Below are 112,539 nucleotides of genomic sequence, written 5' to 3'. Positions count from 1 at the left end.
CAGGAGCGGTCGTCTTGACCCCAGACCTCTCTTCCTTCTTGGCTTATTGGGGAGCCACTGTAGCAGGGCCTTTTCCCTGGTGTCTGAAGCAGAGAGGAAGGTGTCAGGAGAGATGCTGACCAAGACAAGTTGGTTGTAGAGGTGGGCATGAAACAAGCCATGAAGCAGGGATATGGGTGCCTTAGCGCATGGGTCAAGTAATGCTTCGTGCTGAAAGCAGGAGTGGGAAATGCTTTGCCAGAGGCAGGGCTGAGGCTCGGATCTGTTGAGGACCTTGAAGGAGCAGAGCTTAATACATCAGTGAAAGGGAAAGTAGTTGAAAATAGGAGAGCAGCAAGGGCACTTGAGACCTGTATGGTGAGAAGAGTGTTTAACAGCTCTGCTTGTTCCACTGCACAGTGCAAGGCCCAGGATTAGGCTTCGCCATGGAGTTCATAAGCCAATGAAACCCATAAAAAACTGGAAAAAGAAGAATTGTTTTCTGTCCTGGCATGTTGCGTTACCCCAGTTCCTGGTAGGGATGCTTCAGGACTTGACGTTGTAGGTCTCGCTCTAGTTACATTCATTTATTTCAGAGCTGATTTGATCTGTGCTGTTTTGAAAACACTTTTAGGGGCATTTGCCACAATGGCCGTATTTCTGCTCAACCAAATAGTTTTCTGGGTCAACTGCTTTTTGCTCTGTTCACTCTCCTATAGCCATTTGGGCAAGTATCTACATTATTTCACACCCATAGTTTACATAGTCTTTATCTATGGCATTTCAAGGAGCTTTTCACTGAATTGCACCCAACTTTATTTGATTCACAAGAAAAAGACATATATTGTAAGATTTTGGAGGAAAGATATTTTAAGGGATTCAAGAGAACCAAAGAACTCCTCTCTCACAGCAGTGTCAGTGGGCTTACCTGGACCGCACCAAACATCCTAACTCCAGCCCATGGCATGTGTTCAGTGTGCCTGGACTGCTCAAGTAGTGAGTGATCCCTGCCTGTGGTTAGGAATCACAGCCATGGGCAGCTTGGCAACTGCCCGAGTAAGAATTGCATTCATCCCTTTGACAGAGCCCAGAACTTCTACCTGAAGAGCTGTAGCCCTCCTTTAGTAATGCCATCATTCACCACCTTTGGTTATCTTCATCACATTTCCCTGCTCTGATTCTCCTTCATTGTCAACGAGGAGAGCAGAATAGCACCTATACCAGATATGTTTCCTGTCTTGATCTCTTGCAGTGATTCCTGATGTCCTGCTCTCCACTGTGACCGTGCAGATTTGAGATGATATTTTTGTAGAAGGCTGTACTCAATTAAATGCTTATTGTCTATTGGAAACTCATTGTCCATAAAGAGAAAGTGGGAAATTAGCTCAGATATAGACAGTTACGCTGTAGACATCCTCCTATCATGAGACAGATCTCTCCTCCCATGCCCCATTGGGTTGCAATATCCAGGGAAAATAGTGGTTTTCCCATCAGCTTTAGGGTAAGGAGTAAATAAATCCTCAGCTCACCACAGGTAATATTCTGGAGCACCGACTGCTTCTGATCTTAACCCAAGCATTGCTTTACTAACACTCAGCTGGTCCCTTATGGAAGATTTATATTCTTCCTTAGCTTATGCCAGCAGGAATGGCAAGAAACAGCAACTGTTGTCTATAAGCAGTGTGATTTCATGGAACTTTAAGCTGAGATCCAGTCCTCCTCCCATCTCAGGTAGGAGTACAACAGAACTAGGAAAGGGTTGGAGAATTACAGCAATACTGATTGAAGACAGAGAAGGGCATCTGTAGAAGGAGCTACTGAGTGAGCTGGGGTACTTCACTTTGGAAAAGAGACCACTGATGGGGATACAATAGGGATCTTCCAGACCAAGTGGCTGATAGAGGGTGGACAAGAACTTACAGCTATTGGGGCATTAAACCAAGCCAGCTGGTGGCTTTAAAAATAACAAAACCAACCCCAAAATGCCCTGGATGGCACTCTTCACACAGCCAAGATGCTCTCACCGGGAGCTGTGGGACTGCAGGATACACCATGTCGCAGCAGCCAGATGTTTGCATGCAATTTAAGGAGAAATCAAGTAGATTTATGGGAGAAGAAAAACCCCTCAGTGTTACTAAACCCATCAACACCACCTTGGGCTGGGGAAGTCCCTAAGCTGCAGATTCTTGGTGTCTGGGACGTTTTTCAGGAGGAGAGCCTCTACGTGCACATTCTGTTCTTGTGCTTTGCCCAAGGAATCTGCCTTTGCACAGCATCGCTGCTGGGCATGAGCCAAACTGGAAAATCTAAACAGAAAAATGGGAAAATTGGGAAATGGATCAAAAGAAAACTCAAATTACAGAGATGGCAGAAATGAAAGCAAGGGACATATCAAAGCATCAGAAATATGCAAAACTGGGAAGAAAAAAGGCAGAAAGGAACCTGATGAAACTCCTTTGGAAATGTTCACTGCTCCCTGATGGGATCCAAGTAGCTGGTGATGGCTCCCTAGCATAGTCTTACCTGGAGAGACAATAGGATCAAGGTCTAGTAGCTGGGTCCACAATCGCCTCTAGCGGTAGGTAGCAGCTACATCTACCCTCTTGCACAATGGATAGAAGCTTGGCCAGAGCAGGGTGACACTGCTGAGGAATCCAGTGGCCCTGTGGGCCCTCATGTGAGATGGGTAGACGTAAAAGTGAGAAACATCAGCAGGAGTCTCTAGAGGACCTGAAGGACATCTTGCAGTCTTGAACTACAAGACATCAGGGCCTGCCTGTCACCACAACAGCTTTGTGAGGGGTGCTTTGAACTGCAGTGTGAGCACAGCCACCTTCACCATGCTATGGTGGATTTTCCAACCTAGACCCCAGTCTGGACCTGATATAAACTGAAATCCTGGATTTCCACTTCCTTTGCTAGTAAAAGGCCCCAGCACTCTAAGTCTGTGCAGCAGTCCAAGAAAAGGAGATGGAATGATCAGATGTTCTTCAGGCCCGGGTTGAAGTGAGCCTTCTTGACGTTACTCATCCAGATAAAATGGTGTGTTGGGCCACCCAGGAAGGCTGGTGAGACTGAAGTCCAATGGTGAAGCATTCAGAGTCAAAATGAAGGGCCAGCACAGCCTGCACAGCAGGAGGACAATGGGCGATGGTTTTAAACTTAAAGAGGGGAGATTCAGACTAGGTATAAAGAAGACACCTTTACAATGAGGGTGATGGAGCACTGGCACAGGTTGTCCATAGAGGTGGTAGATGCTCCATCCCTGCAAGGTCAGGTTGGATGTGGATCTGAGCAATCTGATCTAGTTGAAGATGTCCCTGCTCATTGCAAGGGGGTTGGACTATGTGACTATGTTTAAAGGGAACCTTTAAAGTTCCCTTCCAACCCAAACGATTCTATGATTGTTCAAGGTAAGAGACAAGAGCAGGGTCAAAGTAGTTCCTGTACCCTGGAGGACCCAGTGGAGCTCACCCATCCCTGGTCACACCAACCCAGTCAGTCTTGCTAAGGTCCTAGGAAAAGGCCAACAGCTCAGAGGGGCCTCCAAAGAGGTGTCTTGGATGGATGGAAAGAATATGATCAGAATTCATATTCAAGCAGTCTACAAAGAGTTGCTGGGCTCTAACAGGGGAATCTGAGGATGCCAACAAGACAAACTGAATCAGTCGAACAGCTTGGTGCTGCCTGAAGAGGAATCACTCTCCCCTTCTTTCTTGTCCCCTCTCTGCTCCCAGCAGCAGACCTGAGCACCCTTTTACACAAGCTCTTTTTTGACATACTCTGCATAATCAATGAGCTGAATCAGTCCATGGAGAGCTCTGTGGGCACCAAGCTGGTTCCAGATCGTCTCAGACCCACATGTGGCCTGGCAGGCAAACTCTTCAGCCACAGCATGAACTAGGTGTTAGACCCCTGCTCGGACTGAGCCCTGCACTGTCAGCATCTCAGCTTGGGTGAGCTGAACCTTACCCAAAGTGCCTTGAGTTCAACTCCAAAATCTCCAGTTTGGTCCGTTGCCCAGTTACCCTGGTGTGCCTGCAGCTCCTGGTGCTGCAATGGGACAAGCTGATCATCCTGCAGGTATGAAAAACCAGTTATTTCCAAAGACCTTAACACACAAACCATCAGTAAGGTGCATTCTGATAGATGAGTCAGGTTTAGGACAACCAAATTCTGCTCCTTACCCATCCTCAGCCGGTGGGACCACATTTCAAGTCCTAGATCATATTTGTACCCATGTAGCTTAACAGATGCTTTCAGGAGTTGTGTTTTGAATCCTCTGGGTTTGCTTTAAACCACAGCTTCCTGGCCAGATTGTGTGGGATAGGAGCTAAGAGCACAGAGCTTCCTTTTGCTGCGCACTCCAGAAACTGCTCAGTGAAACAACCAAGGAAGACAAAGAGCAACGCACAGGAGCAAGAAAACCATGAAGAGGGAAGAAAGAGCAAATGTAGCTGCTGGACCTGAGGGTTCTGAGAGCTGGAATGAATTATTGGCAGCCTCAAATCAATCATCTGCTATTTCTTAGGCACATAAATTAAAGTGGGGTAGAGCCTGGGAGACTTGGAGGCTAAACACTGTGCTGAGATGAATAGGGAAAACAGAACAAAGTTCAGCCTGGAGAAGAGAAGCTGCATGGAGACCTCAGAGCAGCCTTCTAGTATCTGAAGGGAGCCTACAGGGATGCTGAAGAGGGACTCTTCATTAGGGACTGTAGTGACAGGACAAGGGGTAATGGGTTAAAACTGAAACAGGGGAAGTTTAGATTGGATCTAAGGAGGAAATTTTTTCCTGTTAGGGTGGTGAGGCACTGGAATGGGTTGCCCAGGGAGGCTGTGAATGCTCCATCCCTGGCAGTGTTCAAGCCCAGGTTGGACAGAGCCTTGGGTGCCATGGTTTTGTGTGAGGTGTTCCTGCCCATGGCTGGGGGGTTGGAACTGGATGATCTTAAGGTCCTTTCCAACCCTAACTATTCTATGGTTCAAAATTTGGGTAGGAAGTGTTGAGGTAATGCACAGCCCAGGGAAGAAGAGGGTTGAAAACATTACTATTTAAGCTACAGCTTAATAAGAAAACAACCCTTTACCCAGATTTGGTAAACTGGGCTCTGCTCTGGGATTTCCATTGCCTTCCCTTTGCAGGTGGAAAAACCTGGCAGCATGAACAAGAGTGGTTCTGACTGTCCGAGGGGGGCATCTCTCCCTCCAAGGATGTAAAGGTTAAATTTGCAACCTAACTATTTAAAACCGCACTCAATGAAGAGCAAGCCTGAGTCCTGCTCTAATCCTAGAGAGCAGCGAGCTGCCAGGGCTGGGTTTTCTCCCTGCGTCCCATCCCTCGCCCTGCTGCCGCCTCATTGCCAGCAGGTGGTACTGTGCCCCCAAGGATCGCGCAAGGAGCAAGGCTTTTCCAGGAGCAGTCTTGTTCCAAACAATTGGCAAAGGTGTTCGCTGTGTTTCTCTGCCCTACCTGCTCACCCTAGGCTCCTCTTGTAGCCTTCTTCTGCCCCAAACACTTGCCCTGTGCTCCTGAGGCATGAGGAGCGCATGGGGGTTTGCTTGCAGGGGATGCTCCTATCACTCCTCAGTGGCATTAACCACATTAGTGAGTGTTAACTTGGATTTTGCTTCCCCTCCATCACCTGGACCACTTCCATCCCCGAGAGCTGGGGGAGATGAGATGCGAAGGGCTAGTCCTGATGTGTGGTTCTGCATCCTCTTAGCTGGGACACCAGATGGACACTGCCAGGTACTCAAGGCCTTGGGGAAGACGTTTTCAGGGGTATAATCTGCTCCCTGGGCTTTGCTGAACAGCCCAGGTTTGTCTGAATGGGACTGGGAAAGCATCACATGCAGCTGAGCGCCTCAAACTACATCACGAAAGGACGTTACCTCCTACCGCTGCATGGTCAGCCGTGGCAGGACCACTGGATGGCACTGTCCACCGCACTCCCAAGCTCTCCCGGCAAGTGACCCCCATCCTATCATGCTTATTCCCGGGATCACAGAGCACAGGTGTGATGCAGCCGGTCTGTGGGGTCATCAGCACCTACATTGCGTTTTAGAGCCATCTTCCTTTAAAGATGGTCTTTGAGAAACTGAGAGATACCCGCTGGTTGCAAAAGTAGGAGCAGGACACAGTGCGCCGAACATTCCGGTCCTGATCCACAAAAATACAATCTCATGGTCATAGAAACAGGAATCCGCTCCAACACACAGAAAATCTACACATTCCTGTGTGCATCTTCCATCAAAAACGGGGTAACAAAAGGAAAACTGTATGAAGGTGACACTGATGTAAATAAAGGTTATTCCACACACACACACACACACACCCCAATGGCTATTTTTAAAGCAGCTCAGCTGTGATTCACCACTTAGCCCCACAAACAGTATACCTGGATAACTGAGGGGGTAATCCCAGCAGGGGAACATGTGGCTGTGGCCACACTGCAATAGAGAAATCGAAGGCAGAGGAGTCCCCAGAGAGAACCAGAGGAGCCTTCATCCCTTTATCTGCACAGGGAGCACTGTGGGGTGGGTACAGAGAGGACCGCACCAGCTGAGGGATGCTCCATATGGCCTTCTTGCCTTGCTGTGGAACAGAAGTCGATGTACAGGGATCAAAAATGAAGCTCCAGTAACTTTTCAGCTCCAGCTTCCCCTAGCAATAAGACCTCCAAGGCTGGCCCACTTGCCAAGCTGCCCGACAGGAAAGATGCTGCTCACACACTCTGATGGGTGCCGATCCTTTTATTTTCCCCTGAGTACAGAAGGCAAGAGTGTCCTCAGGCACTGCAGAGGTCCTAAGCACAGAGCCTGGAAATTGTTATCTGCTCTGCAAAGCAGGACCATGGTAGGAGCTGAGAACTGGGTGTTAGGAGGATGAGGTTCATGGGGTTGTGTTCAGGGAGCAGCAGTGGGAATGGAAGACAGAGCTAGCCAGAACAGTAAAATTTGGCAAAGGCACAGCTACAGACACTTGTCCAAGCAGTTCTCAATGGCTGGAGCTGCTCTTCATTTAATAATTAACATCCCTTCAGTAAAGGTAGGTTCCTCCTGAGCAGAGAGGTTCATCAATGGGAATGGGGTGAGCGACCAGACATCATCCAGCTTCTGGTGAGCAGGCAGGTTCCATGTCTGAACGACCTATTGTGATCCCAGGACTGTGCCCACTTTCAGGACAGCTTCCAGGGGACATGATTCTGCTTGCACCATGCATAGTGTTTAGCTGGCCAGCCACATGCTTTGCCTGCTGCATGGACCTTGGCTTTGTAACCCATCATTTGGATGGCTCCTGCGAAGGTGTTCCGGACTATTTAAGTGTTTTATGTTATTCTCATGCACAAAACCAAGACTATATAGTTAATTAACTTGTAAAGCAATAGAGCATCATCATCAACCCATAGAAGTACCGGTGGGAAGGAACCTCTGGAGGTCTCTAATCCAACCTCCTGCAGAAAGCAAGACTAATGCCGTAAGGTTTCCTATGGTTTTGTCTTCCTGAATCTCCAGAGCCTCCAAGGATGGATATTCCACAGCCTCTCCAGGTAGTGAGAGCCCTTCAAACACAGTTCTGGCTTTAAAAAGAAACCCAAGAAGCTGATGGAAACAAACTGAAGTCTGCACCACAGCCCAGCACAAGAAAGGAAATGGGCTCTGGAGTAGTGTTCTGAGGGCTGGGAGGGAGAACAGATCCCAGCCTCGGTCATTACCCCATGTCCCCAGCCATACCTGCTCTTTCATAGCTCACCGTGACACCCTCAGCACCAAAGGTCCAAGAAGACCTGAATACCCCTGAAAAAGAGAATTGGGCTCTGTTAACCCAGCTGGCCAGGAGGTGTGAGCTGCAAGCTGAGATATCCCTGCCCATGGGATCTTTAAGGCCCCTTCCAATCCGAACTGTTATCTGATCCTAAGGTATGCTTTGCTCCCAGTGCTGTTCTATGCCTGTAGAAGACTCACTTCTTTTGCTGGCACCTCTGCCTTTCACTTTGGCATTTTGTCCCTTGTGTACAACATCATAGAGGTCTGAGGAGGACTTTTTGCAGCACATCACACTGGAAGTACCAACTATCCAGCTCTAACCCCACAATGAGAAGAATCCTGAACGCTACAACACAACTTCAGGCCTTGCGTTACGCAAGTGTCACCGGAGAAATCAGGGTAAGGCAACACAGAGCTGAATTTCCCCCTTTCACTGTAATTCCTGTCATTTGCTCAGCCAGATCCCTCCCCAAAGACACCCAAAACCAAGGAGGAAAACTGTTTCCAGCTCCATTGGGAAAGATCTTGCAGGGAGGTTGGAACTGAATGATCTTCAGGTCCTTTCCAGCCCTAACTATTCTATGATGCTATCTTGAGCCTCTCTTCCTCGTGGAGGCTGTCTCAGTGCAGGCGCTGGTGTGATGACAGCCAGCATGAGCTGCTTCTCAGCTCTGAATTCCCCAAGTACGGAGGAAACGGGGCGGCACATCTCGGGAGGAATAATGGGCTGAAAGAGGCAGGGGTCTGCCCCGCAGGAACGGGTCCCCAGGGCAAAGGGTGCGCGACTTGTCCTAGATTTCTTTTCCCTGGGCTCCGAATGTACAATTGCAGGGGGGGACAAGGGAGAAAATGAGCCGAAGACTCGTAACTGCAGAGGCCGGTCCCTGTGAGCAAAGGGCCACATGTCCCCTTTTATCGCCAGCCATAATTCCCTCCTTGGCTCAAAGGCGGCTGTGAAAAGAGCAGGACTGGTTCAAACTTCCTCGGGGTCTCCGTGGCAACCAGCCCCGCAGGAGCCTTTTCTTCCTTTCCCCCCTTTCCTCTTTTGTTGTTGTTGTTGTTGTGGCATTAAAACTTCCCGGATTGAATCCGCTCCAGAGCTCCTGCCTGCCTCCAGCCCAGCTGCCCTTGCCTTTTCCCATCGCTGGGCCAGCAAAACCCAGTCCACACTCAGCTCCAGCCCAATCGGGATATTTGTCCCGCTCCCTTCTCTTCCCCCCCCCCCCCACTCCCTCATCCCTTCCCAGTATTTCATCTTCTTACACCTCATGTAAGCCCCATGTTTTCCAACGACAACAGAATGCAAAGTCCCAGCCTGCAGCAAGAAAAGAGCTGGTTTCAGTTTTACCGGGTATTCTCCAGCCTCCGGGATATTGCTAGGCTGGAGTCCTGAGGAAGGAAGGAAGGAAGGGTGAGGAATGACTCTGCTCCCCTTGCCCTCCCTCCCTTCCCCCCATCCCTGGGATGCATTCCTCCAGATGTCAAGGTAGACAGAGCTGTCTTCAAACAAGCCCAAGACCTGGGGCACAGTTTCTTCATCTGCTCAGCTAGTGCAATTAGTCAGATTTACTGCAGCTGTGAAAGGCAGCTCAGCCTCTCCCAGGGAACAAGGCTGTCCTCAGACACACAAGGTGTAGAACTGCCCCTCTCTAGACAGCTTCAGAAACAACATCCACTTGCCTTACAGAGCCTTTTAGAGAACCATAGAATAGTTCGGGTTGGAAAGGACCTTAAGATCATCCAGTTCCAACCCCCCTGCCGTGGGCAGGGACACCTCACACTAAACCATGGCATCCGAGGCTCTGTCCAACCTGGCCTTGAACACCACCAGGGATGGAGCATTCACAACCTCCCTGGGCAACCCATTCCAGTGCCTCAGCACCCTTACGGTAAAGAACTTCCTCCTTATATCCAATCTAAACTTCCCCTGTTCAAGTTTTAACCCATTACCCCTTGTCCCACCACTACAGACCCTAATGAAGAGTCGTTCCATGTCCCGTCCCCCCCCGCCCCAGCATCCTTATAGGCCCCCTTCAGATGTGTTCCCCAGAAATCTCCAGGACTTGCTTTGACACTGCTTCCCCCGAAGCAAGGCGTTATGTGCCTGTAACCACTGATCTACACACGCTCAGCCACTCTCAGCCATCCATGCTTGCTCACGTTAACCTATGAGAAGACCATAAACCTACACTTCTGCAATCAGAGCTCTACACATACTCGGCCATCCTGGTAGTCTCTCTTCTGTATCCAGAGCTACTGCTTCAAAATCACATCATTGTGCAAGAAATCTCTCCGAGGCCTTTTGTGCTGGGCATTGGCCTGCCCAACGTGGCTCACAGAAGACTGAGCAGAACCCTAAATGCTACCTGGAAATAGTTTTCTCCCTAACAACTGATAGCTGATGGGACAAGTGTCCTACTCTACCAGACTCAGATCTACCTTCACTTGGGATGACTTGGAGGAGGGCTGACCTGGATAGATCAGAAGACTTTAAAGCACCATCACACATACTGCCCCTTCCTAAACCCATTGCTGAAGCAGTGGCCCCACATGATGCAATGTGGGCCAACATAATTCCAGGCAAGACTGTGCCGATCAAAGATGGTATTTATGTCCTTGTATTTACTGCAGTTTGAGATGGGCTTCATTGCCAGCCCTCTTTGCCCCAAGTTGTCATAGTCACTAAAAGCTCATGTGTCTTAGGGCTTCATTAGGTCACTTTTTGTCTGAACTTCTCCATGGCACGATAGAGGAAAGATCTGAAAATCCAACCAGAGCTGTGATATTGCAGCAGAAGCTGGGTTCAAACTTGTTTCTACCATCACTGGAAGACAAATAGGTGCAAGATTTCCATACCATGAACTCAGAATAGGTTGTAAAAGAATGGAGTGAGGTAAGGGTGTTTGTAAGCCATAAGGTTATTCCTAAAACACTAAAAACAATGGCGAAAGGGTTTTGCTTAACTCTGAGCTATTACCATCATCTCAGCAGCTAAATCCCAGCTTCCCTCTGCTTCATACCTGTGTCTTCAGCAAAGGGAAGTTTCCAAAAAACTATCAGGTAGAAACAACATCATGGTGCTCATCTGAGCATGTGAAGATCCATTTTCCTGAAGCAGCAGATGCATTTCCCCTGTGGCTAACTCACCTGCAAGCACCTCGCAGCTTTGTACATCAGCTGCAGGCAGTGCTTCAGTGGACGTAACAGGCAGGCGAACATGAAAGGCAACTCTGCGACCCCACATAAACTATGGGATTACTTGGAGGTACCATTAATGCTTTCCTGGAGTGAACATGGAGGTGAGGCACCTGACAGGAGTGAGGGATGTGCTAGGTCAGCCAATGCGATGTCAACATGCTGGAGTGCACCCCTCAGCATCACTGAGCATCACAGTATCACTCAGTATCACTGCCACTAGAGCACATCCAGAAGATGCATGGAAATATTAAAGATGTTCCTGTCCAAAGATTAGAATTGATGTAATAACCATTGAGGTTCTTCTTTAAATCACTCTGGTCAGGTGTTAATACAGGATTGCTGTTTCCAGGTAATGACTCCCTTGGGGTGCCCAGCTGACATGAACAGAGATATGAAGAAGAAACAGCAAAGGACAGTCTGTTAGAGCCAGAGGGAACATAGGATCTAGGAGAGAGCAGATTTGGCCAAGAAAACTGAGGAACAGGTAAGTGTAGGGATGTTAAGTTACCAATCACAGGTTAGCAGCAAACAGTGCTCAGAACACAGAATTCCAGTAGCTGAGGATGGAAGGGACTCAGTCAGCTCATCCATGCTTTGAAAGGATTTCTTTTTACGGACTTTTTAGTAATTACTTACTTTAGGAGTGATGGAGAGAACCATCAAAGAAGTAATTTGCTGTGTTAGCTCCACTTTGCATACTAAGACCAAAATCAAGGTCTTCAAAACAACTCATTTGCTTCTAAAACTTGAAACCGCTTAAAAGATCATGGTCCTGAGGGACCCACCTTCTCAGTTTCTGTTTCTGGCTATGTCCAGGAGTGCCCAGATGTGCACTTCAACATGTGGCACCCAGCTAAGCCACCCTCAGCCACTGAACTAGAGCCGACCGACAAATGAAGCATGCTGATGCCATCCCTCAGTGCTGCACCATGGATCACAGGTCTTGTACGTTCCTTGCCTTCTGCAACACACCAAATCAGGCATCTGAACCGCCTCTGTCAGGTCATCCCAGCTCACCCAGCTCTTGCCCTTCCCTGTGCCTTTTGAGTCATCCTCTTCCTCTCACACTGACCATGGGATAATTCCACCTAGGGCAGCTGATCAGCACCAGGAAGGGTTGAGCTCCCGGTGTCTCACTCGTCAGTGTCTTGGTCTGCTGAAACACGTGCTGAGAACAAACCCAGGAGACTCCATGGTCCGTCACCTTGCCCAGGCACGTGGTTTCTTCTTGCTGGTCCATTCTGTTAGAGAAAAGAAGGAAAGCTAAAAGAAGGAGAAGCTGCAAAAGTCAGGGCACTGAAGGGAGGGCGAGGCATGTTTTCCATGTGATTGCAATGCTCCTTTCATGGAATGCTGTTAGAATAAACCCAAGGATCCTTTTAGATGCCTTGGCACCTACAGTGGTTGGGCTTGCAGTACCCCGATGTTAGCCCTATACAGAAGGACCTTTGTAGTGACATTGTAAAGGCAACATGGCATTTCTTGAGCAGCCAAACCTCCGGATTCTTCCACTTTTTCATTTCTGGACACACTGAAATTGGTCACCACGAGTCAATATTGCCAAAGCAGAGAGGCCGATAGAATTGCAAAGACTCTCAGTCAATAAAACTGTCAGTCAGCAGCACAAGGAGGTATCTATAAGTGAAAATTTGAAATTGTACTCTTTTGGATAACTCTCATTTGCTTTTAGAAATTACATTTAAAATTAATGTTTGCTGTAGAACTTATAAATATTTGTCCAGGGCAGCATGAAATATCCCCAGGATAATTTTAGTGTGTAAGCATCAGATTTTCATTTCACAGCAGAGAAGACTGAGAGTGAGTCTGTTCATTTCACAGACAACATAGTCTTCTGCCCTGTGAGACAGGCCATACTCCTTGGTGAGATGTGCCTGCCTTTCCAAGGGCCTGGGGATCCAGGCTGGTACAACCAAAGGCACTACTGAAACCTGCCATTGCTCTATATCAGTCATTCCAGTGGGAGAAACTTGGAGGCAGGAATCACGTGTGAACAGGGTTGGGGCAGTGAGGACCTTCTACTCGCACGATCTCACAGGATCTCCAAGCCAAAGCAACTGCAGACATGCTTGAAACACAGTTCCCAAAGGGGAACATGAGTTCCTCCTGATGCTGGGACAGTCCATGATCAGAGCAGACAAAGGTAGCAATGGATGGAACAAATTTAAAGATATGAGAGGACAAAGGACCTGAAAAACTTCATCAGAAATCTGTCAGAGTTTAGAGTGTTGGGATCAAATCTTTAACATCTTTGAAAACCTGTCTGTGGCCTCACCAAGGTGATGTTGGGCAGTTACTGGGGTGTGGATGGGTGCTTTAGCATCTGTACTGCTTTTGCAATGCAGCCTTTCCCAGCACAACACTGAGATCTCTGCCCAACACACACCAGCAAAGTCTCTGGGATTTGGGTCTTAGGTCACTTTTGCCCACTTGGTTCTCAGGAAATGAAGCATTTTGTTGCTAGTTATTGGCTTGATTTATCAATCCTAGCATCAAGCAGCACAATACAAGAGCACCAGGTATTGCTCCCCAATGTCTGATGGACAGGAACATCTCAACCACCCAGACCTTGGGGATGGTCTCCAACAAATCATTCAATTCAGATTTCAAAAGCTGTCCCCAGTTGGATTTCTGCAGTGGTCAGGATTTTTAAGCCTCTTCCATGGGATGTCAGTCATCTGTACCATCACCTGAGATATCTCACTTCAGCCTCTCCTTTTGCTGCTTCTTTAATAGTTTGCCGTTTTAACGACCGAATCTTGCTCTGTACGTTTAATCCTTCTTAAGGTTGTGTGGCTCCAAAACATCCCCCAATAGAGGTACAAACCTGTATAAGAATTTCAGGTCTGCTTTTGCTATTTAGACTTACAGGCTGCTTAGTGGCAATTTGGGTACTCCATGGCTTACTTTAACCAGTAAGTTAAAAGTGCCCGTGACCATTCCCTGGCACTGGAACCAGAGAGTCTGGGACACAGGACCACCTTCATCCATCCTGCTAAACTCATTTAACCCCCAGAAGAGATAGGTCACATCTTAAGGGGCTGTTTGGAATAGTTCCTGTTCCACACTCATCCTAAATTGTAACTCAAATCTCTTCAAGGCTTTGCAGGTTGGCAACATCAGGCCCATGCCAGGCTCCATGTTTCATAGCTAAAACCACACACAATATAGTTCAGGATCTGGGGAAGATTCTCAGGCAATGTTTAATTTAGTGGATCTTATTAAATCCATTCATCTCCAATTCTCATTTGAAAATCATTGCATTCTTAAACCCAAGTGATTGCATTCAATAAAACGTAGCTGGAGGCCAGGTGAGAGATTTGCCAGGATAGACTACACCCAATATACCCTTTGGGATCTGAAGTCACACGAGAGGAACAAGCCATATTTAACATCTGTAATGGGTCATAAGCAGCTGGAAAACCCATCAGATTAAGCCTGGAGAAGCTTGGCCTTGTAGTCCTTGCAGCAGATTCAGGGTCTGATGAAGAGGTAAAGGGCAGAGCGGATGTCTGGTGGATGTCCTATCTTGGATGTATGATGGCCAGGAAACAAATTACCACTTATGAGAGCAGCTCTCCACTAATTCAGTGTGCAAATACATTAAAATCCATAAGAACTGGGAATCAAAAAAGACATGAGGCAGGCGCACCCTGGTGATTAAATAGCATCAAGGAGTGCATTTATACCCAGAGCCTTAATATCAGGAGCTATATTGGGCTGCCCAAGATAGGACCTTGGACTTCTGTTATAGCCATTCCTCCGTAATAAATTTCTTTGTTGGCTACTCCTAAAGCTCCTAATCTCCATCTTACAAACTGGGCAGCTCCACTTCAGGCAATGCAGCTGTGATTGCTGAGGATGCTTTAGGAGCAAAAGCAACTTCCTTGACTTCTCCCATTTCTTTGTCCCATTCTGTTGAGTGATCCCCTTGATCCGCTACTCTGACATACCAGCTCCTGTAAAAACAGCGTCTCTATGCCATAACAAGGATTTTCAAGGACAATCTCTGTTGGGTCTACCTGCAACACACAACCTCTTTAGAAAGGTGATACTGCTCGTGATTTTAATTACACAGGTGGGGTTTGGATCATGCTTTCATCTTTCTGCATCCAGAGATGTACTTCACAAGAAATTCATCAACGGGACATCTTCCCATCTGCCTGCTCCACTCTTGCCATGCATTGGCACTTCTTATCGATAGAAATCCAGGCTGCCACTGCTTCCCCCTCCATCCATCCCACCCGCACACTTAGATAAACCTGAGCGGTGCACATTTCATTTACATTTACGACCAGATTTGATCACATCAACGCTTCCAGGGGGTTATTCTGCCTCTTCAGTGCTCCCATTAGCTCTGCCTCCTGCAAGGGTTAATGTTCACCTCCCTTTCCATCTAAAGAACAAGTTGTCTATCTCACCCCCACCGTGAGATTAAGTGCAATCGCAGTCACCCTTCGTCCTTACCTTGCAAAGCCTTGGCACGCCAAACCACAAGCAAAGTCGGTGCATCCTGGGTTTCTAAGTGAAATTAAAAGCAAAAAAAATAGGGTTTCAAAGTGAAATTAAAACCAGAAATTAAAAAAAAAAAAAATTATAAAAGAGCAACAATAAAAACCCAAAACAACCCAACCCAACACCCAAAATCTCAGTGCCCCAGAAAAGTCTCTTGCAAAGAGGGTTTGTCTGTGGAAGCGAGGAACAAAGTTGTGGGGTGGAGGGGGAGGAGAGCGTGATTGACAGCCCTGAGCTGAGACTCATCCCTTACCTTGGGCCATGCGGTCTGATTGGCTGCCTGCTGACATCCCCAAGCCCTGCACTTTTTAATAGACGCTTTTGGATGATCTACAGGGAAAAGGCTTGGAGAGGTGTGTTTCTGACAAGGCAGAAAGTCACCCGCACTACCAGGGACTTGCTTTAACTCTTGTGTTTTGAATTGATTTCTATTGGGTTTGTTTTTTTTTCCTGGGAGGAGGGGGATTCTTCATTTTCACACTTCATGTTTTTCTGAAAACTTCGCTGAGATTCACCCCTTGCACCAGCCTGGACTAATGGATTACCACCTGCTTGGACTAATTTTGTCTTTTCTCTTCAATGGCACAAAGGTCTTAGCCGGTTACCCAATTTGGTGGTAAGATTTCTTCCCTCCCCCCCCTCCCCTTCCCCTCTTTGATTAATGAATTAATGAATTATTAGCTATGGGATCTGTGTGGATGCGTGTTCCTTCCTTCCCACCCTTTGCCCTGCTGAGCTGGCCACAACTGCATGTTTGATTCTAAGCATAATTTCTTCCAATTTGGTAAAGAATGGAAAGTTTGGGGGTTATTTTGAAAGGGCAAGGTTTAGCTTTCCCTTTGCACAAATGGAGTCTTCCCCACCACTCTTTAATTTCTCCATTTTCGTCCCTGTAGCCATAGACATTTGTTTCGGATGTAAAAGGATGCGGTTTTATTTTCTCGTGCAATAGGAATTTTGGCTGTCGTATGACTGCGTAGCAGGGATTTTCTTAATTCCCTTAAATTGCGATCAATCCTTAAAAAAATACCCCATTAATTCTATATTCTTTTTGGCTGCTACAGTTTTTGGACTTCTTTTTCTTCTTTTGTTGTATTCTGTCATGTGAATTTAGTCCGGCAAATAAGCTGAGAACGCAAATGGCACCTGAAGAAAATATTCCTTAGTAAAATTCCTCCAAGATGGATTTTGTTCCTTTGAATGATGGAATTGTCACTTCGCTCCTTGCACCAACAATAAAAATCATCTTTAAAACAATTGGCTCTATCTTATAATGGGCTTGATAAGTAACCTGAGTTAGTTATTTTGCAAATAAAGATGACACTCGATGCATAAATATATGAACAAAATGTAATCGGAACAAAAAAAATCCAGAATCAAATATTTCAGGTCATTGAAACACAGCAGACAGCGAGTTGCATAACAGAAGATTTCAGTTAATTTCTCTCTTTCTCGTGTGGGATTTCTCATTGGAATATATCTCATTAAGTTTCTGTATGTGCCAGGTAGGGGCTGTAGCCTAATGATCTATTATGGCAAAGAGGGAGATGCTGGAATTAGGGAACTAAGATTCTTGGGCTGTTTTCACCTTTCCAGAAAAGTCTTTTCTATTATCACTGGATTATCACCGAATTAGATCCTTTCAGTGCCAACATGGAGATGGCAAGAAGTAGGTGGGAGTGAACTTGGGAATGGACTGCCATGTCTGGGAATATTTAGAAAGCAAAAAGGGAAAAGCTGATTTTTTTTCTTAATAATCTACTTATTACCGTGGATTTTGAGCATGAAAATGTGCATTTCCAGTAGGGAAAGACTGGGAATACAATGAGAAGTCCAAGCTCAGGAAGCATTTAAAAGCTACGCAGGTTCATGAAATGGCTAAATCACAGCAGGTTTTCCTGAAGAATTAAATGATTTCCTCGCTCTGAGTGTGGCTGCCTAACTTCAGGACCTAAGCCTGGGGCAGGGGAGCCTACTGAAACAGAGGCAGCATCACTTTGATTCCTTCCATTCCTTTTCCCCTTCATCTGGGGACCGGCATGGCTGAACAGGGGCGCGCGGTGGGTTGTAGACCAGGTCAAAATTGCATGGCTGGATCTAAAGGCAAGAATCTGCATGGGGCAATGATACCTTGCTGTGACATCAGCTCTCCCAGGGTCTCACCAGCTCCTGCCCTGCCTCAGGCTTTGATATAAAACAGGATTTAACGCCTGAATCAAGGAGGGGTTTGACTCATAGGGTGAGGAACCGAAATCTTCTTGATGAAAAGATTTGGGTTTTTCCCCATGAAGCAAAAACATCCCCATGAACAAAATGTCTCTCCCTGTTTTGAGGAGAAGATGCTGCAGGCAGGTGGCTGCCCCAGGTCCTGGCCTTCTCCAAAATCCCTCCAAGTTCAGCCCAAATGAACAATACAGAGGACATGTAAGACAGAAAGACCGGGGGCACGGCAAGCAGTATCCATGGGAAAGGAGGGAGTCGAACAAGCTGTCTGCAGAATTCCATTCAATAGATCTGCATCGTGCATGGGTTTCGGAGATTCTGGCAATATCAAAGTGCCAGAGAGTCTCTGCAGCACTGAAAAGATGTGTCGAGATGCCCCACTAGGGTTGAGGGCCTTTCATAGGGTTTTAGAAGGGCTTTGAAAGCTGAGGGAGCTGAAGAGCAGAAATATCTGGGCCAGGGCTCCCCGACTGCTCAGGCAGAGACAATGCTTCCCATAGCACACAGAATTAAATATCTCCTTCAGTCCTACTGTAAGCTTTGAATTACAGCTCTGTGGGTCCGGGGTCTTACGTGCACTGTGCTCTAGCATGATAAACACTCTTTCAGAAAGCATCCTTTTCCCGTTGCCTTGCTGATCCTCTGATCTATAGGTAGGCATGGAACTGACTTTGGGGGATGAATCCTACTTGCAGGGTTCAATATGCCCCAAAACAGGAGGAAGGAAGCAAAGACAAGGCAGAGCATCAGCCCAGTCCCCTGCACTGGGCTCCTGCACCCCTCCAGGCCAGACTGGACTAGAGCTCATCAGTGCTTCCTTATCCTCAGCTAAACCCATCTCTGCTGAATACAGGACCTTCAGGAAGACTGCTTGTCTTGCAGGACCCAAGACTGCTGACAGATAGTGCTTGGTCCTGCTGGTGCAACCTTCCTGGGTATTTTTCTATTGTATAGGAAATATTTTGGCAGCAAAATCAAAACAGCTCATTCCTGCTTTGGGACAACTGGGAAAAACTTCAGAGATGAGGAAGCATCTGAATGTGCACAAGGAAAAGAGAATGAAGTGAGAATGAAGCCTCATCACCTTGTAAATGGGTTTAGGGGCAGCTGAAATAATCCAGCTGCTCCATAGTGCAGTCAGACAATGCCAGGAAGCACGACACCAGTGACAGTATGGTGGAAGGGATAAAAGCACAAAGATGGTGCTGCTGAGGCTTTGCTCTGAGTTGTGTTTTTATTGAGGAGCCATGGAAGGATGCTGCACATCTGGTTGTGTTATCTAGAGCACAACCCAACAGCAGCCCTCCAGCTTGACACTGTCATGAGGCCATTGGCCTCAGTGGTGAAACATTGCGTGCAAGGCAGCGAGGCTTTTGGCACAGGGAGGAGGGTGGGATGAAAAGGGAAGAACTTTGTGGTGCGAATACAGATGTGCAGTGTCCAGGCTGGTGCCAGCAGGAAGGTGGAGCCACTGGGCTGCAAAGCCCATCAGTCCAGCCTGATGGATTGCTAACAACTCCCTGCCATCCTGTCCCCAACCAACTGGCGTTTCCCCGGTCAACACCTGAGCAAGGTCCAGGGGTATCATGGAGTGTAGACGTAACCTTCCGTGAGCAGGGGTGGTATTTTGCCACAGGTCCAACCCTTCTTCATGTGCTTTCATCCTATTACAGCAGTGAAAAGGAACAAATGGGGCACAGATGGGAAAAGGTCACCTAAATGCTGCCTGTGAGAGGGCTGACAAGAGGAGCTGAAGCCAACAAAAGCTTTCTCTGATCTGTGTCCAACACACTTGGTCTGGGTTGCTGCTGCTAAAAGAGAGGCAAGGAAGGAAGAGATGGAGAGATGTAGTGAGGCCATGGAGAAGGGAACTGCTGCTCTTCCTGATCCTTCAGGAATGGCATGGATGGAACCAAAGTGTGCAGGGGAGCAGTGGTTAGTATCACAACCATGGGTCATGTCAAAAGCCTTGCCAGATGCCAGCAGAAGGGATGGTAGTGACAGTAATCACACTTGCAGTCATGTTTTCAGTCCCAAGTACTCCAGTGGCAGCATGGACAACAGAACATGTCTGAGCCATTGGAGGTCCAGCATTTAGATGGACTGATGGATGGAGCCAGAGCTTTCTGGTAACGTCCTGAGAGAATTCAGATGAAAATATAGCCCATGGCCAGACCCTGACACCAGTGCAGGCTAACAGAGATACTATGGCCCAAGAAACAACTCGAAACCACTCCCAGGATGCCAATACATGGGCAGGGGCTAAAAAAGACAATGAGGGAGAAAACTCCACCCATGGACTGAGAGAAAACACCAAATGCTTCCCTCTTCCATGAGCATCGTTCAACAAGAAGTCTTGAAACCCTCCGGTGTGTCCCTCACCTGGAGAAAGGAGCCAGACTGGGAGTCATTGGTGTAAACAGGGAGTAAAAAATCAGTCCTACTCCTCTCCTGGTTCCTCAAGACAGAGTAATAACAGGTCACTGCCTATAACTGTGACCCTCATCAAGTGCATCTTCCCATCCAGCATTCAGTAGCCTCTAAGCAGATGACTTGAAAGAATGGATGGCTTTGGCTGTCATGTTATTAAATCTTATTTCTATCCCTCAGAAATCCTTTCAGGGGAAGCTGAAGGCTATGGCAGCTGGCTGCGGATCCCAGTGGCCTTGGGCCCCTAGGAAGAGGCAGATAGAAACTTATAAACATGTTCTCACTGGCCCCAGAGTTGCTTCCTCATTAAGAAAACCCTGTAAGTGAAAACCATTTGCATGCAGATGTAGTCTGAGGTGACATGTAACTTGTCTGCTTTAGCTTTCAGCATCTCACCTTGCTGGGATGAATGGGAGCCTTCATTCTCTTGGCACTCTTGGGGTTTTTTCGTTCTCTGAAGGTTCAAAACATCTATATCCTGGAGCTGTGTTTTGCTATAGGCATGTGGCCCTTAAGGCTTTATTCAAAAGGAGCAAAATAGCATCAGAACATGAGAGTGGGTTTCCTGATGCAAATCCAGCTGCTGTAGCACCAGAAAGGAGGGAAAAGACCCCTTGTATAAACTTCCTACAGCTTAAAATGCATTCAGTTCTAGGGAAAAATGACGAAGACAGTGGTGGGGTTTGTCAGGGACAGAGATGCCAGCGCTTGCCACGCAAGCCCAGAGGTGCTGCTCTGGCTCCTGGTTTGGCTCCACCAGCAGCCTGTCCTGGCACACGAACCTCCGACCTGGAAAGGCTGACACACAACCCCCCATCCTCTCCTGCTGACGCTGCTGAGGGGTGTTCACACCCGCCGGCGGCTGTAGTCTGCATGTGCCAAAGCCTGCCTGAAGGTACCCAGCAGTTGCGGTGAGGCCGGCGGTGATGAGGAGAGATGCTGGGGTGATGCGCGGCTCCCGATCAGAGCTGTCAATAAATAACGGCCACCGGCATTCCTGTGGGTTTAAAGGCTGAGGTTGGATCTAAGGCAGAAGCTCTTCCCTGTGAGGGTGTTGAGGTGCTGGCACAGGGTGCCCAGAGAAGCTGTGGCTGCCCCATCCCTGGCAGTGCTCAAGGCCAGGTTGGACACAGGGGCTTGGAGCAAGCTGCTCCAGTGGAAGGGGTCCCCGCCCGTGGCAGGGGTTGGAACTGGGTGAGCTTTAAGGTCCCTTCCAACCCAAACCAGGCTGGGATGCTATGATTTTCCCATAGTTAGGCGTGGCCAGGGGGAATACGTGGTTATTCCATGCTGTGAAAGAGAACATTACAAGCTGGAAGTCAGATTCATGCTGCATGTACTGCACAGCACACACGTATGGGCAGCCCCAGTAGCTGCCAGAGGAGAGCTTTTGAAGCCATACAGCCTTGTGAACCTCAGCATTGTGAACCCTCACCTCTCCTTGTGAAGCCGGGTCTTGGCAGTGTTAGCATGCTCAGGTAGCATCTCTTAGTTTTCACTGTCCCCTACCTGGCAGAGTGCAGTGTGGTGGAGTCCTGAGCTCGGTAACAGCTTCAAAAAGATCCCAGAAAACAACAGCACAGAGCAGTGAGAAATGTGTGCGTTCCCCTAAGTATCAGGAAGTGTTGTTCCCTCAACACCTAACCCAGGAGTGCCCCAGCCCCAGCGATCCACTCTGTCCTGCAGTGCCAACACAATCCCGGAGGCAGATGAACACAGGGAGAAGGGCTCTGACTCACGTAAAGACTTAAAAGTGTTTCTGCCCTTAAGCCAGAAATCACAGAATCCCAGCCTGGTTTGGGCTGGAAGGGACCTTAAAGCTCATGCAGTTCTAAATCCCCTCTCACAGGCAGGGACACCTTCCACTAGAGCAGTTACCATTCTTGTAACTAAACTCAGAAGTAAATGCAAGTGGTCCCAAAGAGCTTTTAAGGGACAGTTTGATTGTGAACTGGTTGCTTCTCATTTGAAGCTTTCATTAAAAGCAACACTTGACAAAGTGAAGCACCCCATGTAAGAGCATTGGGAATTCAGGGGGCACTTCTGGCCACCCCTTACTCTTGGTTGTGGGGTGCTGGGGATGCTGGAGGCTGCCAGCCAGGGGGTTCACCCATTTCCCAGCTACACAGCAACACTCACCTTGATGGGGTCAGGTAGAAACCTCACACCCCACTGGTACAGCCGTGTGTGTGCGCAGGCAGAGAGCTGGTGACGGTGGTTACCCACAGGAACGTGAACTCACAGCTGGGCTCATCTCTGGCACACCGAGCTGTGTGCTGGGCTGCACTGGGAGGAGGATTGAGGGCAGCTGTCATTGCCTGCTTGGCATTTGGGGCACCTGCAACACTGCGTTGAGGAGTGCCCTGCATTAGCTCAAGAGGGAAGCAGAGAAACTGGAGAGAGGCCAGTGGGTGCTTCCAAGGCGGTAAAGGATTTGGGGTACATGGCTCAGCAGGAAAGCTGGTGGGACCTGGGCTTATTTAAACTGGCCAAGAGGATGCTGAGGGCAATTCAACAGCAGCCTGTGGCTTCTTGAAAGGCTCTTACAAATGTGATAGAGCCAATCTTTGTTCTGTAGTGCCAAACAATAGAAAAAGGGACAATTGCCACAAGCTGGGGACTTCCTTATTGCAGGATTGCACCCTCCTTGCTCAGGGTGGTGTGCCCTAAGCCAGGTTCTCATGGAGGTGAGGAGCTGCTGTCCTTGGACCTTTGCAGACCTCCACTGCACAAAGACCTAGCAATCAAGCAGCTCTCATCCATGTGACAGCCCAAGGCTTACAATGGCAACATACAGCCTAACACCCATGCCAAGGAGAACCTTGATGGTCAGTTATCACCCCTGTTATGTCTACATGTCTTCTGTGCCTAGAAATGAGCCATTGCCACTCCAACTAGGTCACGACAGGTCTCACAGTTAATGCTTTCTTGCTGCTTCTGTCTTGGCTCTGTTGGTCTCCAGGTCCTGTAGTGCAGTCACTGCTCTAGTGGGTGTGTGAGCCAAGGAGAGCTGTACGAATGCCTCCAGCCCTCCCTCCATCCCTGCAGGCACAGCACAGACCTGGGCAGTCTGAGCCCTCGGAGGCTCTAAGATCCCTAAATCACTTCTAACTCTGAAATTACACATTCACCATGTAGCTGATGCTCTGTGGGACAGAAACCGCCGTGTGAGCAAGAGTGTGGTACCCTCCTGCAGCAGGAGAACCAAGCTGCTTCAATCAGGGGATGCGTAACGTAGAGATATCATAGCTGGCTGGGTTAGCGACGGTGCTTGTTTAGGTCAGCCTCACTGTAAACACTTTCAGCATTGTAGGACTCAGTTGCATGACTTGGGTTGAGCCATAGTGGTATCTATGGCAATTTGGCTCAACTGGAGCCTCTTTTGGAGGTTTTGCCAGGCCTGAACGAAACATCCGGGCCAGGTTTAGCAGGAGCCTTAGCAGCTATGGGTTGTTGTCTTCCCACTGACCCATGTTTGGCTGGGTTTAATATGTGACAGCATCTCAAACGGGGAGCATTCCTGAGCATTAAAACAGAAGGAATTCTGGATTCAGAGTCCAGCCATTCAGCCATGCGGACACATCCAGTGTCCCTGGTGAAAGTCAAGGCCTTTGTCTGCTCAAGAAATGCTTCTGAGTAGCTATTACCACTTTTTCAACATTATAATGCTCATACCAAAGGCTTTTTGAAGGTGGATTTGTGGCTGTTATTTGTGTTCAAATGGGTATGATATCTTGTGGACATCATGTCTTGGGAGATACAGTCAGACCTGGAAATAAAACCCCAGGAGGCTGGCATTCTTTCTCTATTACTCGTACTCTCAGTGTCCTAAAGGCAATGACTCTGTATGAGGCTTGTAATGGAAACTGTGCTCAACCTAAAAGCATAGCTCTGAAATGTTATTAAACTATGTCTAAATATCCTAATTTATAGCAAGAGGATTGCAGTGGGAATTCCACCCCAGAAAGGCAGGATCCTCCTACATGCAAATCTCCAAAGCATGGTCTGCTGCTACCTGTCTCTAAGGTAGACCTCCACAAAGTCTATTGTAGGTCTGATGACCCGGTGTCTTCCCTCTGTTGGTAGCCAGAGCCACCTCATGACTGAAGACAGGACACCTATTTTCCACTGGCTGTTGCTGGAATGAGACAAATTTGATGTTCACCAGCTCGTGCTTATATCCATAATCTCACTCCTCAAAGGCTCTGCAATGGGAAGGAGTCATCAGGAACTTGGCTGTATAATTTACATAGGACATGGACAGACAATTATAGCTCATGTTCCTTAAATTACTCCAAGTTTAATTTTAATTCTGGTGGCAGATGCAATCTTCTTTTTGCTGACTTGATCTGAAGTTCATTTTGTCTCTACAAACTGAAGTGATTTAATATCCCTCCAGTTTGCAGGTAATATTAGAGCAATACTGGCTGTAATGGAAAGCTTCTGATATCAGGCTGTATTACTTAAGGTTGTTCAGTTGAAGTTTTCAGGATAAAGGCCGTATCTGATGAGGCATAGGCTGAGAAACACTGTGTTGGGATTAACACTTAGAGCTTTTTTCACACTGTCTGTGCATCGACTGTATATGATTTCCAGTTTTTCCTATGATAATACCTATGAAAAGAAAGCTTAGGACCAGGAGTACCTTGAGAGTCCCCACCTCTTCCAGCCCAGGAACCCTTGGTTTACCATTTACTCTGACTAGGAGTATAGCCAGGTCTCCTTAAAAACACCAAACAACCCCCAAACCAGAAGGCATTTGCAAACCACTGGGTCAGGCAATGATCCTTTACACGTGTATCTCACCTCCCTTGTCTAACGCATTACCCTACCTGTTTCCAGATCACGCATGCAGCACACGAAGTAGAGAGGCAGGCTAGTGCTGATGCAGGTTAGTGAAGGAAACCCCCACTGGCACCTAAGAAAGAAACTGTGAGAGACCCTTGGCTGAAAGGGCTTCTATTGCACAAGCTTGAGAAGTGGAACCACAAAAACGTGAGCCCCAGGACCGTCAGGGTAGCAGCTTTCCCACCTCTGAGAGCATGAAAGGAGCGTGTTTTGATAAGGAAATCTGCTCTGATAAAAAAGCTTTCCAACTCCTTTGCTAAAGATGCGTTTCCTGATTTGCTAATTCGTCTTTTTCACCATTCTCTGAACCCGTGGGGTTTTAATTAACCTGACAAATGTAATCAGGTTCAACTGGCACCTTTCCCAGTGCTTGCATCTTGCACTTGTGAATGAGAAACACTTTTCCTGAGCCCTCCTAGCACTGCACTGCCTCAGAGATCTTCCTCCACCTTTTCAACAGATTGACCCTCCAAGTTTGGAACGGAAGGGGGTCGTGTTAGGTGATAAAAATCTCAGTTTGCTTCTTTATTCTAACCCCGTTTCTGCGTCTCACACTCACCCGGTTTTCCTGCAGTGATTTGCTAGAAATAGTGAAGAATTGTAAGTAAGATCCTTGATAAATGTCACCGGGGCTTTTCACAGCTCCAGAGGAGTCCTAACAAGTGCTACTCAAACCCCTACTCCTTGCTCCTCTCCACCCACTGGGTAGATGCAGTGCAGGTAGCTTCATCTTAGCTACTGCCTTACATTAGCGGATTGGGGTTTACATGCAGAGCCCTATGTGGCAGAGCAGGACAATGGCCTCAGCTGAAACATCTGCAGCCCATCAGATGACTCCCATCGGCTGCATGTACAACACAGACACGTCCAGGCTTATCTGCAAGCCTCACAAAATGATTTCTTGTCTTGTAGGGCTTACCACTTCAGCCTCCAGCCCAGATCCCAGCCTGGGAATAGCACAGCTATCCCATGCCTCAGCTGGGCGATTCCCTCCTCACTGATTCGGTTTTCACCTGATCTCCTGATACTGCTGATGCTCTCAGAACAATGCTTGGTTTGGGTTTCTTCCTTGGTGCAAAAGACTTTCAATTGCCTTTTAGAATTAACTATTGCATTGTATGTGCTCTGGCCTCATTACCTTAAACTCACCTTTAACGAGTTTTCGATGAAATCCACCTGGTTTCTGTTTCACGTGGTTACACCCAGTTGTGGTTACCTGTGCATTTTCACTGTTCTTTTCAGTTTGCTCATGTTCTCCCGTAAATCTCCTGAAAATAAGACCTCAACAAATGAAAATCTCCTTTGTGGCTTCCGTGGGGCATGGCCTGTTGCTTCTGTTTGCTTGAGAAAGCTGAAAGAGCCTGGGAGCTGACATAAGACCTTACAAAAAGGGAGCCTTTGCCTCTAACTAAGGCAACAGTGGTACAATGGTCAGGATCATAGTTTTAGGGAATTAAGCTCTACCAAACTCCCCGAAGGAGTCTTAACCCATGTCTGCTGGGGCCTTGTCTGCAGTCTTCACAGCCTTATTATGAATAGTGGTCTTGTACCTTGGGGGCAACCTTTACTCAACCTTTGATCAGATAAATGAGCTTGCACAAAGGCACTACAAGGAGAATTAGGAACAGCCAGACAATAGGGAGACACTGGTGATAGCGCCGTCATCTACACAGGCTAAATAGTCTGAGGCTTGAAAACCAGCTTTTTACCCCAGAGGTCACAGATGAGGCTTCCCAGATGTTCAGGAATGATGGCATTCCATTCAGCACAGCTGTTTCCAGAGCTGAGGCAGACATGCATTGCCATGGTGGCATCTCCCCACCATACCACTAATGCTACTCCACCTACCCACACTGCAATAACTTGCTTAGCCCAGTGCAGGAGGCCTGGCTAACTACTGGAACCTGCATAGACTGGGCAAAGCCACCTTTTATCCTTGCCTTATTTCTCATGGTGTTTCCCTTGGTATTTAGTTGGTGGCTGGGTTTCAACCATGACACCTACATAACCGAGATTACTTGTGGAGGAGCTACAACAGCAGCCACGTTGACCTTTGGAGCAGCCCCAGTGCATTAGCCAGTTCAACATTATCTGCAATGCCCATGGTAGTTTATCCCCCACATCCTTCTAGAGCCCAGCACCCCACCACTCTGAATGCTGCTCCATGGAAACGGGATAGCAGAGGTGCAATTCTTCACCACCATAAACCATCCGAACTAACTCTAGATCTGGTTTACAGAAGATCCAACTCAGCTTTTCCATGCTGTATCTGACAGAAAGCACTTTAAGATCCAGTTCATTCAGCTGCAGCAGAACCGGGTGCCTTAGTCTCAGCCACACTGCCCAGAGTGGCCAGAGCCACGCTCCGTACAAGACCATAGCATCCACTCTCTCCTCTTGGGTAAAACAAGAGGACCCTCTTGGGGTACCCTCCTGCTGTTTATAGGAGCAGAATCACCCCTGGTATCTTCAGTCCTGATTTCAGGGCACAATGAAGGGCTCTCCAAAGACAGGCATCATAGATCACACGCCAGATTATGGGGCAGTGGGGTGGATGTAGCAATTCTCATCCAAGGTGTTCAACTGGATGTTCCCATAGTATCTGAGAACTGAACAGATGCTTTTCAATGCCAAAGCTGGTGGCTCACGGTGGTGATTTCCAGACAGCTGACACTGACCACTACTGAGGTCAGCTACCACCAAAGCCTCTCAAGGCAACACCCCAAACTGGAGGCCCATGGACTGACCAACAGGGAATGACCAGTATGTCCATTGGTCTGAGTGGAGAGGTGCCTCTTCCTTCCCTTTGTGTCTGGATGGAGCGTCCCATCACTCCCATTCCCTCCCTAGCAGGAAATGCCCCTCCATCAGTGCCAGCGCTGGGGAAGGAGGTGGGAAAGGGAGGTGAATTCAAGCGGTGGGCTATTGCTCTGCTGGGAACGCCTCGCGGGCAGGACTGGCAGTGGGATGGGGCAGCAGCACCGACAGATGTGGAGGCTGTGGTCACACACTGGGCACAGGCAGATCCGCAGCCCTGCCAGCACTCGATGATTTGGAGCGAGCAGGTCTCCAAGCGAATTTCAGTGGCTCTCTTTGGAAGCAAGGGCTTGCAGTGCTGAAAGCCTTGCTGTGTTTATTGCAGTCGCAGCCTGGAAGCCTTCATTTGCATATGCAAATCATATGCAATTATGTAAATTCGGGGGAGAATATTATCACAGTCCCTGCAGAATAGATTCTCTCCCATGGCAAATCACTTGATTGTGTTTTCTAAACTGAGAGTGACATTGCTTTGACCAGGCATTACTGAACATAACATTTATATCTGATGCACAAGACAATAAAGGAGCCCAGTTCCTGGACACAAACCCTTGTCACCAACTTTATTCAGGCTGCATTCATTAGGAAGAGAAGCAGATTCCAGCTCCCAAGCCCTGCCCACCCCCATTCCCATCCTTCCAGCATTTGCTGTCAAATAAGTCAAAGCCAAACCGTGTGAGATGCCAAGACAAAGGGGGGGAAGCAGATGCCAAATCACTTTCAGGCCCATGACAGAGCCCTGAGTCACCCAAACTGGAGCAGCTCTCCCAGAATGGGCTCATCTCACAAAAGTGCTGTTGCTGCAGCAACACTAATCCACACGCCAGTGGGCAGAGGGATAATGGAAGGGATGCAACAGCAGATTCGTTTGCTCATGCTCAGACAAGGGGAAACTGGAGTAACCCAGAGGCATCTGCTTGCTCTGGTACGAAGCCCTTTGCTGTTGTGAGGACTCCTCAGGAAAAGGGCCTGTGACACTGGAGGGAACTGGCTCCAGTGCAGGTGAATGGCTCAGGTCTGACCCCGCTCTCAATCCCACAGATGGAGCAAGAGGGACCTGACCAAGTTCCCTTCGCTGCCTGGGCTGCGAGAGGGCCAAGACTGGACCGTGTATCACACCACCTCCGATCTGAGGAGCATCCAGGTCCTGGATCCCTCCATAGCAATCGCTTGTGTCACCAGCAGGTTCAACCCTAAAGCTGACATAGGGACTGCAAAGAGAGTGGATACTGGCACAGGGCACGGGGCCAGGCTGCCCCATCAAGGGTGTGGGCAGGACACTGAGGATGAAGCACATCAAATAACTCAGGAGAGAAATCCAGGCCCAAGCTGGGAACAAGAGGCTGTATGTCCATGGGGCTGCCTGCCCTAGGGAGCCCAGAGCATAATTTTACCTTAATCCTTTCTCAGTTGTGATGCCTGGTGCTCTCCGTCCTCTTGTGAGAAAGGAAAGTCTGCTTCTCTGACAGGAGATCCAAAACCAGCATGGCTCTTCCTCACATCTCCAACAACATCAGTGATGGGCTGCTGTTCCAGCACGTACAGATGCCTGGACTGCTCACACGAGAGCCAAGGCAACTCACAGCCATGCACTTCTGGCTCCGTGCTCCACCATGGTCCACATGAGCTAAGAGGAGGCAACCCAAGTCCTGACCTAAAAGACATCAATCTCCAACACAGAGCTTTTGCTGTGCAGGTCAGGTGTGCAGGGCAGGATCCATGCTGGTAGCAAACATACAGTTTTGGGAATGCCTGACAAGGATGCTGTCTCCAGGGTATATGATCTCTGGAAAGGATGGGGGACGGAGAGAAGCAAAGGGTATGCAGGAAGCCTGTGCTAGACCATTAAACTGATCCAGGTTTGGTCCAGGGACACTACACTTAGCGCTGCCGAAGGAGCTACTGCCGCAGCTCGACGTGCAGGACTGCTCTGGGTAGCAGAATTTGTGTCTGCTCTTGAGCCATAAGGACTCAAACCCCAGCTGAGGCTATGAAAGAGGTGCTCAGAAGGCAGACACTGCAGGGCATGGGGGGAGCTCGCCAGCTGCTGGAGGTGGTGGGAGCAGCTCCCAGGTTCCATTGGCATTTGCAGACCGTGGACGGGTTGCAGGCAGAGCACTTGAAAACTGTTTAAAGCTGATCCCTTCACAAAGCTCGTTTGGATCACAAAGGAACAGAGCAGGTCCAGGCCCAGAAATAATCTGCAGGGGACAGAGGAACTTTCCTCAGTGCTCTTTGAGCTCGAGGGCACTATTTCAGCATCACAGGCTACCGCACTGGGGGGGTAACCAGCGCAGCCATTTGGGGAACCCGGTATCCTTCCTCCATCCCCTGCACCAGGGGCTTGGATTCATTCGTTGGCTGCACTTCTAATGTTATTTCAATTGGCTTAAACTTGTTCCATACAGTACCCCCATGTCCTTCCGTGTGTATCACCTGATACTGAAACCTGATGGAGGAGTTAACCTTTGTTTAGAGAGGAAATAAGGAATAATATGGATTTCCCAGCAGCCCCCCGTACACTACAGCTGGATCCAAGCTCCTCCAGTGCTGCCCAAGCATATCCACCTCCTTTTGCTGCCTCTGTCAGGGCAGCCACTATCGATAGGTGCAAAGGACTACGGCAGAAATCACAGCAGGACACAGGCCATATGGGCTCTCCCTCTTCAAAACCCAGAGGACAGGGGAAAAAAGAATTCTCCTTGCAAAGCCAGGCAGGGCTGTGCACTGCAATCACTGGATTTGATCCTTTTACCCTAAGGGTGAGGAATTCATTTGTAGTGGCTCAAATGGCTCTTTCAGACAAGCACAGGCTGCATTTGAAGACAGCGTCAGAGAACCTGCAGCAAGCGTTGTCTTTTCCTTTGAAACTTGTGTCTTTGCATTTTGCTGGTCTGAATTCCCACTCCCCAGCCATTGTCCTGCCCTCTTCTGCTGGACACAAAGTCTTAATCTTCCCCTTCTTCTCACTGTAACTAAATAATCTCTCAGAAGTCTTTCCAATAGACTAATCAAACTGTCAACATAAGCCAGTGCCTCAGCTCACTGCTATTGCTCTTTTGTCCCCTTTCCATGTTTAACAGCCTATTTACAACAAGGAGGAGGGTTAAACCACTCCACTTTCTGCAGTAACAGCTTGCAGCATCATGTGCTCTTGACTGGACAAGAGAGCACACACTTGGCCAGAACTCAATGAAGGCAACAGGGGGACAAAGCTATCCTTAATGTGTCCGGGAGAAAAGGTGTAGGCAACCCTCAGAGCCTGGGAGCTGGGTAATCCAATTTCATAAACATGGCTCTGCCCTCTTTCCCCTTGGATGTCTTATTTAACTTTGCTGAATGTCAAAGGGGATGGTTGCATTCTCATGGAGATACCATTGTAGGTGGCTACGACTCGCAAGCTTCATTAAAGCACTGTGTGGCTGCTGTTAGAGAGGTCACATCTGTGATCAGGCTTTCACGTGCCCCAGCAGTACCTGTACACTGCAGGCTTGAGGAGATGCTCCTGGACCATCAGGCATAGCAGAGAGGGTGTCCTTTGGTGAACGCTGCAAGCCAGGCACCAGCGGTCCCAGCAGAGCTGCTGCCTGTGGGTTTGCTCATGATGATGCTTTAGAGCCTGTTTCTGGCTCGTGACTCATCTTGGAGCTGGGCACTTCCTATTTCAGCTCATCCCACCTCCTGCTGTGGCACTAAGGGAAAAGAGGTATTGTCAGGGCAAGGGGAAAGTGCCACAGAAAGCTTTGGCTTTGACTGCCCAGGTGAGCACCAGGATGGTCATTCTTGAAGAACTTTATCCTTTGGCATCCTCTACGTTCATTTTCAATAGCCATTCCTGCGCTCCCCATTCCAAACTACAACTGCAGCGCCTAAGAGACAAATGCTTTAAGTGTCCTCTAGGGGATTTAGATTTCTTCAACCAAACTCAGCTCATTTCCACCTAGGGAAAAGGCACCTGATAAAGCAAAATCAGTGCAACAGTTTACCCCTCTCAGAAGAGAGCAGACCAACCGCTCCATCTCTCTTCCCTTTGCCAGCACCTTATTCTCCCTGCCAAGCACTCACCCCTATTCACTTGTGTCTGGTCGGGCATCTCTTTTGATCAAAGCCAAATCCAATGGGACTTGCTAAATTGTCAGAACCCCAACTCAGCAAAACCCAAACCAGAGTCAGTGTCAGGGGAACACTGGGGCAGGGCAGCTGAGACATTTGATTTCATTCTCTCACATTCTCTCACTGTAAAAACAGTGCAAAACAGTGGCCGGGCGGATGCGGGGATGCGGGTGATGGGTGCAGGTCCATACACGGGGGTGCAGCTCGTGTCAGGCCTACAGGAGCAAAGGAGATAAGGAAAAACAAGGTGGAATAAACCAAGACTGAATTCAGTTCATGCGGCAGAAGTCTCATCACAAACCTTCTGCCCTTGCTCAGATCCTGGAGGTGCTCTGCCCTTCTCTGCAGCCAGCCTTCAGGCAGTGAAGCCGCTGTGCATGGCATTGCCTGGGAGTTGAGGGCAGGTTCAACTGACCTAACTTGAGAAGTCCCTCCCTAACTCCCTGTGGGGTCACGGGAGCTTCCCTGCAGTGCGGTTCCGCTCCTCTGCAGTGACTCTACGTGGACTCAGGGTGCACAGGGAAGAGAGAAGCCACATCCCACTGACAGCAGTGACTTCTGGCTTTAGAGTGGGGGAAAAGACAAACAGGCTGCTCCTTTGTAGGAGGGATGCTCTGTTTTGGCAATCTTTCGAATGGTTGGAATTGCAGAATGAGAAATACATAGAGTGATGCCTCATATTCCCCAGTGCAAACACCCACAGAGCCCACCCTGAGCAGGACAACCTCCTCCTCAGCCACCTCCTTCCAACACTTACCCAGCACGCTTCCTTGAGCCTCATCCTGGCTTCTTCCTTCTCTGGCTTTCCCTTTTTGCTGTATCACTGCACCCATTAACCTCCTTCCCATTCATGTCTCCCTGGGATTAAATGCTCAGAGCTTAGAGTAATCCATCCTCTGCCAGTCTGTCTACAGGGCAAGCTTCTTCTTGCCTTCTCTGCCATCCATCTACTCACTGGCACTTCCTTTTCCTGCTGCGGTGTCTCTGCCAGGCTCCCTACCCTCCTTCAGTGCCCAGTTAGCAACGACGTGGGACAGGACTTGTTGAGCCCCTAGGAAAGTGGCTCAGGTCCCATCTCAGGGACCTCAGAAGAAATTGGTCTCTCTGCTCCTAAAGGCTGGCCTGTGCCAGCACCCTCCCAGGGAAGAGCTTCTGCCTAAGAGCTCATCTCAGTCCCCTCTGGCAGGTTAAAGCCATTCCCCTCGTCCTGTCCCTACATCCCTTGTCCCAAGCCCCTCTCCAGGTTTCCTGCAGCCCCTTTAGGCACTGGAGCTGCTCTCAGGTCTCCCCTTCAGGAGCCTTCTCTTCTCCAGGCTGAACAAGCTCAAGATAATGGGGCTTTTCATTTGCCTTAATGCAGATGTAGCCTGGGATGTGTTTCAGTAGCTACTTCAGCATCAGTGTGGATTGGAGGCTAAAATAAAACAACACCAGCACCTCCCTGTGTTCCTCAGACCCTAAGCAGCTCCTCAGCATCCCTTTGTAGCATTCATTTTTCAGCTATACCTGAGAAATCATCGGTCTCATCTCTCAAAATAAAAGCACATGCAATAAGAGCACCTCTCCCTTCATCTGGGATTACAGGCAGGGTACACGGTGTCCAACCCTCAGAGCACTCCTCAAAGGATCATTTCATTAAGTGCTTTCTCCTCGGTTCCTTCTGGAAACAGCCAACATTCCTCCACAATCGGAGCAGGGTGCCAAGTTCCCAACCCGCCGGTGCCATGTGCTCCGGAACAACACGGGTTGATCACCCTTGGTCTTTCCAAGATCCTCTCCTGGGGCACTGCCCATCTCTGGGAAGATGCTCGTGTCCTGCAGTGCTTGGAGGAGGGATTAAGCCCTCCTAGCAGAGGTTGCTGGTAGAGGGCTGTAGGTAGGACACAGCTCGTGGATGGAGGCACCACTGGGTTGCATGAATCACAGAATCAGCTGGGTTGGAAAGCTAAGCTCATCCAGTCCAACTGCTCCCCAGCACTGGCACTGAGGGGCCAATTGTGGCCAATAAATAAGTCACCCAGGACCTAGAGGCACTGAACTACCCTGAGCTGTCCCTCTGGGAGAGCTCTCAGAAGGATGCTTAACCTAGTTCAAGGCAGCCACAGGTCTGGGAGTGATTCCCAGATGGACTTTGGCCTTTGGGAAGGTTTTAGGAAGGTTTCTAGGCCTTAAGGGAGAACCTTAACTGGGGAGAACCTGGCCCTGTGGGCTGCTGAATTTTGGGCAGATCACGGCATTCATACACACACCAGGAGGTGGTTTTCAAACACACCAGTTGGGAAAGGAAAAACAGCTTCCTCTGTTCAGGAGGCCACATCACACCGGGGTGTAAAGTCTACAGACTTTCCAGGGCAGTAACAGAGAAATACATCCCTGCGTCCAGGCTGATGGCCATGGGACTCACCCGTGCCCAAGGGATTGGCCTCTGATGCTTTGCCACGTTCATCTGTTCTTATGAAAAGAATGAATTTCCTACCTGTTTTCGTAGGATTGCAAAGTCTGGTGGGGAGTTTATGGCATTGGTGGCATCTCACAATGGGGACACAAGTGCCTATTCCACAAAGAAGCTTGAAACTCAAGACACATTCAGTAGAGATTCAACAGTGGGTGATTTATGAGCAAAGGCTTGGGATTCATTAAAGCTCCCCGGTTCCCGACTCAGCTGCGACGTTCCTTATTTGAACTCTGCCATCCTTTTGTTCTCCATATTCAGTCAAGACCTGGCATTTCTCAAGCTCCTATGTGCATATGTATTGCATGCTTTGACTTGCAACAGCTTCCCTCTTGCTTTCCTTGATCTTCAGGCAAACCCAAGAACTTGTGTCTTGCCCGGTTCACAAAGGGCTGCTGTCAGCAAATTGTAAGAATTAAAAGATATGAATATTACACCAGCTATAACCCCCCTTCACAGGTCAGAGTCAGCAACTGCAGGTACTTCTCTGCATCAAAGCTGGGGTGAATTCACGATCTCTGAGCTTAAAGTGAACGTCTGCCACTTGGTAAAGACCCCTTGAGCACTGCATCAGGCTGAGGTAGACAGCCCCAGTGCACCAAGACAAAACCAACAGGGTCTGGCTCTCCTGAGAGGCTTGTGTGGACCCCACGCCTCTGCTTGCACTGATTTTGCACAAGCCTTTAGTTACTTGTAACGCAAGCGTGTGAGGAGGCCTCTGCTAGGAAGGGGAAAAGGGCAAAACTGGTGCGAGCTGGGAAGGGCTCATACAGCACTAAATGGAGAGAAGGAGCCAGCAGGAAAACTCCTGGATCCCAATGTGCGTTTCAATGCATCACCCTTTGGCCTCCCAGCGCTGCAAACCAGGGGGGGTCCCAGCCTCTACAATCGTCCCTTTAAAACAGAACATGGCCCAGAACTGGAAAATGCCAAATATGCCTAAAAAGAGCACAAAGAGAAACCTGCGGGCAGAGGAAGTTTTCCTCCAGGACAACGGGTGGCAAACGAGAGCTCAGCTGGGACCTGGCTTTCTCCTGCTGATCCCGAGTTTTCCCAGTGCGCTATGAGAGTTGCAGGGATCGAGACGGGGCATTGCCAAGGCGTTCGAGGGCCCAGGCAGGAAGGATGTTTGCCCTGTAACACGATGAAGCAGGGACCTGAGGTGCAGGGGGGAAATGGTGTGGTTCAAGGGTCTCATTTCTACCAGGTCCTTGGAGCCCTCAAGGAGCGCTGCTGGCCGCGGCTCTCGAGGTGTTGGCAGGAGGAGCTGTATTGAGTTGATGCTGAGACCAAGGGAGAAGATGACAGCGTTAAGGCTCCCCAGCACTTACAAAGAGTAATAGAATCACACAATGGTTTGGGTTGGAAAGGACCTTAAGATCAACCAGTTCCAACCCCCTGCCATGGGCAGGGACACCTCACACTAGACCACATTGCCCAAGACTCAGAGCCAAAGGAAGTCTGGTACTTCCAAACCTACGTGTTCTGTAGGCAGAGGGGAAAGAAGAAATGTCCCAGCAGCTTTTGCCTTCACTGGCAGGAACCTTCTTTTAGTTCACCCTAAAAACTCTTTTTCATGTACCTTGGACACGTATCTATCCATATATCTCTTTTCTATATACCTAATCTGGCCAAACTCTGCCACTTTCTAATACTACTAGGTCTAGTTTCTCTGGATACCATGTGTCTTCCCAACCAGGGGCCCAAAGAGAAGATGGGTTCACTGGCCATCTCTGTAGGAAGGATGAAACTGAGAGGGTGGGCACAGTGTCTCCCCTGCTGTGGCAATGAGGAGATAATTCCAACCTCTTCAAGGATGCAAGGATGTGCTCACCAGAAATTGCAGTAAGAGGATCTGCACAAGAGCATTTATTCCCACAGCTTAGTCCATCCCAGACCAAGGGGAATCACACAGAGTCAACTCAAAACTGCTGGATCCACAGCTTTTCTATGTCTAGCACTATCAGATGGGAAGAAAAGGAGCCACTGGCCTGACAGTGTCAGGACTCCCGGGGGATTTAAGGGATTAAGCAGAGAAACAGATTCCCCTGCATTTGCCATAGGCACTCAAGCTCCTCGCGTTGTGCACTGCGCTCACACACACACACACAAACCCCTCCTTTATGTGCACATCCATCTGCTCACACTTGTACAGCCAGTGATGAACGGGAGCCTCCCAGCCCAGCGGGGCTTTTGTGCTCCTGCCCTTGAGTGTGAACGCCTGCGTTGCGAGTTGATGCTGGGGAAACGCGTCTGTCCCCTTCTGCGGGTAAAGCTGTGGGCAGCAGAGCGGTGCCAGTTGCTTTCCCAACCCTACGCTGTCCTCTGTCCCTGCAGGTCCCTTGCACTAGGTCAGCAGTACAGCTCGCTGGGGTCCCAGCCCATCCTCTGCGGCTCCATCCCCGGCCTCGTCCCCAAGCAGCTCCGCTTCTGCCGCAACTACATTGAGATCATGCCCAGTGTGGCCGAGGGGGTGAAGTTGGGCATCCAGGAATGCCAGCACCAGTTCCGGGGCCGGCGCTGGAACTGCACCACCATCGATGACAGCCTGGCCATCTTCGGGCCAGTCCTGGACAAAGGTAACCAGCAGAGCCGGGGGGCTGCGGGCAAATAGGTTTGGTTGGGGGGGGGGGAGATGTCACATCTCCCTTTGGCTTTGGATGCACCAAGGATGTCCCACGGGGAGCACGTTCTGGGAAGAGTCATCCCAGCCTTCAGTTCCCCAGTTTCTTTTTCCCAGTTTTCTTTTGGGATGCTACTTCAAAAGGGGTCACAAGGGAAGGGCCCGATCCCCTCCCAGGAGCAATCAGCAGACAAAGTACAGGAAGGGGGAGGCCTTGCCCCAAACATGCACACACGTTTCAGGATCATGGGCTCCATCCTCCCTGCCCAGGGCATGCAGCGCTTCCAAACAACAGGGAAAAAGCCAAGGAAGAGGGTTGGGGTCAAGGCAGGCCCTTTGAAGCATTGTCTACCCCAGGCGGCCAGTGAGAAACCATGGTGGAAAACCAAGGTCCTGATAAGGCTTAGTTGGGATTTCAACCAAAATGGTCAGGGCTGGGAAGAAGAAGAGGGAGAGGAAATGTATTTTCCCTCTCCTGTCCCCAAACACTTGCTCTTGCTCCCCTTCATCGCTTCCTCTTGAAAGACCAGCTTTCTAGACCCACTGATGTGGATCTGGCACATTGGAATCTCATTGATAAGGCACAATGAAGTCCAGATTCCCAATGAGGTCACAACCTGGGCATTACCCTGGGAAACCTGAGATGCTGGTCCCCAAGACAGATGGGGACCTGCACCTCTGCCCTGCAGCCAAATCCAGCCTCATAGGAGGGTGCTGGAGGACTTTGGTGACAGATAATCTGTCCCATCTCCAGTTAGCAATATCCAAGACCTTAGGTCAAAAAGCATTCCCATGAAACTGAACCAAATGGTGGATAAAAACCTCCCCTTCTCTCCAACCCATCCCATGGATTTTGTTGACTCCACGCTGAGTTCAGACATGCCTTGGTTCCACAGCTCCGTGTATGTAACTAAAGCCATTCACGAAGCTTCACTGGTATCTTAGAATCCCAGACTGGTTTGGGTTGGAAAGGACCTGAAGACCATCCAGTTCCAACAATGGGGGTTCCACTAGGGAATGGTGATGCCATGCACCAAGCCTCTGTAGCCCAATGGTTATTTAATGAAAGTGAATTAGTCTTTGGAAATGGGAATCTTATGCTGTGGCCTTGAGGAAACTGGAGAAACCTGGGTTGAAAGCAGGACACGAGGCTATTCCCCAACAGTCCCTGGAGCGTGCCAATCTCCTGGGGAATCTTAGAATCACAGAACCATAGAATAGTTTGGGTTGGAAAGGACCTTAAGATCATCCAGTTCCAATCCCCCTGCCATGGGCAGGGACACCTCACACTAAACCATCTCACCCAAGGCTCTGTCCAACCTGGTCTTGAACACTGCCAGGGATGGAGCATTCACAACCTCCCTGGGCAACCCATTCCAGTGCCTCAACACCCTCACAGGAAAGAATTTCCTCCTTAGATCCAATCTAAACTTCCCCTGTTTAAGTTTGAACCCATTACCCCTTGTCCTGTCACTCCAGTCCCTAATGAAAAGTCCCTCCCCAGCATCCTTACAGCCCCCCTTCAGATACTGGAAGCTGCTCTGAGGTCTCCACGCAGCTTCTCTTCTCCAGGCTGAACAGCCCCAACTTCCTCAGCCTGTCTTCATACAGGAGCTGCTCCAGCCCCTGATCATCCTTGTGGCCTCCTCTGGACTTGTTCCAACAGTTCCATGTCCTTTTTATGTTGAGGACACCAGAACTGCACACAATGCTCCAGGTGAGGTCTCACAATCTTCCCTACAAAGCTCCAACATTCCACACATAAACACTTGATGCCATTCTTTGTCAGCCTTGGCACAGCTTCCTGGCACAGCAGCAGCTTGTCCCAGCGGAAGGAACTCGCTGGGTTAAAGTGTGATTCCTCGCTAAGAGGAGCCTTGAGGTTCAATCCCCTCCTGGTTTGCCAGGATGTATTTTGGGGTAGCTGCTGTATCTCCTATCAAGTCACTTGTCATCGAGGCTTGCCACGCTATAGCTTGGGGCCTGATAAAAGCACGGCCTGAACTTCAGCTCTTACAAGAGCAGGAAGTTTGAATGTTCTTAAAAACTGCCATTAAAAAAAAACCATCATAAACACTTGAAACACATTAGAAAAGAGCTGTTACAGCATTCAGGCGCTGCAAATCTCCCACCACCATTGCTGTCAGCAAGAAAGCGCTTGAAAGTCAGGTCTGACCCGTCCTCCCCCTAATCAGCAAAGTGAACTTTGAATTCATGAAGAATATGCAAGGATTCTTTGGGCTGCAGGGACTCGAGCAGAACCTCCTGCATGGACATGCCCCAACACCCCCCTGCTCTCCCAGCTGACACAGCCAAACATCACCCCTAGCTCTGAAACGCCTCTGACAGATGGGGAAGAATTATTGAGCACCCTCGTTATGCAGCTCTCCCCAATTAAACCCTGATGCATCGAGAGAGCAGGGCCAGGCTCTGAGCTTGCAGTGTGTGGTTATCCTGGTGTCTCACCAACCTGTAAGGAGAACGGTTAAAAACAGACAGCAGCATCTGCAGATAACGGTATATCAAAGGCCAGCCCGCTTGGCTGGGGTGCTTAGTGACATCTTTAACTGCGCTGATGTCTTCTCACTGCTGCCTTGAAAATCGGTGGGAGGAGAGGGGATGGGGCTCATTTCATCCATGTAGTGATGATGTCTGCAATGTCAGTAGTGCCACTCTTGAACCGTAGGGACAGGTCAAGGGAATGGCTTGAACCTGCCAGAGGGGAGACTGGGATGAGCTCTTAGGCAGAAGCTCTTCCCTGTGAGGGTGCTGAGGCGCTGGCACAGGGTGCCCAGAGAAGCTGTGGCTGCCCCATCCCTGGCAGTGTTCAAGGCCAGGTTGGACACAGGGGCTTGGAGCAAGCTGCTCCAGGGGAAGGGGTCCCTGCCCGTGGCAGGGGTTGGAGCTGGATGGGCTTTAAGGTCCCTTCCAACCCAAACCAGGCTGGGATCCTATGGCTCTATACAAACATATAAAACCTTTCCAGCCACTGCTTCCTCAGCTGAAGGAAGAGACAACGTTGGCAATGAAAAGGCTTTTGTCCTGCCCTGATAGACCTCGTTAGCAGTGATGAATCCAGGAACCAACCCTGCTCATCACTGCCAGCGGCACTGTGGATAGTGTTGCTGGACACATCTGTTGCCTTCACAGCATCACCTTCTCCCAGGCTCCTGTCCCACTTTCCTTAGGTGCAGCACCAACAGAAACCAAGAGTTCTGAGCCCATAACCTGAAACTGAGACCTGCAGTTGTTGCCAGCTGGGTTTCATATCTGGCCCTGAGCATCTGTGACTGCTATTGCTGTGCTCCCTGTTGACTTCCAGGACCCCAGAGGGGTGTAACCCCACAAACCAAGGCTCAAACCAGACAACAATCACTATTGCAGCTTGGGCTGTGCATTAGGCCAATAGGCATTAAATACTAAGCCCAAAATAGCCAGCATTTAAGCTATGATAACTACCTGGATGAAATCACCTCTAAGTATCAAAGAGCAATATTTAGGTTAATCTCATCTACTACTCCCTTAAGTAGATTGAAGCTATTACAGAAAAAACTTCAAAGGTGCCTTTTTCATTACAATAGCATAGAAAATCACTTCTAATACAGCCTAAAAAAGAAATTGAGGATAATTTCAGTTTAAAGGAGCTGCAAAAATGTTAATCAGGGTTGGGTCCATTCACGGAGAGCTTAGTCTGAGGAGCAAGGCAGTGTGGGGAAAGCTTGCAGTGCTTGGGCTGCATGGACCCGCTGCAGCCCACATGTTCAAGCCATTCTTGGTTGCTCCTTCTGGGCTCATCGTCCAGGCTTCGAGTGCTGGTGTCAGTGTGGGAGCGTAGCAGGCTCCAGTCACCAGGTCAACCCACAGTCCCACCCCATCTCCATCGCGCTTCGCTCCTCAGCTTCACCATTCCCCCTTCGCAGCCGGTTGGTTCCCCAGGGCCACGCCGATCATTTCCCTGCAAGTTTTTCTTCTTCTTCTTCTTTTTTTTTTTTTCTGCACGTTGTTTTTTCTAACCTGGGCTCTGATTAAAAAAAAACCAACCACCAAAACCCAACCCAACCCCAGGACGCGGGGTAAGATCGTGTTTTTACAAGCAAATTCCCCGAGATGATTTATACTGCAGGTGTGCAGTCTGGGACAAGGAGGGAAGAGAAACCTGCTTTTCCCTCCCCTCTCTTCTCCCTCCCTTTTCTACTTAAAATAAGGTCAGCTCTTATTAAAGGACAAGGTCTCCTCCAGCCAAGCCCTGCCCCAAAGCCGGGTGACTTCCTGCTGCTCTGGGAGGGCGAGCAGTGAGGAAGTGATAAAGGCCATGATGTTGGTTAAAGCCCCGTGCCTGGGATGGGCTGGTTGTGAGGGCAGGAGGCAGGAAGGCCCCAGAGGCATCTGGAGAGCAACTCCTGGGATGGAGGAGAGGTCTCTGAGCCGCAGGCAGGACTGGGTCTGCAGGAGGGAGCTTGGCAGGAGCAAACTCCTGCATCACCCCCCGCAACGGGGGAATGGCTCTTCCCCTGCCTCCTCGCACCACAGCTGCCCTTTGTGTGCTCTCCTTGTCCAGGAAGATGCCGCTGGTGCTCCAGAAGGGTCCTCTCCTCCCCAGCCATGGTCGGGCTCAATCCTCTTGCCATTGGCACCGGCCAGGGCAGCACCTCGCGGTGCAAAGGAGCCAGGTGCAGAGAAGGCAGCTGGGCCTGGGCTGCCTTTGGGGGTCCTTGTGTGCTCATCTAAGCCCCTGCCACGAGCTGTGAAAAGCCAGCCCCGCGCTGAGATAACCCATGGCTTTTCTCAGCCATGACACTTGCAGTCATTTGCATCTAAACAAGGGGTGTGTGGGATCAGGGGCCGTCTTGATATAAACTCAGCAGCTTAAAGGGAAAGGGGGGAGGGAAAAGGAGAAGAGGGAGAGAGAAAAATAAGCTTATAGCGATGAGAAAGAGCTAAGCTTCCTCCCCTACTGTGAGGCCGGGCGAGCGATACCATCCCCGCGCTGCAGTCGTTTCAAATCACTGCAGCATTCACACGCCCTTTAGCCATTCTGATCCGGTGGCGGGGGGCTGGGGAGCGCCATCAATAGGGATTTCCCAGCCGGGCCGGCGGGATTGGAGGGTGACGGCAGGACAGGGGGAACATTGCCCCGTTGCTACGAGGTGCTCCTGGGGAATGCCAGCGCTCTGTGCCGTGGGTACGCTGGCCCGGCGGAAACATTCTGCATTATGCTGGTAATACAGTGTGACACCGCGGGAACAATGGCAAATTGAGTGTCCCAGCAGGTAACGGGCCCGGCTGGGAGACAGTCGCAGCCGTGCACTGTCAAGGCGGCTCTAATCCTCTCTGGCCAACCCCTCCCCTGGTTCTGGGAACGCTCTTCCCGCATTTCATCTCTGGGAAACTCTCCCAGCTCCTCGCCCGGACCCGGGGCTGGATTTCAAGGCAAAGCGCTCGTGTTTGCAGCTCCGTCCTCCCCGCCCCGCACCACGCGTGGGCCACAGGGGGTGGGTTGCATCCCACCGCTGCCTGGCCACGGCAGCAGCGGCCCCAGCTCGGCCCCCATCCCGGCATCCATGCGGATGCACAGGCACACGGTGCCTCTCCATCGCATTCCCATCCTTTTCTCATCTCCCTCCCCGGGGTGGGAAGCAAAGGCACATGAGCAGGGAGGGCGGCTCGTGTTCTCCCCCTCTGCCCCCGAGCTGTCCTGGTCTGAGGCCAGAAGGGCTCGCTAGCTCCTCTAATCTGATCTGCTGTAGATCACAGGCCACCCAAATAGCCTTTATCAGGCTGAACCACTCTAGTTGAAGCAGGGATCTTCAACCCATAGGACCCAGTGGTCCCAGTATAAGCAGCTGGTGAAAGGTATGTAAGGAAAACTGCAGCAGGTAGAGGCTGGATCTCTGCTGGTGTTATCGGAGGTGGGAAGGGCAAAGAAGAGTGAATTAAAGTGAAACCCACAATATGGTTTTACGGGATTGAGCAGCCCTGGTTTAGGATCACGTTTGGCACCTGGATCCGAGCTCTCCGCGCTGCTGCAGAGATGTGCATTCCACAGCTGGCACATAGCCACGAGCTGCCCCTTCCGACCGCCTGCACAGGCTGAAATCAGCCAAGTCTGAGCTGCCTGCCTGTCGGGAGCTCTACCCCACCTCTGCAGCCCAGAGCAAGACCTGGTGCAGCAAAGACCTCCCCAGGGCACGAGGCAGGAGCAGCTGAGGGATGCATGGGGTGGCTGAGGGACAGTTCCTGGCTCCTGCTCTGGAAGCAGGAGATGGGCTCCAAGGTCATCGCTGGTCTGAGCCAGCAGAAAGCCCTGAATTCATCCCGCATCCGCTGAGGGCTGTCTTGATCATTTGGTCAAGCTACACCCATGAGGCAGCTGGAAACATCTGCAGAGCACCCAGGGGCACCATCCACCACCAGTGGTCCCCAGACACCTGCCTTCAGCACCCTCCTGCTCTCCTGCACATCAGGGATGGGCTTGGATTGACTCCGACATCTACCCTGGATGTAGAGACCTCAGGTCTCCATCTTCATAAGGTGGCACACAGGGTCAAAGCACTCTAGTGTCATCCACAAGGGTGCTGCACTTAAGAAGCCTGTGCCAAACCTGAGAGATGTCAACCAAAAGATGTCCTCAAGGAGAAACCTGAGGCTGAGACACTACTTTGGCTGTGCTTGGGAGTGCCTCTATCTAGTGCAGCCTTCGTGAAGTCAACAGTCGAGCTGTGGTTGATTTCAAACTGAGGAGAAACAGTACCCCAAGAGGCTTTAAGAACACCCAAGCAGAGCTCTGTAGCTGAAGAGCCAGGTCACTGCAGCAGACCCGGAGTCACACTTCTACCTGCTGCTGCCTGTGCATTTCAGGTGTCACCAGCAGCACCTGACCCACGTCTTTTAAAGAGTAATAAAATAGATTTTCACTTTTTAATGAAATCTAGATGAGATTTGGGTAAGGCGCTGGCACAGGGTGCCCAGAGAAGCTGTGGCTGCCCCATCCCTGGCAGTGCTCAAGGGCAGGTTGGACACAGGGGCTTGGAGCAAGCTGCTCCAGTGGAAGGGGTCCCTGCCCGTGGCAGGGGTTGGAGCTGGGGGAGCTTTAAGGTCCCTTCCAACACAAACCAGGCTGGGACCCTGGGGTTCTGTGATGCTGAAGGAGGTTAGGAAGGAAAACACAAGTGTGACACTGACCAGTAATCCCATGGGCTCTATTCATTCCCAGCTACACGCGAGTCTGCCTTTGTCCACGCCATCGCATCGGCAGGGGTGGCCTTCGCCGTGACCCGCTCCTGCGCTGAGGGCACGTCCACCATCTGCGGCTGTGACTCCCATCACAAAGGACCTCCAGGAGACGGCTGGAAATGGGGGGGATGCAGCGAGGATGCCGACTTCGGCGTGCTGGTGTCCCGGGAATTCGCTGATGCCAGAGAGAACCGGCCGGACGCACGCTCGGCCATGAACAGGCACAACAACGAGGCCGGCAGGACGGTGAGTGCTCAACGGGTCCAGAGCTCGCAGCATGCCCCATGTATGACTCCCCTTGGTGTAATGGGACCACAGGGTCCCATAACTCCAGGGTTATTTTCCAGGGCACAGCATTTCCACTCTCCCCAAACAGGCAGCCACGGGTTCAGGGCTAAAATGAGGGTGCTGAGGCGCTGGCACAGGGTGCCCAGAGAAGCTGTGGCTGCCCCATCCCTGGCAGTGTTCAAGGCCAGGTTGGACACAGAGGCTTGGAGCAAGCTGCTCCAGCGGAAGGGGTCCCTGACCGTGGCAGGGGTTGGAGCTGGATGGGCTTTAAGGTCCCTTCCAACCCAAACCAGGCTGGGATGCTACAATTGGACCTTGGGATTAGATTGGGTTGGACAGAGGATCAGAGCAGCTGCCCGAATCAGCTGTGCTTTTCCAGTGGGATGTTTCTTCCACCCCCCCCACCGAGCTCCCCACATTCACAATCAGCCCATGCTTTCCAGACCAAGCTCAGATCAGGCGTTTAAACCCCGGGAGCAAAGGCAGGTGATCACACCCTGGGCATCCCGACCTGCTGCTGACCACCTTGTTGTGTCTCCCCTGGACAGACCATCCTGGACCACATGCACCTCAAGTGCAAGTGCCACGGTCTCTCGGGAAGCTGCGAGGTGAAGACGTGCTGGTGGGCCCAGCCTGATTTCCGGGCTATTGGGGACTACCTGAAGGACAAATACGACAGCGCCTCCGAGATGGTGGTGGAAAAGCACCGCGAGTCTCGGGGCTGGGTCGAAACTCTGAGGGCCAAGTACGCTCTTTTCAAGCCACCGACAGAGCGGGATCTGGTCTACTATGAGAACTCCCCCAATTTCTGTGAGCCCAACCCCGAGACGGGCTCCTTTGGGACAAGGGACAGAACATGCAACGTCACCTCCCACGGCATCGACGGCTGCGACCTGCTGTGCTGCGGTCGCGGCCACAACACCAGGACTGAGAAACGGAAGGAGAAGTGTCACTGCATCTTCCACTGGTGCTGCTACGTGAGCTGCCAGGAGTGCATACGTGTCTATGATGTCCACACCTGCAAGTAAACATAGGTAGGTCTCCAGCTGATGGGAGGTTGCTCCAGAGCAGGGCCATGGGGTCCGTCAACCCTGTGAGCAGCCCCCATGTGCTGGCCTCATGCTTCAGAGGATGGCATTAACAAACCCTAATGCCCTGGGCCGGGGCAGGCACCCTCACACAGCCAGCACCAGCGCTGCAGAGGGGGCTCTCAGCATCTCACCCACACAAGGCAGCCCAAAGTAAGACCTGGTGCTGCAGATGAGCTCCGTCACTGATCCGCTGCCTTCTCGTGTGCTGTTTGGCATGACGGACTAACCGGGGAGAAGCAGGGACAGCGAAAGCTGAAGTGAGGCACAGCCACACTAGCCAGCGTGCTGCTGACACAGCATGCAAATCTTCCAGCTCTGTCCTCCTCCGGAGGTCAGGCCCACATAGATGCTAATCCAAGGAGTTCAGGTGGAAATGAGTTTTACACAGTGAGAGTTGAACAACTCAAGGCTCCCCTGCCCGCTGGCATGGCCATCCTGGTCTCAGCAGATGCGGTAAGGAGGAGGAAAGGAGCCAATTCCCCTCAGCAGGCAGGCTCCTTCCTTCCTGCTCCAAGGAGATGATGTCAGAGAAACCTGTCTGAGCCTTACAGCCAGCCTCTCCTTTCACCTCCCCTTTGCCCTTACTAATTCCCACAGCCCCAGATCATGTCCTATAATCCCCCCGAGGAGGACAGCAGGAAAGTAGAGCCCAGAGCTGATCCTCTGGCACGTGGGCAGGGTAAGAGCAGAGTGCACATCACTACTCCAACAGCCTCCTTGCCATGCAGCTGCCCAAGGGAGGCTGTGAAGGACCCAGGCAGATCCACCCAGATGATGCACCCCTTTACTAAGCATTCCCTAATATGACTTTATACCCCAGAGCAAGCTCAGAGCATCTCCCCAGGCACAGGGTGAGCTGCTACAACCAGCTCTGAACGTCAGTACTGATGGGGAGACAGAAGCTATGGCAAGAAAGTGCTGTCCAAGCCTTTTCCTCAGCCTTCCCCCACCAGGCAAACCGGTTCAAACCATTTCATCCAGCAAAGAGAGGTAAAGGCAGATGGAAAAGTCAACATTTACTCAACAGCACAACCCCAGGCAGGACCTTTCCTTCCCATAGCGGTTTGGGAGTTATCAGCAAATCATGAGGGGTCCTCACCAAGCGCAGATGCTACGTTACCACTAGCAGGGATTTGGGCCCCAAGAGTGGCCACACACATCCCATGACCCATCTCAGTGCAGAGGAATCAGCATTTGTCCCTCCACCTGCTCCCCAGGCCCTATCCCCCCTTCTTGACCACACGCCCCTTCATTTTGGGCTTGTTTTCATGGTATATTGACCCTAGAAATTAAAAAAATACATATTATCTGTGTCCTGGTGGGCTCCTCTGCAGCCAATGAGGACCAATAACCATGTTCCAACACCATTTCTCAAGCATCAGTGATTTAACACAGAGATATGTCCCAACCATGAAAGCTGTGTTTTCTACTCCACTCTCTTCTTCATCCATGGGGAACAGCAGTATGCAGTACTGCACAGAGCAATAAAACGGGTGGAAGACCCCTCTCACCTGGAGTGCCAAGACCCCTCCATGGCCTTGGCACTCAAACCTGTGGCTGGAGAGAACGAGAGCACAATTCTCAGTCCACCCTCTGTAGAGCATGATGAGGAGCTCCTGGATCCACCCAGCAGGAAAAGCATCAGCTTTCTAAACTTACAGATCCCAGGAGAGCTCTAAGGCACCTCCCAGTTCAGAAATAAGCCCTCTTCCAATATGGAATCCTGTGTCTGGAAAGACTCCAAGTACCTGACTTTAAAGAAAATCCCTTCTTTGGTTGTTTGTTTTTTTTTTTAATCAAGAAAAGGTATTTAATATTAAATAGAACATTTATTGCCTTGTAATGATTTTACTGTAGCCAGGTATTCTAGCACTGAATGGAAGACCTTTTTTCCATCAATTTGCTGTATCCAAAGTTTTGTATAAAGTTGTAGAGGTCGATTTTTTTTATTTTATATTCAGAAAATGTCTCTTTTTATAAGCATTATTTATTATACAATGTATATACTTGAGTTAACTAAGATTATATATTATATAAATATATATATTTGGAGAAAAATCTATTTCAACTTGCTTTTTTTTTTGTGCTACATCATTAAAGAGAAGGTAAAAAACCAAAAACATGCACTTGCCAGCTTGTGTGGTTTGCCTCTGAAGGTCCTTTAAGTCCTGCTGAAGAACAGCTATGGGAACAGTGGTTCTTCATCTAGCCTCTTATGCACAGCCATATGAATGCAAGCCAATGATGGTAAAATATAGCAAATAGTGTTCAGCTGTAAAATCTCCTCTAAGTGTGCCTAAAACATGAGATTACTGGATTAAAACAGACTTCAGACTCCATACTCACCCCCATCAATGCTCTTTCAAGCTGTCACTGAATCACCTTTTGATGGTTTAGACCACTGAAGATCCAAGTTTTCTCCTGTTCATGAATAATTCTGTGGGGGTTTCTGCAACACCTCCCATACATTAACGATGCCATTAAGTGCACACAATTTTACACACATCTGGCCTCAAATATACCTATCCAAAGGACACAAAAATAACAAAATTGTTCTCTTTTCCTGCACTGATCCCAAATTTATACACAATTACATCTGCCTTCTGGCAGAGTGCTGCCTGAAACATGGTGCTGCTTTGTGTGTGAATGATGCCCCAGCTCCATTTGACTGTGTCACATCGCATACAGCATTGGAAACAGACTGGTTTGTGTTGGAAGGGAGCTTAAAGCCCATTCAGTTCCAACCCCCTGCCACAGGCAGGGACACCTTCCACTAGAGCAGCTTGCTCCAAGCCCCTGTGTCCACCCTGGCCTTGAACACTGCCAGGGATGGGGCAGCCACATGCTTCTACCTGGGCCATCTCCTGCTGGGTGGCAGCAGCAATGCCTTCAAAGCTACACAAACACCACCAACGTGTCACCAACAAACCAGACAACCAAAAAGTGCAGCCTCATGGAGTGTTTTGAGCTTAACAGCACTGTGATTGCAAGCTATCTGTATGTCTGCCCACCATCCCAAGCTATTCTCCACCACACTACGCCCCAAACCCCATCCCAACACTTTGAAATACGTTTGCCTTTGGTTAACAAAGCTAACTCAGAGACAGTTACATTTCTGGAAAGTTCAGGAAAAGGCAGTAACAGGGAAAAGAAGGGGAAGAATTTGGCCATTACTGTTTAAAGCAATACAGTTCTCACCATAAAACCACTCTTGCCCAGGTAGTAGGGAAAAAGTGGTGGAAAAATGCTGCCAGGAGACATTCTCTTCTGCCACCTGCAGGAAACACTTTGGATGGAGATCTCAGAATAGGCTGGAATAGGTGGAATGCCACACCCAGCATTTTGCCCTGTTTTTTTCAACACGGCCTTCTTCAAGTGTGATACCCCTGCACACACATGCATGAATCTCTGGGGCTTCTTCATCACTGCAAGGCCCAGAAAACTCTAGGATGGGTTGGACCAGAGGTCTTCTCAGCCAATTCCTTTAAGACTACCTGTGGTCAAGCTGTCCAGGCTGGGAATATCTATTCAATCCACCCATGCTTAGGTACAAACTGAGCATCCCTCTGGCTATCAGCAGCCTGAGAATAGTTTTGCTGTCCTCAAGCCATACATGAGCATTCCATATATACACCTCTGTTCAACGAGCACCAAAGACACAGATGTCTCCTAGATCATCACAAGTTGTTGTGCTTTTTATTGAATCCACTGAATGTGCAATTAAACCAGATATTTATTCATCAATATAGTTCTGGACAAAGACACAATAAGGTTTACATCATTTTCTCTGAAATATAAGTTAATGTGTGCTGCTGTCACTAGGACTAGCAGAGGAAAGAAAGGAACAAATAAATTCACAAGATCATACACAAAATGAAAGGGAATAATAACCACTGGGACTCGCCATGTCATCACAATACAACAGCACTGCCAAAGGAAAAGAAAGCAGAGTGGAGTGACTAAAATACTCCAGCTGCTGTAAGTGTGCACTAAGGACTACAGTACCTTCACCTTTGGGGCTGAAAGAACGTGAAGCACCCTCTTTCCCTGGGAACACCACTTTGGGTACAAGCTGCTAACCCTTAGCAGCGTGTCTGGTCAAGTTTAGGAAGCTACAATGACTAAGATCCCATAAATGGCTTTGATTTCATGCCCCACCAAATTGAGGTATGTTCCATAAACCTTATTAAACATGTGGAGCCAAAGAACCAGAGGGGAGTAGCCTCATACAGTCATCATCAACAGCATCCCATTGACGTGAGATGACTACTGGGGAAGGACCACGTAGCAAAGTTTGATACATTCCTTAATTTCAGTGCAAAATCATGGCAATACGTTACCTCGTGCATCTGCAGGGCTTAGCTTCCTCTCTGTCTCTAAGGAGGAATTGCAGCTTTGGTAGCATGGCCAGAAAATGAGATATAATGAGGCTGGCTAATACCAAAGCTACCATCTACACTGCACTCATGAAGAGCTGTCAGGCTGGAATCAGCATCTCTGAAGCTGTCAAATTAACAACGAGCTTTGATGCCTTCAATACTGGATCTGGAAGTTTCTTCTACTCTGATCAACATACTTCCCTGCTTTTTTCCAGTCCCTAATGCCACTAGCCAGTCTCTCTCATAGGGCCACAAAATACCCAAATATAAAAGAAAGCAGGTTTAGGCAATTGCGTTTAGGCAATTCTGGAATTGAATTACTATGGGCACTGTTTTTAGGTAATCAGCCTGGCTCAGTGTTCAATGAGGCATAGTATGACATAACATCAGATCAGGATAGAGTCTTCACCACAGACTGTCAGGTTTTATTAGAGGTCAAGAGTTTTTCCTATAGGAGCAACTGGATGCTGGACACAAGTGAGCATTAGCTTCAAAACTTACAGGGCAATTCCCTCATGCTCAAACCAAATGAGAATGCAGCCTTGCCTGCACAGAGACAGAAGCACAGTGTTCTAGGAGACACTTCCACATGATATGAGGATATTAAAGACAAAGAATAAAGATACTGTATTGCACTAAACATGCAGATTCCACATTGGGTTCTTGGAAACAGGGGAGCATTTCAGTTTGTCCAGTATGTGCAACACAGAAGAGTAAAGAGCCCAGTGTGTATTCTCCAGGTTGGTCACTTTTCCAGCTGCTGATCTTGCACTTGGTCCACCTTCAGTCTAGGCAAGGAACTCTTGCAAAAGAAGCCAAACCCGTCAAGAAAGCATGCACATGTATGAAAGCATCAAGCACACACTGGAACCCACTCACATGGAGCCAGGATAGATACTGGTGTGTTTCCCCAGCACAGGTACTGCCCTACAGGTATTAGTCATTTTCTAGGAGATGCCACTGTCAAGACTGGGCTCAACTATTCCCTGTGATACCTACAGGGGAAAGAGTATGACATCCTTCTCTCAGACAGGAGAAACACAACAAATCAAAGTTCCAGATTTTAGACAAACAGCTGGATTTTAACTCTAGCAGAGCCTCCTCTGATTTACTTTAGCTCAAGAACACTAAATCGTGGTCCAACATCTCATTTAAAGGCACAGGTAAATTAAGAAAAGCAGAGAACTCAGGCATGCAGGTTCTCAAAAAGTTGTCAGGACCTCCCCCCTCCCAAATCAACTGCCTTATAGCTGCACGGAGAACTGAGCTGGTATAGAGCTCTATAAACAGAGGAGAGGCCACCACTGAGATCAGCTACACTGCACTGCAGCTTCCCCTCAAGGAGATGCTTGTTTCTGAGCAGAGAAGAGGATTTTAAGCAATGCTTTAAAATAAAAGTACTTACGTTCCTTCTTCTCTCAGAAGAGCCAAGAACTTTTTCACCCGGTACTCAGGATCCATCTAAACATCAAACAAAACAGATCTCCATTAACATGATGCAATCTTACAGGAGGAAAATGAAGCCACAAAGACAGCTGGAGATGTGTGTTTGCTTTGCCCATACATTGCCCTGGCCAGAGATCAGCCTAAGTATGTCCTCATACATCCTCTGTCTTCCTTACCTCCCGTACAGCTCCAGTAGCACAGGAGAGGAGCTGCACGTGGTGGGTTAGCACATAAGGGAAAGCCGAATCCCAGCACAAGGCTTCCAGAACCAGCAGTACCAGCTTGTGGTTTGGCTCCATCCACCAGGAACATCCCCCTAAAGATCAGTCCTGCCTCTCCCCCGTGTTCTGTTTAAAAAACCCCAACAAAACAACACACAAGTTTACGTGTCTGCACAGTTTAGGGCAGCATGAAGCCCCCCCCGTCTACAGCATCATAGGTGTGCAGCCACGGGGCGATGCTGTGAACAAGGCTGGGGTGAGCATTTCCACCCACCTCCAGATTCAGAACTGCCCATGATTTACATAACCTTTGCCTTCAGGTTTGAAAAGAACCAATGCTGAAGGTCAAAGCAGAAAAAGAAAACGTCCTGTGTCAGAAGAAGGAATCCATTGTCAAGACTGAGTGAAATGGACTGCAACAGAGCCAGGCAGTCCCTGAAGGCCTGCACCCTTTAAATACATTTAATACATGTGAGCAATGACTTACTGACTTGCCTGTAGGTATGGAATTAAAAGCCAAGGAAGAAGAGGAAAAAGTAATCTAGATAAATGACTTTATTCCCTGAGGTGACATCCAGTCAGAGCATATCCTTAGTGCTGTGCAAGTTTTAACAGAATTGTGAATAGTGAACGGAGGGATACATGACTTATATGCTGCTAAACTACATGCCTCTTAGCTTATGCTCAGCCTCTCCTAGGAAGATCTAAGGACAGTTCACTCAGCTGCACTAAATCCATTTGATGTGAAAAGAGAGTGTGTGTGTGAAGGGGGGAAGGACTCCGAAGGGCGCTGGGATGTCAGCGTGGAGGATTAGGCCTGCATGTTACACCCTCTCATTTTTAGCGTGCATACACTGTCGAGCACAAGCTTGATGGCTGCTCGCAGGCATGGATGATGGCTGCGGGGGAGGGTTAAGAGCTACATATTTCTACCCTCTGCAATTATTTTCTTTAAAGTGCTGAAAGTGGAAAATCAAGAGAAGAGCAGCTGAACAGCCTGACAGATTTATCTTCTTCAGGGAGAGAGCGCATACACCTGCACGGGCACCTTCGCCTTGAAAAGAAAAACAGAAGGATCCTAAGTGATTGCTATCTGCAATCTTAACGTGCTGGGTGTAGAGAAGGCATTCCATGAAAGGTAAGTTAATCCAATCCCACCAGTTGCCAGATACTCTTCTCTGAAGTGCAGCTCTAAACAGCCTATAGGCACTGCGGGTTTTAAAGACCTCTCCATGGACCAAGACCTGGTGCTTTCTTTGTTCAGAACATTTCTTCTCACTGTAGCTCTTTTCTCAAACCAATTCAAAGGCTCCCCACACATAGCTAAAGCAGGAGTCGGCAGAGAAGTGAGAACCTCTAAGACTGCTCCCATTTACCCCAGGTCCTTCCTGGACCAGAAACATTCTTACTTGTAATGACATTTCTATCAGCATCAGCAGCTTCTTGATACCAATCCAAACAGGCTTTCCTTTGACATTCTGTGCAATAGTGCTGCGTTCCTTGTCTTTGAAGTTACCCAGGAGCTGGGAGGGGGGAATAAAATACAATAAAACAAATAATCAACAAGAGGAGATTGTCAATAGGAATAACGCATCCTACCTGACTCAGGAAAAAAGAAAATGAGAAGCTAGAAAGCATTTTCTAGCTTGGAAAGAAAATTTGTTGCAATATACCTAGACAAGGCAAAACACATTTTATTTGATAACAGTTCTTCTCATAACATCTCTAATCAAACAGTCAGTCTCTTTTATGATGCATTCCAGTTTTTCTCCAGATTAGACTGTAGAAGGAACACAATGGCTCAAGCTAAAGTGAGTTTTCAAAACAGCTGCTAGATCATCTGTGTCTTTCAGGCTTTGATGCTATTATCTGAAGGGGGCCTAAAAAGGGTGCTGGAGAGGGACTCTAGCGATAGGACAAAGGGTAATGGGTTTAAAGTAAACCAGGGGAAGTTCAGGTTAGATACAAGGAAGAAGCTCTTCCCTGTGAGGGTGGTGAGGTGCTGGCATAGGTTGCCCAAAGAACTGGTAAATGCTCCAGTCCTGGCCGTGTTCCAGGCCAGGTTGATCAGAGCCTTGGGCAACATGGTCTAGTGTGAGACATCCCTGCCCATGGCAGGGGGGTTGGAACTGGATGATCTTAAGGCCCTTTCCAACCCAAATCGCTCTGGGATTCTATGATTCTATTATCACTGTGACAATTCTGCAAGTTGGCATGAAAGATCTCTCTGCAGTTTATTTTAACAGCTTTCAATATTCACTACAATTTCCACTATGACATAGAATAAGAAGCCATTAAGTGCATGAATTTATACAGAACCTATAATCTCTTCAGCACCAAACACCTTCACCCAATGTTGTTCCTAGAGCCCGGCACCCTCAAGGAACGTCAATTTTAAGTGTCCCAGCTATATTCATTACCCACTTCCATGCCCTTGGAATCTTTCAATCCACTCCACAAACTTTTCCCCTAAACCTACTATTCCCTCACTCTCCCTTAATTTAGTGTATGAAAAAGTAATTCAAAGGAGCCTTAGAACTGTTAGCTTATGACATAATGTTAAGTGGAACAGTGTTCCCAAACACAGACCTACTGCAAAATTAACTCCTTTCCAACACATTTTGAGCTTGTTTGTCATCACTGAATCTTTTCTTACCTCCAAAGCCTCCATCAGCTGCTCCCCTGTTGCAATGTTGGGCACGTGAATTGTGGTGCTGAAAGCATTCAGCATTTCCATTTCCTGCAGGACATCTTTGCGACTGGTGGTTCCAATGATGAGAAGCTTGCGACCCTGTGCACACAATGGAGTAAGTGTCAAGAAAGGCAAAACAAGAGAGGAACCAGCTTTGGGAAGTTTTAGCTATCTACATATGAAAAATGGGAAATGGCCATGTAAAAACACCACTTAAAATAGAACTAATAGGATTCAACCTGCCAGTAATTGAAGTCATCTAGAGACTACTCTGCCACTGTGCAGACAGTTGCAATGGTTTTATGGGTCACATTGAAGAGCAGAGGTTCCTGTAAGTCTCCAAGAGTTCCCATTGTCAGTGTGGTTGTGTACAAGGACAGTACCACGTCTGGCAGTCTCCGAGTTCAAACCAACAGTGCACACACCAATTCCGAGCTGACCTGAGCAATAGCAGGGTTTGTAAATAACAGAGCAATGAATGGAAAACACCAACTGCCAATAACAATCAGGGTTTGGTTCGTGTTGCAAATGCTATTTCAGTGCTAGTTGTATGTCACTGTGCAGTGTTCAGACACTCATCAATGCTGGCTGGTGGCTCCATCAAAAGAGCTCTTGGGTAAAACCCCCTTTTTCAATGCAAGGGACAAGGAGGCCATGGGTTGACCAGAAGCCTGGCTTCTGGGCCCTCCTCATTTGCTGTACAGAAGTTTAGCTGATGCTCAGAGACAGAGAGTAACGTTCTAAACTTCAACTTTGTGAAACTAAACTTGGCTTGTTTCTTTAATAATGACAACCAAACCAACTAAAACCTATTCCCAGAGCAGCCAGAATTCATTGAAGTGCCTTGCATTCCTCTGACAAAGGATGAAAACTTATTTAAACTTAGTAAGTCTTTGATGAAGATTCTGCATTTTCACAGTATTTGTTTCCATTTCCCAAGTGCCATCATATTCCTCAACAGCCTGTGTTTGAACAGATCATGCTCCTGCTTTGGGTGATGGACAATGAAAAATCACCAGAACTGGTATAACAGACTCAAGTGCTCACTTCAGGTTTGGTTTTAGCCTAAAACAGCACAAGGAGGTGATGCCTAGCAGGCTGGAACCAGAACATGCCCCAGGTCATGAGCTTCATCCAAAGGCAACACTGTGCTGACCTTCCTGTGTATTCACCACTGCCTGCACCTCAGGAGGCACCACACTCAGCATCTCAGTCACCTCTTTAGAGGGGCAAATCACCAGAAACCTAGCAGACAATTTCATGGGAAGCAGCCAATTCCCAAACTGATGACAGAAATGCCAGGTTTAGCACTGCAGAGGGAGTGGGAATGCTTTATTCCTAGACAAAACTCACTTACTGGCAGCCCCCAGCAAGCTGAAAAAGGTCTGAGTGTCTAAAAATGTCTTCAGTAGCCCTGAGAAGGGCATGCACTGTCCACCTAAATACAACTGTTCCGTAGGCTGCTGCTTCCACTGTGTTCTGCATGCCCACTGCACGTTATTCGTTTCCTTTCTGATCATCAGGTCACTGTGTAGCAAGGCCAGGAAAGTCTCTCATTTTATGAGTCTGAGCTAAATCTGAACAATTCAGTAAGATCTTGCAGGTAAAGAGGAAAAACCAATGCATGCGGAGAAAGTGAAGAGCATTTGATCCTCACGCCTACAAGGAATTCAGAAAGCTCCCTCAGGTGCTCATTTTCAGCTAAAGCACTTCATAGACTAAGAAAACCCAATGATGCTCAGCAACACAAAAGCTTTCTGCCTGCATAAAGACAAACTTTCAGTGGTCTTCATCTTTGGGAGGGGGTGGTAAAACAGACTTTAACGCAGGCTTGCAAGCTGTGTGAAATGAGTTCCCCAAGAACACTTGACCCATCACCTGCTCGTGAGCCACAGAAGTCTGGTACAAACACCTCTGCTCTGAAGTTACCACCCAAGGACAAGGTTAAAAGGTGCCTTTGACTTGCCAAGATAAAGCTAGGATAACAGCACACGTGAGAGCAGAGCTGATGCGTGCTCAAAGCCTTCAGAAGGCAGAGACAGGGATTATAAGCAGATCTGATTGAGAAAATTTCATCTGGATTCTGATTCACTTCGCTTTCATAGCTGCTATTTCCTCAACACACTGTCCTCAGTGGCCTTTTGTTCAATTCAATAGTAACACTGATGTACCTGATGTTATATATGCTCTAACTCAGGAAAAAGTATAAGCCCTTTAAGAACTTCTGCTGCCTTATTCACAACATTTGAACAAGTCAGGTACATGCTGTTAGGCCCCTTCAAAGTGTTTTCTCGTTATACAGGTAAGGTGCTAGGGTACAAGGGAAGCCAAAGACTCTTGAACAGGACTGAGCCCTCCAAACCAGCCCTCCTGCAAGCACAAATCCATGCCATGCCACACCACCAAGCCTGATGTGCTTCACAAGCTATAGCAATTCTTTTAAACTGTTCATTGTTACTGTACGTAACACTCAGAATCCAGACCACCTTGGGTAAGGGGTTGGGATAATGACATTTCCCTACGAATTATGAGCACTTTAGGGGAAAAAATCCCATTCAAATGCAGCTGACAAGGCAGGATGTGTTCCCAAAATACACCTAACAGCATGTATACAGTGTCTGGCCCAGCAGCGAAGACATCCATCAAGGGAATAACAACCTACAGCCTTGAAGGATGCCACCTGAGCAACCTCCACATGGGTGAAGTCCATGCCTGATTGCAATAAAAATGCAGTCTCGTTTGGGATTTCCGCCCAGACTAAAAGGTCTCACCAGGACAGGATGTAAGCGGCACAGAAATGGAATGAGTGAGGTGAGTTTTACCTCCTGCAACTTCAGGTGTCCACGGATGGTCTCATTCCCTTCACTTCCTCCTTCGCTAATGGAGCCCAGCTGACACAAACCTCCTCCCAGAGAAGCTGTCTACACTGCGGCCTCAGCCAGCAAACTATTTTCTAAACAGCTAGTTCAGTTGTAGAAAACCAAAGGGCTGACAGCCACATTTAGTCAGATGAATCCCAAACTTGCTGTAAATCAGGCCAGCGAACAATTACTACACACACAAAAATGACTCTCGGGGACTTGCTGCCATTTAGGAAAGCCACTGGAATGGGTCATTGTGGCTACTTCTGTGAGAACACCAGCTCCATGCTAAACCTCACCCAAAATGCAAACACTCAGGCATTTTTAGAGTGGGAAAAGAGTACAAGAGTCATTATCCTAAAGGATGAACCCAGGGTGCTCTCAGTAGGCAACCCCAGCCATTCCAAACACCATTTCAAACCCAGCAGAGTTGGAGAAATCAGAGGAAAGCACTGGGGATGGTCAGATATATGAAATGACTTCCCAAAATAGATTCATGGTGTACTGGGGGGTGAGGACACATGAATCTGTTCCAAAATAGATTCATGGTCTGTTAGTAGAGGAGATGAGGGGGAAAGCTGTTTTTCAAAAGAAATGCTAGAGAGCATGCCCTGAAATGATCAGTATCAGTTTTAAATGAACAAAAGGGTGTTTGCTTTCACCAGACAGCTCAGCTGAACTCAAGCAAGCCCCACATTACGACTGGCAAAAGCTTAACAAGGCTCAAAGCAATAGGAAAAGTTAATAGAGGTCAGATCCATCAGCAGCTTTTAGCTATCTCTGTTAGGACCCACGGTCAGGACCCTGAAGGGTTGAAACCTCCTAAGAATAGATGGCTATGCTGCAAAACACTGTTTAAAACATTTTCACAGCTCCCCCTTAAAACATTCTGATTCTTTCCCTGCTTTCTTCAAAAGAAGCTATGTGCCTAAGCTTGCTCCCTTTAAACCTGACCCACTGGAAAACCCGCTTCCTTAAAACAAGCATCATCTCTGCTGGATCAGTTACTAAAAGAGAATGAACTGTCAGGAGTCCCTTGTACTTCTCAAAGTTTCAGGCAACTCAGCAAACAAGGGGAAAACCTCCAGAGTCAGAAATGGTTTGCCCCAGGCTTTACCACAAAAGCATCAAAAGCCATCAAAAGCCAAACTGGAAAAGCTGCCCTCATCCAACTACTCCACAGTGACACCCACCACAGGACATCACTGGGTTTATTCCTGCTACTGGGAAATGTACTGCTCATAGCCCCCATTTTCAGAAATACTCACATTTTTGATCCTTAATTTCCACAGCAACCCTTGCAAAAGGAACACGCCACATATTGAGCAGGGTTCAAGCTGAACTTCCAAAAATCAGGCACAACAAGTAAGCATCAAGTAAGCAGGAACTTGGATTTTCAACAGCTTACAACCATTTGGTGTCAGACTCATTACCAGGGCCATTCTTCCATCAAAAGGGATAAGATACACTGAAGTCTAGACGCACCTTGCCCATTTTTAGGCAATAAAAGTGCCCCCGTTGGAGCCCAAGGTCCCTCTATGCTGATGGGAAGATACCCAACAGAGGTGCATGTCTTGCCCCAGTGCCTTCTAGAAGTGGGATAATCCCAGACTTCACCTCCCTGGGGGATATCACCTGAATAAAGGATATCATCATGCAGAGAGCGCTGGGACCCAAAGATCAAATGAGAAGCAGTTTTAAACAATCATATTTTCAAGCATTATGAGATTGATTTTTCTACCCCATTATGCACTTCCTAAGGGGCACCATATTACTGCATTGACTGCTCAAGACAAACTAGAACAGGAAAGAATCACATGGACTCTGCTACAAGCAAATGGAGTCTCATCACGTCAGGGGAGTCTCAAATGTAAGCAAATCTAGCCAGCCCTAGGCAAGGGGAGCTGAAGGGAACTCAAGCTTTGCTATAACAAAGTACTGATGGATACTGAAGTGCCTCTGTCGGTTCACTCACCAGCTCTTCACTCAACTTTGGACCCTCTATCTGGTTTTGGGAAATCAACAATTCATCACCTATAACGGGACAAAACATAATACCCCAGGTCTGCAAGTACAAAAGTAACCTCACTGTTGACTGGAGTTCCAATTCACACCAAGTGCCATGGAATCAGGAATGCATCTGGGATTATATCAAACAAGGAGATTATTCCCCCTTTTCTTCCCGTCCAGTGTCCTGGAGAGGAAAGGGGTTGGGGGCCTCTGGGAGCAGTGGAAGGGCATCCACAAGAGTGGTGGAGAGCATCTTGCTAAGCCAGCCATTTCCTAACACTGCACAGATTGTACGTCCAGCTTAGCGCAGGGATGCTGCAATGGTCTTTCACCCTTTGAGCCAATTGTTAGCTTTTCACAGGAACCAGCGGGGAAGCACATGTGAAACCTCTGTGGGGCTGGTGAGTCTCTCCATGCCTTGTGTGACTCTGCATGTAGATGAAGCAGCTTCGGCTTTCGGAGCTGCTGCTGCTTAGTTCTCAGAGAAGTCCTTTTCTCCCGCTTGGCTCCCTGCTGCGACAGCCCTTTTCAGTCTTTCTATCCCCCCCCTGCCCCTCCCCAGTCTCCTCTCCTGCACAACACAGGGAAACTCGACTGAAATAAAGACCCAAGAGAACATGGTTCATTTTCTTCTCTTCAATCCATTTTAGAAAAGATTTTTAATTGGCTAAAAAAAAAAAAGATGCTAAAGGAAACGCCATGGTTCCGAGTCGTCTTGAACTGGTAGAAACAGATACCACTATTTAAGCATTGCTGAGTGGAACAAGCAAGCATGGGCTGTGAGCAGGAATTTAAAGCAAACTCAGGGATGTTTCTAGTTTCTTTAAAGTCTAACGTGTTTACCCTCAAAACTTCTGGAAGGGACAAAAGGAGCCAGGAAGCCCACAAAACGAGAAGCTTGAAGGATTTGTCCTTCCCACACCATGTTAAAATAACACAGCCTCAATAGGAAGAGGGGAGTCTGGGAGGCAGCTTTCATAAGCCAGTTCAACAGAGACATATACCTCAATGCATAATTAATAAGATTTCATCCCAGAAATGCTCCTCTTGCACACATAGCCTACAGTAATTGTGGGAAGCTGCTTGCACATTAAGTATACTCCCTGCAAGTGATGTGACAACACCGTGTGAATACATAATCTGGGCCACAGAGATGGGAGCAGCAGAGCTGTGCTGCTGAAATGTGCTTCCCACTCATTCCTTGCCTGCAGTTTCAACTGCTTCAATGTTCTTGGTTGGAAGCTTTTCAAATCAGCTCTGTATTTTGGGCCCCTCTGACTCGTGGCACAATAAAGAGCCTATCTGAGAGCAGTAACAGATACTGCCACCCCAGCATCTTGTCAATGATTTCTCTCAGCACAAGGATATGCCCGTCATGTCCCAGAACACTCCACTTTTACAAGGAATGAACCCAAACCCATGATCCTAATCCCATTGACATTCATTCCGGTTTGACCTCATGAAGCAGGTTAGTACCACTGATGCTACTCATGAACATTTAAAGCATGTATCTGCATCTCAAATTACAACAACCCCCTGAAACCAGCCATTAGTTCCAAATAAATTGCCCCCCAAGGGAACTAGTCATCTCAGAGGGAAATTGGAAGGGTGTGGATTAACTGGTGTTATTATCTCCCTTGTGGGTTTCTCACTTGAGCTGAAAAACCCCAAGAGTCTCCAAGCCCAAATTCAATCCTTTTCACTGTAAACACAGCAGAAAAGGCCTCTTCCTGCATAACACAACCTCTTATACACTGTTTTGCTTTTTTTAATGATAAAAATCCCCATATGCCATGACTATCACAGGAACTCTCAAGGAAAAAAAAAACACTCTGAAGAACCGTATCATCAGAACAGCCAAAGTAGGTCACAGCCCAAAGGGTCCATCTAACCCAGTGTCCTGATTTCCACAGTAGCCAATAGTGGACACTTAGAAAACAAAAAACCACACACACATCATCAATCAAATGGTGACATTTCCTCAGAAAACACTCTCTCTACCCTCCAACAATTTATGGCTTAAGTCACCATAATATTGGCTGTCAACCCAAAGTCTTCCAGCCTCAAGGGCATTTCAAACATTGCAAAGTACAAATCTCCAGTAACATGCATAAACTTGGCAAGTATCTGAGAGCTTCAAGCCCTGCATCCTGTTTTCTGGGAGACTCAGATGCCAACAAAAGTGCATTTACACAGCAAAACACATTCAGAGGATGCAATGATAAACTGCAGAATTTAGTATTTTGAGTTCCTTTGACAACTGAACCAAATCATGGTCTATTTTGCCCTATTGATTTATGGTAATAAACATGTCCTGGTGCTGTGGAAATACCCAGCAATAGGTCAATGATTACGTGAGAATATGATGATCAAAACTGGTTGTACTGTTGCAAGCCTTTCTGACTCCATGTATGTGATAACAGAATCCCAGTTTTACATTAGTGACTTCACATGTCCTAAAAAGCTCAGTGGGGAAAATCTTTGTTCTCCCAGGTTGACAGTCACGAGAGGAACTTCAGGGCCTGTGGCATTAGAGTTTAGTTGAAAGTTCTGTATTTGAAAGGTCTTTTCACCAAACTCTCTAATGAAAACAATACTCACGCATACATCATTGTTTCCAGCATCTTAAAAATGACAACAAATCGAGTTCATCCAGGCTGTGCTTCTGTGCCTTTTCCTGACACCACCTTTCAAGGTTTTCCTCTTGGTATGTTATTTATTCATGCAGATACTTTCACACACGCAGCAGAATTCCAGTGAACGACAGGAAAAATGGCAAACAGGAAAAGAGAAGGGTCCCTGCCTGCCTTTTTCAGTGCAAGCTTCAGAAACGTTATCACTTGTGATGGTCTTAAATCTCATCAAGCCAGAAAGTGCAAACAGACAGGATCAGCATGAGATGCAAGATCTTAAGCTTCCCTTACCCATTGTAATTAACACCTGATAATTTCAAGTTAAGAACAAATTAAAACCTTGACACCCACAAGAAGGGAGCACGTGGTTGAGCCAGGGATTGATTTGGACTGAGCAGTTCCTCAGTTAATCAGCAAGCAGACAGCTTGCATGTTTTAAGTTTTACATGGTGAAGGTTAAACTTGTTTCCTTAGTCAGTATTCCTGGGGCTAACTGCAGAAGATTCAGCCTTAAGTAATTAGGTAATTGAAGTTGAATCCTTTGAGGTTATCCTAGAAATGTCTCGCTGAATGAGCAGCAGCAGGCTAGGATTAACTTGACTGAATCAAGAGACAATAGCACTAATACCACTGGCAGCACAGCAGCTATCAGCAAGACACAAAGCTCTCCACTGTCAAAATTATTACAGGAATAGGGCATCTCGCCCCTCAATTACTGTCTTACCTGAGGGGGGGGCTTCTTTAGCAGCACAAGAAGGGCTTGCAACACCAGATTAGAGAACCGTGGTCCAATTGGGACATAATCTGAAAGGAAAAATGCATTTTAATGCTCACTAAGCAGATGCACACTTAAGCCACGTCAATGTGTGAGCCAGTTCAAGGCTCTCAAAGGAAACGGTTCCTGATCATTCCCAGTTTGACATATTTCAGCATTTCTGTTATTTGAACTCACCCAGCAGCCTCTCAATGTCATCCACAACAACGCAGCTGAGCTGGGACTTGTACGCATCATCAAAGATCTAAAAAGCAGCAAAATGACCCATTGTTACATCTCAGCACCAAAACTACAAGAGTCATGACAGGAGCCGATGACCTGTTTGTAGCCAAACACAACAGTATGCAGAGGAATAAACAAAGAATGGAAAAGCCAAGGACCAAAAGACTAGACTCTACCACCTTCATTTAATTCAGAGCTCAGTTTTCCTTTCTTACCCCATACATAAAAAAGCTAGTTGCTCTGTGTTCCATTGTAAGAATGGACAAAATTGAGCACATTTCCTGTTTTATGGAGCTGGAACAATACTGATCATATAAAACTACACAAATCCCCCACAACTGCAATGCAATTATGAAGATTCCTACCCAAGCTGGATATTGGTTACTTTTCCTTAGAGCACACTGCAGGGAGAACAGACCTGCTCAGGTATGGATTAAATCTCCACATCACCCTTTAGAGCAGCAAACCAGTGTCCTGCAAAGTAGCACTAAGGACACCAGCGGTGCTGCAGGCCTGCCTCCAGCATCCACTGATTCAAGTGAAGTCCAAATAGCTCCTATTTGAATCTCAGTTACAAACTGGGCTTTCAGCTATCAGCACACTGCTTCTCTTAGAAACTATCCAATCCTGCAACAAACTGACCTTAGAGCAATGTTCCACTTAAATGCTTCATTCAGTGTCATTCAGCTAGAAGAGTAAGTGCTGGCTTGCTTCAGCAAATGAAATCTTCCTTCCTTCCTTCCACCTGGCTACTTGAAATGATTTAAGCTGTACAACGTATTTGCATTCCCCCAGCTTCCCAAGTTGTTAAAACTCTTAACATTGCCACCTCCAAACTGCTCTTAGTCTCATTCAGTCAGAATCTATTCTCAGTGCAACCCTAAGCCCTTCCTGCCTTCATCTTTGCAGGCAGAGCTCTAGCTCACCACAGATCAGGTGTTTTGTTCCACTGTCAGTCATGATTACGTATCACACCCAATTTGGACAGAACCCTGAAATTTTCCAAGTCACTTAGTGTCAGTACCACAAAAACATTCACTGAGCTTCATAAATAAATATATGCACAGGAATTTAGGACCTGCAGAGAGCAGAAAACACGATCACAAGGATAATTCCTTTTTCTGTCCACCAGAGAACATAGAATTGGACTTTAATCAAGCAAAGGAGTAGGGCACATGAGTACCTTCTTCATAGCTTGGCACTTGGCAGTTTCAGAAAATCCAATCATCTTATCAGGAGAACAGATCTTGATAAAGGGAAAGCTGGATTCTTCTGCTATTTTTGCTGCTAAAGCAGTCTTCCCACTGTGGGGTGGACCTGAAATACAGGACAAACGTCATGAAAAAGCAAGGGAGAAAACAGCTTTGGTAAGGCTCAGCATGGATCTCTTCAGTGTGTTTAGACTATCATTCAGAGATCCCTGCATCCCTAAATGACCTCTTCTACTTGCAGAAGGAACACACTAACTCCTAGTACAGTGCAGTCCCCCAGATGAAGGAAACGGATGCAGCTGTTTGAGAACATGCAGACTGATTTGCCACAAAACCAACGCAAAAGAGGACGTCTCACATTTTGTCGGACTGGCACCAAAGCCACCATTGTGCTTGTATTTGGAGACACTTCTTGAAATATATGTATGCCTCTTCTAAATATGATTTCTGCAGGTACTGTGGCAAATAGCATGTCAATACCACGAATGCCAAGTAAATACTGACAAAGATAGCTTCTTATTTGCCTGAACTCACACCAGACCAATTCAGAGACCAAAGCCACATCTTGGTCTATACATCCAATACAATTCAGTTATGGAGAGGCAGAAAGGATTGCATACACATGGCCACCTAATTCTTTTTCTCAGTTTTTTACAGTTCTATTTTTCCTCTCACGTGTTTCTTTTATGTCCAGTTGCAGGATGTACCAGACAACCACTTGGGCAACTGATAGGAATAGTCTGCAGAATTCACTCGAGGGTTTTGGGATTGTTTTGGGCTTTTTTCCTTAAATTTACCTTCCAGAAGAACGCTGACCAAAGGAGTGCGATCACTGTTCTTAGTCTGTTGAACAAGCAGCTCCCCATCATCCAATACCCTCGTTACTGGATCACCCCACTTAATAATACCATTCATGATGTAGCTTGCATAGTCTTCCTGGTTGGTTCCAAATGCCTGTATTAAAAGAAGGAACATTTATTTAGTGAGCAATTTTGCATCACATCAGAAAAACAAGAAACACATCACCAAAGTGACCCGAACCAAGACTTTGGAAGATGCTTAAGTGAGAGAGTCAGTACTGCAAGACCCATTGGTGACACACAACATTCCAGTTCAAGGGACTGAACACTGGTGGAGACCGTGCACATGTAGAAACATATTTTTCACACACCCTCAAAACAAATTCCAATCAGTGCAAGTTGTGAGTGGGTTCTGAATGCACACCCTTTAAAGGCAATTCTCAAAAATGAGGCTTAAACCTCCCACTACAGACCACAGTGAAGTTGGTATCCATTGACTGAAGCAGCCAAAAACAGGGAACGTACATACAGCAAGAAGAAACTCCAAACTGCTCTCTTTATTTCTTCTATCCCTTTGTATGATTCTTGCACACAAACAAATGGTGCAAAACAGCCTTAGCAGAAAGGGGCTCCCTAATTTCATTCTGACAACACAAGACACAGTATGTCAGCCCATGGTGCACCACTGTCTGTCTGATCCCAGAAGGAAGTTGTTATCTCACGTCACTAACTGCACTGGGTGACTATTACAGGAGTTACTCATTGCCTACTTACTGGTTTGATGTCGTTCTCCAAGGATGCAAAGAAGTCTCCTCTTGTCACACGCAAGCTCTCTGCCTTCTCCATATCCACCTCCACTTTGTTGCTGGCCTAATAAAGGCAATAAAAGACACTGAAGTACAGCAGTACCACACACAAACCCTTATCAACTTCCATCCATGGATCCAATCCTGTAGTTGGTCTATGTCAATAAGAAAAATGCTTCTTAACAGGACATTCGTTGGACATATGCTGAACACTAGTGGAGCCATCATCATCTTCACACAGCTACACCCATATTCCAGCCTCACAAAGTCATTAAGTAGTAGCTGTTCCACTCCACTGGGTGGAAAGCTGAAGTGAAGAGTATGGCCATGACCCTGCAAAGTAGGGAACTAACCATTCCATTTAGAAGCTGTAGAAAAAACTCTTCATTATGCTTCCTGGCTGCTGGATTAGAAGGGATGAAGCCTCCTCCACTGTGTGATTTTTCTCAGAAAGACACAGTTTGGTTTAACCCAAGTCTCAATCTACCCACCCCATCTTTGGCAACTAAGCCAAAAATAAGTATTCTTCACACACATCTATTTCAGGAGGTTTGCATTCTCTATTCAAGCCATGTACTTTCCTCTCCACACAAGAAAGTTTTTAAGGGGATTGGTAAATATTAGATTTCTTTCTGCTTTGCCTTTATTTGCTTCAGTTTGACCAAAGCCATGAATCTTCCCAGGACAGTGCTATGAGTACGACTTGGAATAAATAGGCTGCAGTTAACTCAGCTCACACTGCACTCCTTTCTATAGGAAAAGCATCACCTTTTTCCCCTTCTGCCATTCCCAAACCATCCAGCAACATTTAAAAGCTAAAGACTGGAAGCAAACACACAGAGTAGAGACAGCACCATCGTGACCTTCTCTTGTCAACCATTTCTCAGCTAAAGGTACCGACTAGGAGGTGACCCAAAGCTGCTCACACTGGAGCCAGAAGGGGGTTTTAATTCTTGAAAACAACTTGTGAGCAGCCTTTAAAGCTGAAAACTTTATTCTGATGCCTGCAGCCTTTAAAGCCAGTTGGAGATGTGTTACTGGGTACCATAGCAGATGTTCCACCATAACCAATTGCTCTAGATTCCAAAGCAAGTATGATTTTCAATGAAAGTTACATGAGTCTGTAGAACACCACCTACTTCTACCTGAGAACTGAACGGCCCTAAATGATCTGACAGCTCAGAAATAGGGGATTTCAAGGGGTTTCTTGGAAGCAACCTCTACCACCTTTGCCTAAGACCAAGGTGAAGGATGAGTAAAGTAACTTTAGCCCTTACAGATATGTCTCAGAGACATCCTCTAAATGTTCCATCCCTGGCAGTGTTCAAAGCCAGGCTGGACATAACCTTGGGCAACATGGTCTAGTGTGAGGCATCCCTGCTCATGGCAGGGGGTTGGAACTGGATGATCTTAAAGGTCCTTTCCAACCCAAACTATTCTACGATTCTATGCTCTACAAGAACAAGGAGTGCACTTGAGCATGGGAAGGAAAAAAAAAGGAATAAAAATAATCACATTATGCTTGTCTTGTAGAGTAGCAAATGCAGCCTCCAGACAGCAACCTCAGGAACCCACACTGGACAGAAACACTGTGCCAAAGAAGTAACTGTAACCAAAGGATGGCTGAAATGAGAGTCCCTTCTCCCAAAAGCACCCACCATGCAGCAACACATACCAACCCAGTGGATCTTTAGTACAGGTTGATCACTAGTCTACTTTGCAGATGGAAGTGAAGGTACTTGAAACACTATTAATATATTCCTGAAGTTGTTTGTACACTTAATAAACAGGGGGGTGGGGATGGGGGTGTTTGGTGTCTTCCTCTCCTAGCCTTAAATGAGTTAGAGACACACACACATACTTTGAGAGATTATCAGCAGAGTTTAAATGATTTAGACTTGATTTTCAATTTGTGCTCTTGCTTCTGAAAACTAGGTCAGGCCTTTGATGGAGATTTGAAATTTTGCAGTACTTGTAGGAGAGAATAAAACACTTTAGTGTATTTCTGGCTTTTTAGTGGATCATCTGCCTGAAGACAGCTTCAGAACAAACAATCAGATTAGCCAAAAATACTATATCCAAGTGTTTGAAAAGAAAACCAACGTGTGGCCACTTCCCATTTGGAATATACCCACATACATAAAGATGTCAATCACATACCAACCTAAAGGAGGGGACTGCACTCTTACATTTATGCGTTGCCATTTTCTCTGCTTCCCCTGTCAGATTCTGGTACAACAGGGAATATATCAAAAACACTTACGGTCCCCAAAGCCACACAGAATTCAAGCACTTGAAAAAAACAGCAGCTATAAGTAAAAATAATTTATTCAGGAAAATGTTTTGCCTGAGAAGGGCTGGGTTTTATTTTTGTTTTGAGACAGAACACAAGAAAATGAGAAACTGTTGGTGTTTGTGGGGTTTTGGTATAGGAAACAGTAACTTTGCAAGTATTATGGCTATACAAGAAAAACGAGCAGAAAGAACCACTTCTCTAATAGAGAATGCTCCCAAGAGACACAAACGTCTAAGTAACCAAACGATTTCTCTCACTTAAATAAAAGCATGTTGTGTTTTCCTCACATTCAGGTTTGGACAGACTTTTCAGTTAAAAATCCTAGACCAGTGCTGTGGAATTGCTGTCAAAGGCTTTTCTCTGCAGTAACCCCAGCTCTTGGCCACTAGAGCAAAGGGGCTGTGCCCTTCAGCCACCTTCTTCACAAACTAATCATCTCATATTTCAACACCATCAAATACTGTGGTTTGCATCTGGATTAATATAACCTGACATTTCATGGTCCTTAACTGCTTTCTAGTTAAAGATACACTGACCTCAGATAATCAGCAAGCACGGGGAAGCAAGGCAATGCTCCTCTGGAGTGGAAGGAACCATGAATATTGTATGTCTCTTATGGCTGATCATCAAGTGAATACTCATTTGAAATGGAAGACAGGTTCCAGCAGAGATCTTTCCTATATGACTGGCTGTTCTCACTCCCACCTCTTGACTCCTGGGTCCAATCCATATCACTGAGCTCAAGCCTTTACTTTCAGTTTTTATCAAAATACATTGACAATCACCTTCCATCCCCACTGAGCTATGCAAGACCTTCTTGGAGGTCAAGTGGCTCCATGAAAGGGGCTTAGATGAAAGAGGTAATTCAGAACCACGTAAAAGCATGATGAAATGCTAGTGTCTGTATGAATTCCCTCTCCTAAGGTAGGCTGATATACCATTTGGAAGTAAACACTCAAGAAAAGATTCCAACCATAATTATTTTCTCCTTTTCTGCCCCAGTGAGAGATGACCGGACTGACCTTAATGTGTCTGTTCATAGCAGTAGACTGAGCAGCTCGAACTAACCCTTCCAGTTCAGCACCACTGAAGTTTTTAGTCTCCACTGCCAGTTCTGCAATGTCCACGTCTTCAGCCAGCAGCTGGTGCTCCCGCATCCGAACCGTGTGGATATGAAGAATCTGAAATCGACCCTTCTCATCCGGCAAGCCTGAGATTTTAAAGACAACACATGCCGATCAGCACCTCAGCACAGCAACTGCAGCAAAGCCCTTCCTGCTCCTCAACAGCCTGGCTTCCAGAGGCTCTTTCTCAACACGAGCAATTCATTCTTACAAGCAGAGTATTTGACAGTGCTTTTTGTTTGAGAACATTCAATTACACTAATTGCAGAATCACCTCCCTCGACCTGCTGGCCACGCTGCTTTGGATGCAGCCCTGGGTACAACTGGCTTTCTGAACTGTAAGTGCACAGTGCTGCTTCGTGTCCAATTTTTCAACCCCCAGTATCCCAAAATCTTTCTCTACAGGGCTGCCATCAATCTACCCATCTACGCTCCAGGCTGTCCTCATGGTGGGAACTGCCCTGCCATTGAGCCGTCGACTACAACTCTTTGGACACAGCATCCAGCCGATTCCTCATCTAAGGCTTCATCCATCAAACTCCAATTTCTCCCATTCAGGGGCAATAATGCCGTGAGGGACCTTATCAAAGGCCCTATGGATGTCAAGGTAAACTACATCTGTAGCTCATCATTTATCCACCAATGCAGTTACTCCACTGTAAAAGGCCACTAGATTAGCCAGGCATAATTTGCCCTTTGTAAAGCCATGTCTACAGTCTCTAATCACCTCCCTGTCCTCCATGTGTTTCAGCATATCTTCCAGGAGGATGCTTTATGATCCTGGTGGGCACTGAGGTGAGGCTAACTGGTCAGGAGTTTCTAGGAGGAACCTTACTCCTCTTTTATCAAGCAGGAGTTACATTCCCTTTTCTCCAGTCTGTGGACTTTGCCTTCCTGCTATGACCTTTCAAATACAGTGGAGAGCAGCTCAGTGACTACATCATCCTGGGATGCATCTTGTTGGGTCCAATGGTCTGATAATTTGCACCGAATACTATTTGTGCTGAGAGTATGTGAAAAGACATTTTAAAATGCCCATAGTCCCCAGCAGTGGTCAGTCCTTATCATCTCATCATTTATCCTAATGCCCTGCTTAGTTTTGCCAACTGAAGATGCAGGTACTAAACCTGTAATGTTATAGAGGGAGCTGCATGAAATTTAGCCCCTCTGCCATCCTGGTTAACTGTTCACATTATGATAAATATTTGCTTTATTATTAAGTACATGTGAGCTTATGCACTGCACTATGCCAACTTGCTTACCAATCTCCATTTTCACCTCCAGCCTCCCTGGTCTCAGCAGAGCCTCATCAATCAGGTCAGGTCTGTTGGTCATTCCTAAATTCAAAGTCAAAAACCAAAATCAGCATTATTTGAGCTTACTAAGTGGGTCTCCAACTCCTGAACACAGCCCACAGAGTTAAGAAGATACCCCAAAGAATCTCAAGTAAACAGGCAGAACATCCCCATCTTCAGAAATACAGGAAAAGTCATGCCCTGAAGTAGAGTCGATAGTAATCAAGCCTGTACTTGTGACTGTATCTGCAGGGCTCCTGGCACCAGGTCAACTAGACAACACAGCTAGAGAAGCCCCAGTCCTTCATATGCCAATACATATCATTCCTTGCAAGTTTTCTTAGACTATGAATCACTTGTTATCAAAAGCAAAAGAAGGAAGTTTTTGAAAGCAGCAATATCAGCCAATTTGAGTGATATCTCCCTTTAAATCTGCTCCTGATGCTTGGCAAATAGCAGACATTCAGTCTGGATTAGCCCAAACAGATCTAATACCACTAATGATAACTTAGTTGACCTGCAATGAGGAAAGTATCAGCAGTTTTCAACCAGAACACTGTAACAGAGAAAAGTAAGCACCATCATACCAATCACCAGGATGTTATTGAGCTGCTCTACACCATCAATTTTAGACAGCAACTGGTTTACAACAGTATCATGAACTCCAGTGCTCCCCGCCATGCTTCCTCTCTGCTTGCAGATTGCATCAATCTCATCAAAAATGATGATATGCACACCGCTGTTTGCTCCAAGCTAGTGGAGAGAAAAACATGTCAGGAATGCCACATGTCATCACTGAAAGCCATCCAAACAAAACAGTAACTTCTCAACAAGCTCAGCCCCACAGATACAGAACATTGATATCTCTAAGGGCTTTTAGTATCACGTTATGTGTGACCCCTTCCCAGAATGACATCTTGCCATCCTCCAAAATGGGATGGTAGGCTTTGCCCAAACATACGGCTTCACAGCTGACATCCAAGGAAGAGGACTAGGCTGAATGGGAAAAGCACAAGCCCAAAGCTGGAACACACAGCTCAGACACAGGGTCACAGTACTGAATATCTGGGAAAGCCATCCAAAAGGGAGATGGAGAATGAAGCACGTCTGTAGGGGCAAGCACCCAGTGTGGGAAATACTCCTGGTTGCACTGAAGTTAGTAAATACAGGCTTTGCCAGAGTAGCTTTGTTCTGAACATTTTTAAGGAGCCCATTTGTTAGGTGCCAATCAGGAACAAAACTGCTTATTTCCAGGTTCACTCAAAGGTGAGGCAGTTGCAGCTGGTAAGAGAACAGGATACTTTTTGTGACTGTGTTATGAAGCTTCTTCCCTTCAAATTCCACCTCTCAAACATCTTTTGTGGCCAGTGGAGACCATATTAACGCTGAGTAAATGTGCTGTCCCTGGCAATCTGCCCCAGACACAAGTCATTACAATACCAACCTTTTCGAGACCTTTTTAATCTTGAAACTTGTCATCAAGACCATTCCCTCCAGCCATTATAAAGCCTATTTTAACAGGTGTGTTATTGCAAAGGAAAAGCAGCTCACAGCTTTCAGTTAGACTGCAATAAGCAGAGAGAAGGAGACTGTTTCCATTTGGATGGGTTACCATGCAAAGCTGACTTACTGATTAATAGATCTTCTGCAGAAGAAAATGAAGTTATTTCAAGCCACTGTCAAAACCTGCAGCCTTCTTAGGTGCAAATAAAATTAAGGGATACAATGTCCTTTGCTAATGTCTTCTGAAAAGCCCTCCCTGTATTCAGCTGTGGCTTGCCTGACATTGTACTTTCTTTATCAGAAAGATCTGTCAAGATGAAGTGATCCACAGCAGAAAAATTACTATAGCACACATGAAATAAGTATTTACACCTTTAAACTAAAGATGGGGCTTTTGACAGCTGACTGAAGTAATGGATAAGAAAAAAACAAGCTTAGGGAAAACAGAATCATCTCCACTTCCAATTTAAAAGACCTCTCTGGTTTTGAGACACTATCCCATCCATTAGCGTCCTGCTGAGGAAAAGTAACGACGTATCAGATACAGCACTTTAAGGCTTACAATATACCCATAAGGCTGTAAACCAAAAACTTGAACCGTGAAAGCTTGTTTGAAATCCAGCCTATGATATGTGCCACCTGAATTTAGTCGCAAAAAGTCCAACTAAATCATGTCTCCTCCATCAAAACAAAGAGAAAAGAAAAGAGCAAAATTAGTGCAATCCTAATTTTCAGCACTTTTTGGGCAGGTGACACCCCATAATACAAAGCACAGCATGATGGGCCCTATTGTATTACTTGAAAATAACCCTGCATGGAATTGAAGCTAACTGTCCATCCCCAGCACAGCTACCTTGTCAGGTTCCGAGATTGCTTTTCCAACAGCCAGTGTGTCCATCTGTAGAACACTAATATTCCCTGACTTGCAGGGAATAACTATAATCTAAGGAGTGACTCAGGCTTTTAATGCAAGCAGTAATTTTCTGATTATAAACCTCTTTTCCGGCCATTCTTTAGGCACATTCATCCTGACCATGCCATTTATCTATGTTTGCATTACCCTTCTTTGTTCTTCTTCTGCATCAGCAAACAGCTTGCGGATGTTGGCCTCGGACTCGCCCACATATTTATTGAGGATTTCTGGACCATTGACCACCTTTGGTTCTCTGGCATTCAGCATCTTGCCAATCTGTCTCGCCATAAGTGTTTTACCACAGCCTGGAGGTCCATACAAGAGGATGCCTTTCACATGCTTGCAGCCTAGAACAAGAGAGAACATGTTTAGAAAGCAGGCTTATGATGGAAAGAGCAGTATAGGGAAGAGGGAATTGCTGCTTACAGTAGTGCTATTACAGGGATCAGGCTGCAACGTACATTAGTCTCAACCCTACTCAGGTTCACTGCCTTTATCAGTGAAATTCAAACAGAATTGCCAAGTTGGGTCAGAATCATTCCAATGATGTGGCAAGGGCCAGGAAAAATACCTTGCAGAAGAGCACAAATGCTCTTGCATGCATTAAGCACACAAAGTTAACAGCTAAGGACTGAAAGCCTGAATTATAACTTCTGGTTAGGAATCCAAAGCAATAAAGACCACTTGGTAAACATGTGAATAACTTTTCAGTTCAACAAAACCCAACTCTAGGGATGCTGAGGGGCTGCAGACACTTCTTTTATATCACCATATGCCCTGAATACCAAGCCAAGATGTACCAGCAATTTAGGAAAGGCATACACTGCACCTGGTTGGTTTCTCTCTTCCAGAGGAAGAGGTGCCTACAAAGTGCCTACAAAGGAAGCCTTTCTTCACAGAACAGCTTCAACTGAGTTTAATTTTCACATACATAAGGAAAACAAAGCATGAGACCCTCACAGTTACTCAACAGACTGGGAGCTCCCAGTGTAGACATGGATCAAAAACATTAATCTGATTCTTGAAAGAGAAAACAAGAAGTATCATCTAATAATGGCCTAACTTTTTACCCCTGTATTGGGCTTTGATGAGTTCCCTTCAATACACCTAGTTATAATTGCAAGTTCATAGGAGAAATACTGAGAAAACAAAAAGGCTTCTAAGAATCACTAGAACCATCAGCCCCAAAAGCCTGACCTGCAACCGGGAAGACCTGAAGCATTCATGCAAATAACAGGACTTTGAACACTGTGCAGGAGCACTGGCATTTAAATTCTCTTCTCTAGGGAAACAGAGGAACCTATCTGAAGATAAAACCCCACCTGTTTTGTTTCAAGAAAATTTACCTAAACCTTAGAAATCTCAAGGTGTTAATTGTCTGAGGTAGAAAGCAAGACCTTCATCAGCAGAAACTGTTTCATGATGCAGATGACATTCACAATGCATTCATTTTACACCATATTCTTGCAGCCTTTGTTAAGGTTGCAAACCACCCAACAAGAGTCCTGCAGTGCTTAAGACACACATTAAAAGCAAAGCCCAACAAAGTAGCAGAGTGAAGGCACAGAGCTCAGCCTTAGAGGAAGCAAGTTCAGTTTCTACCATCATCAAAAGTTCAGCGAGCTTGGGCACAGGGAGTTATTTGTCACCACATAGAATGACTTCCCTTCTGGTTTCTGGCTTGTCTCAGCTATGTGGTAAGTTCACCCCACACAAGAGTCCTCACAACTACACACACCTCACAGCAACCTTTTGCCTTTAAAGTACTTTAATCCTGTATTAACTTACCAATACTCAACTGTGATTTCATTTACTCCTGAATATTACAGCAATAAAGAATTAACTTCAATCTAGACAACTGCTCAACACACAACAACTTCTATTACCCACACGCACTGCTCACTTTCTCTTTCAGGCTGTCCGTACACTGGCACGAAGATTCAGGAGAACATTGCTATGAGGAGGGCAAAGTCCCACAGAGCACTAGTGCTGCATTGAATGAGCACAGGAATAAAGCTGAAGGGTTTTTCTGGGCTTCTCTGCAGATAAAAAATTTACTACAAAAGATAAAATTCAAGAGCTTCAGCTAAGAAGAATTCCTTAGTCAACGTTCAGGCATCTACGAGTCAAGTACATAAACACCGTGCACTGTCAGTAAAGATGAATTTCGCACAGGAACGACTGAGGCGTAGATAAATTAAAAGCTCTTCCTGTCAAATCAATGTCACGAAAGGTATTGTTAACGTGTTTCGTGAGGGAACATGATCACCTCTGTAGCCAAACAGCACAAAGCAGGATTTCGACGATGAGTGATGCTTTGAAGGGAAATCCCAAGCAAACTGATGCTCAGACAGCTCTGCTGGGCTCAACCAGAGAGGCTATCAAAAGGCTACTGGCAAGTCAGGGCACATGTATGCAAACAGGCCTGGGAGCATCCAGAGAGAGGCAGGGAAATTGTGCCGTAGAGGATTAGTTTTCTCTAGTATGCTTTCAAAGAAGAAACACAAAGCACAGCCTGGTTCTACTTTTTTTTTCCCTGGTTCTCCTGCAATCCACACTCTCTCTTCTAGAAGGACGTACAACCTAGTCAGAGCCACTAGAAGCTTCTCTTTTACAGCCCCCAAAACCTGAACTTCTTGAAAAGCTCCAATATTCCCTTCCTCTACCTGAGCTAACATAGCTTTCACAAAGGGCTATGGCTGTCTCATGTCCCACATTGGGAGCATATAGAAAGTAAAAGGCAAAGCAGCAGTTCCAGAAGGAGCACCCTGGCCTTTGGACAAACTTGCTTAGAAAGCCTCTTAGGATGTTTATCCTCTTCCTATTCAAATTTGCTTACCATGAGAGAGCATCATCTCTTACCTAATAAAGGACAGAAGCTGTTGGAGGAAGAAAAAAGAAAGCAAGCTGGTCAAAGGCTGGCTTCTGCTTCAGCTGCCTGCCCAAGCCCTCAGCTGTACTCTAATGCTATTTGCTATTCACCCCTCCAGAGCACAAATACCAGCTCTGGGGCCCAGCAGGTACCCAGAGACAACTCAACAGGTACCAAATCATACCCAGATAAGCTCAGCCAATGCTGGGTATTTCACACGCAGGCTTTAGTTCCCCCACATCTGAACATCAAGGACATTACTGACCATCTGCTCCACGACTTGGTTGCCACTGAATGAGCAACACTGAGAGCTGGGTCTTAGCTGGGTGGCAGAACATTCCTGAAACCAAGGCAATTAGTTCCTCTTCCAATAAAATTGCCACTAGCCACTACAGCAGAGATTTCCCTGCAGAGCTGCATTTACCTGCCTAAGTAAGTTCTAAACACAAGCAGGACTTTGTTAAAATAGGCAGGTGATGACAAACTACAAATGTGATGTCTCAGATCACAGTGGGATCCTGGGCACCACAAAGGAATTTTGATTAAGTTTATCTCCCTTTTGCTGTTTTCACCAATGCAGCCCAAATGTCAATACTATTATGAGAATCTTCTAAACACAAATGATTAGCAGTGCAGACATCTCCAACTCCTTCAGCTTACCTTTAGGCCTCCAAATCAAAGGTCATTCCTGTAATGTGATACTTAAGGATGAAATTTAATGACGTACCGTTAGAGGCTGTGTAAGTATGTTAACAGGAACTAAAATACACCAACATGGGAAACATTCTGCACAAAACATTAGGGAAAAAATCATAAAACCTGGTAAGAATGGGAAAGTTACTTGTGTTACCAAGAGAAGTCAAATGCTATTTTGAACCAGAACGCCACTTACCCAAAGACAAGATCAAGTTTATTTGTTCAGCTCTCACTAGTCACTTCTTTGGAGAGATCAGAAGAATGTTTTAGTGTAACAGGGGTTTTCTCCTTGGGAGTGTAATTCCCCTTTTAATTAAAATCAAAGCATTCTGGTGTGATTGTATCATTGAGATGAACCTATTGGGGAAACTGCAGGGATGTGAAGTACCGATCCTGCACACATCAGGGAGAGATGCTTATCTCTGCACATTCATCTTCAAGCAGGTTTGAGTCAGATCAGGGTTCCCAGACTTCACCTGCCACACAGGCAAAATTTCCCCCAAAATATAGCTGATTGGGATTTTCCCCTCCTCTCATCCTGTAAACCCAGAACTACTCCAGCCTCCAGTTAATCTTCCTGTTGGATTTATGTACTACTGACAAGTAGCAAGACTCAAGTAACTTGTTTGTGTTTTTAATTCAAAGCTGAGACAGGGCAAAGGCTACACCTAAACCAGAAGGGTTTATTTTAAAAGGACTCTCAATAGCCAGTTTCTTGATCTATCAAATCGTTTGTCACTGCAAAGAGAAGACAACCAAGTCAGGAATGTCTTCCTATAGCTTTCTCAGCATACTTGGTTTAGCTGTGAGAAGTTTAATGCATGCATATATAAGGAGATAATAACTAGATTTATGACAATGGCAGGACATTTATCAGTTTCTGATGGAATTTGATAAAAATGAAAATAAATCAGCTTTAGAGAAGCTCCCAACAGAATGCCTTTGGCTACACAAACAAAATCAGGACTCGCAGAAAAGGGATTCTGATAAGAGCATCTACCAAAAAAACCCATCTTTAAAAGAAGAGTAAATGCCTCTGCCTCTTAATAGAGAAGCTACAAGAACGCAGCTACTTTAAGATGAAGATTATGCAGAGCTGTTGAATGGATTGCTGAACACAGCAGCTGATGTTTACAGGCATTTCCCACCTGGATGTTAATAGCCATAAATCTCACCAGCCTTTTCTCCTTTTTGGAATAAAGCTGGATCACTTCTGTCTACTTAGAAAGTCCACATGGTGTAATTTGTAAATGCCTTATGGAACACTTACCCACAGAGCATTACAGCATAAACAAGTATCAACATAACAAGGTGACTGGGATGTCTCAAAGCCTGGTTTTCCAGCTGGACTAAAACTGTGGTTGCCAAGTGGTGATGTTGCCTGCTAACTAACACCACAACTGCAGCCAGGTGAAGTAAGAGCAAAAGTCTTCTCAGTATCTGACTACGGCCCCCAACACAGAAATTCCTTGCAGCACACTTGGTGTGAAGCCCCTTCCCTTCCTCCCAAGCCTGCCATCTGAGACCTCCACATTTCCAACTTCCTGTGTCGAAAGAGCAAACATTGTTCTTTCCTGGCCATGCACAGTTTTGAAGTCCTCTCTCTCTTATCTCTCACACCGGTCTCTTCCCAAGGCTGAAGATCTTCAAGCCAATCCACAGCTTTTCTGGTCCAACCACCATGATGACTTCCTCCAAAGTGCTTCCAGTTTTACTGCATCCTTTCTGATACAAAGGCCAAGACTGCATTCAGCAATTCAGTATGTGAACAGATTACAGATTTACACAGTGAGCCCAGCAGTCCTCCACAAAGAAAGTGCACACAGAGGTCTTTAGATACGTGGAGGAAGAGTTAAGTGACCAGATTCAGCCTCACCGGCCACAGGGAACCACGTGCTTCAGTGTGAGTAAAGCACTTCATTTTATCACCACCTCAGGAGGAAGCATTGATACACCTCTCAATTAAGAAAAGCTAACAAAAGAAAACACTAACTTCAAACTGCCCTACTCTTGTGAGACCTCACTGTGTGCAGTTCTGGTGTCCTCAACATAAAGAGGACATGGAACTGTTGGAACAACATGGAACTGTTGGAACAAGTCCAGAGGAGGCCACGAGGATGATCAGGGTTTGGAGCAGCTCCTGTATGAAGACAGGCTGAGGAAGTTGGGGCTGTTCAGCCTGGAGAAGAGAAGCTGCGTGGGGACCTCAGAGCAGCTTCCAGTGTCTGAAGGGGGCCTATAGGGATGCTGGGGGGGGACTCTTCATTAGGGACTGTAGTGACAGGACAAGGGGTAACGGGTTAAAACTTAAACAGGGGAAGTTTAGATTGGATATAAGGAGGAAATTCTTTCCTGTGAGGGTGGTGAGGCACTGGAATGGGTTGCCCAGGGACACTGTGAATGCTCCATCCCTGGCAGTGTTCAAGGCCAGGTTGGACGGAGCCTTGGGTGACCTGGTTTAGTGTGAGGTGTCCCTGCCCATGGCAGGGGGGTTGGAACTGGATGATCTTAAGGTCCTTTCCAACCCGAACTATTCTCTGGTTCTATGAAGACTTCATGTGTTATGTGGCAGCAATTATGAAGATCACTAACAAAAGGGCAGGAATAGGAAACAGGAGCAGGAAAAGAACAAGACCCAGCCCTCAAGCATATTAGATATCTGCAGATTACCTGGACATGAACTTCACCCAAGAGCACTCAAGAGTAGGTGAAATCATCTCAAAGTCACTGAGACTTGGACAGGGTGGGGGAAACACTGGGGGGAAGAAAATGAATGTCATCCATAATGTTATAAAGGGAAAAGGAAGGGAGGCAGGGGCTTGGACTAAATCTTGAGAGATCCCTTTCAGTCTCAACTATTTATTGATTGTGTGATCTGGTCTTATCACTACCTTAATTACTGGAAAATTCTGGCACAATATCTCTTAAAGGAGGTAGAAAAAAAAACAAGGATACAAGAAACAGCCAAAAGGAATTTCTTAGATCAGCCCGAGACAACTTCCCTCTAGGAAAGGGTAGGAGGTTACACACAGAGGGGTTGGAACTAGATGATCTTCAGGTCCTTTCCAACCCTAACCATTCTATGACCCTATGAGGAAACAAAGCAATAGAGGGAGATTTAGACTTTCATAAAGATATAAATAGGTCTTATAAATCTTCATAAGCATGTAGGAAACACGTAAGCTGAATGAAAAACACAAAGTTAACGGAAAAAAACCCTACAAACTTTAAAGTACAACAAGAAAGGATCCAGCCCAAATTTACTGGTATGCAGTGCTTTTACTAATAGCCTGGAAGATGGAAGAGAATACACTTACTGCATTTGCACATTACAAAACCAAGATCTACAAATAAACTGATGGGCAGGATTAAATTCACTTAAAACCAATGTAACTTGATGCACCAGTTTCTAAATTGGGGTAGGAATAATTACATGCATGTTGCAAAACTGAAAAATCACCCTCCTGAGGGTTATAAAGAGGCATATATACTGAGGCACAGGCAAAAGCCACCAACTGAGCTGGAACTGGTGAGCACTTCAACTACTGTGCCCTGTTTTGGTCATCACGCTTCTAAGCAGTGAAGAAATGACCAAGGGAACAGAAGCAACAACGACTGGTGATCCAGAGGTTATGAGAATGGTTTAAGAATCTCAGATCTCAGCCTTGAGAATACTGAAGAGAAACACCAACAGGCAAGTACATAAAAGCCTCCTCCAAAAGCATAACAGAAATAAGCAATGCATGAACTGCTGCAAGGCTGAGAACAGGCACCTGAAAACTGCTGATGGTGAAGATGCTGGAAGCAGTGCAATAGGCCTCCTTGGGACGCTCTGCCATTCCTGTCACCCCAGTTACAGGTTAGACATGTCTGACACCCATTCTTTCATTAAAATGATCCTATTTTAAGAACAGGCTTCATGAGATCCTTTCCATTATTATTCCTCTCTTATAATATCCGAGTACTTCAAGAACATTAATGTATCCATTTATAAGGCAGCTTAAAAGACAAGCCTCCACCTCACAGGCAGAATCCAAGGAAGAAAATAATACCTGACTACCTGCTAATGTGAATGCTCATCTTGTGTTTTGTCTATACTTCATTTTTATACAGTGATCTGTACTCAAAAATACAGAGCTCTGAAACCAACTGATTCCAAGAGGTCAGAGGACATGCTACAAAGGCTATGAGGAAACAGAAATCACCTTGGAGAAGTCTGACTTAACCTACTTAGCGATGGTAACAGGAGAGGGTGGGGAATTTGGGCTCTTTCTGGTTCTGTTTCAGTCTTTTAAGAGGACTGTATCACCAAAGATTTCTATACCTGTTAATGAACTGTAACAACATGTACATCCAGAATCTGCTTTTTCAGTGGCCTTTACAACAATTAATGTGCCACAAATCAGGAAAATCACTTCCCAGCTGAAAGTGCCCTGCAAGTGTAAAGTTCCTTCCGTCAAAGTATCACTGCTAGGGAGGCCTCAGAGGGCACTAAGACAGAAGAGCCCCTTTTGTTTCAAGACACCTTCCTCAATCCTCATCCAGATTTATTTATTTCCATTTCTGCTGGGAAAAGCGTGGGTATGGAAAAGTAAATTGCCCCTTAGGCAGCAGGGAGCTATGGCAAGGTTTAATGACCAGCTGAAGCTGAGCTAAGGCTTCTTTTCTTGGATAAACCAAAGATTGTAGCATCAGAGTAGCACTTACACCCTTGGATGATACGGTTAACTACTGTTGCTTTATATGCTCCAAACCCAGCACATTCCTTGGAAGTCAGATACACCACACACAAATTGTAAGTAATCTCTGAGGGGTCTATAGAGCCTCTATGTAGTTACGGGACAGAAATATTTATTGCATTTGGCATGGGAGTTGCAGTCTGTGAGCACTGGGCAAAACCCAGCTCTGGGTGAGCACTAGAGCACCAGATAGCAAGCAAATTCCTTCTTTTCCTTTCCCAATAAATTACACACAAAGGTGAACAGCTGTCACACTGACATTTCAGATCTGAAATATAGTTGAGAGCAAGTTATAACTAAGGCAAAGCAAATGAATGTCAGAAAGCTTTGTTTTTTCGCATTTCAGATAAGCTCTTTAGCCCTGGGGTTCATCACAGAGCTGAGAGCTCTGCTGGGAGCCTACCTTCTTACCAGAAAAATGCTGCTTTGTGGAGTATGTGTGTAAACACGCACACGTAAGGGTCTGCGTATTTATATAAATACTATGGCACACCTTTAATTCATTGCCCAGGGTAATCAAAATACAAGTGGTCCTTCAGAGAATCTTTGTCTTCCTGTATTAAGCAACACCAATTAAGAGGAGGAACCATCTGAGCAGCACACCCTGCAAAGCAGCTCCACAACCTGCAGTCAGCAAGGATTCCAACCTTCTCCAGAGGTACCTGGTGGAGATGTAGGTCCTCCATGGCAAAGGCAGCCGCTGCACATCACTCCCAAGGAGCACCCAGCTAATGATAATACCAAGGGAATGCAATCATGGTCTGACACATGACTGCTTATTGTACTGCCAGACTGCACACAGCCAGGGAAGCTGAACAGGAGAAGCTACCACCAAATCAGAGAATCACCGAACGGTTTGGGTTGGAAGTGACCTTAGAGATCACCTAATTCCAACCCTGCCACAGAAAATGAAAACAAGCTCTAATTGTCTCTAATCTACTCACATTTCCTCATCACAGCCCACTGACACTGATGAGAATTACCAAAGTGTACATCTTTTACCTTAACATATGGTCACACCTAAGAACTCTGTACTGCAGCCATGAATATACACGATAACTGCTTCAAAAGGTAAGAATATTTCAAGTCAGGGATGCTGCTCTTTCCAAAGGCCAGCTGTCAGCAGCATTTCTGAACTGGGCACAACAGAATATCTAGGTAAAAGCTTTTCTTTCCACAGCCAACACCATTTCTCTCATTTCCTCTCTCTGCATACATATTTAACAAATTTAAGTATTTGATACTGTCAAGCAGAAAGAAGTTATGACTTGCTCACAGCTGCAAAAACCCAGCGACCCAAGATCAGACTCCAGAAAGCCTTTGCTATCAGATGGATGTGAAGTGAAAAGGCAGGAGAGAATTGTGCACCAGTTGGGCTTGGCCTGCAGGGTTTCTCCCCAGGTGTTCAAATCACTAAGAAAAGACCTAATTCACTTCACAGGGAAGTTTAACATCGATTCCACAAGCACTGGAGACAGCCACACACAAACAGGACCCATCTTCTGATGAAAATCAGCTTTGTAATCAAAAGCTCAATTGCTTCATTTGTGGGGAGAGGGAAGGGGGATCAAGAAACATAAACATACACAGGAATTACACAGCTACAGGTTCCAAGTTTAAATATGAACCCACAGAGATTATATTCAGAGAACAAGGACCAGCTATAACAGCCCCAGCCACTTTATGGGACAAAATAAAGACACCTGCAGCTGCATACTGCTTACTACATATCAAAACCAGCACCATTTAGGCACCTGCCAGCACATGTTTACAAAGTCATGGGACTGCCTTTCCTTCCCCCAGCCCTCCCCCTCAAAAAGTTATATTTAGAACCTGAGCTTTTATTTCACAAACCCCAAGGCATGCCACAGCTTGTGCATCCTCTCCAGCACTTCATATCTGACCAAGCATAGGTCACACAAGATGCTCTATTTCCCGGGTGAGAAGGACATAGGTTTACAATGCAACTGGACACATAATCCAGGACAACAGATATTTAATATATAGAGCAGCATCAATAAGACAGAATTTCCTTTGACCTATATAGACAGCTCAGTAGGTCAGGAATAGGAGCATTCAGTCTCGCTGCTACAAATAAATGCAGCATCCAAAAGAATTTCAGTTCCAACAGGAAAGTATTCCCTTAAACCATGTATCTCATTCATTCAGTGTTGAGTATTCATGTTGTTTCTTTGTCCCCTTCTCTAGCCAAGCAACAAGAATAAGAAACACATTCAGCAGCAAGAGGGGAAGAACAGGCATTGTCAGTCTACTAGATCCCTAAGAAACTGCTATGTTATAGCATCATAAAGCTGTTAGTTGATACCCAGTCTTTACAAACCAGAAGTAGGCTGTATCCTGTAACCCAGCCATACTTCTCTGGATTACACTCACCCATTTGCTCCACAATTTCAGGTGGAAAAACTCGAGAAGCAAAAGCTCGCCGGAAAATATCGGAGAATTCTTTGTCCAGGCCCCCAATGCCCATTTTCTCAAAGTTCCAGTCTGGGTTGATGATAGACTGGCGGTTCTCCTTGGTCTTTGATTTACCTGCAAAACCAAGAAATCAGTCCAAACCCAGAGCACAGCAGAATAAAGCAAACAGAAGTGCAAACAGAAGTACAAACAGAAAACCAGTTCTACCAGGTCGGACCCACGTCCAGCTAACTTGAAGTCTGGTCCTAGCAGATGTTAGCCAGGAGGATGCACTATGACAAGGATGCAAGGGCAGTATACCAGAGACTCCTGCTTAGTCAGTCAACTATTTTCCCAGCCTTCCAATTGTCCACTTCAGGGCTTTTACAAGCCAGGTGTTGCTCCTCTGTATTTAAGGATCCATGGTAAGTTTCTCTGTCACAAATTCACCTAGGTGCACTTGGAACCATGTAAACTTGGAACCCAGAGTGCCTTACAGCATCTCACCGTGCCTGCCACTGTCTGCATAACCAAACACCTCCTTTCATGTTTCTGAACCAGGTCCTGTTTCCCAAGTCCTGTATCTGAAAAGGCAGTAACTAATTCTAGAATGGTTTGGGTTGAAGGGACCTTAAAGCTCATCCAGCTCCAACCCCTGCCACAGGCAGGGACACCTTCCACTAGAGCAGCTTGCTCCAAGCCCCTGTGTCCAACCTGGCCTTGAACACTGCCAGAGATAGGGCAGTCACAATTTCTCTAAATAGTATCAGCCTCCACTCTCTTTCAGGCTACCTGGGATGATACCAGCTTTGTCCTGTGTCCTCCTCTGTCATGCCTTTTGCAGGCAGAGCAGTCCTCACTTGTTCTTCCTTCCCTATGCAGCAGCTGCTCCACACTTGCACACCCTTGTTCCCCTTTCAGTCTCCTCTATTTCGACTACATCCTTTGACAGACAGGAACTGCATGCACTGGGCTTATTGTATATTAAATACAAGTACAAAACTATATTCTGCTTTGTTCATGTTCTTTTATTAATCATGAGTAATAATTCTTGACAACAGGGCTCAGGCTGCTACTGAGCATGGGTCCACCATCTCCTTGAAACTATCAGACCTGGGATCTTGGCCCAAAACAGAAATCATTTTTGACCGAGGTTACGAGTGTTTTTCCTCCCACACATCCCTTTATATTTATTTATATTGAATTCCCTCTGCCATCTGATTTCTTAGTCACCAAGATCCATAAGAGCAAGCTTTGTCACCTCATTACTCACTCTCTTTTCCAGTTTATTCAATAATTATAAGGAAAAGCAAAGGCCCCAGCAGAGATTCATGCTGAACTCCACTGGCCCTGGCTATTTACTTCTACCCTTTCATCACTCATCTACTCATGCCAGGACCTTCTCTCTTACAGATCTTTGTTCAGATTCTTTTTAAAGAAACTTTGATAAAGAACTGTGCTGGAACAGCCTTGCAAAACAAGCAGCCTATGTCAACCCTTATGCCCGAGCCTTCTGATTTCCATAATGAACTCTGGTGAGACCATGAAGCAGGGCTGACCTTCTCAGTGTAGCACCTTCAGACAGGTATTCACAAGTTAAATTCTTTATTACAGTTTCTATTGATTCCTTCGGTACAGATTTCAGGCTCAAAGCTCTGTAGCTCTGTGACCACCACTTTGAAAATGGACATTATCTCCCCTAAAAAGCCAGTGGGGGCAAACTACAACTGTGCATTTTGCTGATTTGTTCCATAATCTCATCTACAAATACTTCAGGTCAAGCCAGATCATGATTTAGCATGAGTTAGTCCAGTAAGTACACTAAGCCAAAGTTTGGGTTTAGCTGCATTACACTGCTGTTAATCTCAGACTGAACACACCTGGAACCAGTATTTCAATTTCAAGTGCAGCAAATCAAACAAGAACATGCCTTTTACTAACAGCTTAGGGACAACTTTGTAGTACATATAACATACAGCACCTATACACAGCACTGTGCAGGGCAGCAGTGAGCATTCAATTCACTGATTACTGTGTATTTATTACCTCATTGCTCCACTACAGCTTTTAGATCAGACCACTGGGCCAGGGATGTTCCTCTTCCCATGGAGCTTAGCCTACACTCCCCCCTTCTGGCTGTATCTGTTCACAATGAAGTTCTTGCAGACTGAATTCAAACATCTGCCATTGGGTTTAGAACACATCATTTCATGCTAAGTAGGAGAAATAGAATTGGCTTGCTTTTAATTGTTACAATTCGTTTCTACTGAAAAAAAAAGAAAAGCCCTTTATTGAAGGCAGTGCTCCATGACACTTACTTGACTTTTATCTCCTCTCTCAGAATTTAATTATTCAGAGCTTTACAATTCTCTAGAGACTAACAAAGCACATTAAGTGCCCCTGCCTCAGATCAATGAGAAGATTAAATAAAGTACCAAACTGACAGAAGTAAATTGAGGCATAAGAAACTCTTGTCTTGTCTGCAGATACCGAAATTGAATCACCAAGAAGGATTCCTATTTCCAATCTTTCAGCTCTCCCACAGGACCACTCTTCACACCTATACATGCTAGGAGGAACATCACAGGTCATTATATGACTTGGAATATCAACCAAGTAAAATATGTGGAGCTGCTGGAGTGAGTCCAGAGGAGGCCATGGAGATGCTGCAAGGGCTGGAGCAGCTCTGCTCTGGAGCCAGGCTGAGAGAGCTGGGCTGGGGCAGCCTGGAGAAGAGAAGGCTCCTGAAGGGGAGACCTGAGAGCAGCTCCAGTGCCTGAAGGGGCTGCAGGAAAGCTGGAGAGGGGCTTGGGACAAGGGATGTAGGGACAGGCCAAGGGGAATGGCTTTAACCTGCCAGAGGGGAGACTGAGATGAGCTCTTAGGCAGAAGCTCTTCCCTGTGAGGGTGCTGAGGCGCTGGCACAGGGTGCCCAGAGAAGCTGTGGCTGCCCCATCCCTGGCAGTGCTCAAGGCCAGGTTGGACACAGGGGCTTGCAGCAAGCTGCTCTAGTGGAAGGGGTCCCTGCCAGTTAATATGCTTAATTATAGTCATCTACAATGCAACCTATGGACCTCAGGGCAGCATCAAAACTCAGCCTCTGCCACAAGCTCCTGCAATGCTGGATGAGTTGAATTCTGCTTTCCTCAGTGGCTGATACCCTCATATGTTTAATTTCTAGCAACACAGTATAGTCTAGCAGAGCTGTGCTTTGAAGCTCACTACAAAAATAATGAGCATTGAAACTCAACTGAGTGCTCACTTGAGCTGGCCAGGTTCCCTGAACCCCTATTCCCAGCAACCTTCACCTACCACTTCTTAGCCGTGGAAGAGCAGCAGCAAAAGAAGTTTCTTAGCTCAAGGATTACAGAAAGAGGGAACAAAACAGGAAAGGAAAATAAGCAACATAAAAAAGAAAAAGAGTGTGATTCAGGTACAGGACTTGAATCACACCCAGAAAAGAATCCCTAAAGCCATATTACCAGCAAGGGAGGTATTTGCAACTGTAGGCTTGGTTACTAGCCTCCTTTTCAACACTGATAGGAACTGCCAGACTAACAGAGCATTTAGTCTGGCTGGGCAGCCACCAGTCCTTCAGGACAGCTACCAGGCACACACAAAGCCAACTCCAGGGAAGGGCCCCCCACTGCCCACTCTGTGGCCCACGTCCCCATCACCGAAGCTGGTGACTCTGGGAACAAACCAGATCCCTCCCTAGCCCTACACCAGCTTCTAATTGAATGTTTGGAGGACTCAGAAATTATTCCACCATTTCTTTGCTAGTGAAGTCTGAAATGGTACATGGTTTGCTTTGCTGAGGCTTTAGAAACTGTCTCTTTAGAACAAGTTCAGGTTTGGCCATAGTCCTGCTGCACGGACAGTTAAACACCCCATGAACCCACTGCACCGTGTTTTGCAGCTGCCACCAGCTTCTGAAGAGCAGCACTTTCAGAAGTGAAGAAAAGCCAAGTGCTCTTCAGAAGCTGCCCCTTGCCTTGAAGGGGACATCTCATTAGAGATGGCAATTGCAGAAGGTTTGCACTCACTCTGAAATTTGGGCTACACATCCAAACAAGTTCTTCATTTCCTGTTTCCCTGCTGGTTTAATTAAATGTAATGAGAGCAGTGTTGGCTTGTTGGTGTCCCTGAGAAACAGCATTCTCAGATGTTTAAAGAGTTAAACTATTTCAACTAGCTGCTGTCTTTTGCTGGACCTACTGGTCCATTGTGCCCTTCTAATCTAGGCCTAGGAGTGCAGGTTAACTTCGCTACACACTCAACTCAATTTGGTACTGTTGGGACCTCTTAAAGTAACACTCACCATTTCTCCTCCTATCTCTGTCTCTATTTTAGATACCCCCTGGTGATACGTGTGGAACTGCTCCAGTATGTTGGTCACTTATGGAGCTTTGTACTGGGAGGACAATGACATTTATCAAGCCCCTGTTTAGAAGCATCAGAGTCTGCTGCAGGGGTGGCGTCTCCTCAGTGCAGTGGCTTTCAAGAGAATCCTGAGCACCTACAAACTGCTTTCTAAAAGTGTGACCGGCTCCTACGGGATCAAATCCAACCATCTTCCTAACCATTCTATGATTTATGGTCTGCTAGTTCATACAGATACCTGGGAGACATTTGGAGATGCAGTTTTCAATGGATTTGGTCAACTGCTATAACCAGAAAAACAAACTTTGAGGCATACAAGTCTCTGAGGCCTGAAAAGCAGCAATTTTCAAGCAATATTTACAAGCAATATTTAGAGTGTCACTTACCAATCAGATTGAGAGAGGAGTTCTCAGCTTTTTCAAAGGCAACTTGACTGTTCCCAAGAATCAAACCAACCTCAATCTGCCAAAGGGAGGGAAACAAATAATTATATTAAATTACTAGACTCAATTTCTGATTGCTCCTTAGATACCTCCAAGCACATCTCAGAAGGCAAGAAACAGCAGCAAAGGCTCCCACTACAAAAGCCACTGGGAAGAATGTGAAATACCAACACCACCTTCTCTAAAATAACATCACTGAGAGCAGAAGCTCCTTGTCTTCTCTGAGGCAAATGGCACAGCCAGATGAAACAGATGTGCAACTTCTCCAAACGCAAGTAACCCAAATTCCTCCTGGTAGCAAGACCTGATCAGTACTTGGATCTCTGCAGTCCCCAGGGAATGAGCACGAATTCCAGTAAGCCTACCTTTTGCTTTTTGCTTGCTCCAGACTCTCCTTTGAGAATGCTGGGGTCCATAGCTTCCATGTCCTTTACCACCATGCCAAACAGTTTGTCATTAAAGCTGAACACAAGCTGTGGAAAGAAAAAACAGAAGGGGAGTTTCATTCATTCAAAAGCTAAAAAGGATTTTGACAAGAGAAAAAAACATAAAGGATTTTTGAAGAGAAACAAGCCTAAAGACTAAGTTTACCACCCAATAAATTCCATACAGATTTTACCCTGTAAAGCTCTGGTGTACTGAACATGTGCTATTCATGTCCTATACTTAAGAGTAACAGACCAAAAGTAGCAGAAGATCAAGTCAATGGGAAAAATTCAAACAAAAATTCTCTTTCCAAGGAAGATTCCAGGAGCTGCCAAGGTTATATCCAACCAGGCCACACCAGAGAGAATCCAGCTGGCTCAAGCCTTGGGAATCTTCCTCACAAAGACAGATTTCTTTAGCTCTCAGTAAAAGTCATGCTGGTTCAACTTCCTACAAAGAAACCACTCCCACAACAAACCACGTCTGCCTATGAGCTGTCCTCTGCAGCACAGAGATGGTACCCAGGCACTCTCCAGTATCTTCCATCACTGTAGCATGAAAGCATGTGCATGTTACTGAAGACCACGTCAGACTTCCAAAGCAAAGGCAACCCCCTACCTGCTGCCCTACAGAGAAGGCCTGGCTGTTGAACTGCTGGATGAATTCAGCAGCCATCTTGTCTGTGTCATAGGGGTTGGAGTCAATGTTCTTCTTCTGCAGGAAATCAATCTCAATGGTCATTGTGCCAATACACTGCTTAGTCTTGTCAAAAGTGTATAAGGAAACTGTTAAAGAAAGAAGAAACAGCACATTTCAGAACAGGACAGTCCCCTTACAATATATTAAATATACTCTTAAGTTGGGCAGTACACATTTTTCTACTCAGAATGAGCACTTAATAAAACTGATTATTTCTGACCCTTATTCCTCTTACATTCATGTTCTATTATTAGATCAAAAATACAGCGAGGTATCTCCACTGAAAATCCCTGCATTTCTTTAAAAACTCTAATAGTCTCCTTTAAAGCAGCTCGAACACCACATAAGCTTTGGGGGATGAGGACAATGAAAGCCAACTCACACGTGCTGTAGTACCACAGTATCTACAGTATCTACATCTAAGCTGTATGTACCTGTCTTTAGAAAGCTTAAAAGCAAGTGTTAAGAGTAGTCTTGTCGAAAAATCAATGACAAGAGGTCATAACTGGCTTTCTGTAACAACATACTGACCAGCTCTTCTCCAGAGGAGTGCAGTAATATAATCTATCAAGCTTCTACAGCCCAGAACAAAGCATCAGTTAACCTCTCGTCTCTGACACAGAGGAAACAACCCCTAGCCCAGAGGTGCACTTGGGCCTATCCTATTGTGCCCCAGGTTTCCTTCAGTAATGCAGAATCAACTGAACAGCCCTTGAAAGGGAGCAGAAAGCAAAGTGGCATGGAAGACATTGCCAACTGTACCTAAACCACAGAGGTGACCAGTTACATCAGTCAAAACAAGAGGCCATTTAGGGCTGTTGCTGCAGCAAAGGACAGACAGGGATGCCTCTCCAGAAGGTTAAGGCACATTATAGGAGATTTGCTTTGAATCTAAAGTCTGATCTCATGCAGAAGTCGCAGCTAAGTGTAAGCAGTATGAAGTGAATAAGGGAAATTAATATTCCCTATCAAGCCTCTTGGCAGTAAAATGGTTCCAGAACAAACCTGCAGATGCCTGGGAAGACGTGATGTCAAAATAAGCATCCACCATGCTATGATACATGTTTCATTCAAAGTAAGAGAACAGGGAGAGCCTGTCTCTTGCTTGAATCTGGCCCCATCAACAGAACTGAAGTGACAACTAAATACGAGTAGTCCTGACATCAAGCACTGAATGCTGAGGGTGTCTGGTACAGAGGAGAGCAGTGATGCACCACTGGGGATGCAGAACAGAAAGCAACAGACAGCACCAGCCCCAAAAACCTGTAACATCCTAGAAACAGAAGGGCATGCTGAGGAGGTACCAGTGACCTCCCAGCATGGAGAATGCAGCTGAAGCAGTCAGCACCCTTCTCCAGATGCACATCTCTAACTGCGACACGGGACCTGATGAAGCTGAACCCCCCCCAGGGCAAGACAACAACATCCACTCCAGGCACTCAACCTTTCCACAAAGGCAAACTAACAATATCCACTCACCTGGAAAACCTTTACCATGTTATTAGAGGCTCAAGGGGACTCAGCTTCACTGTACCACTAAGCACTGGACTCCACTTAAAACTGACATTTAAAACATAGTTTTCCCATTATTAAGGGAACGAGACAAAGAAAGAGCCCTGGTAAATCACTACTTTTATGAATACTCCTCCCTACCTGTAGAATAACTTTACAAATCCTTTACACTCAGCAGGGAGTCATATGACATTTAGTCACTGCATAACATTACTGCATTATTTTTCTGAATACATGTTCCCACACAGTTGGTAAGTTTATAGCAAGATCTGGTACAAGTACAATCACTAAAATGCTCTTAGTATTCAACTAATGGTGCTGAATACTAGTGTTTCCTTCCTCAAATAACTTCAGTACTAGACAGCACTTATCTGTAAGGCAGCTGGCACGTTACTGACCAGTAAACAAACAAGGGTGAAAAACAAGTACATTTATGGATCTCCCCCCTTTATATGTTATTCCTCAGTATAAAAAAAACAAACCAAATCAGCTAGCAAAAAGCATTGGCTTCTAAGCAAGATGTGTGAGGCAAGATTGTGTAGAAGGGCAAAGAGATCCACTCTAGACAAAGACATCAGACTAAGTTCAAGATCCACACTCATGGGCTTGCTGAACCCAAAGGAGCTGGGAAAATAGCCAAGGAGTGAGATTCCCCTACTGGCAAACGTCTGACAAAATCAGTCAAAACAGCCCTCCAGGTCTGGAAAACATGGAGAGGCAGAAAGCCTGCAGACATAAAAGCAACTCCCTTCCACTAACAAAGGCCTCATATTACCTGAAGAAAGGCTGAAGATCTGAGATGTTTCCAATTCAGTTTCGCTTCAGTATGGAAACAGAGAATTCAGCTTTTATAAAGGTAGGTCACCATCATGCTGCTGACTGACTTACCATCTATCTCTTGCCCGATGGCGAGTCCAGCCCATTTTCTCTGTCAAAACAAGACAACAACTTCACAAATCCTGACATCTGGTAGAACAAACACCCCCTCAGAGACGGCATCCTTACTCAGAAAAGCAGCTCCTCCATGAGAGCCTTAAGAAGCAGCAAAAAAGGGCAGAATGGGATCTTAAAAACAACCTCCAATTTAAGAGAAAAGTCAAAAACATGGAATCATTTCTATTAATAATTCTATTTTCTGACCTTAGGAATTTATTCAGTTCAACCTCCTTCATATTATTGGTCACCCCTTGTCTCAAAGGCAGAAGATAACATCCTGGATAGGGCTTTTGTCATTCTGCTCATTTCCTACCAAGGCTCAGGCGCTGCTCACACAATCGGTAGGGCAAGAGGCAAGAAAGGTGTTACAGGCTCCATGATCATTTTAAAAGCTTACCTGTATACATTAGTTGCAGGAAATGGCTGTAATGTGCTTTAAGGAACGATACTACCTAAAACACTTGTTTGGAGAACTAGTAAGAATGGAACTGTTCAAATCCTCTAGGTCTCTTCAGATTCCTTGTAAAAGATATGTGCAGTACAGAACTGCATGTCAGGTGGGAAATGGTTCAATAATTATGTAGTACAACAGCCTACAAGCTTTACTGTGCCAACAGTTCTGGCTTGCTAATAGCAAAATGCACAGCTCTTCATCTTTTGGGCTCTGCAGTATACAAAGTTTTTCACAGCTTTTGGTTTTTAACCCTAGGAATTAACATTATTATAGAGTAAAGGTGGTTAAGAACTTTACGTGCATAATGAATGCACAGTAAACAGACTTTTGGAGATCACAGAGCCTGTGTCTACTACACGACCACCCATGAATACATAAGGTAAGCACACATTTTGCGTAACACTGGTTCCAAGGCTTCAGGAAATACTGGAAATTAAAGCCCAGCATCGGGAATACTCAACTAAAACATTCACCTAGCAGTAGCTGTAACACAACCATAGTCACTTTTTAGAGGTAACCAACCTACCTCACTCCTTAGCAGAGGAGCTCTCCTGGTTCTACAACAATGACTGGAATCTACAAAAGTCAATCCTAGACCATGAGTGCATCTACTTTAACCCTGTGATACAAACATCTTCTACTGATATCTGCTTTTCAGTTTGGGCATCACAAATCATAGCTAGACATATGGTCAACACAACATCCTCTTCACCCACTCATCCGGACAAATCTGAGTTTGAACAACACGTCAAAAAACAGAAAGTCCTTTTGGGGCATATGCCAAGACATATGTTGAGGAAAAGAAGTCTTGTGTTTGCAGCATGGACTCAGCTTCTAGACCAGCTACTAGCAGTAACTGCTAAGAAAGCACTAAATCAGTGACCATCATTGTTGTACTTTTGTGTTATGCGACTCACAGTGTGAGGCAGTTACAAGCTACAAGATTCATTTTCTATTTGGAAGTGGATAGTATTGATTATTTACTCTAACCATCATTTAACATGTGATAACTTAATTAAGAAAGGAGACAAGTTAAATCTATTTTACACATTTCACTGCACTTTTCATCTGAAAATACTAACAATGACTGAATATAGCCAAAAAACTTCCAGCAGATCCTTAAAAGAGCAATACCACAAAAGAAATCCCTTAAAGTCAGGGGAAACCAGAACAATTAAAAAATCATAAGGAATAGCAGCTATTGTTTAGGCTTTTCTTTTGGAAATAGCTTGTTTCTGGTGGGTTTTTAAAAGGTTAAATTATACCTTTTCCAGTATCTTTAGCCCACCATGCACTAAAAGTAGATCAATGTAATACAAGCAAGTTTTCATCAGTTACAGTAAAAGTCTTCTTGAACTTCTGCTGTCAGATATCAAATTTGCAGCACACATTTAGGCAGACATCTCCCTCCAATTACAAGTTATCTTCAATCCTAATCTCAAAAGAGATCCGTTCTGTAGCAAAGTGGTAAGTCAAACTATACAGTACCTGGGGCAAGCTGAATGCGATGCTGCCAGGAACAACCGAGGGGTGGGTTCTCAGTGTGAAAATGTATTTGTGGTTGGGAGAAGTCTTCACAACAACATGTCTAGAAGAGAGAACAGTATTTTACTTCACCATATTGGAAGTATATTATATATACACCATATGGTCCTTTCCAACCAAAACTATTCTATTGTTCTATACAGCCAGGAAGACTTTGCATTCATTGAGCTCTTTTGAGAACTCAAAAGAAACCAGACAGTTTATTTCTGGTCCTATAAAGGAGAAAACAAAAGCTTCAGGCCTATACCATGATGCAGGTCTACACAGCAGTCTTTCACAGGAGTCCATCACCCTTAGTGATATAACATGATCTCTAAGCCCAACTGCAAGACATGGTACTAATAACTACTATTTATATCCCCCCCCCCCCCCAAGTAGCCCTTTACTTCAGGAACTGTCCCATACAAATGTAAGAGAATCAAGCTATAACCACAAAGACCAAGGCTGATGTATCTAAAAATCAACACTGGTTTCACATCTCATGTATCTAACACCAAAGTATCACTATCAGGTCACTCAGTAGTCTGGAATTAAACACCTATGTGTTAAACTGACAGATCTCCACGCACAGGGGAAGGAGGCAGCCAGGGATTTCATCGTGCCTTGGCAAAGCAGTGATCTGGGGATAAACTGCCTTGGAAAGGTGAGAAATACACTCTCACAGGCCAAACTCCTCCAGAAATAACAGCAGCAAAACAGTATCACAAACACTTGTATTCGTGTTGCTTTCTGGACTAACTACAAGCAAAATGGGTTTGTGGGTGCCCCATCCCTGGCAGTGTTCAAGGCCAGGCTGGACAGGGCTTGGAGCAAGCTGATCTAGTGGAAGGTGTCCCTGCCCGTGGCAGGGGTTGGAGCTGGAGGAGCTGTAAGGTCCCTTCAATCCAAATCATTCTAGGATTCTATGAACATTTTACCCCAATACAAGCAGTACTCGTCAGCTGTGATTTCAACAGTAAACAGATGCAAAGCCTATTCAAGGATCTTCATATATTGTTTGAAGTTTGACTGCAGAAAAAATGGAAGGAATTTCTGTACAAAAAGTAAAATCACATGGCTGCTGAGGCTGTTCCTCCTGTTTGATAGCGACCAACAAACCTCAGACTGAGACAGCATTTGAAGACCAGGAATGCTGTTATAAAAACAGAACAATACAAACAGTCAGGAGCAGACAGAGCAGCAGCCATTGCATGTGTCTGTCTCTCACTCTCAGAATCTAAGCTGTCAGGAACAAAGATACTCAAAAGCTGCTTATAGTTATCCTCAGACTATGCCTGATAGGTGTTATCATCTGATAGGCAGACTTCTTTTTGGCATAAGAAAGCAAACCAAAAGGAAGATGGGATTTGTGGGCACTGGTGGCAAGGTTGATGGTTGAATCAGGTTTCACCTCATCTTCACATCTGCCTGCACTTTTGTCTACCCACAGGATATGTGAAGCCACCAACTCATGTGGTGTTCCTCTCTTATCCATAGTCAGAAACTAAAGGCCAGATGAACTATGCCAACAGGCAAGGCCCACGCTCCTGGCCATCCCCCCTCGTTGGCAGTGAATACATTACATACACATATGCTCCATACATTCCCATTTGCATATGCACAGCAAACCCAGCACCATCCAAAAGCAGATCACTGGCTACATCGTGTGTGCATAACAGCTTCAGCCACATGGTGGGAAGGAACATAAGGCTCTTTGAGACTAGAGGAAATGCGTGGCCTGGATAGCTAAAACCACTAGACAACACCAGCTTTAGCCCAAACAGGCAGGGAAGCTTGCAAACCTTGCCAGGAACTGCTAGCTCTTAATGGCACAGCAGGATAAGAAAGCATTTTAAACACATCAGAGCAATGCATACATCCACTGGCAGGTGGACCAGTGATTCTTCACTCATTGTGGCCCTAAATCACCTGTTAGAGCTGCAGGGATGGGCACCCTTCCTTCTCCATCTCCTCCTGTCCTAGGCATAAATCCAGAAACCTGTTACAAGCAGTATGGTTCCCTGGAAATCTTACAGAGGCAGAGCAAGACCTTTACTGGTGCTTCGTGGTGATCAGGGAAGTACTGGGGATTGGGAGAAAGCAAGCGTCCCTCCTATCTTCAAGGAGGATGCAAGCCTAGGAACATAGTGGAACTACTCCTGTAAGCCAAACGTATTAAAGAACAAGAAAGTGACTGGGAGTAGTCAGCATAGATTTATGAAGGAAAACCAGGCCTGACCAGTACGATAGCTTTCTAGGAGGAAACGGTGAGCTTTAAGGATGAAGGGAGAGCTGTGGGTATTGTTTACCTCAATGTTTGCAATGCTTTTTACAATCCTCACAGATAAACTGATGAAATACAACTGGCTAAGAGGGCAGCGTGGTGGTTTCAAAACCACCTGAATCACTACGCTCAGAGGGCACCAAGCTCAGCTACAGGCACCCATAGGAGCCACAACTACTTAAACTCCCCACTAATGACCAGGATGGTGGGACAGAGTGCAGATGACACACCTGCCGATTGTGCTTCCATGAAGAGGGACTTTAACAGGGTGGAGACATGGGCTCACACAAATCCCATTCAAGTTGAACACCGGAAAATGCAAAGTCCTCCGTCTGGGGAGCAGTAATCCTGGGCACCAGTACAGGCTGTAGGGCAAATGGCTGGGAAGTGGCTTTGCAGACAAAGACTTGGGATCCTGGTGGACAAACTGAACATAAGCCAGCAACACACCCTTGCAGAAAAGATGGCCAACATCATCTCTGGCTGCATTAAGAAGAGTGTTGCCACCAAGGCAGGAAAGATGATCCTTGTTGCTCCAAGGACTGTTTCATTTTCAATTGAGTAGTAGATAAAATAGAGAAGCTGTCCAGGAAGCCAGGACTGGAATCAGATTTTCAGCACAGAGTGTATAAGCCTGATCAATACATAGGCACCTGGAAAGCAAGGTGCAGAGTATTGGTAAGCATGCCTGTAGGCAAAATACAAGTTCCAGCTATGCTACTCGAACACCTCATCAAGAAATAACACCTGATGACAAATAACATCCTATTAGAAGCAGCTCATCAGATAGTTTAAATGACCCAAGATTAAAGCTTCTTAAGACTGGGATGGATCCTGAGCAGTGCACTGAGTTTGGCTCAAAACAGAACAGTGAGTTTAACGTGCATAGATTCAGCATCTCTGCAGGAAGAAACAAACTCCACCATCGCTGGGTTTTACTTCAAAAAAGAAAAATGCAAGAAAATGAGGATACTTGGTGAAAATACTGCTGGGCTGGGGTAGCCACAAAGATTTGATATAAACTGATCTAACTATATTGGAGCATACTATTCACTGAAACCATTTCCAGCGAACCAGAAAGACAGCAGAGCCTGACAGCAGGCAAAGAGAAGCCAGGAAAGAAAAAAGGAAAAGAAATAAAACAAAAATATATCAGCTTTCTGAAAAAAAAAACCTCCAGCCAAGTGAGAAAATCTCATCAAATCCTGACAGGTTCTTTAGAGAAAACTCTGCAAAAGGCACAAGAACAACCACAGTTCTTCTCCAAGCAGCAGAAGCATTTTCCAACAGGCTGTAAGCAACCTAAGTATTAAGAATGTTGAAAATAAGGCAATAGCAGGAAAAAGTGAATGCATTTTCCTACGCTGACGTTCACCAGGAAAGAGCGTGGAGAGCCCGGGGAGCAGGGACATTTCAACCTCAGGAACTGCCTCTGCTTCAAAACGAACAAAAGGAACAGTGAGTCACCAGGGCCAGATAGCTCCCAATAGCTTGAAGAGATGAAACTGCTGCTCCAATTCACGTGTAAAGCCTTGCCTGAAATTATTAGAACCAAACCATGGCTGTGATGTCAGTTCTTAAGAAGCACTTCAAACCAGACCCAGGAAACTGGTGGTAAGTTTGCTGAGCAAACCAACAATAAAACGACCCTGTGCATCCATTAGGTTTTGTATTAGTAAAGACAGAGCATAGCTTCTGTAAGGGAGAGGACAACCTCCATATCTATGCAAAGATGCCAGGAAGCAGTTGAACAATACGGGCAGATATTTCTCTCATGGATGTTTGGAAACCCATGTAAATTATTCAGCTAGGCTCCTCAGGGCTCTTCAGGTAACTAAACTGGCATGAAATAAGAGGGGTGGTCTTCCCATGTAAAAGGCAGGCATAACAGGTAAGAATAATTAATCAGTTCTCAACATTAAAAATACTGTCATTGAGATAACGTGCCCTTGTCTTCCTTCACTGCCTGGGTGTTCTCAGCACTTGCTTCTCTCTCCAAAATACACCGGGAGTCCTCAAGAAATACGTCACAGGAACTTCAGATGGTGCAAGTTATCAAACACCACAGCACTACACTGATGCATTGCATACCATGAACTCACACGTCACAAAGTGATGACTCACACTTGTCCAACTTTGAGGATGCAGAAAATGAAGCATGAAAAGATCTACAATGGCATCATGGGGATAAACCACCTCGATGATCCAAGGTCAAACTCCCAGGTCTACACTGTGAGCCCCAAATGGAAGCATTACCAAAAAACATTCTGTGCAGCCAGTCATGGTTAGGATGCTACAAACCAAATCTGCTGATTGTGTGCACCTTACTGCAGCAGATCCTAGGGATGGTCCTGCTCAGTGTATCTGCAATGCAGCAGAATGACTACATCCCTCAGTAGTAGCTGAATATCGTGATGTTTCTCTGTATTCCAGGCTTACGCTTTACAAAGCAATTTATAGCATCTGCTCACAACCAAACATATGCTGCTTTCTTTATGAGCCCCAATTTCTAGAAACAGGCAGCTCTTTTAGGGAGAATCAGCACAGACTGAACCACGGCCAGCCTGCTCACCAGGCAAGCCTTGGGATGTTACTTCCTGCTTGCTTCCACGAACATGAATGAGGGCTCTTCAAGCAAAAGGAATGCAGGAGGGTGCTGCAGCTCTGGCAGCTCCAGGATGTTCAGAGTTGAGGAAATTAACATTTGTATAATGCATGAGGTACAATGTTCAGTGCAGGTATTCTTGTAAGACAATTACTTTGGAAAAAAAACTCCACCTAGTGTCATCACTTAAAGAGACCAGGCCATTACCTGTCCAAGCACATCCTTTTGCCTGCTACTGACTCTACAAGTTGTGCTCATTTAGATCTTTTAGGGGAGGTGGTTTTGTTTCTGTTTGGCCTTTTATACTCAAGTTGGGCTTGTGAATCCACAGTTAATCACTAAAAGGCTGGGACAGCTCTCCAGGGTAGCAGCACAGCAGACTGGTAGCACAAAAAGAGGCAAGCCTTTAAGCACATCTCTCCCCCCATCCCCGCAGTTCAGAACCACTAGTCTCCAACCTTAGCAGAATTCACATGGGCCAGGTATTTTATGGTAAGGGCCTAAGTGTATCATTCAGTACCTTTTTGAACTTGTTTTCTGCATTTTGTAAACCCTCCTGCAATTAGTTCATTCTGTCTACAATCCACATATTGAAACCTTTAAGAGAGGCACTGTACAGCTGCAGGGAAGCAAGGAAACTAATTTGAATTGGCTTCTTTTAATACAAAGCACTTCTGTGTGGGCTGAGCTGAAAAAATGAGGTGTTTTCTACTTCTCTCACAAAAGTAAAACCCAGAGTCAGCGTCTATCAGTCACCCCAAAACTGTAATTAAAGAATCCAAACTGTTGTGCCCACACTCTGGCTGCCTTCCCCTTTTGTTCTTGTGCATGAAAACCCTAAAAAACAAGAGTTTCTACTGACTGTTCAGCACTCCAACATGATGTGAAAGTGAGAGGATGCCCCTAGTAACACAATTAAATGATAAAAGTCTACATGAAATACTTCAAATATTCTAGCTATGTAACAGGAACAGCAGCAAAACTAAAACCAAACCAAAAAAACACATCAAGACCTGAAGCCCTTCATTAAAATACTGATTATAATTAGTTGAGCATATCCAGATCCCAAGGAAGAAAAGCTTCAGAGGCAAATTTACCACTTCGCTATCTTCAGTTCCAAGAAAGAGGCATATAGAGAGCTTTGGTCTCTAAACACACAGAGGTTTTGTTAATTAACCTCCTGTATTCACCTTCCAAAAGCTGATATTTCATTCCACCCCCACCCAAAGTCTGAAAACAATTCCTTTTTGGTTCAAAGCTGAAAGAGCAACAGTGCACACTTACTGCCCAGACTGGAAGTCCTTCTCATTCACCACCACACAGTTGGTTAATGACAGTTCATCAGTGGGACACCTTGCTGCTTGCATAGACTACGAGGAAGAAAGAGAAGAAAAAGCTGTCAGATACAATTCTGGTTTCCCTTTAATAAGCCAAGCCTCAAAGCTTCTGTAAATCAACAAAACAGGTCTCATGAGCGCTGACATATCCTGAGAGCACAGTCCACTGGCAGTGACAAGCTCCTCTTCAAGGTTTCTCCAAATGTTTCTATGTGTTATGAGTATTTGTACCTAAAAAGCTCTGCATTTTGTGAGGATGCTGTACCTTGTATTTCCTAGCATATCTATGGAAAATACTTTCAAATTACCTAGGAAAAAGAGCGTGGAATAAAGATGTTGCCTTTCTTCTTCCCTGACTTTACTCAGAAAAGTGAAACTTGAGCACATCTGCTCTGGATATTCATACTCCAAACAGCACAGTACAATGGCAGCACTGAGAGTCCAACAGGAAGATGTAATTCTCCCCAAGCTGCTATCCAGCCCCACAGCATCTCTAGAAACCTTCTCAAAAGAAGTATCATGATGAAAATAGTATTTCCTACTCTATAGGAAAACATCACAGATCAGTAACAAACAGGAGAAAATTCAGTTCAATAGTCAGTTCCAGTCCATTACTATTCAAATAACTACTACAAACTTTATGGGGTGTTCTCCACCACTCTTTTTTTCCCCCCAGAAGCCCAAACAGCAATCCAATTGCAAGAGTATCTGCTCATTTTTTTCCCTTTCACTAGTAGTCAGGAATCAGCCACTAAAATAACTAACCACTACCACTCTTAGCCCAAGCTACTGCATCCCCACGCTGAGGCAGCACGTAGCATTATAGAAAGAACATGGCAAAGGAACCTCAGCCCATCCTACACCCCGAACCCCATTTGCTTCTACAGAAGTATTCCACAAAACAAGAATTTGGGGCTCAAAATGGCTCTAGAAGTAGAGAAAAGGATGGAAAAGGAAAGACGCTTCCATTGTTAGCTACAGACTGAAAGGCTGAATTTGGAGACAAGCTGCACTTGAGCCCCAGATGTAATTTTCAGAATCAAAACACAACTACTTTCTTTCTCAGACACAAACCTGCAGACAATGCAACAGAAACTATTTGTCAGTGTTAACCTATTGCTAAAAGCAACTCAGAAGGGATTTTCTCTTATGACACCTTTAAATCCTAGCAACAAGAGAAAGAAACACACTGATCCCAACACACACATCTAGATCATTTCCCAGGAGTTAACATCCTGCTCAACCTTTCTCTGGGCCAGGACAGCAAATTCATCTCCATGTGGCCTGAATCCAGGCTGCCCTCCAGCCCAAAACCAACATTTTACATGGGGATGGAACTCTTCTAGAGTACTTGCTCTTTAGAAAAGGACTAATTCATTGTTTTTATGGAATAATGGCCTTGACATATGTGACAACAGGAAAGGATTCCATTTTCAGCCTTGAAACAGATTTATCTACCTGAAACTGAAGTGTAATAAGAGACTCAAATATTCTTGTAATAAAAAAAAATACGTCCATCAGTGGGCTTCTGAAACCTACCTCTTCATACTCCCTGTCTTTGGCCACTTCACACAAAACAAAGCATTCACTATTTTATCATTTCTCCTTCCATTTGCAAGGGGATCATTTGGGGCAGGGCATGCCCTGATAAAGCGCATTAGGTAGGATATTTCTGGAGAAAACTGAATACAGAGCTCCTGGATTAAACCTTTTTACAGCACCAGTCCTCAACTGCATTTTTAATCCTTCCAGACCGAGTGCTTCCTGCATGTAAACAGCAAGTGGCTGTTAAAATTGCCATTCTCCTTTGTTACTCCTCTCCCCATTTGGGAATGTGCAAGCTTTGCTTTATGGAAATGCATAAATATAAAGGAATGCATTTCAAATCCAGCACCAAGAGCTTCGTTTGCAAGCTCCACAAGATGACAGAAGTGTCATAAAACAGCCTTGGGTATCAGAGAAGTGAAATAGCAGTATCAGCACAGACTGCACTAACCATCCCATGGCCTGGCTCATTCTCCTCCTGGGGTGCTTGGCAGAAGCCCATTTCTCCCTTGGCAATGAGCAACTGCTTAGAGCACATCTCTAACCTGTGCTGAGCTCCCAGCTCTCCAGTACAGGCCCTCCTCAGGTGCCAACATTCTGCAGAACTTTGATACATTAACAATATACAGAAGTGTTTTAAACAGCTCATGCAAGCAAAGGACTCAATGGACACAGGCTTTCATGAGCATCCGTTTGAGGAAATCTGGATGCAAGAGATGAACCTTAAACTAAAGCAGCAGACAGGAAGGAGGAACACACTGTTTTGGTGAATTGCAGGCGCTTCCTCTTACCTCTCCTCACCCCAAAGGTCATATCCCCTGCTCACAGGGATTCTTGTCTGTGGAACAACTGAGCTGTAGCAGTAAAGACACAGGCACTGGCTGCTCTGGAGTAAGGTTTTCTGGTATAAATGCAGCAGTCTAGAGCTGTAGCACAAGCCACCAGAGCCTAGAGGACTGTCGAGTGCCACTGGTAGTACTGTCAATTTAAGCTCTTGCATTTTAGGTTCCAGCTTCCCTGCACCCTGTCACCTCCCTGCCGCCCAGCACTCTTACTGCATGCCATCGCACACCACACCTCAGCAAATAGAAGAAGCAAATCCTTAGGAGTATTTCTAAGGAACCTCCAAGTATATTTACACAAGCTAATTTTAAGCTAACTAGTAGGTTACTGCTAGCAACTAAGCAAGGCAACAAAAAGCTCTGCTGTAACAAAGCGGATCTTGCAGCTGAGAGCGAATGCCATCTGCTGCAGTTACACTGCTGTCAGTACTAGCTTGAAGGTGACCCACATACATCTTCACAGGTTGCAGTTATACCCAGGTCCACAACATTGGGCTTAAAGTAGCAAAAGAAGTTTTCTCTCCCTCCAGTTATTGTCCTGGTTTATGTAAGGAGAAGACTCCAAGGACAGCACAGCTCCTGGGAGGTGACCTCACACATCAGAGACAGTGCCTTTGTTCTAAAGCATCCTCAGCCAGAGGCATCCATCACTGGTCCTGTGGCATCCTCTATTAAATCCATGTCTAAGCAGAGCTCTTCTCCAATATTCCTGCTGTTTAACCAAGAACAAAATGAGACCACATGATGAACTGATAAATCTCATGCAGAAAGACAAATGTGAAGGACCTCACTTTGGATTTATGACAAAGCAGTAATGTTGCCTCTAATCCTCTGCTACTGAGCAGGAGCAAATCCAGCACCAGGAGGTTCAGTGATCATAGAACCATGGAATGGCTTGGATTGGAAGGGATCTTAAGATCACCCAGTTCCAAACCCTGCCACGGACAGGGACACCTTCCACTGGAGCAGCTTGCTCCAAGCCCCTGTGTCCAACCTGGCCTTGAACACTGCCAGGGATGGGGCAGCCACAGCTTCTCTGGGCACCCTGTGCCACCACCTCAGCACCCTCACAGGGAAGAGCTTCTTCCCTTAGATCTATCCTGAACTTCCCTTGGTTTAGTTTAAACACATTACCACTGATGTAGTTTACCTTTATGCAGTAGAAGTTGCTCAAAAAAGTAAACAGCTTCAAAAAACAAACAGCTTCATAACAGAAACAATCTCCATAATGTCTGACCTTTCAGAGACTTCCAGTCTCCGAGTCCAGTCTTCCTCTACAAGAACAGGAAATCCAGTTCTGGCACATCAGGGGAGCTCAGTCCACAAAGCAATGCCAAGTTATTTGAATATTTTTATACAAGCTTTTTATAAACCACACTTTTTTCTCCTTCTGAGTTTCAAAACAAGCATCCAAAGCAACATCAAGGCAGTGCTGGTTTAAAAGATGCCAGGGGAAAAGAATGAATACTCACATTCATTCTGTTCATTCTCACTGTACTACATTGCTGCATGGGTGAGCACATAGTACAAAAATACAGTTAATTTTTGTGACTTGTTAAGGCTGATGATGGAGGAAGCTAAAGAAAAACATGTTTCCCATTACTCATCCCACAGGATGCAAGTTGGTGGCAGATAACAGAACTGCGCTGCTACCTGTCAGTTGTTACTGAACAGAAGAGCTAAACCATTAAATGCTAAGGCAGAGATGCTCTTCATCTGAAAGAGCTGAACTTATTTCATGTACTAATGCTACCAGAGTGATTATAAAACAGCTCTAACGCTAAGGCAGGTTTGTTCTGGGCACTGTTCCTACAGAGTCTGTGTAAGACAAATATTGTCAAAGTGTTACATATTTAAGATTTTCTTTTGTGTAGAAGATATAGACATACACACGCATTTAGTACATGCACATGTACATATATATGATTTCTACCATGCAGATGTTGGCAGACAAGCATTAGGAACATGACAAGGCCAGGTACTAGACGTTTAAGTTTTCTCTGCAGAGCCCAATGCCAGCTGTGTAGAAATGGGGATTTCCACTCCAAAAAGCATCCAAGCTTTGCTGTAACAGTTGCTGGGCAATGAAGAGCTTGTGCAGTTTTCTTGGGAAGAAAGCTTAATCCCTGTTTACTAGGGAGCGAGCAGATGTGTGGCTGACTCACAGATGCTCCAAGTCAAACGCTCATTCACCACTGAAGTCTGCAAATAAAATGAAGTTGGAATACTGAAAGGAAGAATTGTGATATTAAAGGAGACCTGAAGATAAACAGGGAACTGAGGTGGTGATCTGCAGACCACACGTTATCCAGGACCATGCTCCTGATGGAACCATTGCCCGATACAGCCTGTATCTAAAGATCCAGTGGATCAAGCAGCAACAGAATCCCTGATGAACATGAAAACATCAGGAGCCTGCTGCACACAGATGATAAACAGCAGCACTAGCATGCAGAAAGATGAGCTGTAGCAGAGCTGGGTTAGCAGTAGCCTCAGAGGACACAACAAATCAATCTCTCCTAGCATAGGAAAGCCGGAGGATTACGATGACTTTCTACATGCACACATGCACCATGGAACTGAGTAACAGAGAGGAAAAACAAGTCTATACTAAAGGACAGTAGAAACAGATGTAAAACCACAAGAAGGCTAACACAGCCACTGACTAGCAGCTAAGAATGGGTTCCTAACCTGTAATAGCCTACAGTAAAGACAAAATCCTAACTCCTTTAGAGGCAGCATTCAGTAATAGTTACGAAAGGACTGACAACGTGATGCCCATACCAGGGACCAGACTCAGCAACCCAAGATGGCCTAAATGCTGTGTTTCTAAAATTGTTACCAGTTCACTGAAGGTTTTTCTGGACATCTCAGAAAAATACTTAAATAAAACTTCCAGAGCTCTGCAGCTGTAAAAGATCAAACACTTACAATAACGTTAGGCTTGGGAAGACAGGCCTCCTTTCCAGACGCACAGAGTACCCTGCTGCACCCACTGAGCCCTGGGACAAACAGCCCTGGGTGGCTGCTCAGAATCAGCCTTTCACCAGCTCCATTTGGTCTCTAGCTTACTGCTGGAATCTTTTATTATCAGGAAGGAGCTGCATTCTCTCTCAATAACAAGCTCCTAAATACCAATTTTCTCCTTCTCCTGAAAGAGGAACATATTGGGAAAGCTAAAATCTCAGAGATCACATTCAGATTTTTGGAAAAGCTTTTAAGCAAGCCGACGCCGAGACAGCCTCAACACAGAGCCCAGACAAGAAGCACGGATGAGATGCCACCCTCCTTCCCACGCCCCCCACACATGATGCTCCCATGGGGATGAATCACCTCCCTGTGCTCGTTCAGGCAGCTGAGGGGGCCCCACGTGAACACACCTGCATCACAACCACACCGGCTGCCAGTGACACAGCAGCCAAAACCACGTGAAAATTCCAAGGAAGCTGTGGCTGCCCCATCCCTGGCAGTGTTCAAGGCCAGATTGGACACAGGGGCTTGGAGCAAGCTGCTCTAGTGGGGGGTGTCCCTGTCCGTGGCAGGGGTTGGAACTGGATGAGCTTTAAGGTCCTTTCCAACATAAACCAGTCTGGGATTTTATTATCTTAGCAACTACAGGATATTGCTTTTTAGGGTGGTGACTGCTGCTTACCCTTTGGCCGCAACCCAAGTTTACAGCCAAATCAATTCAGCTCTTCCAACAGCAGCTTCCCAACTCCAACACTGTTTTACCCAGTGCAGTCAGGACGACGCTCACAGCTTTGGGAATTTGGCTGTATTATTGCCAGTGTTCTGCAATGTTAGCAGAACCACAGTTTAGTTCCAAGACAGAAGGTTTTGCCTGATCCAAAAGAGCAGAAGAAACAAGGGTGTTGAAGGAGAATTTCTATAAGCTACTGATATCATATAGCATCTATAATCTAAACAGGTTGTTCTCCCCAGAGACATCATCCTCCAGACAGGTCTTTATAATAGGATCAAGTAAAGTGATTTCAGAAGATATATCTGTATCTGTGCTGCTGTGCCATATAACCAGGAAGCTGTTTCCTGACAGTTTAGCAAGAACACCAACTCCACCTTCCAATTAAGCATTAATGACCCAGAATATGTGTGTTTGTAATGAACACATCCAGTTTTGGAGTGTCTGTTGCCTCACATTTCTGCCATGAGCCAAGATGATCCACCATTTAATTACAGGGAATTGCTACTTGTTGTGTTTCATCTAAACCTCTTTTTAAAATGCTGAAAAGGAATGAAACATCACACAGACACATCCAAGGCGTTAGCCTAGGATGGAAGTCGCAGGATTTTGACACATTCACTGTGAGAACACCTAATAGATGCAAATTTCTTCCCATTTATTTAGAAAATTGCCCAATGGCAACAAGAGCAAGGTTAAAAATATCCCCTTAAACCTGAAATTTGCCTTGTGAAAGCCTGAGATGCTGCTTTCCCTACAGATTTGCAGCTCACCCCACCACTGCTGGGCTGCAACCTCTCCAGGACACTGACCAACGTATCAAACACTTCACAGTTATAGGCAGTTTGTGTTTAAGACACAATACCTTGCAAGTATTTCTGTATTTTCTACAGGAAAAGCATGTGACTTAACACAACTCTAGGGCATAAATTACTCCAGATTTTTTGATAGAAGGTCATTGCTTTATTGCATCCCAGGAGATCAGAGAAATGTGTTAAATCTTTTTATGCTGCAAACATCTGACCTTCCGAACTGAGTATCTGACATGCTTACACAGGAAAGAGCAGACCAGGGCAGCAGTGGGGCAAGAGTGCCTCAAGAACTATATATTCAGCCTTGGTTTAACAAGCAGCAGTTATTACCAGTTGGCTCAAATGCAGCATAATGGGATACTGTGTTGAAAGATTTCTGTTAACTGTAGTGACTGTGCTCCTTGCCTGATTTTTAATGCTCACAGATCTTCTCCTGGAGGTCAAAAACCCTCCTGAAGACAGCCAATCTGGAAACTTAGTAATAAAAATCTGCTCTTTGCCACAGAACTTCCCAAATTTGAGCCAGCATCCTGACAGGTTTGTGAATGACTGCATCAGGTAGAGACTACACTCTGAAACCCATCCTTCCAAATAATGCTGCAGTGACCAAGGATACAAGTCTGTTTGTGATGATTTCACAAGACGCATACACATTTGCAGAAGTGATCTCAGGAACAGAGATTTGGATTTAGTTTTCTCCCATTTCCCTAAAACGCTGCTGAACACCCATTTCTTCATATTACATATTAGGAAACACCAAAAAAAGACAAGTGATGCTTGTGAAGCTAAGCTGATTCACACACGTTTCTTTGGTTGCCTGATGACGCCTGTGTCTATGAAGGCTGATTCCGTATGTCAGCAGAATCAGACTTAACCCACAACCATAAAATCCAATTCTTATTATTCCAAGTTTGTACCAAACCATCCAACCTAAAACTGTCCTGGGATTGACTGCAAGGAGTACAAGAGAGCACACGTTAGTCCAGCGATGTCTTAAGCACCATGGGAACATCGAGGGGTACAGTCTGTCCTCCACTACCCTTCCCACTACTGCTACACTCTCAATTTTTACAGTTGATTTCAACAGATGTCACAGTACATCTTCTGCTCAAGACACAGGCTCTTCTGGAGGAGATGCAGCACAGTTCCCCAAGGCAAACAACATAAGTACCTGAGCGAAACCAGTATCACTTCCAACCCAACACAGATGGGAATCTCTCCTGAGAAGCAAACAGGCAAGCATTTCCTATCACTGGGCTAATGGCAGTACCACTTCACAAGTCCCAAACAGCAAATAAAGAAAAATTAAGGTTTTAAACCATTTGTACCATATAAAACAGCCATTATTTCTAATCACCGTGAACTGCTGTACAAGTTGCAGCTATTACAAAACCCTAATTTTCCTTAAAGAAAACCACATCAGTCTCTCTGCTAGGGAATCATCACCAACATCCAACAAACAGCACACAAGAGGTCCTCTGAGGAAAGTCAGACCTCCTGCAGCTTGCAAGAGTAAAGCTGCAGCCACACAGACCTGCTTTATTTACTACACCATTTCTCTGTGTAGGTCTCCAATATGATACAAGCAGAGACACAGCTTGTTCCGGATCAAGAGCTTGACACTGCTGGAACAAGGCACAGAAATCATCTGGCCTTTCTACATCTCTTTGAGAACTAATTCCTAATGATGTTCAACTCAATTAGCTACAGTCAGCACCAGTTAACTTCCAGAGGGCCAGTCTTGGTCCAAGGGATCAGGACACAGGCAGGCAGCTTCAGCCCATTCCTGCTTCTGGAGCAGATGCTGGCTGATGTCTGAGCCAGACCTAGCGCTCTGTATGCCTCAAGATTCCCATGCAGAGAGAGACACAGAATAAATTATTACAGAAACAACCATTATTTCTAATCCGCATTAACTACTTTTCCTATAAGCTTCAATCACTGTTACCCACTGTCTCTTCCTTACCACTGAGCAAATTAAGGGAGCAGAGGAATCCACCTGAAACAGCAGCAAGCAATTGGTGAGAGCTGGATTGTGAAGTGTCTAAATTATTTAAAATATTACTAGAAGATTAAAGATTTTGCCTCTCTCCTACCTCAGGAAAGCCATTCATTTCTCTGTAAAAGCATACATACACAAATCCAGTCACATGAGTCTAATAAAAGAGATTAAGCTCCAAATTACACTGCAGGAGATGGTTTCAGGCCAGAAGTAGTCACAGGAGCTTCCTCTCCCCATTCTCAGGTTCAAGCACCTTTTAAAAATGCTGACAACAGAACAGCATCCGTGTCCCACTATTAGACTCACTTGTTATACCTAGAGATATCACACACCTCCACTCTCCTACCTACTAGTCCTTGTTTATACAGACAAGGATCACAATAGCTTCAATGTCACACGCAAAGCAGATGCTGCTGCCTGCTCACCCTTGTGAGAGCTGTTGCTATCCCACATGCAAGCTGGAGGGAACAGGCAGTTCAGCTGTTAATTGACATTGACAGCCTCCCAAACCAAAGCTATTAAAAACCCACAGATTTCTCCTGGGTTAACTGCAAAGGGTGAGATGAAGAGAAAAGGTGCAAGGAAGAAAGGAGACTACACATCTGACGCAGGGACAGAAGAAAAGGTCTGCCCAAGAGCCAGACCTCAAAACATGGGGTTTTTTTCTCAATTAATCAGCATTTTGGAGGTGAGTCTCTAGTAGACCTGCTCATCTGTGACACCAAATTTCTCCCCACTGCTCTGCACCACACCACTGCACCATCTGTCCTTGTGTCCACCAGGCAAACCATAACAGAAAGGAAACCAATAAGAAAACCTATTCCCTCAAGACCTCAATCACCAAACTGTTTGGCCAAGACAGCAGGTATCAGCCTGAAGCAGGCATTAAACAAATGTGTGACTTGCCCAAGCTGATAGCAGTAAAGCGTTCCTGAGCATACTGCAAGGAGAGCAACCTTAACTGCACCTTGCAGCACTGGCAGACAGACACCTGAAAACAAAGGGGATATGCAGGGCAGTACATGGAGTGATTTGACAGACAAAACTGTTCCTTCACATTTTAAGGCCTTTCTGGCCACTTGCTGATGTTATGTAAGCAATCATCAATAAAGGATTCTTTCATTTTTTAAATAAATACGGAATAAAACCATTGCACAAGGCAATCCAGACCCACATCACAACATGGTGCTTGGCTGGTGCCCACAGGGCAGAGGAGGCCCTACAAGCCTGCCCCATATCACACAGCACCGAGGGGTCACCAGGGCCTCAAAGCATCCTTAGGGGACTTCAAAATCCTGCCACAACCCCCCATGGGAACAGGGAGCACCTCAGCCTCATGGAGGCCCCTCATGGAACCCCACAGCACCAAGGGGTCACCCCACCCTCTACACAACATCCTTAGAGGATCCTGCCACATAACCCACAGAGAGAAGGGCCACCGCAGCCTCACAGCACCCCTCAGGCATCCTAAAATCCTGCCCTGCTCACCACAGGGCCTGAGGGACACAGCAGCCTTAGGGAACCCTAAATCCTGGCAGCAAAAGCTCACTGGGGCTTCACAGCACTCTTAGGGGACCCCACGATCCAACCCCACACCGCCTCATGATGCTCCCAAGGAAGCCCTAGAAGCTCACCCCACAGCACTGAGGGGTTACTACAGCCTCACAGCACCCCTGGGATACCCTCAAATCCTGCCCTGCATCCCCCCGAGCCACTGTAACCTCACAGAACCCTAACTCCTGACTCACATCCGCAAGACAGCGCTCACCCTGGCCTCGCAGCGCTCCTGAGGGAACCCTACAGCCCTGTCCCGGCTGCCACATCACCAAGAAGCCACCTCAAACCCCGCAGCACCCCAGAGAGACCCGGCCCCACAGCACTCTCAGGGCTCCCCCACATCCCTACAGGGCTGGGTCACCACAGCCTCACAGCACCCTCAGGGGACGCCACATCCCTACGGGGGTGAGTCACCACAGCCCCACAGCACCCTCAGGGGACCCCATACACCCCTCCAGGGCTGAACGACCACCCCGGCACGGGAGCAGCCAGAAGCCACCGAACCACCCCGGTGCCCAGGGAGCAGCAGAAGCGGAGGAGGGGGAATAGCGGAGGGGCCAGGCAGGGCGGGACGAGCAGGATCCGTCCCCGTTCTCTCCCCCCCCTTGGCCTAGCGGCCGAACGTCAGCTGGTAGCGGTGCTGGGATTGGTCGGTTGAGCCGTGCGCGGGGTGCGGTGGGAGGAGTCGAGGTTCTCCTCACGGCGGGCGGGCGCGCGTTGAGGGACTGCGGCGCCTCCGGGGATGGGGCCGGGGCCGGGGCCGGGGCCGGGGAGGGGGAGGGGGAGCCGGGTGTTACCCCCGGCCTGGGAGCGGGACGGGCCCGGCGTTAGCCCGGAGGGAAGGTGCGGCTTGAGGGGCCGGGCGTGCGGCGGGCTAAGCCCTGCGATGTGAGGGTTGAGTGGGATTAGGCTTCCGGGCAGTCTCCGGCCAGCAGAAGGGCCGGCAGCGGCAGGGGTCGGCCAGGGCTTGGAGAGCCCTCACTTCTCTGGGCCTTAGCATGGAGTCCTGAAGAGCACTGCCTGAGCAGGCTTGCAGTGCTTTGTGGAGAAAGGCTCCAGAAGGAAGTGCATCAGTAGAGCAGCTATTTCAGATGGGGTGCTGTGGCCTCCTCCAGTAGTACATCCAATGGCTTGCTTTGTTTTCTGCTTGTTTCCATTCAACAGCGTCTGGTTTGTACCATTTGTACCAATGGCATGGGTTTGTGCTACAAATTACAGGTATGTGAGAGCCTGAAAGACACATAATGAGACCTTGCACCTACCACTCTGGTCCGTCAGCACATTTCAGAGGCTGGAGTTAACCTAATACTTCGGTAAAAAGGCTTGGGGCTTATAAAGCTTATAAAGCCTTCACCCATGATGTGGGTGTCTTGTGCTCATCACAGCTCTTGCTTTTATATGGAGCTGGTAAAGCCTGGTCCAGTTTGAGTGCTTACAGCAGCCAGGCTCTGGATATAGATCTTTATGGGGGCCGACTCCTGTTGTTTGTTTGCAACACTGCTTCACTCTTAAGAGGACCACATCATATTGGATAAACTGCCTGATGCTCAGAGTTTTCAGAGCCATGTTCCCCTGTGTAATGTTCTGCGGGAAAATGAAATTCCAATTACGGTCTGGTCCTGACTGAGGGAAGAAGGCAGCAAAAACTTGGACTCCAAAGCAGGGGTCAATACTGGCTCCAAAGCTGACCTCAACAGCCTGGAAATCAATTGAGAGAGCAACCTTTAATGCATTAGCAACCTGTCGCATCGGCTTCCTGCGCAGGGCTTTGGCAACATAATAAAATATTAATACTGACTTTAATTGCTGGTTTGCTGCCTTGAGCAGGTAGCAATGTTAGCTAGAACCCAGGGGAGCACCAAGTGCGTGGAAAACTGGGGAGGCATTTTAACATAGGCAAGAGTGATGGATTGCTCAGTGCATGAGTACAGGACCTGGTAGATAAAGAAGTGTGGTCGATAGCTGAACGGGC

The 112,539-nt window shown here is 46.5% G+C and overlaps 2 protein-coding genes across 3 annotated transcripts; one reads left to right on the top strand and one right to left on the bottom strand.

Annotated features, from left to right (window-relative positions):
* Positions 1 to 15,755: 15,755 nt before the first annotated feature.
* Positions 15,756 to 45,964, top strand: WNT3 (Wnt family member 3). Of its 2 annotated transcripts, XM_057416637.1 has the most exons (4): positions 15,756 to 16,095; positions 36,700 to 36,941; positions 44,199 to 44,464; positions 45,055 to 45,964. In XM_057416637.1, exons 1-4 carry the CDS (start codon positions 16,016 to 16,018, stop codon positions 45,532 to 45,534), a joined length of 1,068 nt encoding a protein of 355 aa, XP_057272620.1. In that variant the 5' UTR covers positions 15,756 to 16,015; the 3' UTR covers positions 45,535 to 45,964. The 2 variants fall into 2 exon arrangements, with proteins under 2 accessions (XP_057272620.1, XP_057272619.1); XM_057416636.1 differs by lacking the exon at positions 15,756 to 16,095 and having other exon boundaries at positions 36,577 to 36,941.
* A 4,409-nt stretch (positions 45,965 to 50,373) lies between these two features.
* NSF (N-ethylmaleimide sensitive factor, vesicle fusing ATPase) lies at positions 50,374 to 100,271 on the bottom strand. The gene is given in 20 exon segments (XM_057416623.1): positions 50,374 to 50,971; positions 51,382 to 51,437; positions 53,053 to 53,166; positions 54,300 to 54,434; positions 62,564 to 62,643; positions 62,792 to 62,858; positions 64,020 to 64,153; positions 64,845 to 65,001; positions 65,622 to 65,717; positions 68,972 to 69,159; positions 70,336 to 70,410; positions 70,956 to 71,121; positions 72,932 to 73,131; positions 83,486 to 83,641; positions 88,276 to 88,351; positions 88,698 to 88,805; positions 89,377 to 89,543; positions 91,858 to 91,897; positions 93,848 to 93,947; positions 100,057 to 100,271. Coding segments are annotated over 20 exon segments (2,331 nt in total). The 5' UTR covers positions 100,257 to 100,271; the 3' UTR covers positions 50,374 to 50,955.
* Between the last annotated feature and the right edge of the window lie 12,268 nt (positions 100,272 to 112,539).

Source organism: Pezoporus wallicus, unplaced genomic scaffold (assembly GCF_028554395.1).
Source record: "Pezoporus wallicus isolate ANWC-B61680 ecotype Strahan unplaced genomic scaffold, APGP_CSIRO_Pwel_v1 scaffold_7850, whole genome shotgun sequence".
Lineage (NCBI taxonomy): Eukaryota > Metazoa > Chordata > Aves > Psittaciformes > Psittacidae > Pezoporus > Pezoporus wallicus.
This window is presented reverse-complemented; position numbering and strand designations above follow the sequence as displayed.

Bases quoted from the DNA above. Each gene is read 5' to 3' on its own strand.
- WNT3 (XM_057416636.1), top strand. From the start codon at position 36,599: ATGCTGGGGAAACGCGTCTGTCCCCTTCTGCGGGTAAAGCTGTGGGCA. The intron at 36,942-44,198 runs GTAACCAGCAGA...ATTCATTCCCAG, and splicing joins CGGGCCAGTCCTGGACAAAG to CTACACGCGAGTCTGCCTTT. The intron at 44,465-45,054 runs GTGAGTGCTCAA...TCCCCTGGACAG, and splicing joins ACAACGAGGCCGGCAGGACG to ACCATCCTGGACCACATGCA.